The following is a 144,179-nucleotide window of genomic DNA, read 5'->3' on the forward strand; positions in this document are numbered from 1 at the left end:
AAAACAGTTGCATCACTTCCTAGAAACATAAGTACATGTCTTTCCAACCATTGTTTTTCTTTTTAAAAAGTATGGGGGAGGGGAGTACATAAATACAGTGATGAAATGAAAAAGTATGGTCAATAGAATTTTATTTCCACAATCTAGAAGTCAGTATCAGACCAACAATATATGCATTAGAAGCAAACACTGAATAATGTTCTGGGTGATCAGGAATAGCCTTTAGAAGCTGCCAAAGCAAGAATATGAATTGGTGTTAACAGTTGGACTTAACATCAAAGAGACTCGGAGAGACAGTTGACACACAACCCAAGATGGGACTTTTATTAGCAGATAAAGCAGAGGTACAACTGTTTGTTATGCTCTTTTGAAGATCTGTCTGCACACAGGCACAGATTTGTAAATAAAAGTCCCAAATAAGCAAGTCTGACTCAAGAAGACAATAGCTGGACCACCATTGCCATCTGTGCTCAATAATAGCATTGTATACATTTTTGAATGCCCCCTTGTTTAAATAACTTTGTAAATCCTTAATTATCCTCTTTTTAATGGGGAGCATCTAGTTTCCCTTAAAATTCAAACTCTACATGAGTTTATTGCTCTAATTTGGAAGCTACCAGGGAAGAGATCTGACTAGTCAAAGCAGCAAAGTCAACCTGAGTTGATAATATAAGTGCAGGAATTCCCAACACCTCCCACTCAAATGAATAGAGCAATTTGACTTCAGTCTAATTTGATCACATAAAATCTGACTCTAATGACATAAATATATTTCCCACTACTTGCTTTATGAGATTTTCACTGTTTATTTATTTACAGGAAAAACTTCCAGATATTTCAGTGTCAGAAATATGACTATTTTTGAATTGTCTTTCTTAATTGGAGCCAGGACTGGTATGCATCACTGAGATTTTTATTCAGTCCCTAAACCTGTTAAATCCCAGAAGCAACATCATGTTAGGTCATATGACTTTGGAGTTGAGATTTGGCTTCTTACCTTGATTAACCAACCCTTTCTAACAGGTTGAATTGTTTTCCACCACCCCAACCAAATTCAGATGTTGAAGTCCTAACTCCCAGTACCTCATACTGTGATCTTATTTGAAAATAGAATCATTGCAAATGCAATTTATTAAGATGAAATCACATTGGCGTAGACTGAGCCTCTAATCCAGTATGGCTGGTATTCTTATAAAAAGGGGAAATCTGGACAGCAGACACACAAACATGGGGAGAACACTATATGGGATGATGTAATGTGTCTACAAGCCAACGAAGATTGCTAGCAAACCACCAGAAGCTAGGCATTCTCCCTCACAGTTCATGAGAACAACTGGAAGGAACCAACCCTGCCAACAGCTAGATCATAGACTTCCAGCCTCTAGAACTGTGAGAAAATAAATTTCTATTGTTTAAGCCACTCACTATGTGGTATTTTGTTATGGCAGCCCTAGCAAACCAAACCAGTACCCCTTATCTACTGTTGCACCAGCAAATAGTTTCATTGGCTGATTAGTGATTCCTTTTTTATCTCTGTTCCTGTTCACTAAATGGGAATATTTGCATATTAGCAGTGATCTCATGAGTTAACCTTCAAAAAGGGCTACTTAAAAAAGTGAACAATATGTTTAAGCATTGGCCTTGGCCTTTGAAAGGATAAAGAAAGATGAGACTTGATAAAAACAGTTTGTCACCTGCTTACACCTTCCTTAAATGTATATACAGCAGTTCACTTGGTACCCGCCAATATTGAAAAAAACCTTTTATAGAAATGTAAACCTCAATCAGTTAGAGCCAGCTGGGGGGTCAACCAATGTCGTTAAGTGGGTGGGAAACAACAGGATGATTTCAAGTAGGAAAATAAATAACAAAGTATCTTTGCTCTCAGGAAGGAGAGAGGGGCTGTGGCCCTGATCTGTTGGGAAATCAACAACAACATAAAAAATCAGTTAGGGATCCACAAAGTCAAGCTACTCCTTAGAAAATAGGAAAGGAGGTAGTGATGTCAAGGGAAGAGCAGCAATTAACCCCTAGGTTGAAGTTATGACTTTCCTCGTCCTAGGAGAATTTGGACTAGATGAGTTTCCTAAATTGCAGCTACACTCCCAAATTCCCATTCTCTGGACTGCATTTGACAAGTGTAGGGCTCAAGCTTTAGTGTACATGAGAATCACCGGGAGGACTTCTACAACAGTTTGCTGGGCTCCAGTCCCAGAGTTTCTGATTCAGTAGGTCTCTATTGGGACCAAAGACTTTGTATTTCTATTTATTAGAAATTACCCCCAAGTTATGCTGATGCTGCTAGCCTGGGGATGATACTTTGAGAACCCCTAGACTACATCAACGTCGTCAAGCCTGCTAGATGAAAAGAATCACCTGGAAGGAACTTAGTTTTAAAAATATAAAACACCAAGTCTCATGCTAGACTTTCAAACTCATAACCTCCAGGGAAGAGACTAGGTTTTTCTATTTTAACAAATTTTGGGTGTTTAGTATGATCAGGCACGTTTGGGAAATGCTGCACCAAATCTCCATGAATTTCGTTTTAGCATCTGTCATTTTCCCATGTGGTACCAAATGGGTGGGTTTTGCAATAGACAGTAGTTGTGTGATGAGTTACGAGTAGCACAACCACTGGGTTCTGTAACCCTAATATGCTGGCCCTATAGGCCAACCATAGAAACCCACTCCTTTTCATAAACAGTTTCCCTGGGAGACAATTAGTATCACTGGCCCTGGTACCATGATTCAGTCCAGAGACCATCCTGAAACAGGCTCGGATGATGTAGTCTTTACTGACAACTCTCCCACTTCTCTTTTAGCTCCTTTTTATCCCATAGCCCCATCTGGCTCTGAATATTAATGGGGGCTCTAGCCACAGGCTGTTTCCTCTTTAACTTCACAAGCATTTGCATGTGAGTTATGCTCTAGGAAGTTTTATTTAAAAATCACTTCCACATTTTTGGCAGGAATATTCTTGCTGGCACTTGCAGAGGAAATCCCATTGGTTCAGCAACTAGATGATGGTAATTCAAATTAACTCTATAAAGGATGGTTGGAGATTTGCAAAGATCTTACAGTAAAATTGCTTGGGGCTTTATTATGCCCATGTGATGCTTTGGTACACACATAATTCCTATCTTGCAGATCCAAATTCCAGCCACTTACTCAAAATCGAGTCATCCTATAAATGATTTTCTTTGGACCATCTTTTGCCTTGGGGAATTTATAGTGGTTTTAAGAATAATGGTTTTACTCATATCATCTCTAAACTTTGCATCAACTCTATAAGGTAGGTGTTACTTACTCTCTTTTAAAAATAAGGAAAATGAGGGTAAACACAATTAAAAAACAGTTTTCATGGTCACTCTCCCAAAGTTGCGATGCTCTTTCTCAGTTTTGTCTGCTACATCCACCTGTAGGTGTGGAGTTGAAATTCAGCTCCTATTCTAAGTTAAACAACATAGCTGACTAAAAGGCAAGTAATTTTATATGCAGGCTTTTATATATCTCATTTATCCTTTTTCTAACTGCAACCATCCCATATTTAACAAATATGTAGTTGTTTTATTCAAAAAGTCTAAAGAAGACTCCCTTGTATGCTCAAGTTTAAAGACTGACCAAAATGGCACCACCTTAAAGAGGAATAGAAAATAAGAATCAACTGTCAACTAAACACCACCCTTGCCCACAGTGTGCATAGCTAGTTGTCTTCAGTATCACTCACATAGATTGCAGTCTGGTCACTTAGACTCTCCATCAAATTTTTATTGAGCAATTTCTATGTGTTTAGCACTGTGTTGGATTCTGTAGGTACAAGAGATAGATAAAATATGGGTCCTGCCCACAAGGAGCTTACAATATGGTTGAATATTTAAAAAAAAGAAAAGAAAAGGAAATACTACAAAAGCTCTTAAAAATACATATTGTACAAATTATTTTTATAAAAAAATATTTCAGATAATTAAACCAAAACAAAACCTTAGAACATAAATGAAACAAAGAGACACTTTTATCCATGGGATGAGCCTAGAGATGTTTTGAATTAATAAAAATTCAGTAAAAGCCTGGATTAATGAAAAATGAGCACACATATTTTTAAGACAGCAAGTAAACATTTTTCATAATAATTAAAAGTATATCAAGCAAGTATATTTTATACAGATCCTTAAGGTACCTAAATAGTTACAATTATCTTGACAACAGGTTCCTTTTGAATGTACTTCCAACTACTGAGGATGTTGATAAATTTTTGTTCTAAGTAGTTTATGTAGTTTCCTTATAACCTGGATTTCATTATTTGTTTAATTTTTAAGTCATTCTTGTAGACAGTAAAGTGGCTCAGTTCAACTCTGCCTGAATTTTTATATATTTCATGGACCAAAGTTCACTTATAACTGTAAGATACATATACACATTTACATATAAAAAGATAATGACTAATTTTCTCCTCCCTCCTTGGGATAATTTGGATAAATATAGCTTCTGATGGAAGCTCAATCTTCTGACCCTAACATTCCGTTTTCTTACCTCTCCCTGGCTCTAAGATCTTGGCATGGCTTGGCATGCCTCTTCCAATCACTCTGGTCCATCCTCTCTTGGAAGCAGCATAGCTGGGTTGTTTGTTTGTTTGGTTGGTTGGTTTGTTTCACATTGGGTTGCAGTGTACTGAATGAAAGCACTGGTTTTGCAATAGGAGGGAGGGAGGTTAGGCAGTTCATTTCTTCCAATGCAAAAGCCATAGGTCTAACATTACACAGAATATATGTTATCAGGAACCAGGTCTATACAGCCCACTCATAAAGCAGCATATTAATACCACTAATTGTTTTGCATATGTATCCCATAGAGTGTTATAGCAATTACTATAATTACAATAAAATGTAGATTAAGCACCATTTCTCTGCATGTAGCATTTTTTGTCAGAGTTGCTAAGAAATTTATTTTATTTTGGAGTTTAGTCCTATCCTCAATATAACCTCATTATATAATTATGGGAATCTATGTTTATTGACAATACTAAAGAAAATAAAATGAAGGCACCTGTTAAAAATCAGTATTTATTCAGTGTATTACTGAATCATAATCCAGAATATTTGATGTCATAGAGCGTATTATTTTTGGGTGAATTTAGTATGCAATGGATACATTTCTGTGGATTAAAAACAGAAGTACTGAAAGTATTTCATACTGAAATATACTGTCTGTATATCAGATTTCAAACTCATTGGACAAAGATCATTCCTAATTGTCTGAGAAATATCATCACCAACTAGTCATTCTTTTTCAAACTTTTCCAATCATTTTATTACTTTATTACTTTCACATGTAGAACTTCAATAAAAATTATTATATTAAACTGCATGTGACTATTCTCCCTGGATATAACATTTTTAAATCAGGAAAGTTTAACATGAAGTTTCCCAAGTTGAACAACAGCATAGAAACAAAGGGCTTCCTATCACTTTCATTGAAATTTGCAACTGTTAATCTTGTACATAAATTGTTCCTTCATTGAGAATTTACCTAATAAACAGCATCTTCCTTGGTGTCAGATACAGAACTAGTGCTAAGAGACCTATGAGGAGAATATAAGAAAAGGGTCCTGACCACCATGAAATAGAATTTTGTCAAGGGAAAAAGAAAATAATGAAAATATTTAAGGAATAATACAATAATCATCAAAATGAGCACTATAATGACTTCAGAGTTAGGGATAGAGATGAGAAGAGAACACAGATACTTAAATTGTCCAAGGCCTAAAGACAAGGAGAGATTTGAACATGTGGAAGATGGGCAGGTTTTGCACGGTTAAAAAATAATCGTGAAGTATTATAAACAAGAAGAATAGCATCCAGAGATCTGAAGTTGATTCTGTCCATGACATTTAAACTCACACAGTCAGGAAGCCACTCTATAGTTGAAACTGAGATCATATTATATAGTTGGAGATAAGTCTGGATAAAGAAATAATCATACTTAATACTTACTGAGCACCTATTATGTTACACTCACTTTACATACATTATCACAATAACTCCATGTATAACTACTATTAGCATTGTATTATAGGTTAATTCATTGAGACTATATGAGATTAATTAACTTTGTCAAGGTCATAGAGCTAGTGAGTGGCACAGCCAGATTTAAATCCAAGTTTGATTCTAGAACCCATGCTTTTATTACTACATCACATTGTTTTATAAATGGAATAGCATTGTAGCAAATCTCACATCCTACTCTGCTATAGGGAGAACAGTCAACCCGGAATCAAAATACTTGAACTTGGATCTGATTTCTTAGTTATATTAGCCATGTGACATTGGACAAGCTCTCTGTAAACTTTACCCTCTTTTGTAAAACTGAAATAATCGATGACAGCTAGACAACCACAAAGATGGATGGACAGACAGACGTGCTGGCATGCACACTCCTAGGATGGTTGGCAAATTCTACTTGCTCAATAAAATTTGGTGAATTTAAACCTGAATTAAGGGATTGTGTACAGCATCTGCTTTGCGTTTTCCCATAAGGTATTTTCAAATACAGGTTTGAATGAAAAGAATTATAGTTTACAGCTAATTCACAACTGGTTCAACTATTTAACAGAAGTGAATCAACTATTTTGGCTTAATTTAGTTGGTAGAAATGATAATGGAGTCACATTATAGGCTCTTACGGCAAAACCACTGATACCATATTACAATCTCTTCCCAAGATGTCTTTGTAGGTGACAGCATGTCCTTTCCTTAGTACAGCTCCTAAAGAAGGGACACTCGATAAGTATGTGTTGAGTGAAGAGAAGAAGGGGAAGGAGAGAAAAAGGAAGGGAAGTAAAGGCCACAGAAAGAAAGGCTGATTGAACTTATAAGCAAGTAAGATCATATTAGCTGAAAGATATTAGATGACTCGAAGTACTTTTTAAAAGTCCACAGGATTTCTTATTTCAGTTAAGATAAAATAGATTTCTTTCTTTCATAAGATAGTAACAAAATTTAGTATTTGATAACTATGTCACTTCTTAATTTTGCCTTTTTGTATGCCACCGGAGAATAAATTTGAAGAAATCCTGAATTGATAGAGGTATTATCAGAAGGCTGTGCCTGGATTTTTTATTGCTTTAACTCAACGGCTAATCATCTAGCCACATCATTGTCTTCTATGACTCCTCCAGAGAACCCTAGCTGCATCACTCCTTTCAGTCTTCAAAGACAGAGAAACAACAATGAAGCTGATTCCTGAGTTACTAAATGACACATAACCAGAATATAGACATAAGGACCTTGACTTCAAGCTTAGCCCAGGACACAACATCTCCAAAACATTAGTCACACATTTTGCCTAAATGTCTGTTGTCATGGTATATAGTCTTGCCTTCGATTAGATCCTTTTCTGTCTCAAGTTTATGTCCTATTAATTGCATTCTTGCTTTCAATATGTGACTTTACGTTATCAAAAACTTATACTGATTTTTCAAACTCATTGTAAAATTAAAATAACCACAGAAATGTAAAGATGTCCACATTGGTTGAGACTCAGGTGATGATTTGAAGTTGGCAACACACTCCTGGAAGATGGTTTTTTTCCTTTTTTCTCACTTTTTCACCAATCATCTTCTGTGAAATTCTGCCCAACTTCTTAAATGGGTACTTAAAATCCAGTCCAAGAAGCCAATTTAGCATTTAGAGGCATGGGTTATAATAATAACCCTGGTCTCAGTGAGTATTACTGATGAGGAATAAAAACATCAAAAGAAAAGATAAAAATGAAGAAACAATCTAAATCAAAATATAAAACTCTTCTCAGGTGGGAAGAAACGCACAAACTCAGGAAAGCAGGAATTGCAATAAAAAGTCCATCTCCGTTCTTTCATTATCTATTAGAATAGAGAAAAAGATGTAATATGCATGAATAGGGTTCCTTCTTCTTCTTCTTCTTCTTTTTTTTTTTTTTTTGGGGGGGTATGGTGTGAGGAGTAAGAAATATAAATGTGTTAGACATTAACTAAAAGCAACTTAAATAACTGGATTTTGAATCACTTTAGTCTCTGGGTCATTTAATTATGCTAAATATATGCTTTTTTTCTGAGTAATTTTTCTGGTTTCCAAGTTTGCCATTCAGAATAATCAAATCATGAAGCTATATCAATTGTAGACACATCAAATGGTCAAATAATGTTGCCATTAAAACAAGCCCCAATCAGTATATAGCTATACCCTATAAAAATACAAGGAGGAATGCAGATTTAAATAGCTATGAAACACTTTTTTTTCTCCTATCAAACCAACAAAGGATTGTGTATGTATGTTTTATAAGATAACTTAGAGTGCTGGTAAAAATGAAGCAAAGCAGAAACTCTCACACATTGCTGGTGAAAATTCTAAATCTCTGTAATTCTTTTGGAAAGCAATCAGACTCTCTGTATCTTTGAAGAATATTAAAATTTTACATATAATCCTAGTGATGATGTTGAAATAAATGAAAAGTCTGTTTAAAAAATAAATAAATAATAAAAATTTACATATTATTTATTCCTTAAACTTATGGTAACAAATAAATAAAAAAATAGACATGGTAAAACAATCACAAATACTTTTTTTTAAAAAGCCCTCTGCATTTCAGTCTTTCAGTAATTTATCATGGTGCCAAATTTGAGCACAGATTATGATTAAGTAAACTAATAGACTATTATATAAATATTAAAATCACTTTAAAATAATTTGTTAAAAATAATAATAATAATTTGTTAATAGTCTGAGGAATGCTTATTTTACTTATGAAATAAAAACAAGATACAATAATGCATATATAATGTTATCATAAATATGTAAAACAAAATCAAGTTAAATTACAGGGGAAAAGAAGAGAAAGAAATATACTAAAATGATGCATACTATATCTCTATTGAAAAATGCAGTTAGGTTTTCCTCTGAAGAACAGATGTGATTATCTTTCAGTTACCTCAACCCTGGGAGAACAAATGGCCAAAGAAATTGAGCTACTTGAATGTCCACATCCCTCATAACAACTTTTGCTGAGTAGAGGAGTTATTATACCTGGCCTTACCCAGGGAATGAATAAAATGAACACACTGACTTTCCATTAAATTGAGTTGAACTTATTTGAAAAGCAAAGCATGGAACTTTTCACATTCTCTTATTTTAAAAAAAAGATCATACAAGCAATAATACTCAGAGGTTATTCATTCAATCAGCCCTACAGTCAATAACAGAAATATTGAAATGAGGTGTTTGAGGGAGAAAACTAATGTTCAAAATTTAATATGGCCAACTGTGCATCACATTTGATATTATGCTCTGCTTTCTAGAGTGTTCTTTCATTGAAATACATGTTTTACACAAAATAGATCTAATCAAAAGGGCAAGCACGAGTATGCTAACCATATTGTGAACACACAGATCTGATGTCTACTTGAAACAGGGGTAGCTTTGCCTTAAAATACTCCTGAAGACCGTGCTTACTATAAAAAAAATCAGTGAAAAACAGGCTCTTTCACGTCGAGAGTTGATCAGTCACAAGATCAGACTGGAGCCAGTTTCAGAAAGTTCTTAGTTGGAGGAAATTTAAGTGAAATTATAAAAACAACAACAGCTCCTCTAAGAAATCTAGTCCTCCTTAATCAGATATGCATGCTTAATTTCCATTTTAATTCTTAGAGATATTCTGCCTTTGTAGCACAAGCTCAGATGAGAACAGAGAGATGCCGGAAGGCTATGCGGTAAACCCAGGCAGCTCCTAAATCTCACCTTTCCAAATGGTCACTCCCCATCAAGGTTGAGGAACACCGGTGGGGTAAGGAAGTGGAGCTGGATGCATAGTTGCTTGAGTGGTGCCTGATCTGTGAACAGATAGAAAGTTTCAGTGGACAGAATTATTGATTACAACTTTTTTTTTTTAATTTATTTTAAAAATTTTTGGGAGTGACAATTGTTAGTAAAATTACATAGATTTCAGGTGTACAATTCTATATTACATCATCTATAAATCCCATTGTGTTTACAACTTCTTTTGTCGATGACACTTCCTTAAACATTTTCAAAGAAAAGCAAAACCAAACTCTGTGCATCAGCTCACATTGGCTATGATGAAGTAAGTAAAGATGCTTTAGCTATTATCTTCCCAAGACTATCTCGTTCCTGCTTCCATGCTTTGACTCACACTCTATTTCCTCCCACCGGATATTGAGAGCAGAGACCATGTCTTATATGATTTCTAAATCCCTAAAGCAGTTATCACAACACTTGTTAAATGCTGAATGGAAACTCACTGGCTTCAAATGATGGGTGTAGGTAAATCTAATTCTACCACTCCCCAGCTTTTGGTGACTTCCTGTTTCTCTTCAGATAAAGACCAGAATTCTTAACATGACCATCAAGGTCCTGTTTGGTCTAGTCTCTGGTGGCAACTCCAACTCTGTTTTACTTCTTTTGCCCTTTTGCTCTTGTGTGTTCAGGCCCACTAGCCTTCTGTGAACTTCATGAACAGTGTCATCCTCCTTCCTTCCTTAGGGCTTTGCATTGGAAGTTTCTTCTTCCGAGAGTGCTGGTCCATTTCTAATCACCTGAGCTGACTTTTACTCATTCTTCAGATCTCAGCTTGGAAAATTACTTCCTCAGAGAATATGCCGTGGACTAGGACTGGTCGCCCACTCTGTGCTATCCACTATTTTCCTTTCAGGAACTCGTTGTAGTTTGGAATTAATAGTTATTTGTGTGACTGTTTAATATTTGTCATTATCGCTCAGCTACAAGTTTCAAGTTCCGTGCCTGGTTCTTCTTACCACTGTGTCTCCAGCAGCTCTCACAGTGCCTGGCACACAGATCATGGTCCATAAGTATTTCTGGCATAAATGACCAATGCTGTGTAATTGACCCTGAAGCCAACCCCTCAACAGCATTCTCCAAATAAGAGCTTAAATTCAGGAGATGCAATAAAAAAAAATTTTTTTTTAATACTGAAAAATATTTCCTTTTTATGCATTTCTCGGTAATTCTCTTACAAGAAATAGCAAAATGAAGTAATTCTGGTAACAAATTCTTCTAACAAATTGTTACAAGAAAAAAATGGAATGCAATGTTTCCTTAGTCTATCTTTTATATTGGATTCCTAGAATCCTTTTTTTCTCAGAAGTTGAATTAAGATCATCTTAAACAGCATGCCCATCCCAAGTGGCATGACATTACACAAGATGCCTAGACAGACATGTAATGCTGCAATTCTTGACAGTGTTAAGCAAATTGATCATTTCTTTTTTAAGAAGGCACTGCTATTTGAAGGAAAATAAAATGGCATGTCTTTGCAACAAAAATTATACATTGGCCAATACCTATTTCAAAGCAAACATAAAAAGTTTAGTGGTACTTTTTATTGAAAAACTGTAGTTCTGGAAGAGAGTTGAGGTCAGAGTAGGAAAAAAACCAAAAAACAGGTTTTCCTATTTATTCTCCGAGACTTTCAGAATCCTCTGTCTGAGAAGACCCTTTGTATGTTAAAGAACAATCTGGCTGTGTTCCTGAGTTACAAGACCACAAGTTTTCTCTTCCTGATATTATGCTGCTTAGGCTCTTATTTAGAGACTTGCTTTAACTAAGTGAGTGCACTGGGGGTTGCATTATTTGCTGGCTCAACTTTAGGAGCAGATACAACTGCAGGGATATCATGGGCCTCCACAATATCAAGTAGCAGAAAAAGACAGAACTAAAGAAATGAGGACTGCAAGGTGATAAGTGAAGAACCAGGGGTTCTGAAATGTGGAATGATTCCCTATTACTTCTCTGGAGGGCCTTGTCTCTCTTACAGATACTTTCCATGATTCACTCCATCGTTCACATCAGAAAACTCTGCTGCACTGTCACACCTCATTTCTGCAGCTTACTCTGCCTGAAGCCAGTGGATCATTCATTTCATGTCAATTTTCTTTCCTATGTGTCTGTTTTATTTCATCCCTTGTTGCCAGTCTTTGTGCCTCATTCTTCTTGGCTAATGTATCAGTTTGAACTCTATGAAAGTCTCATTTTTGTTGGGTCAAAATGGTTGAATATTGGAAATTATATATGACTTAATCTAGTATCAGCCTTCTAACTAACCTGTGTTTCTGATCTGAGTCCTTCTTCTCTCGAACACATCCTTCCTATTGTTTCTAAGGCAAATCTTGGCAAGTTCTAAATATCTTTGAAGGTGCCCCATTACCATTGAATAAAGCTCTGAAGGACCTAAGGCCCATCACTGAGCTGCTCCTCCCTACACCTCCAGGTTTACCTCCTGCCGCTCCTCCTTATGTGGGCTTTGCTTTGATCCTCTAAGCTACTCATTCTTCAAGAAGCTGAACAATAATGAATGTCAACTACAATTTTATATATGTGTTTATATATATATATATTTATATATATAGTTACAATAAGTGGAGTACAGCATTAGGAATAGAGACAGTGGAAATGTAATGGCTGTATGCAATGTCAGAGGGGTAGTGGATGTGGGGAGGGGGTTGTCACTGTGTGATGGATATAAATGATAAATATCTAACTATTACATTGTTTTGTGCATGTAAAACTAACTTTAAAAAATGTTTTAAAAAAAGAGAGAGAGAGAGAGAGAGAGAGAGAGAGAGAGAGAGAGAGAGAGACGTGCCAATGCTCTTTCATGCCTAATTACTGTGGAGTTTGTTATTCCTTTCTAAAATGCCTCTCTCTACTTCTGTCCAGAATTAATTAGACTTATCCTTGGCGACCCAGCCTTTCATTTGCTGAGGAAGTATCATCCCTTCTATGATATTTCATAGCATTGTATGCATTATTCAATATGTACTTATCAGATTGTACTTATTGGTCTGTCAGTTTTTCATGCTCTGATTCATAGTAGGAGCCCAATAAATGTTTGTGACTAAAATAGAATTCTAAGCAAATGGTTGGCTCTCCTCAATGGTCAGTGTTATGAGACCAAAGACTGACCAAACTTTCTAGCACACATAAGGACTTACCTGGTGTAAAGTACTTTACCAGGTCTGATGATATGCTCGTATTTTAAGTTTCCCTTGGCTCTAGAACTGTGTAGTCTCTTTATGCTCCACATCATACTATGAGAATATCCATGGTTACATCTCACTTAACCATGTCACTCTTCTTCTAGACTCAGTGCACTTTTTTGAATGAGTGCATGAATGAATGAATGAATGAAGTCTATCTTAGACTGAGTATTCCTAGAAGTAGATCCTGAGCCAAGGCTTTGCATGCCAGTGATTTTTAAAAAAATGTTCTCCCAGGAGAAAACAGTAAGGGAGTGGGAAAGTAGAATAGATTAGGAGAAGAAGCCAAACAAGGGTGAAAATTTAGGTGATTCAGCCTCGGTTTGACTCTTTGAGAAGTCTGGGAGTATGAGTTATACTTCGAAATTTGTCCCATCTCTAGACAAGGGGTCAGGGATTTCTACACCAACTTCCATCAGTCCTTGCTGCCTTAGGAGTAAATGAAACTCTTAGGCTTCATTCTGGTTCTGCCCATGAGTGAGCCTCTGGAGGTCTCAGTGAGCAGTTAGCAGCGAAACAAGCAGAAGCTGGGGATGGGTACACAGAACAGGTATATGGTACATCACAGAGAGAAACTGATGGTAAAGGGAGGTAAGAAATTGGACCACACTTACAGAAAGGGACTCTAACTGTATGGGGTACACTTCCAGGTAAATATTTGGCAAGTGAAGTTTATCTGGTAGAGGAGGAAGCTGCCTATGTGCATAGATTGAGGAACTCTGGGGAGTGTCCTACAGAAAATAATCTTCTCCACTTCTGGTACTGATGCCTGGAATCCCTTTAGCTAAGCACAAAACTGTTTCATCTGAATTGAGAAGCAGTATTTAAAAAGGGTGTTACCTTAGGTGGAAGGGAGAAAAGGTAGAAACACGTGTGAAGAACCCACCCTATGTCAGGTGATGCCAAACTCTTTCACACTTAATTCCATTTACTGCTTTACCCCTTTAATACATGGACTTTCACCCATATGGGTCTTTCCTGAGAATGTAGGATGCAGAAGTACTAGCAGGCCTTTCTTAGACACCTTAGCTCTCACCACCATGAAGATGGTGTCCTTTACGGTGCCCAAGATCTTCCTGCTCAAAATCAATCCTCTTTCTTCTGTTTCAGCTAAGCTCATAGTGTTTTTCCCAAATTGCCAAATATTTATGATACCCAATCTGCTAGCAAAACTGGTCCGGTCTCTGGATATGAGAGCCCAAAGATTTCAGTTAATGCAGCGGTATTTACTAAGTCATATTATTACAGGATATTAAAGATTCCAGTTAAGATAGAAAAGACTGTGTGTGTGTGTGTGTGTGTGTGTGTGTGTGTGTGTGTGTGTGTGATCCCCAATTTGAATTTGATTCTTGGATTGAATGATTTTCCTGTGGCAGTTGTGGTAGAAAGATTGATGTGAGGGGTTACTCTAGAGAAAACCTGAATGCAGCCCAGTTGCTTGGTCTACTACTATGGCTTGTTGGTGGCCCCTGGGCTGCCTGAGGATGCCTGATGCCTGTGTTCCTGGAGCCACTCTGCCTCTGTCTAGTGAACACTGTTAGGCTGTCTGTGAGGTTTCTTCCAGCATGATCCAGCTACCCCACAGGGCTGTAGCTACTCTTTAGCATGTCATTAGAGTTCCTTCTGCTCACCTCACATCAGCTCACTAATTCCTCCCCATCCACTGCCTGACCCTGAACAGCTGAGGGGCATGGTGGTCTGCATTGTTGTCTTCAGAATTTCAGTGCTACCTTCGTAGCATATTACAAAGGCTAGCTGGATTCCTGAGAAATACAGAGAAAAATATTTGATAGTTACTTAACCTCCCAGCATCTCTAGTTACTTGTGTCCTGGTTACACATCATCCTGACTCCACAGCTATACCATTGCTCTTCCGTCTTTCTGTTCACTGGCTCCATTCCATCCACCTTCAAATATTTTACACTTCCCTTATCTTGGGAAATAAAATACACAGAAACACCTGTGCTTAACTGCTTGATTTTATTTCCCCCTTTCTGTAAGTGTGGTCCAATTTCTTACCTCCCTTCACCATCAGCTTCTCTCTGTGATGTATCAGTTTCTCCTATGTCCTCTCCCTTCAACCCCCTCCTAAATAATAACCCCAAATTCTAAAGTACTTTCTCTTTGTCAGGCACTGTTCTAATCATTTTACAAATATTAGTTTATTTTATTTTTTGACGCTGGCACTATCATCATCTCCTCTTGACAAATGAGGAAACAAAGGCTCAGAGAGAGAAAGTAACTTGTCCAGGGTCACCCACAGTAAGTAGCAGAGCGTGGCTTCAAATGCAGGCAGTCTGGTTCCAGAATACATGCTAACTATACTCTACACTGCTTCACTGTCTCCGACCCCCTATAATTGGATTTCATCCCTTTGACTGTAAAACTAGGCTCTTAGAAACTTTGGGGATTTACTGTCATTTCTCTGGCATTATATTACTTGGGCTAGATACACCTGGACTGCATATTAAGATATAATATTTACAACATTGTCACTCTCTTTTTATACAAGTATAACAAGACTTTGTTAATCTGGATGAACAAATCATTCTGATGAGGGCTGACATTTTATATTTTCATGATATATAGAAGGGGTTAATTGGTCAAAGTAATAATATAAATCTGTCCAGGCAGAATTTGACCTACTCCAGGGGGGGGAAATATGGATCATTTTGGACTGTTCAAATGCCAATCCAGTTTTCTGATACCCAATGAGTTTTACCTGATCCAGAAAATAACATATATTATGCGTGTCTTGATTCCTGCCTTGAAGAAATGTGTACTCTAGGGAAACAATTGAAATAATAAGAGAGTGGCAGAAAGTGGCATATAATCACTTATATGGTTAGGTGAGATGTAACCATGGCTAGTCTCATGGTATGATGTGGAGCATGAAGAGGCTACACACTTCTAGAGTATGACGTGGTGACTTTTGCCAACACCTAATTTGGTAGAATTCACAAGGCATATCCTGAGAGCTGGCGAATTCTCAGGCACCAGGCCAGCTGTCACCAAAAGGGTGCTGATCCCTGTGAGAGGAAACAAAACTGCATATGTTAAAGCTAAAAGGAGTCTTGGCGATCACACAATCCAATTCTCATTTACAGAGGGATATATAAGGCAAAGTTATTTTTTTATAGTCACAAAGCTAGCTTGCAGCAAAATCCTGTCTGGAATTCAGCTTCCTTATTTCTGTTCGACCCATCATAGGGCCCAATAATCAACCTGTAGATTTCATCCAATTATAAACACCACTAAAGTACAACAGTTATTCGGCAAACACTTGTTTCATTAAAAAAAAAGAAATTGTGGATAACTGAGCAGAGTGAAAAACTAAAAATGTATCAGTGTGACCTGGTCGATTGCACTAGTTAATGAGCCCCACAGGGACAGAGATGTTTATCTGTTTTTATTCCTGTTGACTGGGCCAGACCTGCCACAATGCAGCTTAATTACTATTGGACGTTTAAATGTATAATTTGTGTGCGTTTTTACTGAGAGTGTCTGTAAGTACATAGATATTATTTTCATTTCATAAGTGAAAAACATTAAGACTCAGTGAAGTTAAGTGATTTGCTCAAGTCAAGACCTAGAACCAGGATCAGAAACTAGGCCTTTGCCTCCTAATTCATTATCTAACTGTAAAAATATTGCTTTCTGATAAAAAAAAAAAAAATCACTCAGTTAATTATTCTATATAAGGGATAAAAATAGAAAGCTATCTTTATCCAGCCAATTCTAAGGAAATGTGTACATTTGTCACATTACCTACTGTCATTATTCACTTGCTGGTCTTGGAGTCGTTTCCATTCCAGGTCTTGCTATTTCACACGGTCAACAAGCCCTTCCTATGGATAGGGCATGCCTGCCCTTTGTGCTCTCCTCTCAGCGAAACAAAAGAGGTAGCCCAGTGCCTCTTCTAATGGGCCTCATGGCTCTCTGAGCAGCTAGAATGTCAATAAAGGCGCTAATGTCTCACAACCTTCTTAGTAGAACTTCATCTTTTGGGTTTTTACAGCCTCACTGTCCAACAAGATAACACTAACTAGGCATGTGACCACCGATACTTCTGTTTGAACCAAGGTCTTCTTAGGTTCTGTCTTTTCCCTCTTCTAAAAACATTAAAATATAGTCTAACGAGAACAGACCTTAAATACAGTTAACACTGGTTTCCTCGCAATAGTACAGATTGTAGGTACCCTAAGGATTCAGAGAAAGGCAACATAAAGTGATGGGTGGGTTGAGGTCCAGGGCTTGAAAGAACTGGTAGGGCGGTGGTAGGACGATGAGCAAAGACAGAGGCCTGAATGATTAAGAGTCAGGGAGTACTGACTGTAAAACGCTTCTCGTGAGAAAGAACGTAACAGTTTTTTTTCCATAGAATTTGCGAAAATCTTTAGAGACTATACTTCTACTTAGCCAATCAGTCATTTTTCTACTGCTAAGCAACTTTTAATTTCTTTTCCAACTAGTTGTCTTCCACTGAATGAACACATATAATGTTTCACTTAAGTATTTATTTCAAAATCCCTATTCCAACTTACCACCAAACAAGTGATTCTTGGTTTTTGTTTTTTTTAATGTCTGGGAAATCCTTTCTTCCCTAACCATTCTGCATCTTTCTTTGTGCCTTCTTTTATACCCACTCACTGTATCACTGCCACCTCCTTTAGTCCCCTAAGTGATTTCTCTGCCTCAAGTTTCTGCAGAGACTCTATAATCCATCCCTCATAAAATCCTACATTTAGCCACATGGCATAGAAGACAGTAGACTCAGAAACATATTACCTGGTAGAATCCTGGTTCCACTATCTATTATCTGTGTGACCATGAGCAAGTTAATGGAACTTGCTGGCGCTCAGTTTCCTCCTCGGTTAAATGGGGACAATGGTAGTAATTACCCCATAACGTTGTTGGTAGGATTAAAAGGGTTAATATATAGGAAGTGGTTAGACTAGAACCTGACACAGTGACATAGAGTAAGCTTTCAAAAAGTTTTAGCTATTACTATTTCAGCCACATTGGACATATCATTCATTATGCCAGACTCACTGATAGACCCTTGTAAGGGAAATTTCTCTAGACATAACCCCTGCTGAAGGGGCATCCGTAGGCTGCCATATTTGAACAGGGTTCTGTACACCCCAGGTATACCCAACTGGACAAGGTATGCAAACCTAAGGCATTGGCTAGCCACTGATTTATGTATAACCAGCTAGGAACAATGAACTGACCAGGCAAAGATTTCCTCTCATGAGAATCCAAAGTTGGAAATGTTAAGAAAATGAGAAAGTTAGCAGCAGGCCAGAGCCATGAGGAAACAGATACTGAGCAAACAAAAATTCTGAAGCTAAGAAATTATTTGACAGTAGAGATAAAGAATTGGCAATTGGTAATATAAACCCAATTCAACAGGTAGAAAATAGCTAGGTCCAATGATGGTGGAAGACTAACAGGGAATTACATTTATTCCAATGGTTGATTCTCTGCCTCCTGATCTGCCCTCTAACTCCAGCCTACATACTGCAGGCCATAATAATCCATTACAACAACCCCCCATTGCTAGAGCTAACCTGAGTGGTACTACATCTTACATCCCAAAGAACCTAAATAACTCAACAATGGCCCTGCAGACACCTTAGATAATGAGTTAGGGGATCCAATTCCAGATTTAGTGACACACACTACCCATCAAGCAATCAACTCTCTGCCCTCCAATGCGCCCTATACACTGTCCCCAGAGTTCTCCTCATCCAGAACAGGCTCCCACTCCTTTTACTATATGTACAGCCTAATTTTCTTTCAAGGGCTAAGTCAAATCCCACTTTCTCCATGAGTACTTGGGTACCATACCACTTTTGCTTGAATTCTTTGATAGTCGAGGAAAAGAACTGCATATAGTTAGAAATGGGGATATTTGGATACAGTCCGTGTCAATATCACCTGAGTATAAGCTCCATGGAAGCAGGGTTCATATCTGTTTTATTTCTGGCCTATGCCCAAATATTACAGTGCCTGGCACAAAGGATGAACTCAATAAATGTTTGTTGAATGAATGAATGAATGAATGATCTTTTCAATAAGACACTAGCTCTTTAAAATCAGGGACTGTGTTGTAAATATTCTCTAAAGAGCCCAGCATGATGTCTGGCACAGAGTGGCACTCATTAGTATTTGCTGGCTGATTCACGAAGCGCTGTATATGGAGAAGGGAAATTTTTTTTCTTTAAGCTTGGTGATAAACATGCACACCTGGTCAAATTCACATCCTGCCTTATCTTTTCTGTGCTCCCTAGCTCTGTATACGTAAACCATGCAGGAGGAAAAACAATTAATTTGTATCATCAAGATAGTACGTTAGAGACTAACCTTTCCCATACCATCCTTGCCATTCTCTGACTTAACTAAATTTGGTTGTTTTTTTTCCACATCTGGAGTTTTCTGGCTCTCACAACCAGGAGGATACAGCCCTATCCCCAGAAGTAGAATTTAACCTGAGCCTGGTTCCTAAAAGATCCTGGGCTTTGGGATTTATTATCATGGGGAACTTGAGCTAGCTGTTAGTGCCCATAATGCTTGGCTCGAGTACTGAAAACTTGTTGTTACTAGATACACTGTGCTGTATGCCTTACCTGAGGTAGCTATCTGTTATGTTGGTAATTGATTTAAATAATAACATTATTTAAATTGAGTAAAATAACAAAATTATTTTAACTATTCAAAATTGCTCTACTAATAAAACAATAAGGGTAGCCTAGGAACTTACATCCTATTTATCATTTTAAAGGAAAAAATAATATTTTTAAAAATGTATTTTTTCAAAGATGGGAAAGAATGAAGTAATACAGTTCAGAAAAATAGGGAAGGTATTTTGGTGAAACAATAACAATATTTTTAAAGTCTTTAAATACTTCTTAATGATTTTCTTGGAGTGTTAACAGTATTGTGTCCAGGCCTCTCCCCATACCCAGGGCAATGTTTCCATCATTATAGCCCCAGGGAAATGGGAGAGCAAAAGCCCACTTGAGAAGGAGGAGGAAACAGCAGGGAGAGGCCTGGCAGACAAAAGCCTTTATAGTGCTAGGAGGGGACAGTATAGGAAAAGGAGCAGGGGACCATGTCCTTACTTCTCTACCACAACTACCTCAGCATCAAACCCCACAAGTGGGAGGGTGAAGAAAGAATAGAAACCCTAAATAGAAAGATGGCTGCAAATCATTGAGGATACAGCATCACAGGGTGTCCTGGCTCATATACATGGACACTTCCAGAGAAAGGGAATGGCCGAGATGGCCATGATGATTCCGAGTGACCCGCAGCCTCCACATGGTGAAGAAGGCCCCCCCACCAAGTTCTCTCTGGGGTTCATGGAAGAGCGAGAAAAGCTGAAGGCCAGAGAGACTGACAGAGAGCTGCTATGTTTAGGGCCAGTGTGACTCCCTGGCAGAAAACAGTTCCCATGGGTGGACAGATCAAGGCAGTGTCCAGAGGGAAGGAAGGGGCATAGCCTTGAGGGTCTGTAGTGTCAGTGAGGACACAGTGGGCCAAGTCCGCAAAGTGACACATAGGAGTCAAAACACGCTAAAGAAACAGCTCACAGGTTTTACAAACCCTGAATCAACGTGGATGGCAGCAGCCACCCAGCAAACGAGAAGCCCAAAGTTTACCCTAGGGAGGGTGTGGGGGACCCAATAGGCAAGACCAGGACCTACATGTGGACAAGCTGCCTCTCCTTATCTGCCCTCATTATCATGAGGAGAATATAAGCCTTCTCCCTCACAAAGGGGCCATCTTGGCTAGGAGAAAGGGGAGCTGAGAAAACCCATGAAGAACATTTCCCTCAAAAAGACTGAGTTAATGCAAACCGCGAAAAACAGATGGACAAAATACCTTGAACTGTAAATCTAAGAACATATTCCTCTAGTGTCCCACCTTCGAGCCCCTAACCCAGCCAGCAGAGAACATGGATTTGTGAGGAAGTTTTGTTCTGCATAGAAAAAATCTTTAAAGATTTTTTTTTAAATACCTAAGTTGTAGACTGTATAATTTTCACCCTATCCATTAGCAAACGTAGAGCCAAACAGATGCCAATGGTGCTAAATAAATATGGTAACCCCTTAATAAATCTGTGAATATGAGCCATTTGTTTTCCAGTTGAATGCATTATGAAGGTGACCCAGAAGAAAACTGAAACAGTGCCCAGGATGACTAATAAAAGAAGGTCAGCCTAATTCCAAAGTTAGCAGTATATATCTAAAGACAAATTAAATCTAATCATAGTTTAAATCTAATAAAAGTTAAATTAAATCTAATAAAAGTTTTGTTTTGTTGTATAACTTGTAATCAGATGCAGTCACTAAAGCATCTCTTTCATTGCAATTTTATGTCGTTTTTAAAAGGTAAACCACAGAACATTTTCTTTGTAGCTCAGATACAAAGAAAATAATCAAATACACTCTTATGTATATTACCAAGTCAATATTTGAGAAGGATTAAATAGGATTAAAGACTGTCATAAATATGGTAATTGCACTTAATAATGAATTTCGTGATAATCCTTAGTCTTCAGGTTAGAGCTGATTTGATTGACCTCTGTGCACTTCAGTATTCTGTAGGATTTCCTAGTCCCTGAAGCTACAGGTGTGGTCACTGTCAGAGGCAAAACATTTACATGTGTAGGAAGTAATTTGATTCCCTGGGGTCCTTTCTATGCATAGCAATAACCTACAACCATTCAATACAATCAAATTAAATCACAGCCAGTGGAACACTGTCATGAGACTTATGACTGAATATTAACAGAAGCTATCAGGGGTCTAAATATCAGTCAAATAAATTCAACAGAGTAGTGAAGGTCAATTCAATTTAGTGCTCATGGATTACATATCTATTATGTATAAGACAGGGTGCTAGGCATGAAAAGGAAACCTTGACTCACCACCAATAAAAATGTTATAAACTGTATATAATTAAATAGTAGTCATTATATAGTGTAAATTGTACATATTTAATGGTTATGATAAGCCTAAATTCTCAATGCATTCTCATTTCCATAAGTGATGAGAGCAAAGAAAAAATGACTAAAGTCCTATGAGTCACTATTTGGAATGTGAATCTTATATTAAAGTAATTTAAATGCCAGTTGCTTAACTTTAAATGCAAAATGTTATAGCAAATTATTCTTATTCTTAGTAATAATGTAATAACCATGATCCTCAGGCAGAAACTTGATAGAATCTCTGATAAAAAATAATCCATACACAGAAAAGACCTTTAAAAAGTCATGCAATACATAAAATAAGGAACCATTCTTTAACTGTGGTTAACTGTGTACTAACATTTCTCCCTGGGTCCATGTGTACTAACAATTGGCAAACCAGCCAAGAGACCAAAACAAAAAAAGGGGTTTGGGGAAGAGATATCCATGGGGGAAATCCAATGTTAGTCATCAAACTCCATGTGTCACGTGGGGAGGGGTGGTCCTTATGCTAGACATACGGGGTGTCCTGCAGATGCAGGCTGGTTTAATGCGTTGTTTGTGGAACTATGCCTTAGGCACTATGGCAAGGAAGAAGAGTTTATGGCTACCGCTGTGGGCTGGCCGCTTTTATGAGCAGTTTGGCTGGCTACTGATGCTCAGCTAGAGGCAGAAGCCACAATTAGAAAATTAGAAGAACTGAAACTAGGAGAAGATATCAGAATGTCTACAACTCTGTTAGGATCAGGACTGGCTGATAAAGGTGGGGGTGTGAGGAGGAAAGTTCCTTTGAACAGATCCTACTGCTTTTATGGAAGCCATGAGGTCTCTGTTTGCATCTGTTTGTATGTTCATGTGTGTCTATATAGCTGTATTTGTGTGATATTTTCTACCTCCAGATGGTATTGCTAACTTGTAAAAGAGCTATGCTTAATTGGCTTAAAGGAATTAAGCACTTATATAAATTAATGATTGGATATTCTAAAATTATCAGAAATGTAGAAACCAACCCAAATGTTTTTCAGGATCATGTGATCTGGGGAAATATTTCCTATTAAAGCTAGTTTAAGTTTGTTGGATTAATTAAAATAGACATGTCTTTAGAGTTATCAGAATTAAATATAATATCCATATTTTACCTAGGCTTAAAAATTTATCAGCAAAAATAATAACTTACAATGATAGCTGAATTTTATCTAAAGTCTCATGAAGGTTTTGTGGGTAACCTAAACATAATTGTTAAGAACAAATAAATTAAATAGATTTAGTAGAATAAAAGGTTTTATGTGAAATCTTTAGAAATAATTGTGGAAGTGTTGAGAAAAAGAAATCTTTGGGGAAAAATTTTAATGTGTGGTCCAGCTGGCTAAGATTAGAATGGATGTATTAAGTGGATATAATTATCAAAAGTAAACTCTTGCAAAATTACGGCTTGGTCTTATTTTTCTCTGTTAAAAGGGCAAAGTTTTCTTGGACTATGGGTCTGCTCCTGATGTGATCATGTAACAAGATTTCCGCTTAGAAAGCAAAGATTCTATGTTTTATCAGAATAATTTTCTGTTTTATGTTGTCTTGATCAGGTCTTGGATTACTTAAGAAAACTGAATCTTCTCAATAATAACAGCTAACCTCCCGTATGTGAAATGCCCTAGCTGACTTTCATAAAAAGGCAGCAGCAATAAAATCTACAGAGTGTGGCACATACAGATGACGTCCATTCTACTTCTGCAAAAATGACCCCTCATTGCCAGACTTTTGCTCTTCTGATGTCCTTGTAACATGGCAACAGTCTGCTCCGAAATCAGGGAAATTAAGATGAGTAAACAATGGTTGTAAATGAAACGACTAGTTGGGGCTGTGGGAAACCCACGATGGCCGCCGGATTCTTCTCTGCTCCCCAGCAAACACCAGTTTTCAGTGTTTGCATTCCTTCATGCATCCTTATGCATTTAAGCTGGACTTCATTCCACTGCCACTTAGTACAGGTTATCACTATATTTTTGTGTGTATGTTTTCGGGATGGGGTGAAGCCTTTCCCCGCTGCAAAGCTGATGCCCTCACGGTGGCAAAGAAACTGTTAGAAAACGTGTTTCCCACTTGGGATATGCCCTCCAAGTGCTCTCTCAAGGCTTTCCATAGCCTCATCACACACTATGGGACGGTGGCTGAGGACCTGTCACAGTTGCCCTTCCCAACCTCTGTGGAACTCTTTATACTGATGACATAATGCTAACCTGTGAAGATGTGCCTCTCCTGCAGACAACCCTGCAGGCCTTGCTGAATCACACACAACAGAGAGGACAGACAGTGAATCCACAGCAAAGTCAAGGTCCAGGCACCGCAGTCACGTTTTGGGGAGTTGTATAGTCGAGTAAGACCCATGTTGTCCCTGAGGACATTTTAGACAAAGTACAAACCGACCCCATGCCAAGCGATATGAAAAGGGTACAGACCTCTGTGGGAATCGGGAGGACTGGTGAACGTACACACCCGTTTAGCACAATGCCTTTGCCCATGATATCACCTGGTTAAAAGGGGACATACAGTGGACCAGGGAGTCAAACAACAGGCTGCCTTGGAGAAAGCAAAAGGTACTGCTCAAACTGATTAAAGCCTGTGGAATCTCCCAGGTGGGGTTACTATTCGAATTAGATATTTCAGTAACCCCGGGAGGCATGGGCTGGGCATGAGGGAAACAAACAGCAAAAGGAGAGCATGTTGCTTAGATTTTCGTCCCAATTGTGGGAGGAGGTAGAAATCATATAAACCTCAATAGAAGAGCAATTACTGGCAGTGTGTGCAGCGCTCCTGCAGGTGGAGCCTCTTACCAAAGAGCAGCCAGTGACAGTAAGAAGTTCCCTTCCCGTCGAGGGGCAGATGAAAACATACTCCACCAACCTGCCTGTGCCAGGGCTCAGACTCCTATGCTGACTCAATGGCATGCCTCCCTGCAGCAGAGGAGTGCTCTATCAAACAGTGCTCTCTTTTCAGAGATGCAACAATTACTAGCCCTGTCGAATACATAGACCCTCCAAATTCTTCTGCTCCTATTCCTCTGCAACTTGCAAAGAAGGAACAGGGCACGTTCCACCTGGAGCTTGGTATATTGACGGCCCTAGTGGGGAATCCGTCTAACTCAGGGGTGTCCAAACTTTTTTCAACGGTTTTTACCAAGGGCCATATGCGGTAAAATACACAAATAGCTGGGCCACTCACTCGAGGTGAAGTACGTATTGCCTCACCTGGTTTATTTAAGTAAACTAAATATATTTTTGGAATTTGCTGCGGGCCAATTAACAATGGATTGCGGACCGCAGTTGGCCTGTGGGCTGCAGTTTTGACACCACTGGTCTAACCGGATGGCAGTGGCCATCCAACCATCCACTGACACTATCTGGGTGGAAACAGGAACAAAGCACAGTAATCAGTAGGCTGAATTAAGAGCTGTCTGGCTGGTAGTCACATGGAAACCTAGCCTGCTGATCCTGTGCAGTAAACAGGCTATTTTAAAGGGACTAGACATTATGGTTTGGACACAATGGGAAATGGATGATCATGAACAAAACTTTATGGCGATGTTACGTGGGGTCTCTGGTCCCGCTCCCCACATAAGAACGCAGGATATGGTGAGGCCAAAAAGCAACACCAACGGAGCCATGGATAGGAGGTTCATACCACTATATTCTCGCTGGCAGCTGGGTTGGAGACACAGGAAGCAGGATCCACACGATCCGCAATCCGCCATCCGCCAACTAACCAACTAACCAACTAACCCCCTAGCATAGCCACGAAAGTTATGTTAGTGGCTAATGGCTAACCAGTAACACCTGATGGCCACCCAGCCACAGCGGATGGCCATCTGATTACAGCTGATGGCTATCTAATAATTGAGCCAGCGTCTTTCCACGTGAGGCCAAGAGCCTGGAAACTGCTCTCTGGGACTCTGTCCCCACAGGGGACAAGAGATGGGGAAAGATATTTGGGCTCGCTTACAAGAACGTGAGGCAGATCTTGTCTTTCAGGTCCCTGCCCATGAAGTATCTACCCTGCAGGAAACCAGGAAGCAGATGCCTTGGCAAAAATGTACGTGATTTAGCAACTGACCCGTCAGTAGACACTGCAGTTTAGGTACACTGAGAGAGTGGGCACTGTAATGCCCAAGTAGGATGGTGCACAGCTGAGGAGGTAGGGCTGCCTTTCTAATACAGTGACACGGTCAATGTAATTATTGGGAGGTACCATCTTCCATATAACCCACGGACAGCTGGGTTGGTGAAACAAAAAAATGGTGCCTTAAACAACAGATAAAGTTATTAACTGAGAAACCTACTTTTGCAAGGTGGACAAAGGTGCTTCCCCAAGTGTTAACACATTTAAATGACCAACCGTGGGACCTATTGCTCCATATGCTAGGCTAGGAACTCAGGCTGACGCACCCAGTAAGACAAAGGTGTGGGAAACAAAAGGCACAGCAATAGTCCTGATGTTTGCCATGGACCAACAGGCTATGATAATGAGGGCACCGTGTCCTATTGTCCCTGGAATGGGGACCACTTACTGACATCTGCAATGGGACATTCCGTTGGGATGGGTCAGTTTCTTCACTTCCCTGGGTGGGGAGGCGCTGCTCAGTCTCCAGTGGGACCCTGTCATCCTAATGCAGTCGGGACTCATGGAGACATGCTATACGTGGACCCGCACATACACCATTAAAAGAGGGGAGATGGTAGGGGTCCTAGTCTGGCATTTCCCTCCTCCTATTCACCTCCTTACGCACCACTGACCCCGGGCCAACATACATGGTTTACGCAGCCTGGCCAGGTTCCAAAGACTGTGGCCACATTAACATCTGAAGATCAGGCTACAAGTATAATTCTCATAGACGGAGAGCTCCCAATTCAAGTCCCCAGTAAATATTTGTCTTTCTGTCCTTAGACTTCTGCTGTTCCTGTGGCATCCAGTTATTGGGGGGGTGGAGGGTGAGAAGACTGTGCCATTGTCCAACGTAAACGTTGTGTTTTTTATATCAGATGAATCTGCTAATATTTCTTCTTTGTTAGCACATATGAAAACTCAAGCAAATGCCTTAAATGATCCTGCCCCAAGCGTAGGTGACCTACAAACCCACTGGTTTGGATCCTGGCCGGGCATGATGGAAACAATTGTTACTAATACTTAGACTCCTTGGTTTAATTTGTCTCTTGTCTTGTATGTGTCTGTACCCATTGCTGCAGACTGTGTAATGCGGTCAACTGGCAACTAAGTAAACTACTGCCTTGCTATTGAAGCTCCTCACTGACCACTCAGAGCACCTCTCAGAAGAGGGGGTCACGGGAGATTGCAAGAGCAGGTCATGAGGGGTGGAGCGCGGAGGAGAGACTGTTCCATGACACGACGAGTCTGTCCCGCAAGCTGGACCTGGGCCAGAACGGAGGTTGCACTCTGCAAACCCCCCTTAGAGACTGTCTGATCATAACTAATGTTCATTCTGACACAAATCAGCACCCGTTCCTTGCTTCCTGCTATGTGCTGACCTGTAAGAGGTTGTTGTCCTGACCTGGGCATGCATGTATAATAATTTCTATACCTGGTGACATTCACATGCTAGTACCCATGACTATTCCCACCCCTTTACCCTATGTGATTCTTTGGCACCTGCCAAGTGGCACAAGGATCCATTTCATCCTGCAATCACCCAAGACATTCCTTATATGTACGTTTCTCTTAATAAACTCTATTAATTACCAGACTGGAATGGCCAGCCTCTTTCTTCCGTCATACCCTGCACTCCACTTGCAGAGGTAGATTTTCAGTCTCAGGGCTTTTCCCTGGGTCTGCGTGTACTAACTACTGCCTATATACAGAATTTATATAAGTAGGAGAGAAATATGCTTCGTGTTCATTTAGCATTTCTAATTTTGGATTTCATTACATTCCACTAAAACCTAACACACTGATAAAACCATCCCATCAGCCATAGTAAATTCTGGGCAGTTATTAAGAGAAAATATAAAGTAATGCTGAGAGAAACCATACAACTGAAAGGAAAGTAGTAGTGTTTTCATTATGTCTAGCTTAAAACAAATCAATTACCTAAAATGTGCTCTCCCCAAGGCTTCAGAAGTTGACGTAAGGAAGCTGTTTTTGGGGCCCTACCGTAGGTCATGCCCAGATGTTCAATGATGACTTCAAATCATTTGCATGTAATTTTCCCAAAATTTGTATAATATTTCTGCACTTTCAAAGAGGAGAAGTGGTACAGAATCATACCACTGCATAACAGAAATCTGTTGCCACCCTACACTGGGTTTCAAACCCAGATTGTGGCATTAGAATGAGCTCAAAAATTGACATAATAAAGCTGAGCTTGAATCCCAATTCACTCTAAACCTGGACAAGTTTGCTTAAGTTTTATAAATCTCAATTTCTTCATCTATGATATAGAGACATTAATAACATTGGCCCCATTTACCTCAGAGGGAAATTGAAATCATCAAATGAGTAAATATATGTCAAAGTGTTATCATGGTTATTAAAAAATCATTTTGGTATTCATTTGGAGAGGCATTTTGATTTCAACTTCCTGGGACAATTACACTTAAGAAGTGACTCTTTTTGCCTACATTAACCTCCTTTCTCTAACCATCTCATTTTAATGAGTCTATAGAAGAATTTTTTTTCATGATGTCTGAGTTCATATGACATTCATGTATGTAAGTATTTAAACTAAAATAATATTATTGGGCATGAGTATTTGGCCAAATTACAACTGCCTGTTTTGAAACTAGCAAACAAGAAGCACTTGGAAAGACACTGGAAATAAAAATAAATTCACTAATTATAGAAGACTTTGTGGTTAGAGTAGGCCACTACTGACTGAAATCCAAACTATGTGCAGCAAATTTCCTTTAACCTGGAATTAAACATTCAGACATTTCACATAGCAGAAATTATGTTCACAACATCAAACAATTACAAAAGTCATAAAAATGACTCAGGACCTACAAAATATTGAAGTACATTCTGAACTAGCCAAGAAATACCAGTCAATGAAAACATAGTTTTAATTAACTGAAGTGTACCATACCACAACCTTATTAATGACAGAGAGGTTAATAGCAATAAAAAAACACTAGATTATCTGAGAAGTGTCTCCCTGGAGCAGAACAAAACAAAAGTTATAATTCCGTTTCACAGATAGCAAAGGTGACATTGAACTTCTTGCTGAAAAGGGAGCAAATTATTTTAATTTCATTGTCCAGAACTGCCCTCTGGATTGTGATTCATTTCACAGGCTTCCTCCCAGTTTGCATCTAGGCGAGCTGGGGCTGCTGTTTGGTTAGTAGTGAGAGTCACTCACCTCAACTCCAGACACCTCCATTTCTCTCTCTCTCTCTCTCTCTCTCTCTCTTTCTCTCTCTCTCTCTCTCTCTCTCTCTCTCTCTCTCTCTCTCTCTCTCTTTCTCTCTCTCACGCACACACACACCATTAGAACTTGCCCTCTTCAATATGACTTTAAAAAAGGAGAAACTCTAGAGGAGATCCAAGATGGCAGAGTAAACACTGTGCCTGCCTCATCCTGTGAACACATTAAAATTACAACTAAATTATAGAACAATCAACCTGGAGAACCATTTGAAGTCTAGCTGAGCAGAAGTTTTATAACTAAGGATATAAAGAAGAAGCCACGTTGAGACTGGTAGGAGGGGCGGATACATGAAACAGGTTGGTCCCACCCACCCTGTGGCAGCTGAGAGAGATTCTTGGCCACCGAGGTTCTCCATGAAGGAGTGAGGGACCCCAGCACCCCACAACAGCCTTCCCAACCCAGAGTACTGGTGCCAGGAAGAGGAGCCCCCACAACATCTGCCTATGAAAAACAGTGGGGATTCCAAATGTCTGGGTGGGGTGGAAGGCTGTGGGGAAACACAGACATGCACTTAAAGGGCCCATACAGGCACTCACCCTGGGCTCCGGTGCAGGGACAGTGACTCTGAGGGCATTGGAGACATATGAGGAGAGACTAAGTTGTATAACTTCAGGGCAAGGACTAGTAAGACAGTCCCCATTTCCCTATGTGGGGCCCTCCTCACATGCAGCCCGCAGGGGGTGCCATGTTTCCTGTGTTGAGCCTGCCGCCACACCGCCAAATCTGAATCTGATTGGCTTGGTGAGCTCCACTACTCCACCCTGCTGACTCACTGAGACCCTGCCTTACCCAACTTGCATATGGCAGGAGGCTTTATCAGTAGCTGAACCTTATGGGAGCCGCCAGATGCAACAGGCCTTAAAGTGTCCTGGCTTTTTGCAGAGCTACCCCAGACCTGGTACTGGTAACAACCATCCTTGGTTTGCAGTGTGGCCTCTCCCACGCATCTCCAGGTAAAGCACAGGCTTTACTAACCACTGATCACTCTGTATGTAGCTCCTACCAGGTACTCGCCAGCCAGTCACAGGCAATGGCTAATCTGGGCCTGCACCAGAGCCCTTCCCAAGAGGCCCCAGAACCAACATTCTTGGAGGCTAACTTCAGACCACAGCAGAGCACCACCCAATTAGCCCCACAAGCAGCATACAAAGGCCCATCTCAATAGGCACCAGAGCCCACTAGGGCAAATCCCACTCAGTGGGGTGAGCCAGCCACACAGCAGCTCATAAGCTGTGGGTGTGGCCAAATCCCACAGCCAGATAGCCCGAGGGCCAATCCTACCCACTAACATGCCAATAGCAATCAAGGCTCAACTATAACAGGAGGATATCATTCAAAATTGAGGAACAGATAAAGAGCTTCCCAGACAAGAAAAAGCTAATGGAGTTCATCATCACCAAGCCAGTATTATAAGGAATGTTAGTGGGACTTCCTTAAGATGGGAAAAATATATCAAAAACATTAATAATAAAATGGCAATAACTACATATCTACTAACATTTGCTTTCAATGTTAGTGAATTAAATGCTTCAATCAAAAACATACGGTAGCTGAATGGGTAAGAAAACAAAACCCTTACATATGCTATCTACAAGAGACTCACTTTAGATTGAAAGACACACACATATGAAAAGGAATGGAAAAAAATATTTCCTGAAAATGTAAACGATAAAAACAAAGAAAGCACCAGAGGGTAAGGGGGGTGGGGGGTGGGAGATGAGGGTAAGGGGGATCAAATATATGGTGATGGAAGCAAAACTGACTCTGGGTGGTGAACACACAATGGGATTTATAGATGATGTAATACAGAATTGTACACCTGAAATCTATGTTATTTTACTAACAATTGTCACCCAATAAATTTAAAAAATAAATAAAAAAAACCAACAAAAAAACGGAAAACAAAGAAAGCTGGGGTAGCAATACTTATACTAGATAAAATAGACTTTAAAACAAAGGCTGTAGGAAGAGACAATGAAGGACCCAGTAATTCCACTTCCTGGTATTTATCCGAAGAAACCCAAAATACTACTTCAAGGGGACATGTGCATCTATATGTTCATTGCAGCATGGTTTACAATGACCAAGATGTGGAGACATTCTGGGTGTCTGTTGATACAAGAATGGATAAAGAGGAGGTGGTACATACATACAATAGAATATTGCTAAGCCATGGAAGGGAATGGGTTCTCGGCATCTGTGGCAGCATGGATGGACCTGGAGGTTATTGTGCTGAGTGCAATATGACAGACAGAGAAAGACAGATGCAATGTGATTTCACTTATAGGTGGAATCTAAAGGACAAAATAAACAAACAAAACAGAAACACATTCATAGATACAGAGAACATTTTGATGATTGCCCAATAGGAGGAGAGTTGAGGGATTGTGTGAAAAACTGGAAAAGATTAAGAAATACAAATTGGTTTTTACAAAGTAGTTATGGGGATGTAGGGTATAGCACAGGAATATAGTCAATAATATTGTATGGTGTCAGATGGGTACTAGATTCACCAGGGTGATAGATGGGAGAGGGGTTGGGGGACAGGGTGAAAAAGGTGAAGGGATTAAGAAGTTCAAACTGGTAGTTACAAAAATAGTCATGGGTTGTAAAACATAGGGAATATAGTCAATAATATGGTAATAACTATGTATAGTGTCAGGTGGGTACTAGACTAGTCAGAGGGATCACTTCTTAAACTATATAAACGTCTAACCACATGCTGTACCCCTGAAATTAATATAAAATAAGACTGAATGTCAACTATAACTGAAAAATTCAAAAGGAGAGAGGTGAAGGGCAATAAGTAGTCCAAATTTCCAGGTATAAAACAAATAAGTCATGGGGATGTAATGTACAGCATAGGGAATATAGTCAATAATATTGTGATAGCGTGGTACAATGCCAGATGGTTGCTGGACTTATGGTGATGAATTCTTTAGGTATATAAATGTTGAATAACTATTGTGTAAACCTGAAACTAAATATAATATTACATGCTAACTATATTTTTAATAAAAATGTTTTTAAGAAAAGAGACACTGTATAAAGACATGAGCTTGGGGGTTGGTCCTGGTCTCACCCTTCAGCTGACAGACAACACAAGGAAACATGGGGGAAGAAAAGCTGATCTATGAACATTACATTTTCATCTCACTGCTCCCTTTTTGAAAATCCAACCCAACTGCCAGTCACCATCAGCAAGGCTGGCCGATGGCACATCCCCTCTCATGTTCCTCTCTCGAAACTCTCAGTCTTTCCTTATAAACTGACTTCATTTCTTTTCTTTTTCACTGCTACTTTGAATATATTACCTGAGCTGGGAGAGAATAGAGCGTGTAAGTGGCGTGAGACAGGAGAAGAGAACGTATACAGGGAGTGAGCACATGGTGACCCTGGCACCAATCCCGTCTGGGAACTGTATGGAGCTCTGATGTGGGCCCAGCAGAGAACTGTGAAAGGGGCCACGTTTGTTTCAGGCATTCATTTTTCTTTGCTAGTACCTTCTATCCAGACTTGTCCCCATCTCAACGACCATGCCTTTCCTAAGAAAGTCATAGCCCCAACTCATCATGAAAGCTTAACTGTTCTATGTCTCATTCTTGTAAAATACAACTAAGTGGTTAGAACTAATGGAAGTAATTGTTTCTGAGATATTAGAGAGTGACAGTGCTTTATTGTGTTATTTTTACCTAGATAACGCGTTTACTTTCTACGAGGGGCATTCCATGTCCTGTTTAAAGGAATGACAATTCTAGGATCTTAGGCCCGATGCTGGGTACCATAGGGCCAGGAGAGCTTTTTTTTAAAATAAAACTTTGAATAACAAAAACACTTCTATAGTTTCTACTAAAGGTCAAGCACTTTTCTAAGTGCTTTATACATATTAGCTCATTTGGTGCTTATAAAAATCACAGAGGAAGGTACGACTAATATCTTGACTTTACAGATGAAGATATAGAGGCACAGAGAGGGTAAGTATTTACCCACAAACAGTAAACAGATACACGGGTTTGAACTCATGTAGTCTGATTCCAGAATCCCGGCTCCTCACTACCTAGATAGCTGTCAAACACACCACAAAAATTGAAATAAGCCTGGGAAGAAGGCACGAGTGATAGTGCTGACTGTCTCCACGGAATTGTGTGACCTTGAATAAGTCACTTAAACTCTCTGGGTCTCAGTTAAACTAAATTTGTGGTGCATGCCCTTTTTGTTGTTGCTGTTGCTTTGTTTTGTTTTTTGGAAGCTGTGACATAACAGAAAATAATATATTGCTGTCTTCCTCCTCAGCAACTAAAACGGTTCAGAGTGATAAAGGAGAAAGGAGAGTCTTTTGTTATAATATTTGTTTTTTGTCCCCAGTTTTTGAAAGAGCTTCCAAGGGATAAAGATGAAACGAGCATCTTTCATTATTCATAACAAACTGCTTTCAACCTCCCCTGAGTTTATGTTAATGAGGTGACTTTTGGGATGTACCTACGGCTGGAGGATGGTTAGCAGAAGAACCAAACATATGATTAAATGGTTGAAATCTTCAGTAGGGTCCTCTGACCTCTGGCAGGGGGAGAGGGACTAAAGGTTGAGTTCATCACTAATAGTTTATTAATTAATCAACTGTGCCTACATAATGAAGCCGCCATAAAAAACCTTAACCTAAGAGGTTCAGAGAGCTTCCGCACTGGTGAACATATGAGTATAGACATGCTGGGAGGGTGGTGTGCCCATAGGGAACATGGGTGCTCCATGCTCTTCCCCCACACCTTGTGCTATGCATGTCATCCATCTGTCCATTCTTGAGTTTTATCCTTTTGTAATAAACTTGTTATCTAGTAAGTACACTGTTTCCCTAGTTCTGTCAGCCGTTCTGGCAAATTGTCAAGCCTGAGATGAGGGGTTGTGGGAACCTCCAACTTATAGCAGGTTGGTCAAAAGTCCAGAATGCCTGGATTTAATGTCTGGCATCTGAAATGGGGGTGCAGTTTTGTGGACTGAGCCCTTAACATGTGGGGTCGGCACTAACTACAAATACTTAGTTGTTGCCTTATAGCTGCCAAACCGTTTGTTCCCCCACGCTCTTCCCAGGATTTCACAAGGGAGTGCTTCAGCAAACTGAGGCCCGATGGAGAGATTGGAAAAGCTCCTTTGAGGGGAAGTCTCAGCAAACAGACCCGATGGAATTATATTGGTTCCTCCCCTTCAATGGATTCCTTGGAGATGTGCATGTGTGTGAAGGCAAAGTCCAGGCTGGAACACAATGGGAAGTTTCGGAAAGAGCCAGCAGGCTACTAACACACAGATCTTGACATTAACAATCTTTTACCTCCTTAGAAGTTAACCAATAAAAGCTACATATTGGCCCGATTCGGGGCTCAATCCTTGAGGCTTGAGACCCTTGGCCCCGCTTGCACCCTATTCTTGACTATAGTCTTTTCTTAGCCCTGCGCCGCCCTTCTCGCTTCCCACAGCTCGTGTCGAGCTGAACGTGACACTTAGTGTCATAATTGAATTGTAGGACACCCTGCTGGTGTCGGAGAATTAGGTGGTGTGGGAAAATACCCACACATTTGTTGGCAGAAGTGTTGAGAGTAGAGTGTATGTGCAACACTGTTTTACTTTCAGAGGCAGAACCATTTCTTTAAATGAAATTCCAGTTAGAAACCAGCCGTATACGACAGATAAAAGAGAGACTTTTAGCCCAGGCTAATAACAGCTGACCACATACTTTTAAAGACCCAAGCTATCACACCTTACTCCAGTTCCACCACACAAACACACACACACACACACACACACACACAGATAGGGCTCTGTTGACATAATTGAGTTCTTCTGGACTCAGCAATCTCTACTGTCTCCTTCAGCTCCAGGATTCTATATAACCAATGTGTAGACACACCCAGCAATAAAATCTCAAAATGTGCTCTCCTGCCTGCAGTGCTCTCAAGTGGAAACAGCCCAGGTTAGAGTCAGAAAAGAGACAACACTGGAGCGAGCAAGGAAACATTTCATGATTTCACTTGATTTCCTTTGGGGCTCCAGCAAATAAGGAAATACTAATTTAAAACTTCACCCTATGCTATGAATCTCCCTCAGAGAAGCAAGAATGAGAAATGCAGTTTCTAAGTACTTAGCTCTTAGCATAGGGATCAATATCTTGGAAACATTTGATGAATGGTCATCAATGCTATAGTGATTACTATAAGAAAATGTCCAAAATCCACAACTTAAATAAGTACACGACTCAGGGCAGAATTCTTTGAGATTAATTCTATTAGATACTTGAGAATAAATTCCATTCACCTTACTTATTTATTTTTCCTCTTACTTCAATAAAAGTACCATAGGATTTCACTTATATATGGAATCTAAAGAACAAAATGAACAAACAAAACAGAAACAGATACATATATACAGAGAACAAACTGATGGTTGCCAGATGGGAGGGGGATTGGAGGAGGGGAGGTGTGTGAAAAAGGGGAAGGGATTAAGAAGTACAAATTGGTAGTTACAAACTAGTCATGGGGATGTAGGGTATAGCATAGGGAATATAGTCAATAAGAGAAGAGAGAGAAAAGGGAGAGGAGGAGAGGAAGAAGGAGGAGGAGGAAGAAGAAGGAGGAGGAGGAGGAGGGGGAGGAGGAGGAGGAGGAAGAGAAGGAGGAGGGGAAGGAGGAGAAAAAGAAGAATGGAAATCCAAAGAGGAAACAACTTTGGGTGAAACATAAGCAACATTAATCATGGAGCCAACAGAACTACTAAGAAACAGAAAGAGGGTTGACTTTTGGAATTTTTGTCATTATTGTTTTGCTTCAGAATACATATTTTTATATCTCAAAGTATGTATGGGTTCCCTCAGTGTTAAATTCCTCCCTCTTCTCACACTGAAGGTGGGTTGGAGCTGAATGTACCTACTACTTTCTGGCCTCCAGATAGTCTCTTAAGAATGCTGTCCTTTCTGATCTGCACAGTGCAACTCACTCATCTTTAATTCATTGACTTTTCAGTATCAGTGTCCTACCTTTGTTATGTATTCCCCCCCCCCCCCCCAAAAAAAAAAAATAAAGCAGGAGGTGTAACAGATGGTGTCCCTGTTAAAGGGTAAGATCCTAGACGGACCAAGAAAGATCCTTCTTTCTTTGGGTGGCTTTGTAAAGTGCCTGCCTGCATGGCACTCTGGTGGACACATCTCTCCGATGGGACTTAACGATCCCGGAGCTAGAGGACTCCTAGCACTAGACTCACTTTCTTAGAAATTCACTATGTACTGAAAAGTGAACGGGTCTTACACAGAAATCTACATTTTGTACAGTTAGGCTAAAACATCAACACGTTACCCTCTCCTTGTGCTGCAGTGCGTTAGTAAACCTGGGGTGCAGTGTAGGAGGATTAGTGGAAATAAGATCTGAAGTGTCCATCTGAAAGACCTACAGAAGAGTTTCTCAGGAATGACATCTGGGGGAGGCTGAGGTATGCTCTTGAGTTTTTCAGTCTGAGATGTGTTTCAGTCTGAGCATGCTTTTCTCCTCAGGGGCAACTCGTACCCATGTGACCCAGCGCAGGAATGGGCAGACTGGAGAAGCTGATACAAGCTGGCTGAGTGAGTGAATGAAAGACTCAGTGAGCTGAGTAATAACTAGAATTGATGGGGAAACTGCGGTCTAGTGATATGAGCACCTGACAGGAAGCAGAAAAGTGCATCCAAGTGTTAGCCCCCCAAAGCCTTGGAGCCGTGCTGATATTTCTCAACTCAGTTTCCTTGCATGTGAAAGGAGGTGGTCTGAATTTGTTTCTCTTGAAAGGCTCTCAGTTCTTGGAAAGGAAGTGTTTTTCACTCTTTATCAGCCTCTGACTCCTTGACTATGTGACCCAAAGGGCTTAGGAGCAAGCGTGTGGGATCCAGAACTCAGACTACTTAGACCATATACCAAAGGCTGCTCTGTTCCTCACACCACCCTGCTAACTGCAGCTGCCCTTCTCTCTGCTAGCCTGGACCATCACTGCTTAGCCTGCCATTCCCTACTTAAAGCCATTTCACAAACATGTAAATCAACACAGACAAGGATTTCCCTTCACATTACTTTATAAACTTAACATGAGAGTAAGGAGTGTTGCATTCACTGTGACTATAGTCTGTCCAGTTTAATATTCTGCTGGTGCTAGTGCCAAGCGACCTTTACTGGAAAGGGATGAGAGGCATTCTGAATAATATGCATGCCCAAAATGTGGACACTGTCATCTCCAACTTCCATCCCTTATTATAGTTAACAACTAATTGTTGAAACATGCACTGCGGTAAGGTCTATAAGCCTTAATTTTTTTCAGCTAAAACCTCTTCTTGGATATCCTTACATTTTTTATTCCTATTTGTACTGTGGTCAGTAAAATCCATTTAAAAGATATGTCTGTGTCTACTCTTTGTCTACACTTTAGAGTCTTTACTGGCTTGGAGGTTGAGAGTCTGGAGAACAGGAAATGGGAGGGTCTGGGACATGAAGATTAAAAGGATGTGGTCTCTCTTTCAAGGAGCTAGCAGTTCAGTAGAGGAGCTAGAAGAATGGACAGCTGACTATAACACAAGTCAAGCAGTGAGAAGTAATCACGGAGGCATGTATAAGGTATTATGGACGCACTAGAGAGGGAGTTGTTAATTCTAAATCGGGCGTCAGGAAAGAATTCTTAAGCAGCTGTCATTTGAGCTGGACCTTAATGAATGAGTAGAATTTTTTTCAATTAAGAAGAACATTCAAGCAAAGAAAACAGTAGGAACAGAATCATGAAAGTGCATAATCTGTTTGGGGAAAGCATTCCCAAAAGGCTGGGATCAGTGTTGGCAGGTAAACCTGGAAAAGTGGGTTGGGACCAGCTAGGACTGAGAGCTTTGAATAAGTGAACACATTCAGGCTTTGTACAGTGGGCACTGGGGACACATCCAAGAGTTTTAAGGATACTGCTATTACCTCCACTCTCCCAGGGAGAAAACTGAGGTTTAGAAGTGGTCGGAAACTCACTCTCACGCAAGTGTGGAGATGGCAGCTGAGCTCAAGTTTACCTCCAAAGTCCAAACACTACACTTAGGGTTTTTTTTTTTAAAGATATAATTGACACATAATATTGCTTCGGGTGTACAACATAATAAGCGTAGTTAACATCTGTTCAAAAAAAGAGACAACAGGCCCCAATGGAGTCACTTGTGTTAAGCTGCAAGTCAACAAACCAAGACATCATAGTCAACCTAATTGCAGTTTCAGCCTCTCCCAGGAATGTAACCTTTAACCAGTCTATCTGGAATTATCTGGTCAGCACTAGTGAGCTAATCCACCAGCTAGATCCTTTGCCTCCTGCTAAAAGATGACCTTGTCTGAAACCATTCACCCTTTGATAATAATTTCTGTTTCTTGCCCCCTTTCAGCCTATAAAGTCCTTTCATCTCCAGCTCCTCGGAGCTCTTTTCTGTCTGCTAAAGGGGATGCTGCCTGATTGTCAGGCAGGGAGGCATGCGGGGTCTCTGGTCCCGCTCCCTACCTAAGAACGCAGGATATGATGAGGCCAAAAAGGAACACCCACGGAGCCATAGATAGGGGAGTCATACCACTATAGTCTCGCTGGTGGCTGGGTTGGAAACACAGGAAACAGGAGCCACACTGTCCGCAACCCACCGTCCTAACTGCAATCCACACTTGCCAGCCACCATCTTCTTGCTAGCCCCTATTTTCTGCTAGCGTAGCCACGGCAGTTATATTCATGGCCAGTGGCTCACTGGTTACAGCTGACGGCCAACTAGCCACAGCTGATGGCCATCCAATCACAGTTGATGGCCATTTACTACCTGAGCCAGCACCTTTCCACATGATGGCGAGAGCCTGGAAACTGCACTCCTGGCTCTGTCCCCACACTGATTCATGAATCATTAAATAAAGCCTGTGAGATCTTTAAAAATTTCTCAGTTGACTTGTTTTTAACATATCCATCACCACAGTTAAAAATTGTTTTCTTGTGATAAGAACTTTTAAGTCCTACTCTCTTAGCAACTTTCAAATATATAATACAGTATTATTAACAATAAGTCACTGTGCTGTACCTTACATCTTTATGACTTATTTATTTTATAATTGGAAGTTTCTACACACCTAATCTCAGTCTTAATTTTTTAATCTATAATGCGAGAATAATAACAATACTTCCCTAACCTATCTAAAAGGTTTGATCAAATAAATCTATAGATGTTAAAAGGCTTTAGAAATTATAAAAATAATTCGTTTGATTATCAGTATTTTATTGTTTTATTATCACAATTATAACTAATAGTATTCCTGAAGGTAACATAAATGTAGTTTTGTAAAGGAAAATAGTGTTCTTTCATGTTAATATGGGCTATAAATTATTGAGTTCTTACTGTGCCTGGTACATATATTATTTTATTTCCTTTCACCACCCTATAAGACAGATATAATTATCTTTAATTTGTAGGTGAGTAAACACAGGCGGAAAGAGATTAGCAAACTGCCCAGTCACACAGCTCGTAAGTCAGGAACCAACCTTCAAATCTATGTCTTTAAGACTCCAAACTTTACATAAGGAAACTCACTGCCTTCTTATCAATGATGTTATAAACCTTTCAGGTTGCAGTGGCACGCTGAAATGATGTCTTCAGGAAGCAGTTAATGATGGTAGTAATTTCAACACTTGCAACAAGGATGTCATTGTCTGATTCTGTATTTCAAAGAGGTGACTATTTCTAACCCTGTTAAGGATCACGTTGGATAAATAAGTAGTATGTTTCCTTTAGGGTTGCTTTAACTGGAAAACATGACCAATATTCTGTTCCACCCTCTGAAATGAAATAATGTCTTTCTTTCAGAATAATTCCTCTGTTGATTAAAAACAAAACAAAATGAAAAACCCCACACTTCCTATTTATGTAATGGCATTGGTTCCTCATAGTTACTTCAAATTGTTAGAGCTTCCCTAAATATCTATTGAATCATTTGTTTCTATATTTTAAATTATATTTCTCTTTTTTCCTGGTCATAAAAATTAAAAAAACAAACAAACACATAAACTAAATAGGGTTGGTAATGTACAAAAATTGATGAATATTATTCATGTTATTTTATTCTTCTAAAATATATGTTTTATACATAGTAAAAGTGGTCATAAGCTGAGTTTGACCAAATTTATATTCTTGGCAGTCTTTCCTATTCAATGAAGACAATCTGATACTCCAGCTACTAAAGTCACTGGTAATAATGCCCACAAGATATTCTGATTTAATTGGAAAATAATTGTTGTTGCTCTTTTTTGTAACATTTTTGTTTTTTTCCTCTAAGTAGAGTTTTCAAAAAATGTTGTAAACTGTTAAGATGAACATAGACACTTTGAAAGGCAATCTTTGAGATTACATCCAATAACAACTCAGTTAATTCAGTTAATGTCACAGAAAGGGGTATATAAACCACACGTGAAGGGGTTTGAAGCAGAGCACTAAGATCAACAGCTAAATTCAGACAAATTTCTTTCTTTCACACCATTTCAAATATTGTTACCATTTCATGACTAGTTTGACACATAAAATCCTAGAATCATGAGTTGGAAGAAGCCTTGAAGAAAATGTTTGTATTCCTCCTTCTAAAGCAAACTTCCTAGTGATTTCCTAGTATTTGCTTGAAGATTTGTAGTGATACGAAACTCATTACTTCCTAAGGTGGGCCTTTCCACCTTAGACTATGTGGATTTGGCTTCTCTTTAGATTAGGTCAAAATCTTTCTCTTTGTAGTTTTTTCCCTATAAATCAGGGCAAATAGTGTAAATCTCTATTTCATGTCACACTCCTTCAAACTTTTGGGGAAATCCCATGATTCTTAGATGCAGCCAGGTTTGAGGAGAAACTTGCAAAGACAAGTGTTTAAAAGGATATTAAGACATTTACAATGCTTAACTTTGAGTGATGGAGTATATGGAATTTTTCTTTGGTCTTTGTGTTCTTCTGCATTGCTTGAATTTTATACATGAATATATATTCTAATTAGTATGAAAACAAAAAGTAGCACTATTTACCTTTTGGGGAAAATATTTAAGTCATAAATGTAATGAATGAAAATCGATACTTCCCCTGAAGAATCAGAGAATCTTAAATCTGGAATCTATGAATGATCAACTTCAGTCCCCCAGGACCTAGACCCACATGGTAGGGTCTCATTAAAGATGTGTGAATGACTAAATAAATCAAGCAGTCACTCATTTAATCAATGACCAAAAATCTATCAAAATCCAACACAAATAGTCTGATTCTCATTTATTTCTTGTAGATATAGTAATCACCAGAGATGTAACAGTTCCACTAAGGACTAAATTGTTATTGTTATCATTCCAAATACTGAAAAGAAAAATATCACTTCTATTGTAATTTAAACTGATTTAATGCCTCTTTTTATTGTTTTTCCCCAATGCATCACAGTGCAAAAATTCTCTGGTTGTTCTATTTATTAATGACTTCACAGTTAGAGAAAAGTAAATGACCTTAGGTTCCCCAGAAATAAATTATTGGTCTGCTTGGACCTTAGTAAATCTTTGAGAATTTTGCACAAGAAATGATGATGATGGTGATGATGATGATGAAGAAACTTGGCATGTATACCAAGTAGTTTGCATACATTATCTCTTCTACTATTTATAGCCATCCTATAAACTAAAAAATCATCATCCCCACAGTCCTTTGCACATGAGGAATTTGAGGTGGTGGGCATATGTTATACCAGTTTATATTAGAAAGTGGTGAGAAAACATTATTAACGAATTTGACCAGATCCTATTTGTTGTTTCTCAGACAAGAACTGCCATCCTGAGATTCACCTCTCTGCGTACATATGTTATTATTTATTTTTCTGGGTTCCACTTGAGGAAGTTGTTACAGGTACTTCAAAATACCTCTACTGGGTTCCTCAAAAAATTAAAAATAGAATTACCATATGATCCAGTATCCTACATCTGGTTATATATCTGAAAGAAATGAAATCACTATCTTGAAGAGCTAAAAGCACCCCATGTTCATGACAGCATTCTTTATAATAGAAACAACCTAAGTGTTCACCGACAGATGAGTTGATAAGAAAATGTGAGATAGGGGCGGCCGGTTAGCTCAGTTGGTTAGAGCCTGGTGTTAATAACCAAGGTTGCGGTTTGAGTCCCACATCGGCTACTGTGAGCTGAGCCCTACTTAAAAAAAAAAAAAAAAGAAAGAAAGAAAGAAAGAAAGAAAGAAAGAAAGAAAGAAAGAAAAAAAGAAAACGTGAGATATGTATAATAAAATATTATTTAGCCATAAAAAAAAATCCTGCCATTTGCAACAACATGAATGGATCTTGAGAGCATTGTGCTAAGTGAAATAAGACAGAGAAAATACTGTATGATCTCACATTTATGTGAATCTAAAGAAAGCAAACTCATAAAACAGAAAACAAACTGGTGGTTGCCAGAGGTGGGGGGTGAGGGACATAGGTGATGGTGGTGGTCAAAAGGTACAAACTTGCAGATATAAGGTAAGTTCTGGGAAATGTAACATACAGCACAGTAACTATAGTTGGCAATACTGTCTTTATACAGTCATGAGCCACTTAATGACAGGGATACATTTTGAAAAACGTATCGTTAAGCAATTTAGTCATTGTGTGAACATCACAGAGTGCACTTACACAAAGGTAGGTGGTACAGCCTACGACACCCCCTGGCCATATGGTACAGCCTATTTCTCTTAGGCTACAAACCTGTACGTAGCATGTTTCTTACTGTATTGTAGGCAGTTGTAACACAACAGTAAGTCCTTGGGTATCTAAACATGAGAGGTACAGTAAAACACAGTATAAAGACTAAAACATGGTACACATGTATAGGACACCTATCTGAAAGGATCTTGCAGGAATATAAGTTGCTCTGGGTGAGGCAGTGCGTGGGGAGTGAATGTGAAAGCTAGGACATGATGTACACTGCTGCAGACTTTATAAACACTGCACACCTAGGCTACACTAAATTTATAAAACAGCATGAGATTAAATCAAGCACAAGAGAAAATGATGCAATCAAGGGACACAAAATATGAGGCTGCTGCTTTACAGCAATACTGTTTTATAGCAATAAGTAGAAAGAGAACACTCAATTATAAAATACTGATTAAAAGTATAGTATAGTAAATACATAAACCAATAACATAGCCATTTATTATCATTACCAAGTATTACGTACTATATACATAATTGTACGTGCTATATTTTTATAGAAAGGGCAATGCAGTAGGCTTGTTTATACCAGCACACCATAAATATGTCAGTAATACATTATGCTACACTGTTAAACGGCTACCACATCACTAAGCAACAGGAATTTTTCAGCTCCATTACAATCTTATGGGACCACTGTTTTTTATGTGGTCCATCTTTTCCCGAAACATAGTTGTATGGCACGCGACTATATTTGAGAGTTGCTAAGAAAGCAAATCTTAAAAGTTCTCATCACATGAAAAAAAATATTGTAACTATGTGAAGTAATGGATGCTAACTAGACTTATTGTGGTGATCATTTTGCAATATATACATATATCAAATCGTTCAGTTGTACAACTTTAATACAGTGCTCTATTTCAATTAATCTCAATAAAACTGGAAAATGAATGAATGAATCAATGAATAAAACAAAATGCCTCTTTTGTGCTACTGGAATCATTTCTTAATCTTATAAAGACATACACTTAAGCCAGAAACCTAACTTAATTAAATGTCTTTATTTTGCTGTTTGTTATTAGTTGTTCTTCTTATGAGTTGTTCTACATCCTTACTTTTTACCCTAAGTCTTGAGAAGTTTGGATAAAATTTGTATGCTTGTGAAGACATTCAACCTCAGTTGGAAACTGAGCCAACTTATGTCTTCCAAGCTTGACTTTAATATTAATGATAATTTATAATGACATAATAACAGCCATTTATTGAGTATTTGTTATGTGCCAGGCACTAGATGAGCATTTGTATGCATTATTTCATTGAATGTTTGTAATAAATTTAACTTTAGATATAATTATCTTCATTTATAGCTAAAGAAAATGAGGTTTAGAAAGATTGTCAGCTTGATTAAAATCAGCCTACTAATAAATAAACAGAACTAAGCTGTCCCACCAAATTTAGTCTAATTTTAGTTCCCATCCTCTCAAACACAATGATATGTTTTGGTCTCCCAACATAATATTAAGGAATTAGTACAGAGGTTGGGATGTCTCTTCCACGTTGCCAATATGGTTTATGGATTCCTCAAGCAATTAATAGTGCTGTTGTGGCTACTATACCACTACTAACACAACATCAGTAACAATGCCTCTTGCGTATTTACTGTACCCACTACTCTTCTCGTATATTTATATCATTAATCCTCAGAGTACCTTATAAAGTAAGTGCAAAAATTCCAAGTCTTCATATAAGGATATAAAAATCTTAGAGAATTTAAGGAATTACTTTCAAGTTCCACAGCTATTGTCTTAAAGTTTGATCCCATATCTGACTCCAAAACACATATTTCCATCCTGCTGAAGGTAAAATGACCATGACACTTCTCATCCGAAAAAAGAGCCTACTAATCTAGTTGGCATCCTAGTTTCCTCTTGCCTTTCTCCAAAGATGTCCCTCTTTCCTTTTCAAATGGTTGTGTTGAGCAATAGAGAAAGATAGTTCCTACGTTTGAGTGGACCATCCTCCATCTGATGAAATGGAGAATGGTGTCTCCCATTAAGAAATTTCAAGCAATGTAATCATTGTTATTTAAAATTTTTTTCTGAACCCATTCTTTTATTAAAACTTACTCTAATTCAATGATGTCCATAAATTACATTATTTTAAAAATTATGTTATTATTAATAAACCATTATAAAGATCTCCGGGTTCCATATCTAATGCAAATTATACCAAAGTTGGTAGGCAGGAGGGACTTCATCTTTCAAACATTTTCCCTAAGCAATGACTCATTTGATTTGGTTTAAATAACTCCAGATTAGTAAAAAAATAAAAATAAATAAATAAATAAATAGATATTTATATATAATTAGGTTGCACCCATTCTGAGTAAACTGATTCCTGAGATACCTGACAACTGTTGGCTATTATTGCAAATATATTGAAATGCCAAAAGATAATGTGCAAAATGAGACCAAAGATAAACTCCAAGGTGTACCTTTTTTTTTTTTTAAGTTATACAGGTATGACTGAGTAGGTTGCCTTTTAAAGTTATTTAGTGATAACAATAGAATTCAAGCATTGGAGATGCTGAGATTTTATTCCCGTGGGCAGAATGTTCTGTGCTGTTCTAATCAGACTGACTAATTCTGAGCAAATCAGAGCAGCCAGGTGAAGAGAAAACTAGTGAATGAATAAAAAAAAAAAATGTCCAATACAGCAAACAGACTTTTTTTTAAATAATAATGATGATAGAAAACATTAGGAATTTTTTATTAATTATTGGGGAATATTGGGGAACAGTGTGTTTTTCCCAGGATGTCAAGTTGTTTTCAATCTAGTTGTGGAGGGCACAGTTCACTGGCCCATGTGGGACTTGAACTGGCGACCTTGGCGTTATGAGCACTAGTGCTCCAACCAATGAGCCAACCAGCCGTCGACTTGCGGCTCAGCTCCAAGCTCAAGCCATTGTTTTCAATCTACTGGTGGAGGGTGCAGTTCACTGGCCCATGTGGGAATCAAACCGGCAACCTTGTTAAGAGCTCATGCTCTAACCAACTGAGCCATCCGGCCACCCGTCAAACAGATGTTTCTTGCTAGCAACAAGAAAAGACAGACTCCAAAACAGGACACAGGAATTTTTCTCTTTCTTACAAACAAAATATGCTCCACTCCGAAATTGCATTGTATTTTGCAGGAAGAAGAACAAATTTCAAAATTAATCAGGAAGAATCGATAAACAGAATGGTTTCACTGCTGACAAAGGGCCTGCCCTTCCTCTCTTCTGTCCAGTAGCTTACAGCTTCTTCTAGGAGTTTCTCCGTAATTAGGAAGCAAGAGTACTTTTGCTTTTCAGCTTCTCAGTAAACCTGCTCTTGAGTTACCTTACAAGCAGGAGAGGAAGTGTAAACGAAAATACAATAAAGAAACAAAAACCAAAGGGCTAAAAAAGATGCACACTTAGTAACTCAAATTGTGATTAAACTCTTAGCTTTCAGGAAAACCCAGAGGCCTGGCAGGAAGTGGGAGTGCAGCCTTTCTGTGCAACCATTTGCTTGCAAGGTAGCTAATACTCTCCACTACAGAAGCGGCCCTGCAAGGGACAAGGAAGGGTCTGAATGTTTGCAGTACTGTGCACGCACTCAGATTGGACATAGGGACTTTCGATTTTTGCTGAGAAACTTGTTGGCTGAATCTAATCGGTACAGTTGGAAAAGCTGCCTCCCCACTACCACCCATGATTGTTTCTAGCTGTTGGAAAATGTTCAGGTATCATAATATGTCAAAGCCTTTCTTTCATGGAGCCTTACAGGAGCCCTCAAAGATAAATTTGAAGCTTCAGAAAATAATCAGAGTAGTAATTCTTTGCTCAGGGGTTACACAACGTATATATTCTAACCTGAAATCAGGTGTGAACCCCAGCTTCTTTTCTCGCTAATTCTGTGGACTCAGCCAAGTTACTTATCCTCCCTGAGCCTCAGTCTTCTCACCTGGAAAGTGGTGATAATAATACCTACATCTACCTAGTGACATTGGCATGAGAATTTGATAACATATGTAAAGTTCTGGGGCTCACTATTGTTATTATCGTTAGTTTTTATTTAAAACCATTCTCTTTCTAGGAATTTGGTTCCTTACATTTTTTTTTTCTACTAAAAAGCTAGTTTTAAAGCAGATGTGGTCAAAATAAGTGAATAATTCAAGAAATAATTCAAGACACGGGATGTAGGAAAGAGGAACTCTAATAAAAGAGAGGCAATAGGATGAATAGCAGAGAAACCTGGGGGAAATGTTGGACTTTAAAGAGGGTAAAAATTATCTGATAGGTTTTGGCACTTGGAAAACTGTAAAGATTTAGCATTCGCATGAAGAAAGCATAAGAGATTCAACTAAAGTTAACTCTGGAAAAAAAGAAAAATGTGTCCAAGGCAGGAAACGTGATCCCAGTGTTACTGATACTGCAGGGAAGGGTATTTACATTATCATAAAAATGCAATTATTGAATACTGATCTAACAAAAACTGTATTATAACTACCTATAATGAGAGAATGAGTGAGGAGAGAGCTAAATCCAGCAAAACAGAAAATCAACATATAGTAATGTCTGAAATTGATGAAACAACAGACAGCAACATAAGTGTGTTATTTAGAAGCATGATGACATGTGCTGGAAGAAATGTAAAAAAAGCTGAAAGTAGTGGCGGTAGAGTTAGAATGAAGAGTGTGGGTTCCATGATAAGCTTTTAGCACTATTTGACTTTTTGAAGGTATGTACATAATGTTATGATTAAAAAATAAAACTTACTAAGAAAAGAAATACACATTTGAGATATAACGGACATACACACACACATTGATAAGCTGAAGTATATGAAAATGTACATAATCTAATCTTTTGTATGATATTTCCTGAGCCAAAAATAAAGAAGTAAATAAGATCCGTCAGCTAACAACAAAAAGTATAGGATTTTGTAGTTTGGATGAGAAGCAAAGACAAATGAGGTAGAAAAACTTAACAAATGGAAGGCATAGTCCCTGGATTCAAGGATCTTGCAATTTGGTTGAGAAAAGAGAACAATCACACAGTAGAGGGGGAATGGGGACCTAAAAATTGTTTTTAAAGAAAAAAGAACAGAAACATTTTACGGGCCTTGCTCTGAGCTATTTGTCAAGATTCAGAAGAAAAAACTTGTCTGTGTTTAGCTGACAAGATGAGCTGCATGACATTCCAGAGAAAAAGGAGTCGTGTTTTTCTGTTTGTTTTTTTCCGGTTAGAAAGATACCATACAGACCAACCCTTGATTGTACAGATGAGGCAACTAAACCTAAAAGAAGCTATGTATCTTTCCCTATGTGGAACCAGAACCAATCTTCTGATATCACTTGCATGTTCTGATGAATGCCTAGTACTCAATTATTAGCAAGACTGTACCATAGTCGTTAGAAAAAAATCAAAATTAATTTTTAGTGCTATTCCATTAATGAAATGAGGATAATAAAATTCGGTTAACCATTAACTTGTAACTTGTATAATGCTTTCAAAAGTGTCCTTGTCTTCATTGTTTAATTTAATCCCAATAATCCTGCGCTGATGAGAAAATTCAAGTCCAGTGAGGTTTTACTGACTTGTCAAGGGCAAATAACCAAATAGCAAATCAGATAATTGGACATACGTGATGTGACTCCTTGTCCAATTCTGGAAGTTTTTCTCTTTCATTATGACTCAATGCTTTAGAGAGCATTTGGGTGAAATGACTGGGTTTTAAAAATACTTTAAAATATTTTAAATTAAACATACAATCTCTTAATAATGGTCAAATATTAACAAAATTAATTATTTCAGCTGTCAATGATAATTCTGTTGAGGGAAAGTAGCAGGAATATTCAAAATGACCATGGTGGGAGAAACTCTGGGATAAGGATAAGAGCCATGCATGTCTAATTAAGGCTGCATAACATTTAAAGCAGTGGTTCCCCTTCAGAGCTTGGCAATAAGTCAATATTATTTCTCCAAAATTTTTCAAGTAAAAATTTTGTCCAAGTAAAAAAATTTTGTCCAAGTAAAAATATGTTTTCAAGTAAAAATTTTGTCACTGCAATTGTTAAAAATAAAGGTGTTAGGCAAAAAAAGAAAAAGAAAAAGAAATGAAAAATTAATGGCTAAGAAATGTTGAAAAATAACAAAGCATAATTGCTTCTCCTCTAAAAATGGCTTTTCTTTTTCTTTTTTTTTTTTAATTAAAGTTTATTTGGGTGACAATTGTTGGTTACATAGATTTCAGGTGTACAATTCTGTACTACATCATCTATAAATCCCATTGTGTGTTCACCACCCAGTCAGTTCTGCTTTCATCACCATATATTTGATCCCCTTTACCTTCATCTACCACCCCCCTTCCCCCTTCCCCTCTGGTAACCACTAAACTATTGTCTGTGTCTACGAGTTTTTGTTTCTCATTTGTTTGTCTTGTTCTTTTGTTGCTTTTGGTTTATAAACCACATATCAGTGAAATCGTATGGTTCTCTGCTTTTTCTGTCTGACTTATTTCGCTAAGTTCTCACAAATGGTCCTATTTCATCTTTTCTTACCGCCGAATAGTATTCCATTGTGTATATATACCACAACTTCTTTACCCATTCATCTATCTAAGGACATTTTGATTGTTTTCATGTCTTGGCCACCATAAATAAAGCTGCAATGAACATTGGAGCACACTTGTCTTTATGGATAAATGTTTTCAGATTTTTGGGGTAGATACCCAGGAGAGGGATTGCTGGGTCATATCGTAAATTCTATTCATAATTTTTTGAGGAACCTCCACACTGCCTTCCATGGCGGCTGCACCAGTCTGCATTCCCACCAACAGTGTATGAGGGTTCCTTTTTCTCCACAGCCTCTCCAACACTTGTTAGTATTTGTCTTGTTGATGATAGCCATTCTAACTGGGGTGAGGTGATATCTCATTGTGGTTTTGATTTGCATTTCTCTGATGATTAGTGATGTTGAGCATTTTTTCATATGTCTATTTGCCATTTGTATGTCCTCTTTGGAGAAATGTCTCTTCAGGTCCTCTGCCCATTTTTCAATTGGGTTGTTTGTTTTTTTGTTGTTGAGTTGTATGAGTTCCTTGTATATTTTGGATATTAGCCTTTTATTGGAGAAACTGTTTGCAAAAATCTCCCATTCAGTTGGTTGCCTCTTTATTTTGTCGATGGTTTCTTTAGTTGTGCAGAAGCTTTTAAGTTTGATATAGTCCCATTCATTTATTTTAGCTTTTACTTCCTTTGCAGTCAAATTCATAAAATGCTCCTTGAACCCAAGGTCCATAAGTTTAGCACCTATGTTTCCTTCTATGCAGTTTATTGTTTCAGGTCTTATGTTTAAGTCTTTGATCCATAAAAATGGCTTTTCATAGATCTTCTAAGAAGAGTCCAAACCATTGACTCATGAAAATCAAACTGCAATTTCATGCACACCTTGTATAGCTGTCCAGTTTATGTACACACATTCAGAATGTTGGATGCTTTGGTATCAAAGAGTTGTTTCCAATAGACAAAACCTTTAGTACTCAAAGATCTCATTTCCATCTTCCTCAATAAGGCAAGAGAAATGCAAAGACAAATGTCATTAATTGCTCCAGACTTCTCCCTCTAGAGAAATAAAAACTATAAACATCAATACAGCATTCTACTAAGAGCTGTTAAGTGTTGGCTTAAAGCATCATTAATTTTACATTTGTAAGGTCTGTAAGTGTATGCCTTGCATTCTCACTGAAGGAAAAATCAATAAGCTCATCCTTGCTGCATTCATTCTAAACAGCAATGTAAAGGTGTAGTGCATGCAACAGTGTAAATATATGTTTCCATATATCCATGTAACAGAAAGTTACATTCTAACTGTTTAGTTGGGTTTGTGTATAGTGAATTGTATTTTTTCCAAGTGGAGTGATTTTTTTAATTGACTTTTGAATAGCTTCATTTTAAATCTTTCTTGCTGGGTCAGCACAAGTCAAAAACTGAAACATGGTCTTTGTTGTAAGATGGCTGTGTCATTGGATAACTTGTAAATTTTTCTTACAAAATGGTCCTTTCACTTTAGACCTGTTTTTGGAGAATATTGCTCCTCTTCTGGTTGGGATTGTGTTGTTTCTTTTCCGCACATGATAGCAATTTTTAAAAATGATTGTAGGTCTGTTTAATAATTATACCCGATTATGTTGATTTACTATTATGGGAATATAGTGAAATGTCAAGGAATTTTGGCATTCACAAGGAAACAATTATGTTGACTTAGCTCCAGTTTTAGATTTTAGCTTTCTAACCAAACATGGAAACTTGCGAAATTCCTGGAATCACAATGACTCTCTCACAAGTGAGACTTCTTACCCTGTGTCCATAAATTTCCAAGACTTCCAAAGTCAGACTTCAGGAGGGCTATACCATCTCTAACACTGTGTAAAAATTCTCTGTGCTTTTTGGGAAGAGGCAATTCATACCTTTCATCAGCTCATCAGATGGCTCTCTGATCCCAAAATGATTGAGAACCAGTGTTCTACCTGGTATAAAAGACCTCAACTGGTGGCAGTGGTTTCAGAATTATTTTCTTCCCATGTCCTTTTCAGAATCATATCCAGATAACCTTGTATATTATATTCAAAGCCTTTTTGTTTAATTGCATAAGGATTTAGGCATAAACACTGATTATCCATAGTCCTTTCTTACTTGGCCTCAGAAATTTACAGACTAATGAATACGCTTGCTCTAATTTTATTTTTAGGTCATATTTAGGGTTTAAGTTTTCTGCTTCCCATTCCATACAAAGCAGAGTTTAAGTGTCAGTTATAGAGCTCATGAGTTGAATTCTGTCATCAGCGTGTACGGTATGTAATAGCCCTATACTGGAGATACTACAGACTGGCATGAACTGAGAAAGGCACAAACCAATAGAGACCTTTACGCCAAATTTGAGCACACTTTGATAAAAATCCTTCAGATTAAATAAAGCTGCTACAGCTCTGTTACACGTATCAAATGTGCAAAAATCCCGTTAAAGACAGAGTTTGGTAAACTTCTTTTCTCTTACTAAGGCACCTGTGCAGAAATGCAAACTTAATTAAGAGGAATTATAACAGATTTTTTAAAGTCCTGGGAGAAATGTATTCACTCTCTTTCAATATACCTTTGAGAGATATATAACCCTAGGGTCTCTTATCATGAACAAAATAGGGATTGGATGAAACAATAGAAAGATGATACTTTCTAAGAAATTGTACCCCTTCCTCTATGAATAGGTTTATGTGATTATGGAAGTGGATCAGGGCCTGTGGTGATCCAGGCATTGTTGGAGTGGCACTGCCACATTTTTGTGCAGGCTACTGCCTCGGGAAACGCCAGGAGGGTGCCTGTCAGGACCCACATCCCACAGATGGCCTTGTCCTGACATAGAGCACCCTCTTGGTGGCCAGAGCCCTTGCTCTAAGACAGAGGTTCTCCAGGGGGAATAATTATGTCCCCAATGTACATTTGGCAATGTCTGGTGACATTTTTGATGGTCACAACTAGAGGTATTATTGGCAGTGGATAGAAGTCATAGGTGCTGCTAACAGCCTACAATGCGCAGGACAGCCCCCAACAACAAAGAATTATTCGGCCTGATGTGTCAATAATGCTGAGGTTAAGAAATCCTGCTCTAAGGCCATGCCACTTTTGCCGACGCTGTAAGGTTACAGAGATAGGCTCTATTGAAAACCATACTTCCCACAGGGCCACTAGAAGTGGAAACTGTAGTGCTTTGGGCAGCACGTGAAGTGAAAAAGTATCCTGAAATGCCCTCCCCTTTCTGGTTAACACCTACCCCTTTCTTCAAAATGCAGATGAAATGTCACTTCCTACAGGACACCGTTTCCTATTTTAGCATCACCTCCCCACATGCTCTCATAGTACCATATGCTTACTCGAATCACAGCTCTGATCAAATTATATCTTATTCCCCTACTAGATTATAAATCTGTTGAAAGTTGGGTGTGTTTTGTTTTGTTTTGTCTTGTAATCTTTATGTCTTGACACATACCAGAATGCTTGGTACATATGGGTACATAACAAATACATGTTGAAGGAAAGAATAAGCCTAGTAGACAGGCTTGGATTCTGAGTACCCACCCTCCAAACTGGATTTACCCAAGACTGTTTTAGGGGAGCACAATGGCCCCCAAAGATATCTGACCCCGTACCCCCCAAGAACATAAAACTAGGCAATGTCTCATTTCATGGCATGAGGTTCACAAGCAGTGTGGTGGACATTTCTGGCGGACTGAAAGGTAGTCATATTTGTGTTTACCTGAAATGCTACGGAGCAAAAAATGTAGAGATGATAATATCTGGTTGAAGGCTTAGGACAGAGCTCTCCCTAAATGCCCATTATTAGGGGAAAGGAAGGCAAACTCAACATGCTGCTTTTAATGAGCTTGGTTTCTCAATCTACATTCTACAAACTCCTTTAACTGAAGAAGGAAGAGGTAGGGAGACCTGAATGAGCATATGAAATGGGGTAGTGGGGCAACCCAACATTTATCTCTACTAGTAATCAGTTCATACCAACACCCAGGTACAAGACTGTTAAAGGCTCTGACTACATGTAAGGGCAATTCTTATGTGGACTGCCTGTAGATTACACTAGGATCCACAAGAAAGAGGGACAACTAAGTTTAGAATAATTTATAAATGTGCTTTTGTATTAAAAACAAAAATTCTGGTATTATAACATGGCTAAGTACCATGCTGAAAACAGGAAAAAAAGCACCTCTCAGATGTATAGCACATCAATAATAATTTGAACTGTATGTGATTATGGAATACAAAACAAAATGATTTAATTGTTCCAGATAGCACTGCATCGTGCTCTTATTTTGACAAAGCTCTTCAAACAGGATTTCAGCAAAATATTTAATATAACTACAAGTATAAAGTTCCTGACGTTAGTTGGCATCAGGAAGAAAAGACAGGGACATTTCAGAACATTCAACTTTATTTTGCATTGACACACACAACATAAATAATATACATTTATTAAATACACAGACTAGCTATGACCTGAGTGCCATCAAAATTCTGATGTGCTTTTCAGAGTCTCTTTGATTCTTTGTCTCCACAATATTGAAGACCAGCCTTTAAAACATACTGGATGATGTAGTTAAATATACTTAAGGTAACTTCCCAAAAAACTTTACATAGAAGTGACAAAAGTATACTTTTCCACTTAACCAAGTGTGTAGAGATGGGATGCTGAGTAGGCGAGGTGGGCAGAAATATGCTTTCTATACTGAGTTGGCATTACTGACTGAAGTGCCAATGATTTCAGTTCTTACTTAGACGCACTACATAAATAGTCCTTATTTTCATTTGTTGTAAACAGATCAAGATAATTATTGCTTAGTTTTAATTTGTTTGTTTAAAGAGATGCTCAACTTTATGCTACTTGTACAAAACCATTTGGTGAAAGAAGAGGGAGAAGAGTGTTTAGCAGTCAGTGATGCCTTGAGTGAGCTTAACACCTGCTCTTACAAAAAAGAACACTGGCTACTCCACACTTTATCCTAGAACGCTTACGTGTATAAAGATAAATGTGGTCCCTCCCTCTTTGCTTCTGTGGAATGGCCTAAAAGGATGAAGATTTCTAACAGGGTTGGAAATGTACAGGTTTTCCCCCATATTTTCCTATGTTCTCTATCCCACCTCCATGCCTACTCCACATAAGTATCCTTTCAAAAGGTGGAAAAACATTAAATTGTATCAGTAAGTCATATACATTTTCTCTGCTTAACATTGCAGGAACTAAAAGCTATATAAAGAAATTCTTTTCGAGTAACTGTTCAAGTTTGGTGATTAGCTAGCTTTTGGCTAGCTATCTGATTCACTTTAATTACAAGGCCAAAATATTCTAATTCTAAAGCAACTGACAAAAGAAATTAAGAGTTGCACATTTGAAAATAATTTCACAGGTGGAATCATCTTCAAAATGCTCAAAAAGCCTGAAAATGCTGATTTATTCCTGATGGTGATATCTTTTCTTATCTTCATTCCCATAATAAAATTGTTTCTTTCATCAAAGAGATTTATCAAAAAACAGACTCAGATCTGTTTAGGGTATTAGGGTATTAGCATATTAGAAATACGAGGCCATTCTCTTTCCTCTTAAAAAACAATCCCAGCTTCATCAATAGTAAATATTTCTGTTACTTTTTCTCCATGAGAAAATGAATAAATAGGTTGGAGGCAAGGGGCCTGGGGGGTAAAGTCATGTTCCTAAAGAAGAAATGTGTAATCCAGGAGGTATTTGGGCTGCTTATGATATGAAACTGATGTAATACTCCTAAAAATAAAATAATTTTCAGTCTCAATAAAAAAATGTGTGATATATAAATGAATATGGTATATGTCTGATTGAATTGTATTTCTAAAGAATCAAAATGTACTTGGCTTATGGTATGGTAATGTAATGATTTACAACTCAACTTGTATAAATTATAAGCCTTTAAATATAATCCTCATTTTAGGAATTATGAAATAGAGGATCTATAAAATAAAAATTGTGTGCTCTTTCATTCCTTAAAAGAGAACAGGGGTGAGTGAGAACAGATATGTTAAGTAGCATGTTTTGAAGATATCTTTCCATATGACTTGAAACTAATTGTTGATCTCTTTTTTAAAACAAAAAATATAATTCTAGACTTATTAAAGTCTTTCATAGAGATGTACAGTCTCAGTTTTCTCTTTGTCACTTTGAGAACAGTCACCCTACACTACCCTTTTTAAAATTTGTTCAGTTTTAGTCCATGTGAATTCAATCAAAAACGACATTCAGAGAAGACCTGTGCAAAATTTTAGTTGCTAACCATAGATATGAATTCATCATAAAATTAAAACCATTTCAGTTGGAGTAATTCAGATGAATATGAACTTTTGTATGAAATTAGTATCTATATAAATGATACCAATATAATGAAATTTTATTTTAAAATGTTCCCTACTTCTCTGCTTCATGCTTCACATGTAATCACCACCTGTTAGTGGGCTTAGAATATTGAACTGATATTAGCTCCTTAACAAATGTACATGTGAGTTTTAGACTGATTTTTAAACTTTTACATTGGCTCTATCACAAGCTATGTGAAGTATCACAGATATATGTCACCTCTTAGCATTTCATTGTAACTCAGAAAACAGTCCTATAGACTGAGCCACAATATTAAATATTCTTTATTTTTTAAATGATGTAATCTCATTCATTGAACATTTCTGTACATTTATTTAGACCTCAGTTTTAGAGATTTTGAGACATATATGAGCACAATACCAGCAATAAACAAGCAGCTGTGAAGATTTGACATGGTTGATGGTCTAAACTTTTTATATAGGTAAATCATAGAAATTTTCATTATTCCATATTAAGCTTTTATTATGTTTGTAGTAATAAATACTCTGCTGTCTCTCTGTGTCACTCATCTTCCAGTACCTTGTATATTTCAAGAGACATTTTTGGGGTTAAGTATGAAAATAAATAGGCAATATATGTGGCTAAAATTGCAAAGCATGAAATGTTTCTATTTTCTGTCTCCAACTTAATCCTAATACAAAAGAACTATTAAATAATTATTATTGTGGGGAATACTGAAAATCAGTTACTAATTTGGGGTCCAAACCAACAAAAATATAAAAAATATTAAATAAATAAAAAGCCTAATTCACTTGAAAATTTAATATTAGCATACTGTGGCAGATTGACGACCTTTTAAAAACAATATTTTAGAATTTTCAGTTTGCAATTTTTTCTATAACATGGTCAAAAGAATCTTTTATAAAATAAGAAAGAATTAAGTAGAAATATATGCGTACTTTTTAATTTATAGTCATTTAAATCTGGCGTAATTAAACACATTTACTTAAAATATCTTGGTATACAGCAATAGGCAAATTTGGTAAATCTTGATATAACACATATTTTTCTTCAATTTAAAATATTTTAAAGATATGCACCATACCTAATTTAATTGAAAAGTTAACCATTCTTATCAGATAGCATCATTCTCTTCTATGACACAGCACGGCTGAACAATTTCATTATTTAGAAAATCAGGACAAGTTTGTCAAATCTGCGATAGCTTATTTTACATATATTTCTACATTGCACTCATTCACTTCTTTCCATGTGGTTTCCTAGGGTCTCTATTTTTTTAAACCAATATTGTGAAGTTTAGGAATCGTCATAATTTATGCATGCATTTACTCTTGTATATATATACATATACATACACATTTGTATATACATATATATACATGTATGTATATATACATATATGTATATATGTATATATACATATATATGTATATACGTGTGTGTGTGTGTATATATATATATATATCTATATACACACATATATATATATATATATATATATATATATATATATATATATATATAAAATATGAGACAGAATTTGAAGGCCAATGAACTTAAACTTGGAAATACACATACTCTTCTACAGTGACTTTAGATGCCCACTTCCTAACCACATCTAGGGCATCTGCACAAGTCTCTGAAATCTCAACTATCACCCAAAGGCTAAAATCATTCAGGACTTGTATTTCTTACCTGGTTTTACCTGGACTAACAAATGGCTGTCTAGATAACAAAAATCAAATGCCATTTACATAATTTCTTCCTTTTCTACCTCCTCTTCAAACTTGTCCAAAACTTGCCATCCATCCATTTCTACCAGGTATCCCGGGACAGGAATTTATTTTGTGGTTAAGAATAAGTTTCAGACTCTTTCTGTCTGTATGTATTTCTGTGGTTGGATATTTCTTTGACAGTAATCTCCATTACCATTTGGATTTATCAGTCTCTTAAATTATTAATACAAATAAAGCACTCTGTTGTACAGCAATATGACACTACACATTTGAAGATAAATTCACATTTCTGTAATTAAATAAGCAGAGATCGTTCACTTTATCAGCTTGACGCACTGTAGTGACATAAAGCACTTCAACAATATGGCGGGTGCCTTACCGATGTGCATTTGGTTTATTCATTCATTCTTTCACTAAACCAATATTGAACACTTTCTATATTCCAAGTGCTGTACTAGGTGCTGCAAGAAATAACCCAATCACACACTACTTGAATCCACACTGTATGAGTGTTTATCTGATTATAACCTAGGGTCATAGGACCACTCAAGTGGCAAAGCCTTTCTATTACAAGGTCATTTAAGTGCCCTTTCTTTCCTGAAGTAGATAGCTTTGCCTCATCCCCTGTGAGGTGACCTGTGGGATAATCTAACTTTATGGCATAGAGAGATTTTATCATGGTGTTTTAGTATAGGTTATTTATCATTTTTTTCCCCAAAACCTAGACTAGTAGAACCATTATGAATTACATAAGCACTCCCAGCAGATCTTGTCCTCTCACTCAGTTTGACACGGTCATTTAAACTCATTACTCCTGATTGACCTAGGCTGGTGTACAAATTAACCTAATAGATTTATTGTACCTGTTAAAATTAATTCTTCCCCAAATGGCTACTAAACTCAAAGAAAAATGTAGTTACTATAAAGAAATATAAATAAATCTCATTTTTGTTTAAAACTGGGAAAGCAGGAAACTGAAAATTAAAATCTTCATGAGAAAAATGTGAAGGAGTTTGCAAAATGAATGCTCCCTAGAAATCAAAGAATATTTTGTGTAGGTCTAACTTAGGTCTAACTTAAGAGATGGTTGTGTTCTTTGGGGAGATTTTTTTAAAGTGCAATTCTCAAACTTAATGTAGCGCTCTGTTAGTGTCTAAAAGACATAAAGTTTAGCTACCAAGGTTTGTGTACGTGCAAACTATATAAGAAAAACATTTAATAATAAATATTTAGATAGAGCTACTTTGAGAAGAGGGCAAAGAAAGTGCAGTGAGGGGTTCAATATTATTAATTTTCTTATCAAATAAATAGGCCAAACTATGGAAAGTCTTTATCGAACCTTTAAAATTTTATTGGTCTGAGAATCAAAGTTAGTATGTAAATATCCAAACGACTGGAGAATCGTTTAGGTGGAAAAATCAGGGAACATAATTAACCAGAGTACCTACATTTAGTGCTTAAATCAGTCTTTAAATATCATTCTGAAAAATCACTTCACTGACTCTCAAGATCAGTTTCATGAATCTTTTCCATGCTTGTAGGAATTAAAAATATACTCAAAAGGAAGAATACTTAGCAATTTAAATAGTCACAAGTCCTGTCACATTTAAAATAAATGGAATTGGCTCTCATTCAGATAATAAATAAACCTAATTACCAACCCAATCAAAACTTAAACTTTGTAAGTTAGCAGCTAATTTACATATAGAACAATATTTAAACATCAGTACCAATGAATATTGTGTATACATTATATTTTTTTTATCCTAATTCAACTATTTGAAAAAAGTAAGGTGAAAAAGAGTGACACAGAGAGAAAGAGTAAAAGAGAACACAGAAGACTAAGGACTGAACAAAAACAAACCGTTGCCTTGTCTTTGATGATCTATGCATTAAATGCCCCATGTACTCAGTATTCTAGAATATTTATCCCTATCCCACCCCTACCACAGACCAAGACCATTTATAAAGTATGTTTTCATCTCATAAGTAATCACATACTGAGCTACAAATGGCAGAGACCCTAAAACACTAGACTGGTATTAATATATTTTCCTTTGTTTGTGTTTCAATACTTTTGGCACATTGGGGATTACCTATGCTGAGACCATTTAGCCTTCTAGCAAAAATTCTGCTTCAATGCATCAACTGTGGCATGCCAGAGATGCCTAAATTCACAGTAAGGTTTAGGGCTATTTGTTGCTAAAAGCTGTGAACATGCAAGTTGATTAAGTGTTCTCTTTCATGCTCCTGTCTGCATTATTTCATTGGATAATGAGATAGGCTGCCCTTTCTGTCCATCACTGGAGCAGCTGGAGACAGCATTTGCTACCTGGCAAAACTTTCGAAGAAGGATCTTTCTTAGCAGCAGATAAACCCAGGGATCCAAGATCTGGTTCAGTGAAGCCAGGCGGACAGCTATTAAGAACAAGTTGCATTCTTTCTGCTTTTCTGGGTGCGTCTTACAGTGCTCAACTGATGTCTGATTGAAGATCATTTTCAACATCATTATCTAAGAAAGAAGGACAAACAATTGTTCCAAATATTAATAAGGTCATATGCATCTCCTCTACACAGCACTTTGCACATAGTTCACAATAACTTGGTGGTGATACTTAAATGATGAAATCAAGCAACATTTGTGCTCATGAACACAGCTCTGAATTATATAAGACATTCCTATGGATGTTCCCACATTTTTGGCTATTTGACATGATGCAGCTTTTTAGAAAGTACATGTTCTCAGGCTCTTGTTGCTTGGGATTTAAGAGGTTTGAAAGTAATACATCTCAAAATCAGCCAAAGTCTTCTGGCTTTTTGCAGAAAACACTATTAGGTTGATAAAATGAAAGTCAACATTTCAGCAAAATCAAAACATATTTAATCTCAATCTTCAATAGTTTTAACTGAAAAAAAAATTACTGAGAAAAAGTACAAGCAAGAAAATAATACTTTCTGAATCCTTACAATTTTTCAGGCACTGTGTCAAGTTCTTGATATGCATTTAATAAACGATATAAGATAAATATCATCATCGTCTCCTGTTCACAGTTGCAGGAACCAAGGTTTAATGATGTAAAATATCTGAGCCAGACTTAAACCCAGATTCACTAACACGATATGACATGTGGTATTTTACTTCTTTGTCTCTCCCTCCTCACCACATACACACACTAGACTGTAAACTCCATGAGGGCAGGATTTGTGACTATTTCTCTCACCCACAAGTATATTCACAGTACGTACCTAGACCAGTATTTGGCAGACAGTGCTCAATTAATGTTTGTGAATAAATACATTGTATGACATATATAAGAATATAAGAGTCTGAGACATATACATTTATGTTTGAATGAATAAATATTTGTGATTTCCACAGAAGAGAGTAAATGAAGGTTGATATGCATCTGAAAAAATATTCAAGTGTATTCATCATCAGAAGAATGCAAATTGTGAAAAACGAAGAAACCATTTTACACCCACTAGTTTGACGAAAAATGAAATGTGACGTTTCGAAATGTTAGTAAGGATGTGGAATGATGAGGCCTCTTCTACACACCACGAGCGAGAGTGTGAACTGGCACAGCCACCTTATGACTGGGCACTAGTTCATCTGCTCCCTCCCAGCTATCCTACTCCTTAGAACATACTGTCCCAAATTCCTGCACCAGAGTTGTGTACATGACTGCTCATCACGGTGTCGTTCATAGTAACAAAAAAATAAAAATAAAATAAAGGCAGGAACAATCCAAACATGGGTTCACCTTCTCACGCAAAGAATGGTGCTGACTTTTATAACTGGTTCTGAAATTCATCTTTCTGGGTGCACGGCTACTAAGCACTTGAAATGTGGCCGGATCAAATTGAGATATTGGGATAGGTTGTGATTTTATCATGAAAATATATTTTTGATGTGTTGTGTTAAATAAAACATGTTACTAAAATGAATATCACTTGTTTTGGTTTAGTTTTTCTAAAATGTCGCTACTAGAAAATTTTAAATTATATATGGGGCTTGTATTTGTTGCTCACAGTACATTTCTACTGCAACCACTGTCTCTTTTGAGGCCCATAAGCATTTGAATGTTCTGTCCTCTGGTCACATATCCCAAATTAAAGTCAACATCCCTGAGCGTCCAAACACCCGGCCACAAACCTGCAATCCCAACAATGACACTCATTCTCACACAGTCACCCTGGCCCATCATGTCAGTCATCTTTGAATCCTCCTTTTGCTTGGTCCTCTGCAATGCCTTTTGCTATATTCCAATCTCATCCTAGTTCACCTGAATTACAGTAATAGCAGACATCCAGATGGTGCCTATAAATGTCAACACATCACAGATTCAGCAGCTTAAATCCCAGCTCTGATCAAACCCTCACCATCTATTAAAAACGTCGACTTGGTCTTATTGGACAGAGTTGAGTCACAGGTAATTCTTAAACCAATCACTTGCCAAGGAGACGGAAATGTGCAGGTCTGGCTTATAGGACAAATTCATCCCCTGGGTCTAAACACAAGGTCTTTGACCAAATTACCACCTAATACCAAAACAAAATTATGGTTCTATAAATAAATAAGAAGAGGGGAATAGGTAGACCAGCAGGTAGCCATTTATTCTGAGTCCATAGTTTCTTTCTAAGGATTTTTTTTTCTAAGGGATTTATTCAATAACAGCAAAAAAGAGCTGTACAAACAATTGAATGTTCAGTGAAGCATTATCTACACTAGTAAGAAACTGTACACACAAAAATCTCTAACATCAGGAATAAAGCTTAATAAAACACAAATATTTTATTCTTTGTTTGTCTCAACGCTCCCTTGACCAGCTCATTATGAGGCTGATCAGAAAGAGCAATCTTGCAGAGGATACGTGCACTTGCTAAAGCAGAGCCTCCGCACTGTCCAAGCTTCCCTGTGTTTTCTGTTTGTTCTTCTCCCTCGTATAAGGACTAGGATAGTTAGTATATTTAGTTTACATGATAATATATATAAGAATTAAGTGTAAAAAATAGAATAACATATCCTGCTCACATAATAGTACTGTGTTTCCCCGAAAATAAGACTTAGCCAGATAATCAGCTCTAATGCGTCTTTTGGAGCAAAAATTAATATCATATCCGGTCTTATTTGACTATAATATAAGACCGGGTCTTATATAATATATAATGTAATGTAATGTAGTATAATATAATACAATATAATATAATACTGGGTCTTATATAAATTTTTGCTCTAAAAGTCGCATTAGAGCTGATTGTCCAGCTAGGTCTTATTTTCGGGGAAATATGGTAGATATAAGAATTAAGTGAAAAGAACAGAATATAAGATAGTACTATATATAAAGTTATACTGTTATAACTAAATTATGTACAATACATACATAGACTTATGGAAGGCAATGGAATTATTACTAGTAAATTAATAGTAAATTTACAATAGTATTAATAGTAAATTAACAATAATTTACTATTAAAAAATCATTAAATTATTTAAAAAATTTTATGTATTAAAAAACATTTCAAATGATTTAGGAAAGCTTTTAAATGAAGTTGATCATTCCCTCCATTAACAAATATGAATTTATTATACTCACTTATTATACACCAAAATTATTTAAAATAAATATACCGACATTAATATCTTTTGATGATGGCACACAGTCCTGTGAACTGAACACTGCTTCCAATTGTGGTATACAGGTGCTCCCCCCTCAAAAAAACAACAACAAACTATATGCAGGTCCAGTCCCTAGAACCTGTGAACATGTTATCACCCAAGGCAGAAGGGACTTTGCAGATGTGAGGAAAGTTAAAGACCTTGAGATGGGAGATTGTCCTGGATTATCTGGGTGGGTTCAATGCATTGCATCACATGCGTCCTTGATACTGTCTTAGAATCTTTTCTAGCTGTAGTCAGAGGGAGATGTGACTGCAGAAGAATGGTCAGAGAGATACCATGTTTCCCCGAAAATAAGACCGGGCCTTATATTAATTTGTGCTCCACTAGGGCTTATTTTCAGGGGATGTCTTATTATTTTCATGTACAACAATCTACGTTTATTCAAATACAGTCATGTCATCTTCTTCTGGAACATTGTCTTAACATACTAAATGCGTCCGTCTGGCTGAGATCTTAACAGGGGCTTATTTTCGGGTAGGTCTTATTTTTCAGGAAACACTAGGTATAGTGTTGCTGGTTTTGAAGATGGAGGAAGGGAGGCATGAGTTAGGGAATGTAGGTGGATGGCCTCTAGAAACTGAAAAGGCAAGGAAGCCAGTCTCCAATTCTCCTTCAGAGCTTCCAGAAAACAATTCAGCCCTGTGGACATTGTGATATTAGCCCAATGAGACCCATGTCAGGCTTCTTACCAACAAAACTGTAAGAGAAATCTGTGTTGTTTTAAGCCACCAAGTTTGTAGTAATTTGATAGAGAGCTACCGTAGAAAACTAATACACCCACAGAGTGAGCTCTCAACAAATGCTGAGAGGGGATGAGGAAGAATGAGCTGGAAAATGATTTAAGCACATAGATAAAGCTCATGTTTTATCTCATAGATAAAACATCCTGGCAAGCTTGTTTACTTTGTTCGTTTTCTTAGTAAACTTTATCCTAACTCCTGTCTAAATTACTTCAATTTCTAAATTTGCAACATGTAAAAATGAATTCTTGTTATTCTAGTGACATCAGTTAGATTTCAGTGTGTTTGACTGAAAGGTATAAAATTGTATTTTCAATTCAGTTGTCTTTAAGAAAAACATGTGGCTAATTCTTTTTTTCTTCTTTTTACAAACAATTGGAAAGGTTTTATCTAGCTCTTTCAGCCCCCCACCTCATTCAATAATTAAATATATTTGACCAGTTACCATCTTCCAGAAAGTGTTCTGGGCCTTTTCTGAAATGATCTAAAAACTCACTTAAATTACACTTTCGTTTTCTCTTATAAAATAAAATACTGAATTTCTCCAACTTTTTATAATCAGGAAAATTTACAAAATTACTTATTAAAATGGGATTTAAGTCATTTTACACAGTTCTCTTTGATTATTTTAAAATTCATTTTTATGAGTCTAATAATACTCAATTATTTTTACTAGGCTAATATAGGTTTCAGATGCCTTACGTTGGTTAGTGGACTATGATTTCCTGTAATTTACTACTGACAGTGCGGTGATTATGATATTACGAAATCAAGCCCTGTAAGCAATAGCTGGCATGGGGGAGAGACACTCGAGCTTTTCCCAGAAATCATGAGATGTGCAATATGAAGATAATTTGAATTGGAGGCAGTGAGCGTGATATTGCCATTTCCAAATGGCAGCAGGGACGGAGGTAAGACTCCAAATTCCTTGTCTAATTTTGAATATAAATGCAAGTTAGCATCCATCTGTCGACTTCCCTGTATTTAAGGAGCTAAATAGTGATCATGATTTTTGCAAATATTTTTTAGACAGACTTCGGTATTTAAAAACTTTGGCACGAATATGTAGATTTTTGGTAGAATTAATTATCCCTATAAGTCCAATTCTATTCCTTGTACAAGGAAGAAGGGACAAACAAAACAGGAAGCTTAGACGGCACAGAGGCTATTTTTTTAGCACACGCGTGTATACTCTGCATGATTGCTCCTTCCAATCAGCCTCAGATAATGAGCTAGCTGGTTACAGCAGCATTGAGACCAGTCTGGCTTAACAGAGCAATAGTATTCTGCCAGCATCTTCCCCAGGGTCCACGTGACTCTCCCAGGCCTCTCACCTCTTCCCTGGTTATTAGCAGGAATGGAGAGCTCTTTTTGTACCCATCATAACCAGGAACACAACTATTATCAGTGACTCCTAAATTCTCTATCCCTGGCTATTGTCAAGTGCAATTACCTTGTTCCATCCTAAAGGGAAAAAAAAAAAATTTGTCCCTTCCCCAGTGACAATGATCTTCTAAATGGGCAAGGCATAGACCAGGGGGAGTATTTTCAGTATTCTGCATTTGGATTTTACTTTATTGCAGCAGGATTTATAACTACATATTTAAAAATCTTCAGTACTTCACTTCTTGGTTCAGAAGTGCCTTGGGTTACAGGCCATAAATATCTATTGAAGATGATAAATGAGTGAACCCAGAAAAATTAATTTGTAGGAGAGGGAAAAAAATTGGTTACTTGTCCCTAGGATCCATTATGTAATCCACTTTAGCATTTCCAGTTTATTTCTAGATAAACTGGATTTCTAGGATCCAGTTTATTTAGAAACAAACTGGAAATGAACTTTATTTCTAGGATTCATCTTATGTATTTCCAGTTTATATCTAATGTAAGTATGTAAGAAAACTTTCTACCACAGACAATTTTTATCTGTTTTGTTTTCTATAATCCTCTGTTGGTAGGCCTAGGAGAATAACCTGCTTTACTAGAAGTTCCCTCTATCGTTTGACAAACATACTATATTATAACACACTGAAACCAGTCTGGGCCCTTTAAACTATTTAATTACATAATGTGAAGGATTGTCATGGGAAGAAGTTTCACAGTAGATTTAAGAAATAACTGTAGTCTTTCCAGTCTGGTTACAACTCTGTTTTCAGAGTTGCCAAATCATCTCAGCATTCTAGACTACTGTTTCAGATGCTTCTCCTGCATGATCTAATCTGAAAACTTTGGAAATAAACAACTCATAAATATTCAAAAATTACTAGAAGTTGTGTAATCTCATCTTTACTATTATGTAATTTTATAGAACTTTTTTTTCAAAACAACATTTGCACTATTCAGAATCGGAAGAAGTAAATTCTACTGCAGGCTCTGTCACCATTTACGACTTTAGGCAAATCATTTACTCTGTGTTTTATTAAGTAAACAGCTGTTGGACTGGATGGCCTCTAACATATAAGGATTCAATTTGAAAAAGGAAAGAAACCGAAAGGTAAAAGGTGTGGAACAAAAGACAGAATTCCTCTTCAGGAAAACGCCACGTGTGTCTTTTGGTAAACAGAGAACAGAGGAAAATTACAAAGTTAGAAAGTGGACAGAGGACAAGATACTGAAGATACTGGATTCATGAAGCTTTAAGGGGAGATTTTTTTTTTTTTTTTTTTTTTTTTGGAAGTAGCAGACTTAGGCAACAACATGGATCAAGAGTTAAAGGCCTGCCATAAACTCACACAGCTCTGCTTCTAGTTTGGGGACCAGTTACCTAACTTTGGATCTTAATTTCTCCTTTCTCTAAAAATGGTCAATAATGTTTACCGAATGCGTATTTTCTCTATCTAGTGGTACAGTTGCAAAAATTAAAATGAGATAAGAATAATTAACTCCTTCAGTTTACACAGCATACCTCTTCCCAAACCCCAGGTTATTGCACTGTTTTTTAAAATTAGTTTCAGGTATACAAAACAATGTAAAATAGTTAGACATTTATAGCTCTCACTATTGCATATGCTCCCAGGACAGAATGCTATGATGTTCAGAGACAGAATAGTGGATGCTTAGGGGAATACTGTAAGGAAATGAATATCTTCTCCATATGTCTGCTTTCCTTAAATTTCTACGCAATAAAGTGGTTTCAAAAAAAAAAGAAAAAGAAACCCTCAAATTCGCACTTTAAAAATATTTGGTAATGCAGAACCATTATCCAGTAACTACATCGGGAAACTCAAAATTGAACATAAGCCTGCAGCCTGCCATCACATTGTTTAGTATGTAAGAATTACTCTCTCCTTTCAATGAGTATGAAGTATAAATTGTGTGTGATTTGGCTCAGTATAGCTCGGTGCATATGTTATGTCTAGATAAATATTTATCTTTCTGTTAGAATGGTAAAAAAAAAAAAAAATGTCAGTAGCTAAGTAAGTATTTCAAATCCTGGCTAAAAGGGGTAAAACAAAATCTATTCTATAAAAATATTCATTTCTTGGATTATAGATGATGGGTTAGCTTTGAGATACACACGTCAAAGAGGTGTCTTAACTGTATTTCAAATCTTTATACCGCAGATGTCAAGAGAAAGTCTAGAGAATGTGTCTTTGTCAAGGTTTAAACATTAATCTTTGAAAATGTTTATAGTTAAGATAGAATTTTTTTTCTGTCAAAATATAGTTTCATTTAAACCCCAAATGCTCAATCATACTATCATCCAACTCAGAGAACCGCACTATTAGCAACAATTAGGATCAGCTAAATGTTTAAGGAATCTGAGGTGTGAACTAAGGGGTGAAAGAATGTTCACGTCAGTATAAAAGAAAATAGGAAACTTAAATTGTCAACAATAAGGCACTACTAAAATTATGGAACATTGTTGTGTAACATATATGCCATATATATATATATATATATATATATATATATATATATATATATATATACACATATATATATATATATATTCATTCCAATGCTGCCATTTAAAATCATGTTTCTGAAAAATATTTAATAACACGAAGAAATGCTCAGGATGTGAAAAGTGGAAAACAAATATTTATTACATAGTATACTCTTAACTAAAAACAACTGTGTGTATATATAGTAAAATACTGGAAGCGGTTATCTCCGGGTGGGAATTAGGGAGATTTCTATTTTATTCTCTCTAGTTTTCCTTGGTTCCCAAGTTTTCCACAATAAACATGTTATTTTCACACTTAGAAAAGAAGCATACAATTTCGAGTAGTAGGAAGTTTAGATAGAAACAGTAACCTATGAAATAACTCATTGGTAAAAATGTTAAGTCACAATCCATCCTAGAACCATAATGTGCTCATATTAGCTTGAATTCTTAGGTAGTTGATGTGTGCATAATGTAACAGCTCATAGTCTGACACTCTGTAATTGACCAAAACATTTACCTTACCAGCAAATTAACGATGGCTTATTCCAGGGAATGTGATGGTCAGCTGTAAAGGACTGGCCTCAGTGCCTTGAGGACAGTGCAGCCATGACATGCAGAAGAACCCCTTCCTGCATCACAGCCAATTAACAATGTATCGATTGTGCTTCTAACCTATTATCTAACTTCATCTCATGTCAAAATGACACTCTCGTGTGGATCTATGCTGTAGGAGGACGTCATCTCATACCAGGATCCAAAGAGATACATCTTGTACTTGGCATGGACACTGGCTGAATATGGGCAGATTGGGATCTCTTTGAATTCATGTTCCCCAACCTGTCTCCTTCCCTAGTAAGATCTCTCTCTCTCCTGCTCATTCATCACAGCAGCTATTTCATATAGTGCTAGGTGTTTTTGCCATAAGCATTTTTACCATAAACATCTTTGTTGCACGCATTTTTACTGCTGAAAGACCACGTCACTATAAAAGATAAAATGACAAAACATAAAAGAAGGACATGAAAAAGGACATAATGAAACATGAAAAACTAATAAAATTCAAAAGACTATTGAGAAAAATGTAAAGTACATTGTCTTAAAAGTCTTTCCTTCATAGTACTGTACATTTTTTTTTTTTGCTTGTTGATTCCTCTCCCCCTTTAGCAACACACTTTTTCACTACAATTTCTTCATTAAGGTATCCATTTGCACCTAAAGAACCAGATCATTAATGCTCTTGCAGACTGTTGTGAATTAATAGCCTCCTCTTTGAGCTCCAGACTAACCAATTTAGCTGTCGATAGCACAGTTCTGCCTAGATGTCTCACATCAAACTCATCAGGTCCAAAACTGAAATAAATCATTATCATCTTCCTCAAAGATGATTCTCCACTAATCTTCCCTATCTCAGTGAACTGAGTCCCTAAAACAGTCCTAAGATTTATCCTTAATTCACCTTGATTCGTTTCTCTGTGTTTCTGTCTCTCAGTTTTTGTCCCCTTTTCACCTCATTAGGCATATCTCTCACATTTAATCATGAAGTTTCCAATTAACTTCCTACTATTTTGTTACTCTATCACTTTTCTCTTCTTCACTCTCATTTGACCCTAAATCCAGACCACCATCATGCCTTGTCTGAACTACCACAATAGTCTATTACATGATTTGTTAGCCTTTATTCTGGGCCCCTCTTTGCTGCTTACAAAGGATGCTCCTGAAATGAAAATTGTGTTATTCGACTTGGAAAGTTCTTCAATAACTTCTCATTGTCCTGAATACAAAGTCTAACTCCTTTCAGTGAACATTCAAGGCTTATCATCACTTGGCACTTGTTGCGCTCTCTAGCCTAAATTCTCACTATTCCTTACCCTCACATCTATATTCTAATCACCTTGAACTTTGAGTTCTTTAAAAGTGCCAGCTCTTTTTGCTTCTGGACATTTACCAATGTGGATCCCTAGGTCTTATAACTCGCATTCCCCTCTTCTTTAGTGATTGATTTAACTTATTTTTTTTGTGTGTAGACCTGAAATATCAAATTATCTGGTGCTTCCCTTGCCAAAAGCCTAGAAGATAAGTCTTAATATGGACTTCCAAACTTCTCTACTTCACCACCCCTAAATATTTTATATGGTTGCTCTTTTTCAATTGCAGTTTCTCCCAGTAGATGAAAATTGTTACAAGAGTAGTGATTATTTCTACCCTTTTAGATATACCACAGGAAGGCCCTCCCCCAGGATATGCTACATTGTAGATTAGTAAGTATTTTTGAATTAATGAATGAATGATAGGAAGGATACAATGTGTCTTACCTACTGGGGGGTAACAGACTCTATATTTATCACTATTTAAGACTTCTGTCTTTAATTTTTCCCCGTTATTATAATTAGCCGGGATGACAGCTTCAAGTTAGTTACTAATGAACTGTAAACACATCTTATCACTCAGAATTTTAAATAGAATGTTCATAGCTATAGTAGTAACCCTGAAGCTGGTAAGTTGGACTGTAGAATCACATTGAATATAGCATAACAGTGGGAGTTTTTACAGTACTACCATTGTTATGGGAGAAGCAAATTGAATCTTGAACAGTATATTGAATCCATAAGAAAGGAAGAACTCTTGTTGCATATCTATTTAATACCTTTTTGAAAAAGTATAGCTCAAGACAACAGCAAAAGAACCCATGCATATCAGCACAGTCTTTAATAAGGATATTACTATTAAATTTACAATACATATTGAGTCAAAAGTCCTTTTATTGCTATAAAAACGTTATATTTGATTCTAGCGCTCCTTACTTATATAATAGAATTCTTGCCCAAATATGAGACTATATCTTATACCTATATTATAATAAATATTTAAACTACTCCTCAGAGTCTAACAGATAACAGATCAATAACCATTTAATTTACTTGCAAAATTCCCTGCCAATGTTAGGCTTCTACTCAGGATTAGCATAGGAACTTCTTAACATTAGAGTAATTCATTTTCTTTTTCCCAACACAAAACACACCCTCATAAAAGTTATCAGCTTTATTTATAGTGAACTCTTGTTCTGTTGACTGTAAATAGGCGCTAAATAATGCACAACGCCAGGTCCACAACATGAGGGGCTTACGGTATCTTTTCTTTGACAATAAGAACATTCTCTGATTTCTGGATTATGACAGGAAGTTCAACTTCCAATGCCTCAACCTTTCTAAAAAGGACTGTGTTAACTTGGCTTTCACCTGCATTTTTACTGCTTGTGTGGAAGGAGAAACCTGCAACCAAACATTTCTGGTGGCCCTCTCTCTTCTTGTGTGTAGCAGTACTGAGGACTGATTCCTGCAACCCACTCGTTTGCTGTGGTAACAGGTATCGTAACCTATAAGTAACCTGTAAAATAATCACCAGTTCCTGACTTCTAGTAAGTACTATGTAACTATTAGTTGTTATTGTTTTTGTTATTCTTCTTCAGATGTTAAGTATAATGGAAGGAACCATAAGGTCTCCTAGCTGTGGCCTCCTAGGTGTACGAATTCTAACTCAAATGTGGCTGTGACATACCACACAATGGTAATTTGCTATATTAGTAGGGGCACAGGTTCCTTTTTAAACCCGTCATCCATTGAGGTTTATGTAGCAGCCTCGGAATACATCTTCACAGTCACTCTTTCCTTTCTGCACTACATAAACAACGGGCAAAAATCAAGTGCCAGGTGACACTTATGTGACAAATGATAAACTTTGGTTTTCAAAATGCTCATTTGAAAAGAACCTGCTTTTCTTTTTCAGGAAATTAGACTTTACAAAAACACTTAAACTGTGATTAGCACTACCAATTTATACCAGGTTTGAGGGAAATCTGAAAAAGATTAAATTCACATTATATATGATGCAGGAAAATGGAACGGGATAACCTGTCGTCTTCTTTGTTTTCCCCACTTAACTTCTTTGGCCTCATCTGTCGACTTCGAGTCTTACCATTGGATCCAACAGCAAAGTGTTTAATAGGAACCAGAAAGAAGCAAACATGAAGAAAAAACCTCACTGTCCCACGATTCAAATGCCTTTCTCCTATAAGGATTATAGGCTCCTATGAGAAGGTAAACAGATCCCAACACCTGAATCCTTTAGCTCCCACTGTCCTTAACACGGGAGTTCAATGAAGGCAGTTTTTACTGCACTGCTTAGCATTTTAGGGAAGGTTTCAATCAAGTAATTATAAAAAGTAGTATCAAGTCTCTATTACTATTTATGGGACAATGATTTTGGTGATTTCATTTTAAAACCTATATTTGATGTAAGTATTTTCAAGAATGGTTTTGCAGGAAGTGGTGGATAGATGTATTGAGATGTGACAATATCCAGCTCCCTACCCCATTGAATCAGAACAACTCTGTTTTCATCTGTTTCTCTAAAAAGATTTATTGAAATTGTTTCCCCAGATAAAACAATTGGAAAATCATTGGTCTAATGCAGCTCTATCCAAAAGAAATGTAATTCAAACCACCAGTGTAAGCCACACACATACTTTTAAGCTTTATGGTAAACACATTATTAAACAAAAGGAAACATGAAAATGTCAAGTTGATTTTAATAATATATTTTAATTTATCAAATATATCTGAAATGGTATTTCAACAAGTAATATAAAATTATTAATGAGATATTTTACATTATTTTTGTACTTAATGTTCATCTGATGTGTATTTGATGCTTATACTATATCTCAATTTGGAGTAATCACATTTCCGAGTGTCCAATAGCCACACGTGGCTAAGTAGTTACCATATTGGACAGTGTAGGTCTAGTGCTTTATACTTTCTATACGTCCTTCCACATATATCCTTTCAATTAAATTGCATCGGTATAATCACTGTAGTGCCCACTATTGATGGCCTATCCAGCAACCATTCTTCCATGTCACCTTCTCATCAACACAATTATTTTCACTGGAGCCTAAGTGCTTCAGGACTGACCTATCCCCAGCTACCGGAATGTGCCTAGATTAGGGATGATGATGTGACCCCAAACTAGGCAATGAGATCCAAGAAGTTGTTCCCTAAGGATATCTTAGCAAAACTTTCTTCATTTTTAGGAGAGAGCCAATGAAAAACACAGCTTCTCTCTCCTGCTAGAGGTGAACTAGGAAGCATGTACTACCTAGCAACCATTCTACTACCTGAGGGGAACCAGCCAGAGGTAGGATGACATCAACGCCATAGACAGCCAAAGATGGGACAGGCCTTGAGCCTTGATGACAATGCTGAGCTGGATTAACCAACTGTGAAGGTTGTTCTAACTCTGGATTTGCTGTTACGGTTTTTATTCCAAAACCATCTCTAATAACCACAGTGGGCAATATAAATAGACGGAAACTTCTGAGCATCTCTGAAGCATTATTTTTCCCTTTCTCTATTATTTTTACTGTTTCCCATTGTTGCTAAAATTCCTCATTGTTTAATTGCTATCCCCAGGGCACTTTACCAAATACCCTTTTTGTTATTTTCTTCTTTGGAGACCAAGCATTAGAGTATCTGTTTTCTAGTGCTTTCATCCACTGTTTCTAATTAACTTCTCTTTTCCACTACAAAAATAATGCCGTGTCTCCCATTCTTGTCTATCTGAAAGGCATTTTTTAATATTTCTAAGAATTTTTATTACCATCAGCAATGTAGAAACAATAAAAGTAACAAACAAATCAAAAGATACAATGTTTTTAAAAATGCTCACAAGTTTGACTGTATAAATAGTACGAACTAGTCATTAGTTACAAGGTGGATTGGTGGTTTTGGAATAAAAAACACTTGGGGTTGATATTCTCAAAATCATTTACCAACAGCAGGCCTTAAAGCAAAAGTGGCTTATACAGCAAAATACAATACAATAAAATAAAGCTTTAAAAAAGAAATAAATATCATCTACCTTGAAGGATTTATGTGAAGATTCAAAACCATTAATATATGTAAAACTCAGCCACAGAATTTATACCTCGATTTTTCTGATTCCAAATCTAGGGTCCTTTTCACTTTATTACAACTACTTTTCTTCATTCATCCCACAACCATTTACTGAGTGGCTACTATTACCCAGGAAGCTTTATAGATAAAAATAGCAAAGTCTCTGTCCTTAAGTAGTGTACAGTTTACAGTGAATCAGACAAATGAATGGATATTAACAAGAGGGGGCCTGTTTATTTTCGTGATTCGTTTCATAGGCTATAAAATCAGAAAAATACAGATTTAAAAGTCAATTCTGCTTTTTGTTAACTTTGTGACCTTGGGAAAGCTACTTAAAATCTCAAAACCAATTTGCTCATCTGAAAAAGGAGATAACAGTATATCCCCTCAGAGTGTTGTTGACAGAACAAAATGAGATTGTGAAATGCTTAGCTCAGTGCCTGTTGTAAAGTAAGCATTTGTCTACTGTGGGCAATAATCCTCATTGTCATAATTAATATGACAACTGCAAATATAACTGTACATAACTATGTGCAAAAGGTATGCACAGGCGTTATGAGGCAGAGGAGGGGCATTCAAATCAGTCTCCAGGTTCAGGGAAGCACCGCTCCCTAAAACAGCAGATGCTTCTGGAGAGTTTGGAAAGACAGAGTTCATACTTCTAAGTGTGAAACTGTGTGAATCATTTTAGGAACTGCAAATAGATCTTTAAGACTGAAAGTAAGGATGCTGGGCGAGGAATGGAAAATGAGTGGTAAGTGTTGACAAATCCAAGATTTTAAGGATTAAATTTAGGAATCTGAAGCCTTTTAATCTGAATGAGAGGGTGCTAGACAGTAGCCTACATTCCATGTGAGAGAGTCATTGTAACACACTGAGGCTTCCTACGGCTTTTTCTCTTCTCTATAATTATAAGGAAAAAAGATGAAAGCATGTTTGCAAGAATGCATTGCAACATGCTAAAAGTTTTAAAACTGTCAAAACAAATTTTCTAATTTTGACTGTAGTCAAACACTTTTCCACTAAGCAAAGGGAACTCAATAAACAGTTTTGTTTTATAAATAGTTTCGTAAAGAGAATACTATTTGTGAATCGTATTAGCTCAAAAATGTTTGCCTAGTAAAACTTTACCACTGTATGTGAGTGTTCCAGGCCTGAACAGACAGACAGAACTGGATGAAACGGATGCCACCCCTTTACAGAAAACACTACATTGTAGGTAGCACAGGGAACAGAATCCTTTGACACATTATTGTAGGACAAGCAAAAATTCTTGTTACCTTCTACAGGGATTTTCATAATATGTTCTGGAGAAACTCAAGCTCCTAAGAAGGCCAATCAATTCATGAATCAACGAAGATTTTGCAGGAAATCTTGAATCACTGTGATCGTCTGACCCAGTCAGCTTCTGTGATGATTGACTATTCTCAATCAGTCTGCTGTTTTGTGTACAACATTTTCAAAGAAGTAATTTGAAAATGTTTTAATAAACTAATATAAAAGAGACAACCAATAGGAAACAGAGCATTGCAGCATAAAAAAAAGTATAGTGTCTACCAATTTCTTGGGCTATGATTCGGGAAAAATGTATAATCATTTGAATCTTAGTAGGTGCAACTGAAAGATGGAGACAAAAAAATACCACGCTGATCAACTGTTGTGAAGATTAAATAAGATAATATAAAGGGCTTAACATGGTAATTCTCAAGTACTGCACATAGTAGGGCTTCGGTAAATATGTCCTTTTGTGGGTCTCTTCAGCTTCCTCTCCACCAGTCTCACTGCCACTCCAACTCCCACATAACTGACATGATCACACACACACACACACACACACACACACACACACACACACACACACACAGAGCTTGTAAGACACATTACTGTCGTAATATTTCTAAAAATTAATTATATAGTAACAATGAACCCCTACCTTTTATTATTAATACCCCAATTTTGAAAACCATTCTCTACACATACCAAGGAGGAGAGAAATCCCAGCACTTCCCCCTATCACCTCTCATTTCAAAAACAAGATTCTACAGGTGCTTGATCCTTCCACTAGTGACCCCTTTGCTATAGCCAGGGGGTGAAAAGGCCCAAACTAAGGCTCTTACACTCAGGATTTTGAATCTTGAAAGAGAGAAGTCCTGCCTGACTTCCAAACTTGGCCTACCAGCTTTCTATGGCCCGTGAGCCCCCAGTATCCTTTTCAAATATGCCCTTTGTGCTTGGAGTCCAATTCTGGTGATTGCAACCAAGAGCCAAGTTTAGGGAGGAGACTAGAGCTGGAGAGGAAGTCAGAAGACATTCCCACGTTTCCTAAAATTGATTTACAGCACAATTTAATGAGAAATAGATGCTAGAGAAAAAAAAAATTCAAAATGTTCCCGAACATCTTTCATAGAACAAAAGTTAATATGAAAAAATTTACTGCTGAATCTAGGCAAATCCTTATTCTTGGAGGAAATTGCTACCATTAAATAAACGTAAAAATCTGCCACCCAGCAAGTTGGCTATTAGCACATTTATTGAGAAAGATGCCAGATTAATATCAACCCAGACTATAACTCACCCTTGATAGAAAAAAAAAATCAAGAAAGAACTTTTTTCTTTCCTGGTCTCCTCCTATGGTTCTAACATAGTGTGACCTTTCAGAGCCTTATGCAAACACCTCTGTTCCATTGTAAACCTTACATTATGCTCTTAACTCACATCTGGACAATTCTCTGAGCCTAAATCTTTAGTGGTAGCTTAACAAAATTCACATTAGTCTTTGAAGATGAAGCAAGGTTCTGAAACTTTATGTTATGTTTGTTTCTTGTATTCACAAAAGAAAACAAATAAAAAATAACAATAATAATAACAATAATGGAAGGAAGGAAGGAAGGAAGGAAAGAAGGAAAGAATGAAGGTAAGAATGAAGGAGAAAAGGAAGACAGACTTATGCTGAAAAAGAGCTTCCAGATGACATATTCACTGAAATATTGTATTGCTGTAAAAGCAAAATTAAAACCCCACATGCAGACTGTAAATATAAACCTATTAACCAAAGGCTTTGAAAAAAGAATATAGGACCTTGCCAACAAGCTACAAAGCTATGTTTTAGGTTGGTTCCTTAGAAACAAATCCTGAATTGGGGATTCTGACACATGGCAAGAAATCAAAGGGAGAGATACAGAGAGTCCTGGCTTCAGTCTTCCATAGGGCCACCTCCACTCTTAGCAACCTCAGCAATCTATGTGAATCAAGCAATCCCATATCCCTCTCTTTTTTTTTTTAGCTTGGTCCAGATCTTGTCCTGGGGGTCATGATTCTTATGACATCCTACTATTTTGTGAGCACACTTTGCTTGCTTTTCTTTCTCTGTGCGACTATTCTGATTCATGTCTCAGAAAAAAACAAAGAACAAAATAGCTTCCATTAGACAGAACTTAATCCCGACTCTGCCATTACTAGCGGTGCAAGCTTTGGAGCAGTAACATCTTTCTTAAGGAGCCAAGTGGAAAAGCATTTGTGGACAGATAGCCACCTCACTACTGGAAGCCCAGAAAAGAAAAGAGCTCCCTATTTCTTGTCAGAGTCACAGGACAGGCATTAGAGAACTTCCAGAATGTCTTGTAAACTCTGTCTCCAAAACACTTCTGTAAATATATTCACGTCTCCACCGCCATCCCAGCTGTCATCATCTCAAGACCCTGGACATCAATAACCTTCTACATGGTCTCCCCACTCCCACTCTTGCCTTTCTGCAATCTAGTCTTCACACAGCTTCCAGAAGGATCTTTTCAAAACATAAATCCATTAATGTCATATTAATGTCATTCCCCTGCTTCAAATCTTCCAGTGTTCTCTTAAAATAATATGGAAATGCCTTAGTATGGACTTACATGCCCTAACACAGTTTTTCACTTCAATTTACAGCACTCCACTCCCTCCCTTCTCATTTCACTTGAGCCATACTGGCTTTCTTTCTGTCCCTTGAACACACCAGGTGAGGGCCTTGCGGTTCCCTTTGCTTGGAATGCTTTTCCTACAGATTGTTCATACCTGGTTCTTTCCTTTCATTCAAGTTTCAGCTTGAATGTTTCCTCTGAGAGGCATTGTCCCCTGACAACCCAATGTATATAAAGTTTTCCAGGCTCCCTCTATCATATTATGCTACTTTATTTTCTTAAGAATATTTATCACAATCTCAATTCTAGTTTATTTGTTTGTTGATTGATTTTCTCCTTCAACTAGAGCTCATGTTCCTCAAGAGCAGGAAACTAGTCTATTTCACCCCTATAGTTCCAGTATCTAGAACTGTGTTGAACACAGAGTGGGTACTCAATAAACAATCACCGAATACAGGAGTGGATAAATGAATTGTAAATGGTCCTCAGCTTTGTCAGAATTGACAATGGAAAATAACATTGCTTTTTTGAGTCACAACCTCAATTTTCTCCAGGGAATCATTTGGTAGAGAAGACATTCCTTGAGGACAAAGGCCAGGCCGTTGTTCAATAAAGTGCCAGTTAAATGCATTAATACACCATGTCCTGCCCCTGACATTGTCAAGATTATTTCATGTTATTTTCCTTGATAGCTGATATAGAAATATAGTACCATACAACTTTAAAAACAAAAGATGTCTCCAACTAAATTTAGTATAAACCAAGGACTAGAATTAGTACCATGCCAATTCAATCAGTATAAGGGAAACAAAATTTTTCTAATAGAAAGAACAACTCAAGATGTATTGGGCTACTCTGAGGCATCATTGCTTGGAGGAAAGAACTTGGCCTTTGAATCCCACTTACTAGCTCTGTTACCTTGAACAAATTTTCAACCTCTTTCAGCTGTAGTTCTTTATTATCTGTAAATTGGAGCTAATAATGTCTACCACAGCAGGGTTGTTGTAAGAAATGAAGAAAATTATTTGTGAGAAAGAGCCTGGCTCAATGTGTGTCTCTAATAAAATTCTTTGTACCCCTTAAAAAGCAACAAATTTCCTATAAGTAAAGAAGTTCAAAGCTTAGACAATTTCACCAAGAATATTCTAGAAAGAGATCAAACATTACATGGGATGTTCCACTAAATAACTTTCATGAACCAAGAGATTTTATAATGTGAACTGTCTTGTTGTACAAATATGGAAAAGGAGTACAGTAGTACCTCAGTTTTCGAACGTCTCTGTTGACGAACATTTCGGTTTACAAATCACCATAAACCCGAAGTAAATGCTTTGGTTTTCGAACATGCCTCGGAAGTCGAACATGTCATGCAGCTTCCGCTGAGTGCAAGATCCTGAGGCCTAGCTATTGGCTATTTTCGAACGTTTCAGAACTCGAATGGTCTTTCGGAATGGATTCCATTTGAAAACCGAGGTACCACTGTATAGAAAAACTATACAACTTGCCAACGATGAAATACAAATTCCGGTCAATCTTCAAGGCAATCTACCAACGCACTCCTCCCTCCCTCCTCCTTCAATCCCTCTTTGACTTCTAATATTTCTGACATTCTCAATCATGCTTCAACAAAAACCGGTGTGCTTACTATTCCCAGCGCACCTGGCTCAATTTTTTCCTCTGTGCTTCTGCACAGACTCCCTCCTTCCACCAATTCTAAGCTACGTTATGTCCCTGCTTTTTTTTTTAAAGCAACACGTGTGGAAAGAAATGTTTTTCCTTATTAACGTCTCTACATCTTCATCCGACCTCAGTACTCAAGGGCTCTAATGCCCCACTTCTCTTAATTCCTAAGGCAAACTGAGTGATCTTTTTAATACATAAAGCAGATCAAATCATTCCCTCACTCAAAGCTTTTATTTGCTTTTCATCATACTTCAGATGCAAATCTAAACTCCCACACAAAAATGACGAAGTTCTGCATGGTTTGGCTCTGCCCTCCTCCCTAGCCTCACCTTGCAGGCACTCTCGCTTATTCGCACTAATCCATCCATCTTGCCTTCGTTTAGTTCCTCCAGTGCTTCCAGCTCTTTCCATTCACATGCTGCTATTTCTTCCTCAAAGTATCATCTTTCAGAACTCGTCATAAATGGCATTTTCTCAGTGAGGCCCTCCGTAACCACCTCACTCCTTACTAACACGTCAAGAGGGGGTCTTCTTTGACAGTCTCCCAGAGCAACTTTTTCTTGCCTTCCTAACACGTCCATTGTTTTAGTGATGTAGAAGCTGCTGGAAGCTGCTCCCTGCTTCTCTGTTCAGGTGGACAGAGCAAGTCACACTGGAGCAGATGTTACAGAAGTGACAATTATTTTACTTTGCAAATGTAGAGCAAGTAGATTTACATAGTAGAAATGTGTGTGATACAACAAAGTAAAATCCTCACAATACTCATGGTATGTACTGCTGTTTATTTGGGAAGAGGTAAGCCATCATGCTTCGAGGACCTAGCATCTTCTGAAACAATGAGGCCAAGAAACCTAATCTTTTCTTCCAAGATTTGAAGCCTGGAAACTTAAAGCAGAGAGGCTTTGGCTATATTCACTAGAGGAAAAAGCCATGAGAAGTCTTAAAAGAAAATTCATTGGAAGGGAAAAGCAAATGTGTCAGGGGGTGTTCTGAGTACAACCCAGAGCCTAAGGACCCAAGAGAGAGGGCTGGCTCCCAACAGCACGCAGCCTAAGGCCAGCTGCCCTCTGAGGCCACGTTCTCTAGCTCAGTGGCTGTGCTCTGGGAAATTATTGCTGAGATTTATAGCTGGAGTCATGGGTGTGAATTCATGTTCTGTCTAACGATGGCATCGAAGCACAGGCTGTATAAGGACATGCTCCAGCAGCAGTGGACCAGCACTGACTGTCCCTCTGCCCAGACAAGGCCACTGTGCAGTAGCAGCAATGTGTGGCAGTGAGAGCAGCCACAGTAATGACCCAGCAGCTGGGTTACATTTGCTTATTGGAATGATTGTTTATGTACTGTCTACCTTTGCATATTGAGAGTTTCATGAAAGAAGATAGCATGTCTGCTTGGCTTACCATCAGGCCTACCAAGAATAGCACAGTTGCACATTGCTCAAAAAGGAGTGACATTCACACAGAATAGAGTGCGAATAGGGCCTCCTAGAGCTATGTAACTGCTCAACACACACAACCATATGATTCAGCCCTGGTCACCATTGCATCACCAGGGTCAACAGAGTGGTAAGCATACAGCAAGCACTCTATAAATATTTATAGAATGACTGTATAAAAGAACGCATGGTCTACTTTGTCCATTTGGATATATTTCTACGCTTCTTCCTAAGAAGTTTCTGGATGTTTCCCCCATGCGTCTAAAATAGTATGCTTGACAAGGATGATTTTATCTATTGAGAGCCCCAGGAAGTCAGAACTGAAGAGAAGGTTAGAGCCGATAATTGTTTTATCTTACTGAAGAGGAAAGGGAAAACCAGAAAGTTAACTTCTGTCATGTGGTGGAAAAGCCAAGACCAGAACCCAGGTCTTTTGCCTTCCCACGCCTTATTCTCTCTGTGGCCCTCACCTGCTTCTTCAGTCCCTTTATTTGGTTCCTCTCACAAAACAGAGAAGATTGCTCACAAGTCAGTGGTCACTTACTCACTCACTGTCACTCGTGCCTCAGGACTGTTCAGATCCTCCTCTATTTGGGGTAATGAGGATGTGGTGTTTCTACCTGACCCAAACAAGGACGTTCTCAGGGAAATTTCACACCTCAAGACTGTAATAAAAAGTTCCACTTTACTGTCTGGTGAATTCCCCCAAATTCATCTTATCTTTCACAATCTCTCTCTTTGTTTTCAACATTAACATACATTGTTTTGCAAATTTGTTGATGAATCACACCAATAGCAGCATATTCTCAACCACAGAAAATGACAATATTCAGAAAGAGGAACAAAAAGATCAACTCTACTTCCAGGAAATATCAAAGGATTGGTGAAAAGAATATTTTTAAAATTACACTTTTGGGATCAATAATTAATTAAAATAAATAGGCTTCTAGCTCTAACTTGACCTTTTGTTTTTATCTTACCAAGATTTTTAAAAATAGTAATGCTGTTTTGGGGCGAACGGGTGGCTCAGTTGGTTAGAATGTGAGCTCTGGGCAACAGGGCTGCTGATTCGATTCACACATGGGCCAGTGAGCTGCTCCCTCCTTAATTAGAATGAAGGCAACAAGCTGCAGCTGAGCTGCCTCTGAGTTCTGGGACAGCCGGGTGGCTCAGATGGTTGGAGTGAATACTCTCAACCACAAGGTTGCTGGTTCGATTCCCGCATGGGATGGTGGGCTGTGCCCCCTGCAACTAACAATGGTGACTGGACTGGGAGCTGAGCTGCGCCCTCCACAACTAAGACTGAAAGGACAACAACTTGACTTGGAGCTGATGGGTCCTGGGGGGGGAACAAAAAAAACACACTGTTCCCCAATAAAGTCCTGGAAATACACACTATTCCCCAATAAAGTCCTGGTCCCCTTCCCCAATAAAATCCTAAAATAAATAAATAAATATAAAAATAGTAATGCTGTTTGATATGAGATTTATCCTGTCCTTACATCACATGACTCTCATCTAAATTAATAGCTAATTGCCTTCTTTTTAGCAGAATTAAGGTATGAAAAATCAAGCCTCCTCTTCCATCTCTGCCACCATTTTTCATTTTTACATTTATGATCCTTAAATGCCTGTCATAAAATAATATGTAGATTTTGAATAAGCACCACTGTCAGCCATTGAAATGTCCTCCTTATGAATGCTGCCCGAGAGAATGTCTGGGTGGGCCACTTGATGGGAAAATTATACTCTGTGTTATTTGTAGGCTGCAAATAATATGAATGCTTTGTCAGGACCTGGTTAAACTCTGAGGCATTTTACAACTCTATGATGCTCACAGTTTGGTCTGATTTAAGGCTTGTGTAAACTCAATTCTGGGCAGTGAATCAGGGGTGAGAGTTCTGTTCAGCCCCGACATTTGTGATCACCTGTGAAGAGGTGGCACAGGATCTACCCTTAAAGAGGTTTACAGGAACATCTGACCTAGGACATAACTAGATGCAGAACTAATTCAACTCACACATTTGCACAAGGACAGGTCTGAGCACACAAAGAAAGACAGGAAAAAGTGCCTCCCTACAAAGACAGCAGACACATTCTAAGACCTGCAGGAGAGGTCTTCAGAGCACAAGGTTACTCCCAGGTTTAAGAAAAAGGGGAGATGGCATCCAGCATGTTTTGGATTTAGATAGTTAACTGGCAGCTGTGAGGGGGAAAGGATTCCAGAGCTGAGAGAATGCAGGAGATCGATGGCGGGGGGAATGGGCAAGAGGGATGAACTACAATATCTTGTCAAAGTTTATGCACATGTGGTTTACCATTTTTCTTATTTTATTTTTTTCCAAAAAGTTATATTCTCTGCAACATATTCCCCCTAGTGAACTATAACTAATCAAGCTGTGAAACATCACTTGTCTCGTTTCTCCAGGTTCCTGGGGAGGTCTATCTGAATACAAGTCATTATCATCCAGTAAAATATCATAGTAGTATTCCTAATACGGAAGGGGTATTCCCAATTATTCTCACATACATTTATCTTGGTTTTCATTACAATCCTGTGAAATGAACTGGGTAGGTGTTTTTCTTACTATTTTATAGAAGAAAATAGTTCACAAAGATATCAAAGTGAATTATCTAAGGGCACACAATTAATTGTTTATGTAACTGGGACCATACCCTGCCTTCTAATTTGGGTGTTTAGATATTCAGTCAACAAGCATGTATCGGGCATACCTTTATTACAGCAGGCAGTTATGATACTTCCTAAGGAAAAAAAAACAATCAATGCACAAGACAGATACTTTACCTACCCTCAGGAGGTCAATTACCCAATACATCCAATGAAGTGTGACTCAGATTATGACAGATAGGTGCCGTGGGACTAAAGGGCCAAAGCACCCAACCAAGCCTAGAGAGGATGAAGGAGGGCTTCTCTAACCAAGTGACTGGTAACTTGAGACCTTAGCCAACTCAAGAGGGATGACTGCTTGGAAGCTATTGTTGAAGGACTAACGGGTCAAGTGGCAAGTAGAAAAATGAAGAGATAAGTGTTCTGAGTAAAGACAGCAGAGTCACGGAGAATTTCCACTCCATAGTGCTACTTCCCTGTGTGTGTGTATATGAATCCCTCTTGTTAAAAAAGTCACATGCTGTCCAGTGATCATTTCTGTATAAGAATGAATCACTAGGTTTAGTATAAAATGTTGACATACACTTAGGAGACCAGATATACGAGGAACCCCAAGAAAAATGAGTCTCCTTCTTTGGTTACCCTCTTTAATCTATGAAAACTGAAATTTTTTCTAGAGAAAAGGGGGACTTGAGAAGCCATCTAATAATCCTCAAGAAGCATGGCAGGAGTTGAAATACCAACTTCTTACCTGTATGTAAGGAATTGAGGAAAATGGTGGTGTCAGAATCTGACAGATTACAGTTGAAGACCTTAGAGTTGTGAGGCATAAATAAGATAAATGTGGAACTCTGGTGGATTATAAAAATGCTACAGAGGGGTGGCCGATTAGCTCAGTTGGTTAGAGTGCAGTGCTCTTAACAATAAGGTTACCGGTTCGATCCCCACATGGGCCACTGTGAGCTGCTCCCTCCACAACTAGATTGAAACAACTACTTGACTTGGAGCTGATGGGCCCTGGAAAAGCACACTTAAATAAATACATAAAATGTTAAAAATATATATATCCTTTAAAAAATGCTACAGAACTGTGAGGAGTTTTGTGTGTGTGTGTGTGGGGGGGGGACGTGGGGAGCATTTCCCCCTACTGCTTCCCTGTAATGCAAGACCAAAATTGAAAAGTGAAACATGACTACCACCCCTCAGAACCCCCAAAGGAATCATTATCTGTTACAAATGCTTGTAGTGCATATTCCTGAGTGTCGTTCCCAGAAAAATGAACCTGTGGAAACTTTCATAATTGAGTTACTGACCTTTACAGCTTTTTTAAAAGAGAAAGGCCAATGAGTCACAATTATGATACCACTCTAGAACATCTGAATTTCTTCAAATCTGATGGCTTAAGAACTGTTTAACTCTTGGCGCCTTCTCTGATAAACTTAAAATAAAATAATCTGCATTTTTAAACTCTGATTTATCTCAATCTTCAAGTTATATTGGCTTCTGGATATATCATTTAGATAACCCTCCATCTTTTAAACCGTGTCCAAAAGCTCTAGTCACTCATTCTTAGAGAAAAAAAATTGACCAGTCTCTTTCATTGAACCATGATTTCCCTAAATAAGAAAACCTGAGAATAACATCAATGGAAAAAAACTTTAGATATCTATTAGTCCTACCTCTGCACATTATAGATAGGAAGATACGTAACTTGCCCAGTGCCACTATTAGGAATAGAATTCATGGCCTCTATTTAAGCAAAGCAGACAAATACCCAACAACTACAACAAACATTGAAAATAAACTCAGAGGCAGATATCCTGAATTATTCTAATTCTAATATTCTTTATCTGAAGAGTTCAGAGTTCTTCATCTGAAGGATGGAGAAAATAGTGGCAACCTTTCAGAATGCAGTTAATGAGGTTATTTACCACAGTGAATAGGACATAGTAGATGTGTAAGAAATGTTTGTTGAATAAATCACTCCTTAAATAGACCATTTTGAATAGCATTCTCTCTTACCGTTCCTTCTCTGACTCACCTCTTCCCACTGTCTCTCCCCTAAGGCCCTACAACCTGCAAAAGCAAGTCGTAACTGATCTCACTTTCCCATTTCCAGCCGCAATCTATCCACACACTCTACAGCCCTGCCAATCTTTTTAAAACTCTCTCCCCTGTTGAAAAAACCAAAATAGAGTTTCTACTGCCTGCTGGCAAAAGAACACAATCCTCATCTTATGTTCACCCTACTACCTCAATCTGGCCCCCTGAGCCTTTTCAAGGCATTCTTCCCGTGGTTGTCATGTGCACACTCTGTGGCTCCTGGGCACACTCGCTGTCAGCTGTGAGGTCAAGCTATGCCATCCCACATCTTCCCAGAAGCCTAGCAAATTCAGATGGACTTTCTTCCCAGAGCCAATGGCAGTAATTACATCGCATCTCGTATTGTTCTCTAATTGTTTCATTCATCAATGTGGTCATTCTACTTCTCTGAACAGATTATCATTCTTTGATCGATTTTTAATATTTACTAAATATCCCTTCTACAGAGTGCCTGAATGTAGTAAACTTGAAAAAAATGTACAAATTCCGAATAATCTCAATTCTTATCAAAATAAATTATAGAAGATTTTTCCTACAATGCCAATTCCCATGCCTAAATATTTTCCTTGAAAGGACATCCTGAATACAGCAGAAATTTATAAGCAGAGAAAATTAGCAATTGAACAACACTTTTTTATACTATAAAACATCATTACTTCTATAAAATAATCTATCACATATTTATCCCATGTAGTATATTTAAGGCAAATTTCCATTGTCAAAATATATCAGCAATGCCTTAAATTAAAAAAAAAAATTACATCTACATTGTGAAATATCTTTTCGATTCAAAGCAACTATGTCTGCATTTGTGGCTACCGAGCAGGGAATATGCTGGTTCAAAGTTCAAGGTGAAAGTTTCTAAGGCTGTTTTTTTCCAGTTCCAAAGTTGTAGATGAGAACCTCCATACCTTATACCTCATTTTTCACAATGTTGATGGTTCATTTTATATTTACTGTTTTTAAGATAGTTACAGTATTAGCCACATTCTACCTGTTTGGGGAGTGCCCGGTTTACAAAAGCACAAAATGTACTTACTCATCCTTCTCTGAACAACACCCTAAGGTTATTCCTGCTTCTGAAAACTTGGCTATCATGTCAAATAACTGAACTATTTTGGTGACTGTAGTTCATAAAAAATAAAATAAGAATAAGAATTTAAAAAAAAGTCAAACAGATTGCATTGCTGAGTCAACTGGCTGATTCCAACAGAATGGCAATTTGATGCCCCACGTAAACGGTGGCTAAGAACCGTAGATCGGCCACAGAGACATAATTTTCCACTGTAGTCTTACTTAATTTCACATCTTGTATTGTACTTTGCAAAGTTTCTGGGAAAAAGACAAAGTAAAACATCTTTTGTTTGCACCATAGATAAACCGCTATTTAAGTATTTATGCAGTGGGACCTTGCAGCAGTGGGGATGTGTTCTTATTATAGTCCCTCTCCTCTGCTAACTTTTCCAGCGGTAACAACTGAATATTATTAGTCATGATAGTCCTCCAAGGTAAGATATAATTAGGGTCCTTTTAAGTAGGGAGTTTGGATAATTAGATGAGTATCCTATGCCCAACTCAGCAAAAGCTAACAGGGAATCTATATTTTACCCATAGTTAGAAAAAAAAAGTGTATAAAACAATCTCTCACTTTAACATTACTATACTGAAAATTTAATTCACTAAGTTCTAGTGTTTTCATGCTTACAATTCCCTAATCTATTAAGAAAGCCATTTTGCCAATTTCTTTCCTTCGAAATAGAGCCAACTTTCTACTGGATATCTTTCTGAAGATATGTGGAGATTTCATTTTAATGGTGCACAAAACAGAAGATAGAACCATTTGCTTCAGTTTAAAATATACTTATTTTGGAAATCTTGAATGTATCCTCTTCAATACAATCAATCACATGTTAAATTTAGTTTAAGTTTAATATTTTCATATAAAGAAAATGAATTTCATATAAAGAGAACTGAATTAATCAAATGTCTGATAAAATGCTGCAAAATGGATATTATTTGAATGCAGATATCAAATGAAATTAAATAAGACTACTTCCAAATACAGTTTTTCTTAAGAGAGTGAGTTTGGCCATCCCAGGCTACAATGTTCAGAATTGATCTAAATTCCTTCTAAGGCCACTATGCTCATGGTATTAGAATCCAACTTTTGAAATAAAAGACACACTATGTACATAGTTTCTCTTCTACTTAAAAAAGAGCAACAACTATAAGTCTGCTAACTGTATGGATAATGGATAAGCATTTTATGCATTTGATTTAACTGCATTTTCCCCCAGGATATAAAGAGTGATAGAGCAAACTCAAAGATGTGGAACTCAAATGACAGTTATGAAAAAAATCAGCTACTTTGTTGCCTTTAAAGTTATATTAATTACTGCACTTTAGTAAAGTGTGTATTATTTAGAACTATTTTCCCCTCCTTTCTGGCCACCTACACACTCCATTCCTCAACCATAAAGGTAAACATGTCTAAAATTGGTGCTAGTTTTGATAAGCCATGATGATGAGATCAGCCTAGTTCCTGGAACACAGAACTGTGACCACACAGCGACTTGCGGGCAGTTAGGTCCCAACCTAACACTCCTCGTCACCACACATTGTCATCACTGATTTGGGGCCAAGACTTGTGCTCTAAATATACTACACCAGTCAAACAGAGGTATTGTGGAATATCTGTTTTGTCACATGAAAGGGAAGGTGGGAGGGGAAAAGAAACTTTGGTTCTATTTTTAAATGCAAGGAATTTAAAACTATAAATGGTGTACAACAATGTCAATGTACTTAACATCACTGAACTGTACGTGTAAAATGATTAAAATGGTCAATTTTACGCTATGTATATTTTACCACAATTTAAAAGGAAACCTGGATGAGTGTGAGTTCTGAAAACAGTGTCTATGGGTTTCGAAAGTTTATTATAGTATGCGTTTCAGAAGTTTTTCACAACTGTCTAAGAAATTCCCAGGTCCAATAGATAGTTGGTTATAAGTGCCGCAGTGACCAGATTGCACTCTCTGCAACAAAACTCCTATTAAGCCAGTCTGCTTGGGGGCCAGTAAGCATCCATTCATTAGGAATTAGAACACAACATTTATCCACAGAAATCTCTAGCTAAAAGTTCCATAGGAAAAACTTTGAAAGAATGATGAAAGGCTATTAGACAAGGACCCTGTGCAAACATCACTTGCTCCCAGACTGAGCCCTTATGAGGAGTTGGGAAACGCAGAAACCTCTACCTTCCATCCCAGGATTGGCCTTGCCCCAGTCCTACATAGTTGCCACAAGGGCCAGAGGGAGTTACCAGGCCTCGGGGTCCCACTGAGGATGGGTTCAAGCACTTCCTAGAAGCTCCAGGCACCATTCCAAAAGGTTGAGGCTGGCTGCAACTACAAGATGCAGCTTCACTCTCCTGCCTCTAGTCAAGAGTGAGCCTGCCAGGAAGGTTATCACCGGCTGCACCCAGAGAGAACGCAAAGAGGCTCAGAAGCTGCAAGAGGGCTGTGCTTGTCTGCAGCAGCAGGGAGAGTACTTCTGCAGACTGAAAATCGCCTCAACGTGGGAGAGGTATTTGAAATAAGGAGAAAACCCACAGCACCAGGCTACAGTTGTCATCAGCACTCTATTTCCAATTGCACCGAGCAGAAACCCGTATCCCTGCACATGCACTTCATACATGGGCATCCTCTTACTCTCTCTGATTAGAACGTGAGCTGCCCTATGGTCTCCATGTATGCATAAGCAGAACCTAACGCGATGCCTGGCGCTTGGAAGGCGCTCCGCAAGGAAGGAACTCAACTCTGAAGCTGCAACCAAGACAGCGCGGGCAAAAGTCCTCCCCAACGTTCTGTGGTTGCAAACATACCCCTGCTGGTGCTGTCCCTTTGAGAAGTGAGCAATGCCTGCAGGCACCCCACCCAAACCTATGCATCCCCTGCAACTACCTACCAGCAATGGGGACCAGCAGACCGACAGCACACACATGATCCCCAAAAGTTGGATGGCGGTCTCAGTCGTGATCCGGCCCCACTGGGCGCTGGACTGCGATGCCGTGACTTTAGCCCGGCAGCGGGATACCAGGGCCTTAATGGTGGCCAGGTTGCAGGCGAAGGTGATGGTCAGCGCTGAGAGTCCCAGGAAGGCAAAGGTGGAGGCGAAGAAAAGGTTGCCCCAGTTGCGCGAAGAGCTCGTCCCATTGCCTCCCTCCCCGGTGCTAATGAAGCACCACGTCCCGGGCCACTGGATGCTGTACTGGCCCACACCCAGCACCGGCAACAGGGCGAAAGCGAGCACGGCCAGCCATACACCGAACAGCACCGAGCGGGTGGCGCGCGTCTTCATGTGGCTCGCGTACCAGTGAGGCGCTCGGATGGCCAGCGCCCGCTCGACGGCCATGGCGCTGGCGATGAAGAGCGAGGAGAGCCCAAAGACAGTCATGGTCAGACCAAAGAAAGTGCACAGCCTTCCCGACGGGTCGAGGTGCTCCCAGCGCTGCTTGGACAGGTACACGACGATGACCACAGGGCTGGTGAGCAGCTGCCCCACCAGGTCCGTGAGTGCCAGCCAGCCGATGCACAGCAGAAACGACTTCTTGCGCTTGCTCTCCCGGCGCCGGTAGCTCCGCGACACCAGCAGTATGGCCAGCGCGTTCCCCACGAAGCCGGTGATCAGCATGGTGATCGGGAAGACTACGGACACGGAGCGGCAATCCTCTCCGGCCTCCGGGGGACGCGTGAGGTTGCCCCGCGCCTCGGAGGAGCGCTCCGGCGCCCACATGCCCGCGTAGGAGTGGTTGAGGCGGGTGCAGAAAGGAGCGCTCCCGTAGCCCCGGGTCTCCTTCATGTTGGCTTGGAGGTGAGGAGAGGACGGCGCCGGGCGAACAGCAGCGGGAGCTGGTAGACGGGGGTCAGGAGGCGGTGGAGGTCCGTAGTGACCTGAGCGGGGGCTCGAGTGGGGCTGCGTTCCATGATGCGGGCGCAACCGCCGCCTCACTTTGCTACATGGGTCCCGGAGGAGCCTGGGCTTTCGGACCCCACAGGCAGTCGCTCCGTCGGCTCCGGGAAGCCTCCAGCTCCCAGGCGCGCGGTGGTGCCTGGCTCCTTCTATAAGGCCGAGGGGGGCGGGGCGCCCGTGGGTGTGGGCGTAAGTGCGGTGGGAGGAGGAGGGCGACGCAACTGGGCGCGTCTCTTGGCTGCGGCGTGACCGCGGTCCTGGCCGCCTGGGCTGGGAAAAACTTCAGAGGGATCCTCCCGAAATGCCCCAGCTCCTGGCGGGACGGGATGCTCAGACAGGCCGTCCTTCCCGGCTCCGCGCTTCCTCCTCTCTCAGCCAGGGGAGCGCCCGTGGGCCGCGGGGGCTGAGGTGTCTCTCTGGGCTACCCCGACCCCAAGTTGCCAAGGCGGACCGAGCACTCGCCCTCCTGCTCCACCCACCGACTTTTATACAGGGACTGGGTCCTCCCACTGAAGAGCTTTCTAACCCTTGCAAATGTAACTCACCTGTCCCTAAATAATCTGGGCAGATCCCACCCCTTTGCATAGCTGAGTGGGAACTTTCTCCCCTTTCTACTGCGGGACTCTAGAATGATTTCAGCGGGCCAAGGGGCTCTGTTCCCTGGGGGCGCACCGAAACTACAAAACTAATAGCGCCTCCAGACTTCAGGAAATAGGTACAGGGAAACAAAACAATACCTGATGTCGAATTCAAAGATGAAGGAAGATATCCCAACTACCACCTCCCATCTAAAAACTGTTGGTAGATGTTATGAAGGCCTCCACAATTAGTGAAAATAGGCATGATTGCCTAGTAACATCTTTTATTACAGCAATATTTTGTGTTTCACAAGCATTTCCCCATTTTATCAGAGATCCCCCAAAGTCCCCCAACGTTGCCATTACTGTTACACCCCTTTTATGGTGGGGTCACTGAGGCTCCGTCAAATGAAAGGACGTGCTCAAGACCTTTCAGCAATTCTCCGGTCTGTTTAATTACTAGAAGCACCATGCTCCTCACATGGATACACAGCATCACCACTCTCAGCAGGTGAAAATCAACTGCAAGACCAGTTATCGCCAAATCTAGGGAGGACATGGTTTTTTTGGTCTCTTCACGTTGTCCAGGAAATGAAAAGATGTTTAAAATTATTTTAAAACTTTTTTCCCTTATATTTAAGAAATTATACCGAATCATACAGCACCAAGAAGACCATTACTCAGACTTCAGATCTACTTTTGCACCATAACACGTCATTTTCTTTGCCTTGTGTAGCTTAGTTGGTATCCTTTTTGGGTGTAAATGAGTGGTAGGAGATGAGAATAGAATGTGTTCTCCTGCATTCTTTCTTTCTGTGATATTTTCGTTTTGTATGAGAGTTTGAAAAAATATCATTATAGGGTTATGTAAATTTTAAAGGCGAAAAAGCAAAAATGTTAAACTTCATTTTAACATGCATTGATCACATTACTGATTTCATTTTGTGTTTCGCTGTCATTTAAAAATCGTTTGCACTTTTGAATTTTTATTTTTAAATGTCATGTTTCTAATAAAAACAATAGCTAGGAAGGAATAGTGAAGTGGTTTTAAATGTTCCCCAAACTTTTGTCTAATGGTTTGAATTAATCTCAATCCCAAAATTGGGCAAATGTTTTTCTAGAATGTCATTTGAAAAGTAAAATAACATTTGATGGTATTCTGAGATATACACTTTTCCAAAGCATTTGGATGAAAGTACATATTGAATTTAATTTTTCAGCAATAAAATTCTAGTGTAATTATAAATTTTATTTACAATTTTAAGACCTTTTCATGATTCCTATAGCTAAGAAAGCAAAGCTGAGCTCTCTCCAGTTACATCAAAAATTATTCTTTTATATTTGAATTCTTAAAAATTTTACTTTCTCCATTGCAGTGCATGCCATAACCAATTGAACTTTATAATAGTAACAAGCATCAGGACATGAAGTATCTAAAAATTAACGTTAGCCTCTTTTACTTGCTGCTACACAAATGCACTAAATGTGCTGCTTATCAGATCTTGGGTGTAATTTTTCCCTTCATTGTTTTGCTTCATCTGATTCTAAGTTGTCTGCTTTGTAGCTAGTCACATTGCAAATGAGTGATTTGGGAATCTTAGGAGTCACACAATAGGACTCTGGCAGTTGGATTCTGGTGGGCACTTTTTACTGTTAGCAGAAACAGTATGAATTTCTGAAATTTGGTCACCAGCACCCTCTAGTGACCACAAGTCTAATAACATGCTATACACTATACTCAAGAGAATTTCTAAAAAACAAATACATGCTTTGCTTAAGGAACCTTTGTTATCTTTCGTAGGGTTCTGTCTTCTCATCAGTACATAACTATGGTCATTTTGTTTCCCTTTGAGCACAGAAACTGGCATGTCTGCCTAACCAATAGACCAATGGAGGATTAAAGTTAGAGTCAAGATAATTGAAAGAACACATCTTCAAATGTTTTTTTTAAATTGAAGTCTATATTCTCCCATTATATATTTTAACTAAAATTCTGCCCTAGAAATGATTTTAATCCACTAATTTAATTGTACCCCTCCTGTATCTTATATTTAAAAATTCACAACATATTGATGTTGAGCTGGTGTTGATGAATTTATTCTATTTACTTCTACTGAACTTCTATTAAGAAATCTTAACAGAGATGGATTCAAAAACAAGATTAATAACTAGTTTCATACAATCAGGTCTTTGATTACCTCATTATGAATGGGAAATATCTGCAATTCTTACTTCATGGAGTCAACTGGTAATTTCATTTTTTGAAGTCATTTATTCAATAAATATTTATTGAGCACCTACTCTACATAAGGTGCTGTACTAGTTGTTAGGGACACAAAACAACCATACAAGTCTATACCTAATATTTTAGTGTGTATTTTATATTTTAGTGCAAAACTCTTGATTTTTTAAATCCTAAATAACTGAAGCAAGAATATTAATCTCAGTGGCTGTAATTTGCCATGGAGGTAGGATCTTATATGAAACACAATTTTAAAAAACTATGTAGTTTTCATGAAAAACTGGGAAAAATATGTAGTTTTCCTGATCAAATGAGACTTATCTCAGGAACCCAAGGTAAATTTAACACTCAAACATCAATCAATATAATTACCATTTTAGAAAAATAAAGATGTTTTAAGGTCTTTGCTAAATCAAACACCGGGGTACATCGAGTCCCTTTTTATTGACTGCCTTTTCTCCAAACTTTTCTGCCTATTTCTTTACATTCTGAGGATTCACGATTTGGAAGGGTTCTGCTAGGTAATTTGCCTGGATTCAAACTGCCAACATTTCCTCCCCAGAGGTATGCAGCTGCTGCTCTCTCTATTCTGTTCTCATGGTTTTTCATGGCTGCTCTTTTAGCCTGGTTCCCTGTGGATTGATCTACACTATAGCTACATAATTTGTTGGTCAGTGAGTGATGGGGGCCACTGTCTCCGTGGTTTCATTGATTATAGGGATTCTCCTCTAATTTCCAGCTTCTCTGACAGCTTTGGGTGGTGCCCTGACATTTTAAGCTTGAAAAAGCTTCAGCTTTCTGCCACCCAGGGTGCACACAGTGGGGAATGCACTCATAGAAGAAAAGCATCAAAGTCATAGATATAGTCCTGAGTAGTTTTACGTTTCAAGACTAGATTACTCACTGTTCTCTGCTTGCTGTTTCACCAGGCCCCGGGGGGATTCTCACTCATGCATAGCTTAGCTGTCAAATAGATTTGGGCAGAAATTCTATTTTATTCCTTTTGTGGTTCTCATTGCCTGGATTTCCTATTTAAATTTGCAGTGGCCTTTCCAGCCTTGAACGCTAAACATTGGCACTTTTTCCCCCAATAAAGCTGTGATTTTTCCACCATGAATTCCCATGAACATAGTCAGAAGGTTGGACATCACCCTCATTCCAAAATGCCAGTCATTCTTAATTCTTATCCCTTTCAGTTGCAGTGTTTTGAGATTAATCTCTTCTTTGGTTTTTGGTATACTTTTGAATACTTTTCAGTGAATTTTAGTTGTTGTTTTTAAATTTTAACCAGATTTTATAATTTGTTTCCTGAAGGGCAGTGTGATGACATAAAGACATACAGTTCAATAGAACAGAATACTACAGATATATAGATACAGGTAAATAGGTATCTATATAGATATACAGACACGGATATAGATACAAAAACATGTATACACACATTCATCTATATGTGCAAATTCAATTAATTTTCAGCAAAGGGGTTAAGGTAATTCAATAGAGAGGTCTTTTGAACAAACGGTGCTGGAAAAACTGGATACCTGTATATAAATAAAAGTGAACATAAACCTTTAATCTCATACCACACACAAAACAGACCATAGAGTAAATGTAATTATATTTAATCTTAAAGCTATAGATCTTCTAGAATAAAACAGGAAAAAATCAATGTGCCTTCTTTACCCTCCTGTTAGTACTGGAAGTATTCCTGCAACTTGTCTTTTGTTTCTAAAATTTAATAACATGTGATTATCTCTTTTGGCTAGTATGTATAGAAATTCTTCACTCTTCTTAAATACCAAGAATAATCCAACAAATTCTTTATAATTGTTTGTATTATTTAGAAGTTTTGCTATAAGAAGAAATGGTGCGATAACATTCTTGTATATACTGGTGTGTATATTTGTGGTGTTTATTTTTACATGATAAATCCTTAGCAGTGGACTGCTGTACACTGATGAGCCCCAGATTTATATCTGCAGCCTACACTTCTCCTTTAAACTCCAGCTTCATATATTAAATTGACTATTTATTGTCCCATTTGGATAGTCCATAGACACCTGAATATGTTCAAATCGAACTTCAAATTTTCTTCCCCATTTCTGGTTCTACCTACGTCTTCCCAATCTTACCACCCACTTACCTAAGGCAGAAATTCAATGGCCATCCTTGAGTCTTCCTTTTCCATCATCTGTCTTCCAATCCATCATTTAGTAGTATTAACTGTAATTTCAAAATATGTCTCATGTACATTCACTTGTCTCCATCTCCACATCTACCACACTGGTTCAAATAACTACCACCTTTTAATTAATCTACTGCAATAGGTTTTAATTACCTTGATTTTATAATTTTAAATTATGTTTATTGTAACATATTGAGCTAAACAATAAAGTTTAAAAAACATTTAGATATTCTAAAATGTCAGTAAAATCCTCTTCACGTGTCCTTATCATCATTCCCCAATTCACCAGTATTAACAGGTTGGGGTGTATTCTTTCAGATTTTTTTTTTTATGCTCATACAAGAATATTTCCACTCAACATACACAAGTTTTTGCTTTTCTGTTTGCCAGCTCTGAATATTATTGCTGTTTAAAATGTTTACAATCTGATGGGTGAAATGTTTTATTCTTAATGTGGATTTCCCTACTATTGAAAATCCATTTTCATGTTTATTAACTTCCTCTTCATTAATTGATCTTTGTTCATTTTCTGTTGGAATATCATTATGTTATTAATTTCTAGTTCTTTGTGTAGTTAGAGATATTTCCTATTTCTTATTTTCCTACCTCATCCATCATTTGGCTTAACTTTTTGTGTCATGTCTATTACCACATATAAAAAATGTATTCCGAAAAATGCTCATCTTTTTCTTTGTGGTTTTGAGGATTCCTGCTTAATAAAGATGATCTCTCCTTAATTCTTATACTTGTTACATTTTGTATTATTTTTGCTTTAATATTAGTGAATAGGGTAAATAGAACCAAATAGATTAAAATTTTTACTTTTTAGCAAATGGTAATGAGATGGAAGTTTAACTTCTTTTTTGATGGATCATCAAATGGATAGCTAGCCCTATTCACTAAACCACAGTTCGTCTCTTAACTGAAATCCCATTTTGTCATATTTAAATTTCTAGATAGCCCAGCACCCAGATCCTGGTTTCTAAATACCATTCTCCAAAAGCAGGGCTCCCTGCAGAAATGGCTGATTTATGGCTGTGGCAGGGAAAATACAAAATGAGCACAGAGCATATTGTACCATCAGAATTAGAGAAGTGCTCAAAAGACAAAGAAGACATACATGTCAAAGGGATACAGGAGCCCAAATGAAAAGAATACCCAATGGCCAAAATGGGAATAATTTGAGCAATAAAATATGTAGTATTGAGTTATAACCCAAACACTAAATATACACAAGTTCATACTGATATACGTGACTGGGTAAATAAATGGGAAAGAAGAGACAAACCATATATAGATACATAGATATAGATAGATATAGATATAGATACAGTATAAATCTCCCCTCCAGGAAGTGGGGCAGTCCCTCCTCCTCCTTCCTTGAGGGTATGCTAGACTTCCTGACTGACTTCCAAAGGATATAATATAAAAGGGGAAAAATGGTAACTTTACAGTGGAGAAACCTGGCAACACTATCTTTACCAGGTGATGGTTAACATCACCAGTAATTCAAGTGGATGTTATCTATGCACGTCCTGATACAGTGTGATGAGAAGGGCACTTCGCTCCCGTAGTGATCTTTCCAAACCCCATCACCCCAGTCTTAGAAAATAATAAACCCAAAATGAGGGACATTCTACAGGATACCTGCCAATACTCCTCAAGACCCATGAAAAACAACGAGAAACAGTCACAGACCATAAGAGAAGGGAAGGCATAACTGTAAGCAATATAGTTCATGGATCCTGGAACAGAAAGAAGACATTAGTGGAAAAAATGGTGAAAATCAAATAAAAGCTGGAGTTCAGCTATGTTAAAATAATGGTTTCCTAGTTTTTACAAACATATTTTAGTAATGTAAGATAATAACAATGTGAAAAACCGGATGGGGATGTATGGGAACTCTGTATTATCTTTGCAACTTTTCTGTGTATCTAAAAATATTCCCCCAATAAAGTTTTTAAAAATTCACTTACAGTAATGTATTTTCTATTTCTCTATTTTCTTATTCTATTTCACTGGATTATTTGTATTTCTAGGTATACTACTATTTTGTTTTGAGGTTTAACATTCATAGTGAAGTGCAACAATCTTAATTGTATAGATGAGTGATTTTTTTTAAACATATATAAGCACAACTGTAATCATCCAGATTGATACACTTGTATACAATTCTAGTAACCTGTTTCTTGTGACTTAATCCAATCAATAACCAGCACCTTGCCCCATGAGGTAATCACTATTTTGACTTCTATCATTATAGCTAAATATCTGTTCTTGAACTTCGTATAAATGGAATCACACAGTATGTATTTGTGCCCTGATTAGTCTTCCATAAAACTTCCATGTGTACTTGAAAAGAATGTGTATTCTGTTACTCGGTAGTGTTCTACATCAATTAAGTCAAGTTTGTTGGTAGTATCCTCTTATATCTTTACTGATTTTTCACATTATATTGAGATGTATAGAAATCTGTAATTGTGGATTTCTGGTTTTGCCATGCAGTTCTATTTTTGCTTCATGTTTTGAAGCTTAACACGTGTGAACATTTAAGATTGTTATGCTTTCATAATTGACTCTTATCAGTATGAAATGACTTTTACCCTGTGTTCTTTGCTCTCAAATCTACTTTTCTGAAATTAATATAACCATTCTATTTTTTTGATTAGCATTATCATGGTATGTCCTTTCCCATACTTTTGTCTTTATATTTACAGTGGCTTTCTTATAGCAGCATATAGGTCTTGGTTCATTTATCCAATGTGACACTTTATAATTGGGAGCTTTTGATCATTTACATTTAATGTAATCATTGCTATGGTTTATAGTTTAAACCTACAACTCTGTTTTCTATTTGCCCATTTGTTTCATTTTTTCCCTTTCCCTGCCTTCTTGGATTATTTATGATTCCATTTTCTTCCTTCTTTATGATCTTAGTTTAAGTTCAGTGGTTGCTTTGGGATTATCAGACTGCCTTCAAGATAGGTTATGTACATCTTGTGTATAACCTTACAATAGTACACTTCTATTTCTCCCCTTAACCTGTGTGCTGTTACTGTATATTTTACTTGTATATATGAAGTCTCACAATCTGTATTTGCTTTAAACAATCACCTTTAAAGATGTTTAAATAGTAGGTAAAAACTATATTTACCCACATGGTTAGTACATCCAGATTTTTATGTGGTATTGATTTTTTTCTGCCAAAAGAACATCTTTTAATATTTTTTGTATTAGTGTTTCCCCAAAAATAAGACCTAGCCACACCATCAGCTCTAATGCATCTTTTGGAGCAAAAATTAATGTCTCGGTATTATATTAATTTTACCATCTTATATTAAAATATGCATTAGGTCTGGCTAGGTCTTATTTTCGGGAAAACACTAGGTAGAGACCTGTTGGTTCAGATTTTGAGCTGAAAGTTTGTATTTCACCAATATTCTTTAAAGAGTATATAGAATGTAAACTAATAGGCTGTTTCTTGCAGTCCTTTTAAAGATACTGCACCATCTTCTCATTTGCACTGCTTCTGACAATAGGTTGACTGTCATTCTTACCACTGTCCCTGTATGAACATCTTTTTCTCTGGCTGCTTTTCCCCATCACAGGCAATAAGCAGTTTGATTATGAACAGTTTTGCTGTAATTTTGTTTCTATGCTTGGGATTCTTAAGAGCTCTTGGATTTGTGGTCGTTTACTTCAAGGTGTGTACTACTCAGGACTCACCTGAAGACTTGGGAGGACCCATTGGAGATCCCCAGGCTATGTTAATAGACATGACAAGCTCAAGGGCTAGGATACATTGACAAGTGTAATGACCAAAATTAACCACACAGGATGGTCTGCACATTAACTCTTAAATGGGTAGGTAATGGTGGGTAATCACATCCCAGGCCTATAGCTTTAGTAAAAGGCTAACCTTCACCTTAAGCCAGACCTCTTCTTGTGTATCTAGGGCAGGGGTGTCCAAACTGCAGTCCGTGGGCCAACTGCAGCCCACAATCCATTTTTAATTGGCCCGCAGCAAATTCCAAAAATATATTTAGTTTACTTAAATAAACCAGGTGAAGCAATACGTACTTCACCTCGAGTGAGTGGCCCGGCTGTTTGTGTATTTTACCGCATATGGCCCTTGTTAAAATAACGTTGAAAAAAGTTTGGACACCCCTGCTCTAGGGTAACATACTTTTAAAGTCAGTGACTTTCTTTTCTAGACCCCTCAACAACAGACCCACTGGCAACAGAGGACAACGCTCTAAGAAAACTCATTTTCTTGTTGCTTACATACCATCTCTATTTGTTGCAATTGTTAACTACCCTGTGCCCACCAATGTATAAGCAGCTCTCCACTTTTCTTTTTATCCAATTCTAGAGAATTCCCTGCTTTGCTTTTCTCCCACCTCCCTAATCTACCAGCAAAAGATTTCATGTAACCTTCCTTGTATCTATCCCTTTGATTTTTAAGTATAAAATAATCTGCAAAACTGCTATTCCTCAAAGCATTTTCTCAGTCCTTTGAAATTTTGCTTCTGGATCCCGCCTTCGGCCTTGGCTCAAATAAACTCAAACTTTGTTTAGGCTTGGACTTTTCTTTCGACACTACCGTGTCCCCTCCCCCTCAGGGAGAATGCAAGTCTCCACTCAGGCATCTCCTGAGGTGCATTGCAGAAACTCTCAAGGGAGTAAGGTGGCAGCAACCAACAGGGTTCGCCTTGCTTGCTTTCCCTTTGAGGCATCCTCCATGGCCACGTGTGCAATATACTGAAAAATGCTGTACAGGTGGCCTGAAGCAAAAATTCTCCTTATTTCTCTACTTGATGTTTAATGTTTTCTATTCTTGAAATGGAAATTTAGATAATTGGGTTTTTTTTCCTAATATATTTCGAAGGTACACATTCCCCTTAGAATTGCTTTAGTTGAATCCCCCAGATATTTAGAATATTTTAAATTTGCATTGTCATCTTTCTGACCTATGGAGATGTTTAATTCCAAACCTTTACTTTCTAGTTTTGTCATTGATTCCTAGTTTAATTGCATCGCGTCATAGAATATATTGTGATGTGAATCCTTTGAGAATTGTACGAATCCAGTCTGTGTGTGTTCCATGTGCAGTTGTTGGGCAGTGTTTTAATCATCAGTTAAGTAAAATTAGTTGTGTTGGTCAGGTATCCTATATGCTTAACTCTATTTTGTATTTTCGAGTATTTAGCCCTATGATTTCTAAACTACAGGGGTCTATTTGTCCTTCCAGTTCTATTTACATTTTGGAAGTTACTAGGTATTCACAAATTTATGATTACCTTAATGTTAAATTGGCCCTTTTATCATTATAAACTGTTCCTACATCTCTTTAGTACTTAACTGGATTAGTCTATTGCATTTTATATTAATATTGCCACATTATGTAATATTGGCATAATACCTTTTTCCAACCTGTGGTCTTATTCTGGATATGTATCTTATAAGACATAATGGAGTTTAGAAATTTTAATTGTCTACTAATCTTTGATTGGAGTGCGTAATCCATTTTTATTTAATTACTGATAGTTTAACTGGCCTGATGTATTTCACCTTTTTAAAATTTATCTTTAAAAAAACCTCATTTGTAATAATGAAATTTTCATTATCCCATTTTTCTCATCTATTGTTTGTTGTATCTTCGATTATTCTTTTAGTGGTGGCTGTAGAAATTAAAATGCTTCCTTGACTTATTAAATACTATAGTTTTGATTATACAAATGTAACTTTAATCTGCTTAAGCAAGCCTTCTCGTGCTATTCTCTTGCTAAGTACCGTTTCCCCGAAAATAAGACCCAGCCGGACAATCAGCTCTAATGTGTCTTTTGGAGCAAAAATTAATATAAGACCCGGTCTTACATTATATAAGACCGGGTCTTACGTTATATAAGACCCGGTCTTATAGTATATTATGTAAGACCCAGTCTTACATTATAGTCAAGTAAGACTGGGTCTTATACTAATTTTTGCTCCAAAAGATGCATTAGAGCTGATTGTCCGGCTAGGTCTTATTTTCAGGGAAACATGTTATGACTTCCTATTCTTCAAGCAGCAGCTAAATTTGTTTATATTAAAAACTAGACCACTTCAAACCTTTCCACATTTTCTAACTATTCTTAGAATACAATTCAATTTCCTTTCTATCGCCTATAAGCCTGGCACGACCCGGCCTCTATCTGTACCACCTTATGCCATTTATTTCCTCATTGAACCATACATCAGTTTCACTATTATCTTCAAATACTTTGCAACTCTGGCACAGATATTTTAAGAATTATATTGCCAAGGATAATTTGCCTGACCTTTATATCTTCTATTCATCACCCTATCTAATATAATATACAACCACCCCTACTTTTCCTTCATAGTACTAACCAAAATTTGTAATTGTTTTCTTTGCTTCAATTTATGATTCACGAGAATACCTTACTATCTCACCATCTAATCATTAACTAGTTCACTGCCTAGCATGCAGTAGAAACTCAATCAACATGTAATTGAATAAACATAATTCTTTAGTACGTTCTAAATATTGATACTGTTGAATTACCCTTCAGAAGCCTGTACGTACTCAATGACAAAAAAATTAAGAATTTTACAATAGCGATATTTAAAAAGCCCCAGCAATCAAAATAGCATGGACTAATGAACATGGAAAACAATGGTGAGCCTGAAAGTCTTTCAGGGGTAGGTAAAAAAGTTCAATTTGTTAAATATATCAGTCTCTGGAATCCTTCAACAAGACTTTTCTACATTTAATTTTAAATTGGTATTTTTCTGACACATGACAAGTCTTTCAAATGTACAGGAAACACATAGGTTTGCTACTTTCCAATAGGTTTACAAACTCACGTCAAACATGTTATATTTCTCATATCAGGTACTTGTCTTAGAATGCTTTATGAGCATATGGAATGCTTTATGAGAAACCTGGATTTAAACCCATTTCCATCGTTAATTTAGGGGAAAAGATGAAACTATCACTATTACAAGTGAAATGGCCCAATCCTCTCTCAGCACTTTCCCATCCTAGGGTTTTAGTACAGCAGGTTTTGCAGCACTGGGTATGCAGCCTATTAACGTGGTCTTAGTTTCTGGTAGAGAAAGAACTACACTTTTTGACCTTCCCTTTTTGGTGTTTCTAATGCATTAATAACAATGACAGTTTTAAGTATGATATAGGGCAATGCAATCTTGTTATTCCAATTATACCATTTACAAAGGTGCAAATATGTCCTATTCTCTGATCATGGTCACTACATCAAATTAGAATTCTTAAGCTCTAATAGCCACATTTTTCAAATTACAAGAATGCGATGATTTATTTTCCCTGTTCAGAATTCTGATGTGATGCATTTAATCATTGAAAAGGCAGCATTCAGAAGGTTTGACATCAACAGGTAGATTAGAGACGACACTAAGATTATTAAAGACAGCAATTCATCCAACTTGTTTTATCCCAAACACTTCCATTCTATATTTTCAATTTTCAAGTTTTCATTTCACTCCTGAGCAAATAACTCAAATTATGCATTTTCCTAACAGCTAGTGTTATGTATCTAAGTCCAAGTAAATGTCCAAATCATTTTTGACAATAAAATGTATTTCACTGGTGTAATTAAGCAATAATATATTGTATGCTATTTTCTTCTACTAAAAGCTTTTAAAGCCTTAAAACTCTATTTTTTATTACACAGAATTTTAATATACATTTGAACCATTTTGAACTCTACTTAATCTGGTCCTACATCAGGTTAGTGATACAAACTATTTTTTAATTCATTGCTTATTTTGCAAACAATGCTCAACACTACATTTAGTTCCAGGGTCATATACTCTAAAGGAACTCAATTTATCAATCCATAGCGAAGCTGCTTTTGTTAGTATTTTTGCAGAAGCATGTTAGAAATAGTTGACCAAAAAAAGTATTACTTCCAGAGTAATAATTTTTAGTGCTTCTGTTCTCGGTGATATAAAAAGAATCTAAGCAAGATTTCAAAATGTATGCCTGTGAGGCTGACCTTTGTTTCCAATTCTATTTTAGCTGTTTGCAATAAACATAGCTTGCATCCTTTAAAAAGAACACTGAAGACAATGAACAATGTCATTACATGCAGTTTCTAGATCCCATACTACACTGATGCATGGCTAGACTGATAATTGTAAACCTTTTCCAGCTTGTAAAGAAATGGCCTTATTAAACTTTAAAAGGATAAATGTTTCTTCTCGAGACTTACGTTGATAACTGGTTTTCATGCTTGTAAAGATATAACATCAAAATAAAAATTCCAGCAATCAAAAAATGTTTTTCAGTAAAGAATAAGCATTCATTCTTTTATTAGCACTGGGAAAAAAAACACAACTCATCAAAGCCTCTTAAGAAACATAGATATTAACTGAATCCCTTGTCAAACACTTGTTGTTTGCTACAACAGGCTGTTCTAAGGGGTAGGAATACTGGGTTAAAAAAAAGGCCTGCCAAGAAATTCACCTAATTCCTACGGCAATTCAGAGGAACCCAAGATGTACCCTAGTATTCTGACTTGAATCATGAAGGCCAAGTGTGAAAAGGATGATAGTGGGGTGTGTGCAGTACATTCCAGGCACAAGAAACTTATACACTGAGAGTCGCATCACAAGTAGTGGGTAGTACATATAGGCTGTGAACCCAGGCATACTAGATTTGAGGCGGTGAGGTGTTACAACTTAAAAAAAAAAAATGACCTTTTTATGATATGAAATTTTACTTTAATCCTGAAAGCTATGGGAAGATTCTGAAATAAGTGACACGAATAGAATTGCTTTTTAACAAGACAATTCTGGTGTCAGAGTGATGAAAGGATCACTGCTTGATGAAACTAATTTAGCAAATACTATGGAAAACCTTTTATACGCCAGACAGGACTAGAGACCAGATGACCATTTGGGAAGCAACTGCAGTAGCTTAGCCTATAAACCAAAGTAGTGGCAGGAGGAATGCAGCCGTGTGGGTTTGAGGGTTAAAAGGTGGAACTATCAATTCTAGGTAAATCAGATTGGGTTTGGAGTGGGGAAGCAAAAGAGAAATCTAAGGATTCCCAAGTGATAAAGCTATTTATTGATGTGAAATATAATACTGGTTTTGATGGACAGTTTGCGGCGAATTTAGATATGGTGAAACTGACTTTGTTTAAAGGGAGACACAGTAAGCAGACAAGGATTTGGTGCTGTAGAAAGGAGTAAATAGGAAACAAAACTTCTGAATTATTAGTATATATGAAATATCTGAAGACATGAATGGGGGGTAAAAATAACAGGCATTATTTGCTGTATACTTATGTGCCAGGTGTAAAAAATATGCCCGGGATCATATAGCTACCATGAAGTAAAAATTCAAATCAGGCACTCCAACTGTGGGGAAAAGTAGAAATCAAATATCATTGTCAATTCTATAATTGGATCCCACTCATTACCGCAAACTTTACTTCATGTTACATTCAGGTTAGTGGTACTCAGTCCGCCTTTGTAATGACCCCATTAATAACAGGCTACAGACCTTTCAGGGGTAGGTAAAAAAGTCTTTTTGTTCTGAGTATACCACTAAGGTCTTTCACTCATCACTGTTTTCAGTGTTCAATGTGGTAGTTTAATTTAGGCAGTATTATGAAGGTCCTTATTTTTCCAAGGTTTCCTACACCGTTATTTTTGGTCCTCTAAGACATGACGAAACCTTGAAGCCTCAAAAATTAGCTACCTTATTCACCTATAAATTTGTCCTTTAAGACTGACTACTCAAGTCAATTTTCTTAAGTTTTGCCTTTTCATTCAAACAAGACGGATTCTTCCCATTTTATCAGACTTTATTTCTACCATGAGATACTTTGTAACAGTGTTCCCTCACTAGATTGAAGTTATGGGAAAGGGATTGTCATACATTTTTAGCTTCAAATCCAGATCTTTTTTATTTCCTTGAGTAATGCTACATAGCTTTCCTCATAATCTTAGATATACTTTAGTCATTCAATAAAGTATTTAGGAATTTACCTGGTTATTGCAATTTTCTTAATGTTAATACTTTTTGTGTGTGCTAAATATAGAAACTACTAGTTATTATCTGTTTATCTTTTATATCTGTGTATAATGCTACAACACCTTGTACACCGTGAAAGTACCCATGCACTCTAATATGGCTGGGAAAAAAAGTGTAACACGTTTACTGGTCACTCTCAGTGACTACATACTTGGCTCTAATACTACTTGGATCCATCTCTCCTGGTACTATTAACTGTCAGGGCTCCTACTGAAGGCTGAATCCACCACCACCTCCACAGTTCCAGATCCTATTCCCTCAATTACTTGATGAACCTCTCTAACAGTGCTCCCCTCCCTCTCTCCATCATCTACTTTCTGTTCTATCGGAGAATGAAGGCATGTCAAAGACATAGGAGCCAACCTAAAGAACTCCCAATAGCCAAAGCTGGAACAACTTGAGCAATAAAATAACAGCACTGGACTCTGACCTAAGGTGTAAACTAAATATGCATGTGTCCATGCAGATATAAATTAGGAGACAAATATTTCTTACAGAAGAATCTGAGTAAGTAGCCCTCCCCATCAGAAGGCAGAGTTTAATCCCTCCCCCAACCCCCACATCTCATCTGAAGATGGACTATACTTAGAAATTTGTTACCAAAGAATGGAGGAGGTTAAGGGGAAAGAAATTACAATGGTGAATTAGGGCAATTCCTACTTTAATCAAGTGAGGAAGGTTAACATCCCCAGGAGGTCATATGGATATTATGTATCCCAGAATGATGTGATAAGAAGCGCACTTTTTCTTTGTGGTATTCTTTCCCAAAACCCACAACCCTGGTCTAAGCACAAGAGAAAACACAAACTCAGAATGGGGGGACATTCTACAGGATATCTGGCCACTATTCCTCAAGATTGTCAAAGTTATCAAAAGCAAAGGCAAAATGTCAGACCACTGGGGACTGAAGAAATATGACAACTAAGTGCAATGTGGTGCCTGGGTTGGTTTCTGGAGCAGAGTAATGGAAAAGAAGGTGAAATTCAAATAAAACCTGAACTATAAGTAACAGTAAAATACCAATGTTGATTTCTTAATTTTGACAAAAGTATGTTAATGGTGGAAATTGGCTGTGGGGTATATAGAAACTCTCTGTAACATCTTCAAAAATTTTCTGTAAATTTAAGGTTATTTCAAAATAGTATGCCTGTCTACCTACCTTCTCATAAATGACTGAAATTAACATGTTCTTACCAAATCACTAGATTAAAAAACATCTGACCATTGTGGTTTAATGCTTATCTTCTCGAACAGGTTATTTGGTTGTTATCAGAGGTAATACTAGAATTTACCATCAAACTTGAGAATGAATCCCCATTTAGCCACCCCTGTGGTTCTCTTGGGCAAGCTTTTATTTCTTTAAGCTGTTATCACTCCTTTTTGTAAAATGGGATATATAATGGTATATAAAGGTGACAGGAAAAATTAGATAATACATGTAAACCCCTTACTACATACCTTAAACTCTTTTATGTATGTGTGTGTACACACACACACACACACACATAAATCTAACAATTATATCAAAAACAAGGCAGAGTAGAGAAATTCCCTACTTTTCTTACCAACATCTACAAGACTGGCTATAGATGTCAGACAGCAAGAAGAGATGAGACAACTTGTTTTGAGATAAGACCTGCTTTATCTTCATAATTGTGCCTAGAAACGGTCTTGAATTTAGAGCTTGCTCTGAACTTGGACATTTGCTAACAGATACCATTTAATATTGTTCAGATGAAAGGATTCCAAACAGAAACTTAAGAAAACTTAGCAGTTAGAATAGAGAGTTGTTGAGAACTATCTATGAAGTGACAGTTTTAAGAGTAATTCAGGAAGCACACTACCGCGTGCTATGAAATAAGGTATGCAGTGTTCTGGTAGAAAGTATTAAACTAATTTGGGTACTCTACATTAAAAAAAAAAGTCATAAAAATGTTCAACACCCAATGTTACAGTGACTACTCTTTGTACTGTTTTAAACCAGCACTAATATATAAAAACAAGATGACACATAATGGGTAAGCGAACATAAAGAATTTTAAAATACAATGAAAAGTAACAAAGACTAAATAGCTTAAAAAATGAATACTAAATCAGAGCTTAAAAATTCTTATTTATTTCTAACAAACACCACTTGATGCTTGACTCACAAGCTTTATTTACATTTGTCTACAGCATCATTTCCTTATGAAATGAACTAGTACAGTTTAGTTAAACCAAATGAAATCATAATCATCTGAACTGTCTGTAAACTATTAGCTAAATTTATAATCTTGCTTTTGCTTAGTACAGCCAAAGTTTTAAATACAGAAAGCACAAGAATAAACCAACAGTAACATGGAGAATCTAGAAGATCTGGGCAATTTAGAAGGTGGACTTTCAAGAAGTCTGAGGCACAATTACAAGAGAGAAAAATTCTTGTGCAAACTACAGTAAACGTAGCAAAGAAAATTAAGACATAAAAAACAAGGGGCAAGATCATTGTAAAATGTTATCAAAATATTTCTACGTAAGATATTTTGCTTTCATCTTTAGATCAGTTGAAGAGAAAAACCTCTTCTTTTAAAATAAAAAAACAAATATAATTTTGTTTGGTCTGTCTACAAAATACCTTAGAACATTTCAATTTTTAACTGCAGAAGACATTAAATGTTAAGGGAAAAAAACAGAACAAGAAAAAATGGGTACCGATCCCCATAACAAAAAGTCCCAAGCACAACTGTTGATTTCCCTTTAATATACTTACCTTGCATTGTCACTGAAGATACTGTTAAGAGAAACCTTTTTGTTTTTAAACAAGACGACATAATAAAGCTCAATGACCAGGTTTTAATTTTGAGAAATAAAACAAACTCTTAAAAAGTATTTTAAGCCATTAAGTAAGTTCAAGTGAATAGAAACAATTATTCCTGCTTATGTCATACAGAAATAAGCATTCATTTGTTACTCAGAAGAGAATTTTATGCAGTGTGTTTAAAGTTAAACATCTCATGGCAAATGTTCGCTTAAATTCACAATGTTTCTCTTGGTCTTTCACCCAAAGAGAAATATGCTTCAGAAGCTTTCTTCAATTTGCTCTTCATTAACTATGATTGAGTTTTGTCTATCCTATCATATGTGATAACTGGATTTTTAAAGGATTATCACACAAAGCTTCTTAAAATATTAAAATAAACATTTTGAAATAAGATGTTTTTCTCATCAGACAGCCGAAACAACAGAGAAGAAATGGACTGTTAGATATTTTTACCCAAAATTATGTCTCAGAAAGGGAGCAATGAGTAACACCTTTCTCCTTCTACAATTCACAAGATTTTTCTGCATTAAATGTGGTGGTGCAAAAAGTAAAAGTCAATAAAAGAAAGGCAATGATTCTAAGGCACCCTTAGCATAGGGAACTTCAAAATAAAGAAATTTCTGTTTTACAACTAGTTCCAACTTTTTCTGGTAAGAATCACTTAGGTTAACATAAACAGGTTGACTCCTTTTCTCAGATTAACATAGACTATTTCCAATTACTTTACCAACAGTCTTGCCTCCATGCCAGAGTTCAGGCAAGCCTAGGTAATCCTGTCTTACGTCAATAAACAGTTCATATTTGGAAATGAGAAAACAAGAGTTCAAATTAGAAAACAAAGTACTTTGTTATAGTGCAGATGGTTTTAAATGAAGCAAATGGTGGTAAATAAAGAATGACAGAGCATCTAATTTTGGGACATTATGGCTTAAAATACTATTTACCTTTAATTTCACAAATAAACACAGCTATATTGTTCTGAAAAGCAATGAAAGGCATGCACCTCTACTAGCAGATTTAGCACTTTTGACCAAGTAAGACACCAACTTCTTAAAAAATATGCTTCATGCACTGTACTGGATTTTTTTTTAAGATGTAAATTTTAATACATTATTTCTTTTTTGAACTTGAACGGGAACCAGAATGAGATGATCCAGAAGATGACCTGTGGTGCCTGTAAGACATAACGGAGAAAGCAGATAGTCTAGTAAGCTGGAGCTGGGTGTCAGCATTCATTCATCAGACTTTTGAGAATATAAAAAATTAAACCACATTATACTGGCAAAATAAATAATTAAAGTCTAAGACACAAACTTAGACACACAAAATTAACTAGTGTGTAGACCTTGGATGTGAGCCCAGTAATAATATCATTTAAAATTCACTATAATTAAAAAAATACCTCATTTCAAGATATAGCCACCTCTCAATTATTTAAGGTAATGAAGAAAAGCCTTGCAAAAATGCATCAAATTACAGGTAATATACAACAAAGGCATATAAACTTGGTAATGAAAATGTGACTAAAACAATCTCTGGTAACACTGTAAATAGTGTGGTAAGTCTGTATGTAAAACAGATACAGCAAGGCTTCTGTGTATGAGAATATATATTCATAAATAATTACATTTTGGAAATCTAGGTCTCACAAGATGATTGCACAATTAGTTATTAGGGTTATATTCATGCAGCTAATATGAATAAGTCAATATATCAACCTGGGTAAAGTAGTGGTGTTCCGAGGGGTTGGCCCTGGGCTCAGGGTTGTTTAGTGTTTTCACCAATCACCTGGCTTATGGAATAGAGAACATGTTCATTAAGTTTAGATGACAACAAACTAGGGGGATTTTATGTGGCTAAGATAAAAATTTGTAGAAGTGGTAAGAAAGCAACAAAATGAATTTCGCTCATATATGGAGTAATTTTCTTACAAAAAAAATGCAGAGAAACAAGACTAGTTGTGTGTAACCTTAACAGCTAAACTTCAAAATATGAAGAAGCAAAACTAATCATTCCATACAAGTAAGAATCGTGAGTTAATCGTACTACCACTGAAGGCGGCAATAATCAGACTTCACCTAATCCTTACTTTCACAAGCTGAAAAGATATCTGCCAAAATTACAAAGGAAACCATTAAACTGACTATGCAATTAGACACTGAGAATCAAGAGAAAGTTAATGAAACTAAGTAATTAATTAGCCTGCTATACAAAAGGCTGACAGATGACATGCTCTCCAAATTTAAAAATGTCAATACAGGTAACGTAATCTACTAAAGGTCTTTCTCAAAAAGAAAAAAAGAAGGGATTTGTACTGTAAGACGAAAAAATGTATTAGCTATAAGAACAACTGCCTTAGAAAGGGAATGAAACAATTTGCTGTGAAAATGCATTTATACATATTTAAATGACAGATTTCCAATAATCTAGAATAGTTATTTTTATTAGAGGTCCTAGAATCCTGATTCCTAATATTTAATGTAAAATCTATAGCATAAATTAATACATATAAAAATCAACTTCTAAATTACTTCAATATACAGCTTCTGAATTAAAATCTTAAAAGACAGAAATAACCGAGAGTTGGCTATAATTATATATGAATATATTATTTAAATAATAAAATGAACAGATAGTGGAAGAGTGGTTTGAGCTACAACTGTTCTAAATAACCTGATCAAAGCATACAGGATAAACAAAGTCATTACTGTTTTCTGAACTTCAAAGTTGAAAAGCATAATTTAAAATTAGAATAAAGATTACGAAAATCTAATCCTTGACTAGGAAGTTTAATTTATTAAACACACTTAGGAACACCCATTCTTATTTCTACAGAAACCCAAACCTTTCGGGTGACCGTGATCTTGTTCGTCTTTTTTTTCGATCACCAGATGAAGAAGATCTAGAACGACTTCTCTTTCTGTTCCTCTCAGGAGAAGATGATGAACTTGAATAAGATCTTTTTCGTGGGGAAGAAGAGCCCCTGTGGGATCTGGAGCTGGATCTTCATTGATTGAGAAACAAATCAAACATTTCATTACAAGAAGAAACGAGGCAGATCATTTAGTTAACAGCTCCAAAAATAAACAGGATTTATAACTTAAAAATTTATAAGAAGAAATACTTACTATTTACTCAACAGATGACTTCTGGTTCAACCATGAAAACAATTCTATTTAAATACACTTACTTTTACTTTAATTTCATCTCTTTTTAAAATTCTAAGTGTTCATCACTTAAAAACCAGCTTAATACATTAAAATAGAATTCTAATTTTTTTTTTAAACTTAAAGCTTTCATTTTAAAGTATACATAAATAGGCAAACCAACAGGTAACTACATTTATACAAATTTATGTCTAGAAAATATATCCTTCCATTTGGAGAAAAAATAAGTATCCTATATACAACTTCCCAAGAAAAACAAACGATTCCTTATGGAATTACAAAACTTACTAAGTTGCTACAGAAAAAACAGGGATAGGGGACTGGAATGATAAAGAACAGTAACTACTAAATTGCTAAATATTCAAAGAAAAATAAAATGAGTAATTTTGAAACTTGATTTATAGTAACAATATTTATTTTTATGAAGGACCACTATTCATGAAGTATGAAGTGTTGACATTCACATGTTTTAGAGGTAGAGGTAAACGTGAAAATGTTTACAAATTTTTTTTCTTCATTTACGTATTTTGGTTGAAGTAATTTAGCTCAAACTTCCCAAAAAATTCACCTTTGGGCTTAAGATAAACTCAGAAAGCCCAAAAGGAGAATTCTTTGGAAAGTTATAAGCAATGAAAAAATGTTTGGAAAGAATATGAAGGTTGTTCTGGAAACCTTAATTATAGTGCTTCAAAAAGGGTACTAAACTTAAGAATCTTCACCTAAGGAGCACTAACAGGACTAAAACATTGATAATACATCATCATCATGACAACAATAAACTCATTTTCTCTCTGCATTGGCTTAATGCAAGTGTGCATATCATTCTTTTCTCCTTAATGTTGTTACATTGCAGTTGATTTCTAATGCTACAAATTTGGCTCTAATAAGCTTTAAGCAATTACTTTTACCAAAACACCTACAACTAAACTTCAAAGTTCTACATGAGAAGAATTGTAGACGTTTTTCTTATTCATGTTAGATGCCTTTAATAGATCAATAAATTAACTTAAAGAAAAAGGCAGCATATTTTGACTAAGTTTAGAAAAAACTAGTGTCTCATGTGCTTTTCTACCAATTATTTTTCCCTCTGTATTTCTGACTAAATGCACCCTGAAGTTAACAATGTTACTTAAGATCACATTCCACCTACACTAACCAACCATACTTCTTGATTTAGTCTGTGGAATTAAGAGGAATGTCTCTTCCACACATATTGTTTATAATATTCTACGCAATATTACAGAGAAGTAGAAATATGTTTAAGACCCTCCGGAAATTTTATCTAATATAAATGACAAAATTGTTTCTGAAAATGCTGCAACATTTGCCTTGCCAAACAAAATCTATTTTGAGGCAAGGTTATTTTTCCTTTTAAAAATGGGAGTAAATATTTTCTTTTTATTTGCATAGCTCTAATTTTATCTGAACTACTACTGTAAACATTAATGTATGAGAGATTTGGTGAAGGCTTGGCTCCATCTTTCTACTTCATCACATTTTAGCACAAAAATAACAAACCTTGCATAATGCAATAACCACCTTAATTCAATCATGGGAATGTCTTGGCACACTGCTGGCAATGGAAACATCTCATGGTGAGAAAATTAAGCTGAGGCAAGTGCATTAGTTTTCTAATGCTAAAATAAAATTGACAAGTAGAAGCAAAATAAGAGGGGAAAAAAAGCAGCAACGCCTTCTGCAGCCTTTAAATATTTTTTTCTCTCTGCTTTACAGAGAGATGCTACCTCATTCACCTTGATTTCGACCCACGAGATCTCGAACGTTCTCTGGAACTGGAACGAGATCTTGACTGCGAACTGGAAGAACTTCTTGAACGGGACCTGGAACAACAGGGAAGGATTTTTTTTTCCCAACACCCCTTAACTGAGCTTTGTGATATGAACACTGAAAGAAAGATACACATTAGAATTAATTTTCACATGAAAAGATAACTACTTGATATATTTTCAAAACACAATAAACTTTCTGTTTTGATATTTATGCCAGAACTTAAGGTAATAGATAACTTTTGAAAATAATCAACTGTTACTTTCCAAGATTGACAAAATTACTCTAACAGTGTTGTATAAATAAAAACACTCAGTACTATCATTTTATTAACACTGAATACTTTATGTTCATAAATAATATTGAAAAGTGACCCAGGATTTACACATCCAGGAATTATGAATGTTGCAGTTTATATTTAACTTCTCTGAAATATCTCTATCAATTTCTCTTATAAAATCCCTTCTACTTCCTCAGTCACTAGCTAGTGTGAAGCTTTAAATGTTGACTAACTCCTATTTTTCTGTCTACTTATAGGTTAGAGACTTAAAGGAACAATACATTAACAATCATATTGTTTTAGGTAATTATATTATTGAAAAATGACAAAAGGGGAGATAGGTCCCATTTAAATTTCAATAATCACAAATGAAATAAAATTCATTTATTAATCTAACACCTTTAATTTGTCCCTAAAATAACAACCTTTAGCAAGATTATTACATTTTAGTCTTAAAATTACTATCTTTATAACCACTCTTTTGTTTTCAGGTTTTACAGTGCTCAATTAACAATTAACTAACTGTTAAGCACTCAGTTAGCTAATATTTTTTCTTAAGCACCATTGAAATTCATTGACCATTGCTTCAGTTATCTATGAAGAATTCCTTAAGGAACACTATTTTTATAAGGTACTACTTTTTCTCGCCTAAAATTTTATTTTTATTGTTGACTACACAACCAGCAAATATTTATTAAAATTTTACATTACTAAGGAAATGATATTCAAGTACACCACCAATTGAATCCTGATATATTTCTGAACATTACAAAACTATGAGAAATTAAGCCAATAGAACTTATATGGCTGAATTTTCTCCTTTATCCAGAATACCTATACCAAAGTAAATCATCACAGCATTGTGTAATAAGCAATAATTAATGCCTAGAAAATTTTTATACTAGCCTTTAACAGTGCAAACATAAATTCCTTTTACTTAAAGTTTTCTAAATGTAACCTATTTAGATAATATTACTATATACAATGATTTAATTACATTTTTAAAGTATTTTAATAAAAGGCCTGGTGACAAAATGGATTAAGAAAGTTTCATATTAAGATTTGCATTTCTGAAAATACTGGACTATAACTTCATGGCCCTAAGGAAAAAATTATATTTAAAAAAGTGATTTGAATGAAATCTCTAAAATAAAAGGAAAGTTTATTCAGTCAAGAAAAACAAAATTTATAAATAAAGAAGTTAGATACTGACATTTTGACTGGTGTTACCCTTGACCTGTACCCGTTTACCTGGACCTAGACCTTGAACTTGAGGGGGAGGATGAGCGTGATGAAGATCGTGAATGTGAAGATCGAGACTTTGAGCGACTTCGTCTGTTAGATTTCTTTTTATTACTATCTTCTTCTTCACTGGCATCAAGATTATATTTTGAGAGATCAGCATCATCTTCATCCTCATCCTAACAAAAATTCAGATTCAATTATATTTGACATTTAGATATTAATGTTATCTATTAATACTAGGAATGATGAAGTTCTATATACTGGACATCTCCATGTGGATATATATCACTTCACTAATATCTCAGCAAATTCTCAATCCAGAAATCTTCCTATTACATAATGCATCTCAGATAAACAGATATGACCACTATCTCAAATATTTCAAAGTAAACTTAGAAGTCATATTTCTTTCCTCTTTTTTTGTCACAATGTATTACCAAATAAGCTGTCAAGAATTTTCAATTTTATTCCCATAAAAGTCCTTGAATCTACCTCCCTTAGTACTTCATTTTTTCTCTACTATATTACAGTAACCTTTTAGGTCATCTCTCTATTACAGGAAATCCATTCTGCCTCCCCAATAACTCAATGTTCAAGTTGGCTCTAGAACAACACAGCAGTTAGAGGTGCCGATGCCATGCAGTCGAAAATCCACACATAACTTGACTCCCCCAAAACTTAACCAATAGCCTACTGTTGACCAAAAGCAGTCAATTAACACATATTGTGTATGCTATATGTATTATATATATATTCATATGCATTATATACTGTATTCTTACAATAAACCAGAAAAAAGAAAATGTTATTAAAGAAAATACATTTACAATATTTACTGAAAACAAAACCCGCGTATAAGTGGACCTGCGAAGCTCAAACCCATGTTATTCAAGGGTCAAATGTATATTGACAGTCATCACTCTGAAACACAGGTCAGATAAATACACCTTATCTGTTTCTTTAAAACTTTAAAAATTATTCCACATTGATTTGTTTAGTTGCATTCAAGGCCCTCATATGATTACACTACAAAATGCCCTTAATCTGGATCTATACATCCAACCACAAAACTTCACACTCAGGCCAACAGAACAAACATCACCAGTCCCAATGTGGTCCCTGCTTCCCTCATTACATTCTGCCTTCCGCTCTACCCACACTAGCCTATGCATGATTTTCTGAATGCTGCTAACTTGTTTCCTACTTAGGCAACCTTCATTTGCTGTTTTATTTAAGTTCCATTAAAATAAGGATGTTTGTCTCAGTCATTTTATCTCCAGAGCCAAAATAGTGTGCTTGGCAGACTGGAAGCTCAGAACCTCTGTGAGAACAAATGAGCACATACCAGAACATATCTTCACCATTCATCAAAGATTGTCAAAAACATTCAAGTTATGCCATAACTCAAATAAGACAAAGGGGAAATAAATAGGACAAGGAAATCATTTACCTCATCCAATTTATATTTAGAAAGATCTTCATCCTCATCCTCTTCTTCTCCCTCAGATTCTTTATCTTCAACTTCCTTTAAAATAGATGCTGGACCAACTGCCTTCCCTCTGTATTTTTTCTTTTTACGTCCAAACTAGAGAAAAAGTTTCACAGTATTTCTATCAACTGAAAATGTGTTAACACTTTTTTCCTAAGAAATTACTCTAATGCATATAAATCGATGTATTTTAAATCTATTGTGTCAATTATATAGTCAATTATGATTTCCTACAAAATACTAAGTTTTTGTAAGACTCAAAGTGTACTTATAAAAAATGCATTTAACATTTTTCCTTTGCACTTAAGGTATTTTCTAACATGGTTTTCTAATTTGCATTCACCTTGAACATTAATGTATAGCTTACCTCATCATATTCACCATCAGATTCTTCTCTTTCTATGTATTCGACATTTTCTCTTTCATTAAAACCACCACCATATCCTACAAAAGGGAGGGCATAAATTATTATCCTGTAACAATTCATTAAAATAACAAAAGACATCTCAAAATTACCTCCAAGCTATAAAGAAGATCTTACCAATAGCATTTGCCTATGTATATAATAAATTACTAGTCTTTTAAAAAGCATATAACAAATCACTACAGAGACAGTCTCAAAGTGAGATACTTTACTGGAAAAGTCCTGTAGCTACATTTCAAGCTCTTCTCAATTTCAAAATGTCCTTAGGCAAAGATGTAGACCATGTATAGGGCTCCATAGTGGGAAAAAAAATATCCTCAAATCTCTGTTACAACCAAGTTTTAAAAGGACCTTCCTCTGTAGTTTATCATAATTCTTCTGGGAAAAGTGGGCTCACCAAGAACCAAGAATCAAATCTCACTATTTACTAATTGCAGGTAGTCTGGGATTTTGCTATGTTGAAATTTTTCTGGGCTAAAATGCAGCTAGAGTTTGGAAAATTCCTAATTATACAGGCAAATATAATGACATGATAAAGGACATCCAAAGTGATTTTAATGCAATTGTTTTTAATACACAGGTAAAAAGTCACTGAAGGGTCCCTGAAGTAGCAAGTTAACTTTTAAACTGAAAGTATTCGATTAAAAATTAGGATCAGTAAGCCATTATTCTTTGATTTCACAATTATCATCTACAATTAAACAGATAAGTCTCTAACATAGGCTTAACAGAGTTGGAATAAGAATATCAGTTAATTTTAGAGAAAATGACATGAGACTATCTGAATAAATCTCCCATTAAAAAACAATTGAGAGGTATGTGGTCAAGAGTAACACAAACTACTTCTCATATTCCAGAGCACTACCAGCACAAGAGCAGCTGATTACCAAATTTAAGGATTTTATGAACCAGCAAAATGTTAAATCAATATGTAAACAAACAAATATTTGTAATTAGGATTTGGGACTTTAAATTGGTCAACATGAGCGTTAAAAAATTGATCATTACTCTTTTATAATTTCATAAGAGCCACAAATAGAAGAAAGGCTATAAGAGTCCCAACAAAACAGTGTAACGTATTTCCCTTAAAAGAAAAATCACAATATAACATCCTTTCTTTTCTTCGTTATACATTGTACCAGTGAAAACTGCAATGTATCAGTGTTTATCTTTGAAATATTTGCTTATCATTGCTTTCGTCCTCCTTTGTTTCTGAGACAACACGCACTCCAATTGAAATTTATTTTCCTTTTGCTTCTGTCCATGAGTAAAAAGTATATTAAATACCATTAACAACTTTTTCTTACTAAAACTTTGGCTCTAGTTTTTCATAGTATCAAATATAAAAAGACAGAAACAAGTACAACTGGATTATGTTCACCTCAAGAAAACAGCTCATATTCCGTATTAATTCTGGATTACAAACACAGTGAAAGTTATATTCGACAACATAGTTAATCTTATCTTTAGATATATTTAACATTTTATCAGTACATGCTGATTAAGGTATGAATAGTTTCATAAACAACAAATTCCAAGAGATTACTAATAATAAAAATCTAAACTTCAAAATATTTAGAAGTAGGTGAAAAAAAAAAAAAATCCATGGCATCTATATGGAAAATAATCCACATAGGAAAAACTAAAAAGCAAATCAAACAAATACGATGCAAAAGCACAACTGTCTTTAGTCTAGCCGTACAGAAAAATTCCTGATAAACTAAACTGTTTATATATGGAAACAAATGGAAAATTTAAAACAACTCTATTTAAAATCAATAGGTAGGGTTAATAGATCTCTGTTCACGTTTAGTAATCCATAGCTGAAAAATGATATGGCAAATAGGGAGGGCTATAGAATAAACTATAGCCAAGATTTAGAAAGTGAACTGTAACTCATGTAGGTTACTTTGCATAAGTAACATTACTTTAAAATGAGTATCACAGCAAATACAAAGCTATTTTCATGTTCTCATACAGGTCATAGAAAAAAACCTAAATAACCTGTTGACTGAACAAAGAGATTTAAGGCATGCTGTGTGAACCCGTAAAACAAATCTACCTCATGAAGAATTCTTCTCCCATACATGGAAACTATAGTAGGTCTTGATCATGAAAAAACGTAAACATATCATTTCCACTGAAGAATAAGAGGAATCACTGGCATGAACTGCATGTGTTTGCTTCATTCCATTGGTTTGAAGCTCTTCAGGTAATATTGTAAAAATCAGTCTTCTTGCTTTTACTCTTGCCACCCACCACCCCAATTCTTCTACAAACCAGCAATATTTAACGAAAATTAGAGGTGTCACTCCCTTGTTAAAAATCCTTCCGATCCTTCACATTAAATTTAGAATGAAATACTCCTTACCATGATTTACATGGCTTTTACCTATATCTGAAGAGTTTTCTGGTGCCAACTAGGAGTTTTTCCAATACACTAAATTCTTTCAAGTCTCTGGGACCTTCGCACAGCTGTTTGCCCTAGCTTGGAAGGATCTTTCAACTTGTTACTTTGGTAACTCATCTTCTCTTCTTAGCTTAAACATTGCTTTTTCAAAAAACAGTGTTTCTCAAAAAGGACTTCATTAATCTTTAGTTCTAACATGTTTGCTTTTACTCACCCAAATTCCCAACATCTTGCACAATGGCCTATAAATTATTTCTTCAATGAATGAATACAGAAAACAATTCTGGTACCACTTTAAAAATTTGAGCTTTTTTTTTAAAAAAGGCTTTAAAATACAGTTTTGATGAAATAAGCAATCAAAAACCTCTGTTATAACAAAAATAACATTTTTAAATCTGTCTCAAAGTAAAATGTAAAAATGTGAGCAATAGCCAGTAAAGCACCAAACACAGATTTATATCAGGCCCGAATTAGGGCTGTGACAATGGAAATTAAGAGAAAAGAGAATGAATATAACATGTACTTCAAAGAACTAAGATACTGACTTGAAAATTCTGTGATTCTATATTTTGAACAGTTAATTAATCCAACTTCTGAGAAGCTATCCTAAGTAAATAGTTGAAAAGAATAAAAATCACAATGTATTAAGATTGTTTCTACTCCAGTTATCCTGAATGATTAAAAAAAAAAAAATAGAAAAAGAAAAAATGACCCAAAAATTCAAAAAAATAATGAAATAGTTAAGTAAATTATTGTACAACCATTTGATGGAATTATGTAGGAGAAAAGAGCACTCTTACAGAAGCAGTACATCAAGTTTTCTTTTATTCACAGCCTGCCCCATGCTTAGGAAATTCTCCCCTGAACTTTGGACTTTGTTATTACAAATAGTAAAGAGAAACTGGAGAGTGCAAGTGTAAGTTAGTTCACACCTTCAACCAGCAAAGACAACTACTTGGGAAGTAGGAAAGGGTCAAGACACCAAATGATCGAAAAAAGATGAGTAAAGTGAGAAGGTATCAAACAAACTTTGAACGTTTCAGTTCTTAAGACTATAGATCTTGTGAGACAGTGAAACTTTAAAGGAGTCATCACAAAACAGGTCAAAGACAAGGTAACAGATAAAATGCTTTTGGGAATTATAATTTTCAGACCTGCTAATGATTTTGGACTTCATCCTAAAAGCAGTCATAATGGTTTTAAACAAATGGGAGTTTTTAGTTTGGAAAAAAACAAAACGAAAAACCTCTGGCTGTAATTGGGCAAGAGTGGAACGTATACAGATACCAAGAAGGCAACCAAGTAGGCAGCTATTTTTCCAAGACAAGATAAAGTGGTATCTCTGCCTAGGATAGTGATGGAAAACTTGTCAGAACAGATGGAGGAGTTATTATGAAGAACACCTAGGTTTCTGGCTTACATAACAAGCATGTGGTAAGTGGTACTAATCATGAGAAAGAGGTCACCAGGAGACGGACAGGTACTGGAGGAAAATCATGAATTCAGTTGGGATATAATGAGTTTGACATTTATGGCGACAGTGAATAGGCAGCTGGAAATATGGCTCAAACTCAAAGAAGTCTGAGCTGAAGACATGAATTTGGCATCATGGTCTGCTGATAGTTACTTAAAGTTAGGGCTCAGAAGATGCCTAGGAAAAAAAAGAGCAAAGAAAGAGAGGTTGGGGATTGAATCTTGAACTCCAACATTCTGTGGCCGGGCAGAGGAGGATGAAACTAAAAAGGAGACAATAAACAACCAGAGGTGTAGGGGAAAAAAGTTTAAAAAAGGGAGAAAATGTATACCTTAAAGAGGTGAGGAACGGTAAAAAATGTCGACCCTTATTAGAAAGCTTTAATCTATCCAATGAGTACAAAGGTAAGAGCACTTCCTGAGAATGAGAAGAATGTGGTAGGATTTGAGGATTGAAAAAAAAAATATCTGGGACATTAGGCTACAATGTTCTCACATGTGAGAATACAAAGTAAAAAATTTCAACAAAGGTAGTTGGGAGGGGGGCGGATTAAAGTAGAATCTGTTTTGTACCTCTGGAAGGGCTCGGTCCAAAAGACTCTTTAGTCTCTTATCCCCAGAAACCAGACAGTGGAAGTGGTCTAAAGTCAAGGAGGGGGTAAAAAAAGGAAACCAGGGAAGTAGTTTACCAAGTCTAGGTCTGACAAGGTGACAAAATATAGAAAAAAGCCTTTGATTGTATGATGTATGAATCGTTGAATGATAAAATCAGATTTGAAGTATACTGGTAATGTGGTTGGGCTAATTATTGAAAATGGGAAAACCATAATCTACTACATAAATATTTTCATCTCACCCCTGACAACAGAACCAATAGTAAGCTATTGTATAGGTCAATTGTTACCAAACTATCCGAATCACCTGCAGATTTTGGGGACCCACCCCCAAAGAGGTTCAATAGCTATTTTGGAATAATCTAGATTTTTAAAAAGTTTCTCAAATGACTCTAATGCATAGCCATGTTTGAGAATTACTGCCTAAGTTTTAGATGAATACTTTAAAAGGTGCTTCAGTTTTTTATTTTATATTTTTTTCATACTAGGATATGAAATAAATGAAAAAGTGGTATTACTCTATCATTGCTAATAACAAACATCTAGATCAGTGCGGGGGAATAGAGGGGAATAAAGCATTTCTTTAAGTATCCTAATGTCACCATTAGGAGAGGGCTTCCTAATGAAGTACTTCATAAATTATGAAATAAAACAAAAGATGATTTTTTTTTGAGTTATAAGGGGGGAATCAAGGTCGAAATCATAAAGGCAGAACAGACAGAATCCTCAATCACTGTGTTCTTATGAGACGGTGATATAACTGTCAATTCAAGTTTTAGTCCTTTTAAAATCATTTAGTTAGAATGTGTTTGTATCTTACCCGTTCTTTCTTCTAACTTAGCATACTTTGGAGTATTACACATGTTACACTCTGATCTTCTGGCCCAATTCACATTACTGCAACTTCAGAAGTTAAAAATATCAAATTAGTAGATAATTACAAAAACAGTAAATTTTTAGACATTCTAGAATTTTAAAATAAAAACTAGGATGAAATCACTGCCATAAAAATGTTTGCTAAGGATACTGCACACAAAGAAAACGTACCCAATGTACATTTTCTGAAAAGATAACGTGGATTCTAATCGACTGAACTATTCAAGTAGAGAAGCAAAAGTTATACGGCATGAAGAGTGCCTTTGTCATTTTATGAGAAATTACAGAGATTCTGATGTCTTAGGGGAAAAATATCTTTTTAAATGAAAAGTTCTAATTTCTCAGTCTCTGAATTCATCTCAAAGAGTAAGTTTATATACTCCAAATAAAGTTAATTTTTTTTTAAAGGAATCAGTTCAAGCACCGAATTCCACAGCATACCAAACCCAGTCTTAATCTGTTGCTGGAAAATTCTTTAATGTAAGTTAGGATCTAGAGAATCAGAAATTTATGCAAGACCCTCTTCTGATCAAGTCCTCTTTCATATAAATTTGATTGATCTGCATAACAGAAAAAGTGGAAGGCGAGAAAAATCAACGCAGAACTTGAAAATCAAAAATATTAAGAAACCTATCTAATTAGAAATAACTATTTATGGTATGCATGATTCTAAAATTACTTTGGAAACAGGCAAAATTAATTTTGTGGTGCATTTCACATTAATAATATAGGCTAAAAGTTTTTTAACATTTTTTTCAGTAGTAGAAAGGAGGCTTTGGTGCTTTTAAATACATTTCCCTCCTTTTTGGGGGATGGTAGCTCACCTTAATCATTTGTTTACTGGTATGCATACTCCATCATAGTAACAACTAATATTACTATTAAAAAAACAGAATTTAAAAGTTACTGATACTTATGTATCAATTGATACATCAAATACAGAATAACAATCAACAGACCTCTGATTTAAAGTTACCTTGGCTGGTCAATGTGACTAATAACAATAGGTAATATTAAGTAGTGGCTTAGAATATATTATTACGGAAGAAAGAGTGGATGATAATTTGAAACATACGTTTTACACTGCCAGTCATTAGCACTAAATAGGCCTCGGCTCTTTTCTGCAAGTGTCTTTCCTATTTCAGTGCCCCCTGCTTTCATCATCTTAGCCTCAGTTGTTTTCTCTGAAAATAGAAAAATAATTCATTATGAATTAGAGGAAATAATGAAATGATTTACATACAGAGTACAGGACTATACATTCCTAATAGAAGCTTCCTTAAATGCTTACCCCGACCACATCTATTACAGCTGGTTCTTCTGGCAAAGTTTACATTTCCACATCTGAAAATAAAGTAAAAAATATTTACAGAGATATTTCTTTAAATCAACATGATTTTTAAAATTATATATATACAACTTCTTGACGTGTCCTACCTCACTATATACTAGATTCAGAACTTCTAAAGCCATCTCAGTCATGTTAACCATAAAAAAAAAATCCTCACAATTTAGGTGGAAAACAATAAGACTTGAAGTCAGAAGTGCAGGATAAGTAAGGAACTCCAATCTTTCACTTTCTAGTTATGTCATCTTGGGAAGTCACTTAGGATCTCTGTGCCTCAATGTCCTCATATTAGCATGTATCACTGTAGTCATGAGCCACATAATGATGTTGTGGTCAACGACTGACAGCATACACGACAGTGGTCCCATAAGATTAAAATGGAGCTGAAAAATTCCTATTGCCTAGTGACTTCATAATGCAATGCATTACTCACTTGTTTGTGGTGATGCTGGTGTAAACAAACCTACTGTGCTGTCAGTCATATAAAAGTATAGCACATACAGTTATGTATAGTACATACTCGATAATGATAAATGACTATGTTACTGTTTATGTTGTTTTGTATGGTAACTATGCTGTACAGGCTTGTAGCCTAGGAGCAATAAGCTATATACCATATAGACTAGGTGTGTAGTAGGCTATACTACCCAGGTTTGTGGAAGTGCACTCACTGTATGATATTTGCATGACAAAAATCGTCTAATGACACATTTCTCAAAATGTATCCCTGTCGTTAAGCAGTGCATAACTGTAATATGAAATCCCCTTGCAAAGCTGAAGTGAGATCTGACTCCAACAATTACTGATGAGACACCAGGGAGTTAAAAAAAACCCTCAAAATAACTCCCAGTAAAATTTAAGATATACACAAAAAATGTGTTAAGTATTACAAGATATACAAAATCCTGAGGGTGGACCGATGGGGATAAAATGAATACATCAGAGAGGGTTTCATGGATCTTGATAGAACACCTTTTACAAGTAGGAGGTAGCATGGTAACAAAAGAAGGAAGATAGGTTGTACTGACTAAAAACATAAATAGGTTCAATAATTAACAGGAAACTGAGTTTTTTAGGTTATTAAACCTCTGAAACCTAGTTTTAAAAAAAGGTAATCATAACCAATAACTTCAACACATGGAATAACACTATCTATCACTTTATGCTTATATTCAGCAAACTTAAAAACAAAAAAAAATCAGGTTCACTAACATTGTCTGAATAGTGCATGTGTGTATCAGTAAAAGCATGTTACATGCTCTGAATGACATGTAAAGCTTAAATTTTTAAAAGAATGCTTCCTTTTTTTTAGATGTTATGCTAGAATGAAATGGAGATATGAAGTATGGGATGACCAGTAAACTAAATCACTCCAAAAAATTTTTAGGTTTCCCCCCCCCAAAAAAATACACTTTTTGACCCAAATAAGCATTGAAAATACATTCTTATAATATTTTCTGGTTTTATACAGATTGTAGAAATAAAACTCTATTCACATATTTGTGACTGAGTTGAAATGCACTTAGAGGCCTCCTTCAAATATTTGGGTGTGGTGTCATTAATGAGGTTGTCAAAAGGACATTCTTTTACAAGAGAGCAACAACACAAATCAGAAGTTGTTCAATACCTTTGTTTTAAAATAGTCTAACCATTCACAACAACGCTATTCACAGCATATCACTTTGTTCTGTTCAATAGTGTCGATAATGTGAAATCCTTGAGATTATCTTAATCTTTATACAATCGAGAACCACAATTTATTACGTAAAAAAACCACAACAATGTTTCATTTACACTGCTTAAAATGTGGACAGAAGGCAAATGCTGGAGAAATAAGGATTTAATCTCCTTTAATGACACTAGGTGACAACTTTCTAAAACTACTATCAATAGCTGTCAATGGCGTGGCCGGTTGGCTCAGTGGTTGAAGTGCAGTGCTCCTAACACCAAGGTCGCCAGTTCGATTCCCACATGGGCCAATGCGCTGTACCCCCACCCCCAACTACTACATTGAAAAAAAACACAGAAAACGACTTGACATAGAGCTGATGGGTCCTGGAAAAACGCACTGTTCCCTAATATTCCCCAATAAAAATTTAAAAAAATAATAATCATTAAAAAAAATGCTGTCAAGGAGTATTTGCTACATATCACTGCTCTACACACGCTATACAATTTCACTGTATTCATTGTAAGGAAGCCATTCTATCCCATTTTTTTTTTTTTGGCAAAGTTAAATAATGTACGTATGGTTACATGGTCAACAATCAATAGGGCTGGAATTAAACCTACGTTTGTTTGCTTCCGTTTTCCCTCTTTACTACCATAAACTCTATATGCTATCTGTGCCTAACTCAGGCACAAAATGTTTATTTGAACATGAGTTGTGTATTCACTATTTTTGACAACTCGTGTCCACAGTAATGTCCATGTATTTCCAAATAGGCACACCTATCTGAGCACCCTGCAATAAATTGAGGAACAATTTATAGAGCACATTGGCTTCAGCAACCACGTCAAAAGCTGAGCCACTCAAACACGTGCTTCTCTGCTGCACGCATTCCCCCGGGCTAGACGGTAAACACACAAACCTCCTGCCTTTCAGCTCTAGCTGGGCGGAAGGGTCGATACTTGTGCGGAAAATTAAAGGTCAATACAAGAAACGTCAGAATTTCCCAAAGGGAGTCGTGTTTGGGAAAAAAGCAAACAGTACGAAGTAAAGTTTGCATAAAAAACAAACAAAAAATCAAGGTGAACCATGAGAAGCAAAAGAACGAGTCGAGAAAAGCAACGCTTTCCTCGAACAAGATAAAGTTCTGAGGGAAAAGTCATGTGAGGGAGCTCAAATACCAAGCTGGCCTCAACTAGGAAGATTCCCTTATCGCTGAAACCTGGCCGGTGCGGGGGTGGGGGCAAAGGGAAGGCCATCTCGCTCTCCAAAAAGAGGTTCTTGGAGACATAATGTCGAGAAAACGCTGGAGACATACTCAAAACAAAGGCTCCCGAAAGACCTACTCAGGAGGAGACTGGGAGCCTCCTTCCCGCCCGGGAGTAGGCGAGTGACTCGCCGGCTCGACCCGGCTTAAGGAACCAGGGATCGTAAAAAGGGAAAATGCCAAACCGATTTGCTCAAGCTCCCATCGATAAACCCCGACCCAATTCGGGATCCTTCCTGAACTCACTTTTTGTCAGGGCAAATCCAGTCACCGTCACTGACTCGAAAATTCTTGGTCGACATCTTGAACGCCGCCACCACAGTCACCAGCAACTACGTCTTCACCGGAGGAAGCGGGCCGGGGACTTTCCGCACTCCGGGGCTGTCCCCACGCCGCCTGACTCCTACCTATCACTACGTCAGGGTTTCATAATGAGGGAACGCGGCCGGGATTGAGTTTGAACGATATTGTCCAGAGTTAGATGCCTGTGCGATGTTTTTTCTGGCCGAAAGAGTTATAATGCAAACGATTTTCTCGAGCTAAACTAACAGGCGCCGCAGGGGCACCCCGGGCGGGAGGCCTTCTTGGCATTAGACGCTCTGGAGAGCCCCCTACAGGCGGGAGGACCCGAAAAGAAAGTACTTCCGAAGCTCAGATGGGAGGAGCTAAGCACCCGGAGGCGGAAGTGACTGTTCAGTTTGGGGCTTGGAAACGTGGGTGGCACACACAGGCTGCGCCTAGGGGTTGAGGTACAGTGGGCTGTTCAAGTTTTTGGAGAACTTATTTTAATAAAGGATTGAAAATTCCGTTCTTCCGTTATGCACACGGGATGCCTTTTAGAAGGTTGTGTTGATACATAAATAGATGTAACAGATAAGCAGTGTACACATGGGAACCGACCAGTAATTTTCGAACTAGGATGTTGCCAGTATTGTTAAAGTTACCTGTCTTTTTCATCCCCTTCCTTTCTTTCAGAGGTAACACTTTCTGTATTTTGGGTTTATTCCTGCTTTTTCAGAAGTTTAGATTACGTACATGTATGTTTAATTGGATAAACGGTTGACCTTTACAAGGATAGTTATGTAATTGTAACTTTCTGTTTCACTCAACAGTATGCTTCTAAATTCATCCTAGCTTGTTGGATATCTTTGCACGTAGCTCTGGTTCCTTAATTTTACTGCTATATACTGGCAATAGTCCTTTGTGTGCCAGTTTACCCCTTCTATTTCCCAGGTTTTGTCATTGCAAACAATGGTGCTATGAACATTCTTATCAATGGATTAGCACGCAAAAATGCAAGGATGTTTTTAGAGCACAGCATATACCTAGAGAGAATATTTCCAACTATTTTGTAGTTACAGCAACTGCTTTAAAGTCTTTGATAATGGTGACATCTTGGTCATCTAGGTGTTGGCAGCTGTTGATTTTATTTTTCTTTCAGATCTGGTCATGTTTTCCAGTTTTTTGTATGGTGAGTCATTGTGGTTTTTATCCTGGACAATTTGAATATTTTGTTGCATAATCTCAGAGTCCTGTTAAAATGCCTAAGGCTAATTTTTTCTTGTTTTAGGAGGCAGTCAGTCCAGTGTGGTTCAGATTACATGTTCAGTCTCAATGTTCTGTGGGTGCTGGTTCCATGTCAGGTCAGTTTTCAAAGGCTTTGTTAGGCTGTTTTGAGTGTGTCCTATACCTACAACACTCAGGAATAATTTTGGAAGTTGGGCAGTAGTTTAAATTGTAGTTCAATTCACTTATCTTCTGCTATGCAGCTTTATGTCTATCTGGCAGATTCTCGGTTTAGGTGTCAGCACAGAACTTACGGGGTTTCATATGTAGAATTAGGAGGTCTCCTTCCCCTTTTTGATATTCCTCTCATACTCTATTTTACAGGGTCCCCTTTTCCTGGCCCTCTTGCCAGAAATAAGAGGTTCTTGTTTACCCTAGAGGCAGTCCTGGACAGAAGATACTTCTATTAAAAGCGTCCATGGTTATATCTCCCATTCAAGAGAGATACTTTTAAGCCCCAACTTCTGATTTCCAGACAAAGGCTCTATCTAGTTGTGCCCTCGCTTGGGTCACATTTGGGTGTGATTTTCACTAACACAAAAGTTCCACGCTCTGGCTACCCTCTGTGTTCCTTGGGCTAGAGCCACCTCTAGTTGCTGCATGGGCTCTCCCCGTCTGTTCTGACCCAGGAGCTGCCTAGTGGAGAGCAACTGAGGGAAACACGGGTAGAGGCACCCTTCACCCTGAGGCCTTTGCCCCCACCCTGCTGCTGATGCTCAGGGCAGTCAAATGACCCTTTTGCAAGCTATGTGCCACATGTCAGTTGTCCTCATGTCCATGCTTGTCCTCTCCCAAGACTTCCTATCAAACTCTTCTTGCCTTTAATCAATGTGGTGACATCCTGCTTTCCTGGGTTGGTCTTAAAGGACAAGTGATGGATATGACTTGCCTGAATGGGACTCCTCTTCTTGCTCTGCCAGAGCTCCTTGCCTGTCTTTACCACTGCAATTTGTGTGTGGAAGGCAGGGCTGCAATCACCATTAACAGGGTCACAATGTAGCAACGCAGTGATTAAGGCTTAGTGCAAGAGAAGACATGGTTGAAAGGTGTGTTGTTCTATATGAATGCTTTACATTCTATGAGTAAATGCTCTAAAATTCTGAATGATAAATTTAGCATGACCATAAAAACAGAATAATTGTTTCCATTTTTCTGCGTTCTCTGGGTAAGTCTTGCGTTTGTGGTCATGATCAATGCACATTTGTAACATTAGAGTCATCGGAAGCTGGTGTTCACAGGCAGCACAATGGATGTTGGCATGAGATGAGTAATGAGATGAGTAATGATGTAACCAGCATTAAATAAATGGCATTTGAGAACTGCAAAGGCAAGAAGATGTATACTGTTTCAATTTAAAAACCTCTCAAAGAGCCATAGCACTATGAATAGTAATAGTGTGGCTACCTTTTCTTTGCAGTGGGATATATAAAATTAGCCCGGGATGGTATCTTTGACAATAAATATCACAAAGAAGCAGATCCTGGAAACTACGAAAATTTTTCATGTGCACTGGTTGGACAATAAACACCTATGTGTCTCTGTTTCTTGCCCCAAAACTTTATCAATAAATCACTACACCTCACATGGGCCCCTGACTTTGGTAATTACTTTTATAATCAAATTGTTGCTATAGATAGTTTCTGCCCTGCCCATCCCCAAATGTCTCCCCAGTGACTTGTTTACTCTAGTGGAAGCTCTGGACAGAAGGCAGTGTTATTAAAAGCCTCCATGGTTATATCTCTCTTTCATTCAAGAGAGATACCTTTAAGCCCCAACTTCATTTCCAGACAAAGTCTCTATCTTGCGTGTACCCTAGCTTGGGTCAGATCCAATCAGCCATGTCAGGTGTAATGTACAACCCTGACTGCTAGGAAGTACCCTTGTGGGAAAGGGTAGCACCCAGAGAAAAGAAAAAACAGTTGGTTCTTGATATTAGTTTTCCAGTGCTGTGTATCAAATTACCTCAAATTTAGCAGCCTAAAGCCACACTTCTTATTGTCTCTTAGTCTCGGGGGCTCAGAAGTCTGAGCAGGGCTTATTTACTGCTTAGGGTCTCACTAGACAGCAATCAAGGCATCAGATGGGGGTGCAATTTCATCTGAGGCTCAGGGTCATCTTCCGAGCTCATTCAGATTTTTGATAGAATTCAGTTCCTTGCAGCTAGAGAACTGAGGTCCCCATTCTCTTGCCAGATGTTAGTCAAGGCTTTCTTTCAGCTCCTAGAGACCGTCCTCAGGTACCAATCACAGAACCCTCTCACCACCAGCAGCATGAGTGTGGTCTTATATAATGTCATGTGATCATGGGGAAAATGATTCTATCACCTTTGCTGTGTACTGTAACAATCGAAGAGGTGACATCTTACATTCACAGGTCCTACTCACATTCAAAGGGAGGGTATAATACAGGGTAGGTATTCCAGGGGCCCGTAATCTTGGAAGCTATCTTAAAATTCTACCTACTATGGCTGTTGAACAGGCAAATACTTCGAGAGATGACCACTACAGTTGTCACACTCTCAAAGCATCGAGAAATTCTTAAACTGTCTACCTTTTTCTCTTTGACATTCCTTTAATAACAACATAGTTTATTATAGTACTTGGGATGTGTGTTAATATTCATAGACATCCAAGTCTCATTTACCTCAGATATACATCTCTGAGAATATTTTGTCACATAGATTTATTTCTACAGTTCAAACTAAATGTGCTGAAAGAAATGACAAGAAACTTAAATATTGTTTTCTGAGTTCACTTTACGATTTTGCATTCTTGGAAATTCAGTGGATTAAAAGGTGTGGGTGTACATACATACTTTACAAATCTCCTACAACTTGAATGTTCTTTTTGTTTAATGCAAACTATTCATAGGAAATTGCCAGCTGGTATTTCAGAGTCCTTTATAAATTAATTATAGTGTTTACTAGCCATGTGGGAGTGGAAAAGTCTATTTAGGTCAAGGAGGCTGGCCCTGCTGGAGACTGAAAGGCAGCACATACCGTGTTTCCCCCAAAATAAGACCTAGCCGGACAATCAGCTCTACTGTGTCTTTTGGAGCAAAAATTAATATAAGACCCAGTCTTATATTAATATAGACCCAGTCTTATATTAATTTTTGCTCCAAAAGACACAGTAGAGCTGATTGTCCGGCTAGGTCTTACTTTCAGGGAAACGGTATATGTAAGGTGTCAGTTGTAAATCTAATGCAGTGCTTTCTTGAGCACATATGTTTAAAAAAATGAACAATATTGAGATTACATGCAAATTTATGGGGAAAATCATATAATTAGAATAAAAGTTTCTTGAAATGTGCCATCGATTTATGGCGAAGATAACATTTTCACTGACCCATGAATTCACGGATGTTCCATGCCACAGGAGCAAAGGGATGCTTGATGCTAACAGCACATTCATTCATTTATTCATTCGCTTGCTCAACAGGACAGGGCTAGATATTGTAGCTACAAAGAGGTCAGTATCGCATCCTCTTTCTTTAAGGAGGTCACAGAGGGCTGGTGAATACAGATGTGTAAAGAGATAGTTGGAAAGCAGTGTCATGAATGTAGACATAATTAGAGGATGTTATGGGCGTTCTCAGGAGGAACAACTCTGCCAGTTTACGGGTGGGAAAGAGAAATGCATCAGGGTTATTTCATTACAAGTAACAGAAACCAACTCTGGTTAAACTTTATCCTTCAGGGCTGGGACAAGAGTGAGGCAAGCAAGTCATAGGGGCATGAAATTTAAGGAGGCACTCTCGGGTGCTGAGGCTGAAGGTGTCACCTGAGAGTGAATGCCTCTTTAAATTTTGTACGCTAGATGTCTGGCTCGTTTTAGTCCTGGTTCTATGTATTCCTTCAGTCTGTGGATGAAAAAGGGGTTCTATGGAAAGTAACCTCACAGGGTGATCTTATCATAAATTCCTAACTGGGCAGGTCATGGTGGGTAATCATGCCCCAGGCATATAACTTTTTAGTAAAAAGTTTATCTTTGCCTTAAGCAAGCCTTATTTTTGTGCATCTAGGTTAACACCCCTTTGAAATAAACCTTAACCGTCCTAAGAGAACACATAATCTTGTTAACTATTCTAGAACTTAATCCCCACTTTGCTTTTTCCCATCTCCATGTAATCTTCCTTAATTTCAAATGCATAAAAGAAGCTGCAAAAGTGTTATTCTCCAGAGCATTTGAGATCTTGCTCCCTAGCATGTATCCTCAGCTTGGCTCAAATAAACTCTTACAAAACTCTCTATAGATTTGGACATTGCATAACGTCAAGTCTTACCCTTAGTCAAAAACTCCTTTTTTTAAAAAAATTTTTTTTCATTTCCAATAAAAAACAGTTGAGAAACTCATTCATACTGATGTAAACAACCCAAAACAATTTAAAGTATACATTCTTTTTAAGGAATTTTCAGTTTAGCAGAAATAAAGTCCTTAAACTACAGCTCAAAAACTGAAATGTTTACAAGGACCAGGCAATATAGCATAAATGAATGAAGCAGGACTGTAAGACACTAGGCAATGAGGGAGATTGTGACAAGCTGTTCAAAGACATTCAAGTTCAACCTAAAATAAATAACTGTTTTGGCCAAACAAAAATTGCTTGCTGGATTATAAGGTCAATAGGATAGCTGTTCGTGCCCCTTATTTTCGGGTTGCTATAGGTACTAGAATTTCTGTAGACAAATAGATGTGAGGACATAAAGAGAATTGAATGGAAAACACTACCTGGGATATTATTCTCCACTTAAAGTTTCCTGGTGGCCTTGTAAAACGTTCTTTTGGCTTTGTTTGTTTCCTGCAGGTCCCCAAGATCTGGCCTAGTTATTCCACTTCTTTGCTTTCACTACTACTTTTGCCTGTATTCCATGAACCACAAGATGTAACTGGAGCATTTTTCACAGCTAGAAACTAGAGAGAAATAAAGTTTAGGAACAGGAAAGTTATAGCATCACAACTCTTAAGAGTCTCTTGTCGGGTTGGAAGTAGTGTAATGAACAAGAGCAGTCAAAGTTTATATCTGCCAAATGTGCTTTCTTATTGTCAGGAAACTCCAGGTGCTTCCAAAAGGACTGTCAATCATGCTGCTCTCCTTAACCCCAAGCACAGTTTGGGAGTTTTGTCCCAGGCTGTCCAATCAGAATGCCCAGTCTCCTGAAGGAGGAAGGAGTAAAGCTGCCAGCCTAAGATCCATTCACTTTCTGTACCCTGACAGATACCCTTAGGGCAAAGAAAACAAAGGAGGCAATCTGGTTTAACCTCCTTGTTACCTGGACTTCCAGGTAAATAGAATAATGATTTTAGGCAGGAGGAGTGGGCCTTATCTATAGAATATCATTAGCAGCATCTCTCTTGGTAAGGATTGCTTATAGTAAATAAACCTGGAATCTGCCGATTTATGGGACATGGCCTCCCAGGAAAGTGTCATGTAAACTATACACCTCTCTGTGATATAAAATGGAGATGTTTCATAAATTACATGCTCCACCCTGTGAGGTAATAATCTGTAAAGCGTCACACAGAGACTATATCTATTATTCTGGGCCAGTAGATACGAAGGTCCTAGCAAGAATGTCCCAGATGTTTCTCTGCTTTGCCTCCTGGTTTCCTGTACACTTGAAATGTTGAGTAAAGCTTGATGCTAGGTGAGGTCTCTGATTAGTGTGAGTCTGATTTGATAATCTACTGCTGTGTGTTAGCTCACCAGGTCATGGTGCTTGGTTGAAGAATGAATATGGTAAACTAGGAAAAACCAATCAGAATATTCCTTAGGATTCATTTAGGAATGTTGGGAGAGAAGTTCTCTCTCCATTGGAGTTCCTAAGCTGGTAAATGTGGATGTGAGATCCAATACATAGAGAGAGCCCACTCACAAAAAGTAGTTCATGAGACCGTGAGAGCTGATAGAATTAGAGAGAGAGGTAAGAGATGGAGAGAGAAAGTGAATTCTGAATATAGCATTTGAATCCCTGAATTTCATTCTTTTTGAAGTCATCTCTACCCTCTGGACTTCCCAGTTACATAAGCCAAATCAGCACATTCTCTTTTTAAGTTCTATTCCACTGGGTTTCTGTCACTTGCAATCAAGAATTCTGACTAATATAGATAGAATTTGGCATGGGCTAGACTGGGAGGGGGACCCAGTTGCTCAGAAACAAACAAGCCTGCTAGGATAGTTCTCACGGATAAAAATCAGATGAGAAACAAAGAAATATAGAGCTTTTTTATTTGTTTGATTGTGATGAAGTCTATATAGTTAAGGCATATTGCTAACATTGACTGCAATAAACAAGGAATGACTAAATGGTTCCACAGTTTGGAGTAGTGATTAAAATCATGGGCTTCTGGAACTAGAATTCCTGCTTTGCTGCCTGCTGGCCATGTAACCGTGGTCAAAGTGCTACCTCTCAGTTTTCTCATCTGTATAATAGGAATAATAATACATCGTATTGTTTTTAAATAAGTACTGTGTAAAAAACTCTATATAAGAAGAGCATCTAGCACATAATAAGTGCCATGTATTTGCTGTGGTTCTTCTTCTTCTTATTCTCCAAACCTCACTTTTGTTACCATAAAATGGGGATAATATTATATGTGTGTGAATTTAAAATGAGATGATGAATGTAAAATGCTTGACAGTAAATGCACAACAAAGAGCAAGGATTAATAGCTATTAATAGGGGAGTTAGAGTATGTGTACCAAAGTTATGTGTATCAACCACGTATTCCCAATTTTCAAAAACAAAACAATAATTTCACTCATTTAACAAAAAAGTGCACACACACTCCTTAGTAGAATAATGTTGGGGTTAATGGTTCAGGCGTCGGAACCAGTTTGCCAAGGTTCAGATCTTGGTCACTCCTAATAAAATGAGAGTAATGATAATACCTGCTCCATAATGTGGTTTTGAGGATTACTTGAGGCAATCTGTCTAAAGTAATGAACACCATGCCAAGAAAGCAGTAAGCAGTCAATAAATGTTAGTTCTTATTATTAGTCTGAGACTCAGTCACATTCAATGGTGAAAATGAGGATAATAACATCTACCTGACCAGCCTGTTATGTGGATAAAAATGTGATAGTGCCCGTGAAAATGTCTAGTAAATAGTAGGTATTTGATAAATGCCAGTTTTCTTTCCCGTTTTTATGATTCAGGAGACAACTTGGAATTTTACAATGCCTTCAGGTTTTCAGTATAAATATCAATTGGATTTCTATGTGTGTGGATCTAGGACAGAGAAGATTAGGTAGAGTTTGATCTGTGGCACATATTAAATGTTGTTTGTTGAATAGACAAGAATAATGGGCTTTTCTTTTCTTGTAGAAGTGCATTGCTCCAGAAATACCCCATTTTCATATATTCCTTTGATTCGGGTCGCAGATAAATGGCAATTTACTCTGTTGAGAGGATAGAAAAGAAGGCTGGCATTCTAGGTTTGTTGCAGTTAATATTGGTGCACAACCGGCTAGAACTGAAGGAGGATGTTATTAATCCAATGGTGCACATGCAGGGGACGGACATCATTATGCTGTTTTGCTCCCATGAGTTGCACCTGGGTCTTTGTAATGAATGTGCCCTTTGGAGACAGGTGGCACTCTGCAGAGTAAACCTCTCTAAACCTCTTCTTGTCTCAACCTGACACTTCTTCATGGCACTGTGAATAATCAATCTCGTCTTAAATGATGTGAGAAGCTTTGATAGGACTATAATTAGTTGAAACAATTTTTTTCCTGGTCTTTAGGGGTACACATGGCTAGAACAAGGGAAAGAAAGAATGTCAAGAAACAGCTGGGGCGGGGGGATGGTAGAAATTCATGTATTTATTGAAAAAGGCAAGCTTTAAAGTGATGATATTGTGTACTGGGTGAATAAGCACAGTAGATGGCAGTTTAGTAACATACAATATCATTTTGTCATATTCAGAAGTCATCTTTTTAAATAATATACAGGAAAATATGTATCTTAAGTGTTATATATTTATTGTCATCTTTTTTGGGGAAAAGTTCTGTGCGTGATCTCTGCTGGCTTAGGAAACAGAATTATTATAAATTTGTCAAATAACACATCATAAAAGGGGCCTTGGAGTACTCTGGGATTTTTCCACCATATTGTATTAGCATCTCATTCGTTTTGAGCAAATAATAGATTTTTTTTTTTTTTATATTTGAAGACACAAATCACTTGGGAATGACTCTCAAGTAAAATAACACCACAAACAACAGTTGATTCCTCTGAAAACTCTGTAATTTTAGCATTTCATGCATGTTTTCTTTCACTGTTAGCTAAAATATTTAGCAAGCTAAGAGAGATATGGAAAGGGAGCAGAAACAAAGAGGTATCAGGAAGAGAAGATAAAATTTCCAAGTATTTTTGAATGTTAAGAGGAGAAAAAAGAGCCCAACCTTCCCTGAGATAGAAACTCAAGATTGCAACTCTTGTTACTTGGGATTCACCAAAAGGTCCAGGCATTAGGAATATTTTGATCCCTGAACAGAAAGCTGACAGTTCTTCCTAAGATAGAATCAGACCATTACACATGCTGTATTGGTTCAATTGAGTGTATATTATATCCCTCAGCAAGAACTCTTCTGCTGTGGTACCCTATTTTCTTGGACACCAGGGCTTGACAGATTTCTCACACAAGTAGGCAGTCGAGAGTGATACAATTTTGACATGAGATGTGCTTATACTTTGAAAGCTATTAAACAAGACTTGTTTGCTTATAATTTTGTAATAAAATAAAGGGCCTTCTGTGGAAAGCAGTTTTAAAAACACATCATAACATTTTAAGTGTGTAGGTCTTGCAACATTTATTCCAATTTTCTAGTGACAGACACAGAGTAATAAGATTTTCCTAACAGATGCTTAGTGCTGGGTACTCACATGTCACTCAAGCTGACAAGGTTTTTGAAAAAACACTTTCTTCACCATGTTACCACTTTGAAAGATTAACTATTGCACAGAATTCAATTTTGTTTAATTGAAAAGTATAAACTTCACAAAATATAATTTATTAAAGTTAATATAATAGAATTAATTAGATATATATCCTAAACAATCCACTAGCTCTGTTTTACAAATTTGTCTGTCGCATACAAGATTCTAATCCTATATAGCTGGAGAAAAGCTTTATCTCAATTCACAATAAGATCATAGAATTTTGGAGTTGGGAAAGATATTTAGAGATCGTCTTTTTTAAATTTAATGCCTACTTTCTAGGATTTTCCTTTTTTACATAACTGAAAGATTTGGATTTAATGAATATTTAAATAATACATGGCAAACATAATTCAAGTTACATAGTTCCTTCATTCCTTCATTTGTTCATTCTCTCAGACATTTATCAAACATCTGACATGTACTGGTATGTTCCAGGAACTATGTGAGGGACTGGTGATGCAAGAATAAATATTTCACTATCCTTGTCTCTGAACAGGAGCTCAGAATATAGCTGGTAAGACAGATAAATAAATTAATAATGATACTGTGGTGTGATAAAGGCTATGGCAAGTTTGTATACAGTCCTGTGGGAAAATAGACAAGGGAGCAATCTTTGTCACTTGGGGGTTCTGTGAAGACAACGGAGAAGAAATCACATTTGATGTGGAGCAGACATTCTCAGAGGAGAAGTAGGGGCTGAGGATGTATGAAAGGAAATAGATACGAAAGCAGAAGAGTATGTTTGGAGAATGACAGTGTAAAATATAGGGAATGGTGGGAAATGATGTAAAGTCAGACTGGAAAGGTAATTCAGGGATAGGCTACAAGTATCAGATTCTAAAGAACTTGACATGACTTTTTTTTGTAGGAAATAGACAATTGAAAAAAATTGGAAGTGAAGACAGGGATGTGATCTGATTTATATTTTTGAAAAACTATCTCTGGCAATGGTGTGAAAGACAGTTTGGATTAGGTTAGTAATGGGCATGTTAAAGTAGTTTTGGACAGTGGAAGTGCCATTGGATGAAGGGATGCATTAAAATACATTTTAGAAACTGAATTGACAGAACTTGGTGGTGAATTGCTTAGGAAGGGTAGATGCTAAGGGAAAGAGAGAAGTTAAGCATAGCTCCAAGAGGTCAAGTTTGCATGCTTAGTTTTGAGGGTTTGGATAGGCATTTATTTAATCCTTTTCACAAACTTTTGAGGATTACCACAGATGAGAAAAACTGAAGTTTTGAAAAGTTAAATAATTTGCCAAGGTTACCATATAGGTAGTAATTCGTGGAGGCCAGGTCCGAGCACATTCTGTTTGAACATTTTCAGACCCAAGTTCTTAACCACTGTACTGCTTCTTTCTATACTGATTGAGTGGGCAGTGATATCATTTACTGGGCTGGGAAATATAAGAGGAAATACAGGTTTTGAATGGAAGATTATCAGTTTGTCTTGTAACATTTTGAGTTCGATGTATCCGTAAGTCCAGGGAGTGGAAATATTCAGAAGAGAGCTGGAAACTAGAAATACAGCACTGAAACTCATGAAAGATACAGAGTCAGAAAGTTGAGATTTAGAAGATATCAGTGAACAAGTGATGGTTGAAACCATAATTGTGACTCAGATGGCCCAAAGAATAAGCTTGGGAAGAGAATTAAGCAGAAAGCTTTCAGTGGCAGTGGAAAGAAAGGGGTCAGGGAAGGCTATTGATAAGGACCATTCAAACGGTTTAAACGAAAACCAGCATAATACAACTTCCACTTTAAGTCTGAAGTGGAGATTTACTTTTTCTCCCTTGGGCATACGTTGGCCAGAAGGTTACACCATTATCTTCTTAATTGTCCACTATTGCTTCAACAGCATTGTTATAACTGTGAAAAACCGTCACTCACAGCGTCTCCTTTTCTGAAGTTCACAATTTCTTCCCATTCAGGATCACCATCCTCGCACCATCTTCTACAAATTCCCATCATCGCATTTGGCCACAAGACCACATCCTCGACGATACACTCATTCTCTACTCAATTCCTAGACTGTGATCCAGTCAACTTTACCTCCAAGATGTTTCTATGTTGCTCCAGGAACTGCTCCACTTGTGAAATACTTAACCATGAAATTTCAATGACTGAGCATAGCATCTTTCTTTCTTCCTTGCTTCCATTAACTCAATTCAGAAGCGACTTAGTTCACATCATTTATTGAGTATCATATGTTGTCATACACACACACACACACACACACACACACACACACACACACACACGTCTCCTAGCACTGAGACATTGTCCCTAATCTCAAGAATTTCACAAAATAGGAAGGGAGCAGATATGTAAAAAATTCTGTTTGCAATCCTAGTGTGATAAGTAGAGCAGCAGAGGTATCTGATAGGTATAGTAGTGTGATACAGTGAAAAGTTTGAGCAGTTGCACTTGAGTTGAAGATGGGAGATATATTTATCTATAATTGCATAACTAAGCCTTCAAACTTAGTGGCTTAAAATAGCAATGACTTATTCTTTTTCACAATTCTGTGGATTGACTGGGTGCCACCTACATTCAACTGGTTGTGGGATGGGCAGGAATAGCCAAGAAGGTCTTACCTGTCTGTGGTGCTATCTGCCAGCTTGCCTCCTATGGTCTTTCTCTCCACATATCTTATACTCTGGGCAGTGTAGCCTGAACTTTTTTATAGCATGATAGCTGGATTAGGCTGGAACTGGCAAAGTGCCAATTCTACAGCATTCCATGGGCCTGCCCAGAATCAAGGGCTTTTGTGGGAGTGATGGCTTGAGTGTACAGGGATGGGATGAAAATTTGGCAGCTATTTTTTTGCAGACAAATTACCACAGAAGACTCAGGAAAAGGAAGAGATACTTGAAATGAGTCTTGAAGGCTGACAACTTGGTCAGGTAACTGGGGCTTTAGAAGAAGAGGAGCTGTTTGGGAAGGACAGCAGTGACACGAAGGCAGGAAGCAGCTTAGCCGGTCTCTGTGCCAGGATGTGTGGTGTGCCTGGGAGCATTTCGGGGAAGGACTGAGAAACGACCTTGCTAGGCAGACAAAATTAGGGAAAGCCTCGTTATAAGAAGTAAATTAAATTTTATCTTCCTGGTTGCAGAATGCCCTTAAAGAGATTTCATGCAGGGGAGTGGCTGCTTTTCACTTTCATTGATTCTTCTGTATTGCCAGCTTCATATGTTTTCAATCAATAAGCCTTTGACTTCATTTCTTTATTCAATCCAACTGACAACTCATGGTCATTCAGTTACATCTCTCTCTCACCAGCACTCTCATGACCTTCTTTTCATTCCATTATCCTAATCAATTCTATAATTACCTAACCAACTGTTAGTCCTGATTCTGGAACCAGGCATTGAATAATACTGGAGAAAAATCACATAACCATGTTGATTGCCTGCCTTATACATTTATGATTTCCAACCACTGTTGGACTCTAAATATTATGTAGCAAATATTTACATATCCTTGCCCATTTCCTGTAGTAGTAATTTTTTTTACCACTCTTTTCAATCTTTGCACTTAATGCTTCACTATTTTCCCTTAGCAGATTATTTTGACTACTTTGCAGAGGAAATAGCTGTTATAGCTATGAAAAACTTTCTTCCACCTCCTCCTTAAAGTTCATTTGTTCTTTTTCATTCTGGGTCACCCCCTTTCTTTCCTTTCAAATTCCTCTTATTATCCTAGGACGTTTTTCACTTCTACACCTCTGAATTGATATACAGTTCTCATCCATCCTTATCTTCTTCCACAGAAAAAGAGTCATTCTTCCTCCTTTCCTTCACATATGTTCATGACCCCACACCTTCTACCTCTTGCAAGTTCTTGCTCTAATAATTATGCCCTTTCTTACTTGGTTTTCCAATCTGTGTCTTTCTACAACTTTCTCCTCAGTCTAAAACATGCACAAATAGTCTCTAGCCTTTAAACATTTTCCTCAGCCTTGTTTCTAACACAATCAATATAACTGTACCCACAGTTTATTCTTCCTTATTTCATATTTACTCCTTCGCAACCTGCAGTTTGACTTGTCTTGATCAAATGCCAAGCACAGTTTCTGACACATGGTAGACATGTAATAAGTATGTATTAATGATAATTTCTAATTGCCAGTATTATGATCTCTTGTTAGCCCTCATCTTACTTATGGTGGGGGAAGGGGGTGGTGGCAAAGGACAGGTTCCATTTTTAGGTTCTGCCCTGGCTCAGTGCAAACCAAGTGGACATAATGGCTGAGATTCTGTACTCCACATATTTCTTTCAAAATCAATCTTATTCTATTCGCATTTTCGTTTGCTGGAGCCTGTGCTGTGCAAGTTGGTCAATATATTGAATATTACCATTGATTATACATGAACATTCTTTGGAAATTATACCACTACATAAAAATGATTATTTTTATTATGTCTCTCTTGAAGTGTGGTGCCCAGGTAAAACATGATATAGATGCTTAGAGCAACAAAATTTTTTCATATGCTGGACAGATTTACAAAGGCAGTAACCATGGTTTTTCTGGCATATAGTATATAATAAATTTTTGTGGAATGAATGGATGATTGTTCCTTATAAGTAACCCAGCCAAAATTTTCTAAATGTACATAGAATGTAGTTCTGATATTTCAAATTAAATATAACATCCATTGTTAGCACTTAAGAGTTTTCACACATTCTAAGTGACTATTGTGCTGCTGTTATTGAAAGGGGAAAAACAACAACAACAACAACAACAAGAAAAAACACCAATCACTAGAGCAATTCGCAGGTAAATTTTGTTTGTTTTCTCTGGGAAATTTAATCTGTTAGAGTGTTGTTTTAGGTGCAATCTTTCCATAGAAACACACATAAACTTACGTGTTTATGAGTTTGAACTTAAACTATGGCTATAAAACTGGGTACTTATTGGCCTTCAATTTATCTAACTTTTATCTTGCAGACTGTGAGCTCATTTAATAGCATGAAGTGAAAAAAGCTGGAATAACATTCCCTGTACTGCATTCCTTTGGGACCTTCCTGTATTATGTTGACATTCAGTCTCAACCAGCCTGATAATAAAATGATCCATTTATCCAACACAAGCAGGCAGAGGAGGACACACTGCTTCATTTCACTCTGCCTCCCACTCCTGGAGCCAGGCCCATGCTTCCTCTGTATCTAGGGCCAAATACATGCACACATAAAACACTTCATCAACAATTTTTCATGTTTTCTGTTAAGTTTGGTTTACTCTTCTTATGTGAATTTGCCCCTAGATACTTTTTCCAAACAGCACAGAAAGTATTTAAGGTGAACTATAAAACTTTTTAATAATAAACTTTGTGGTTATAGAGCCTTGGGACTAAGAAACACTTATAAACAAATGAAAGTGCTAACACTACACAGACAAGACCACTGAGGACTTTAGGAGAAGTCACTGACCCTTAAAAAAAAAAAAAAAAAAAGACATATTAGTCTAAATCTTAAAATCAGACTTTTCAAAGGGGTAGTGTTATTTAATTGAGGACTTTTAGAAATTCCTTGAGTCTACTCCATAGTGCAATTCTTTTAATCACAAAAAGTGTTGAGTAAAATTTTTACTTTCTTCATTCCACTCCCTGATAGCTTTGTTTCTTAAAAACAAACAAACAAGTAAATAAACAAACACAAAGCAATTGTCTTTTTACCTAGTCTGTGATTATTATGGTTGCTTACTTGGAATTCTTTTTTTCTTACTGAAAATAAATCGTTCCTTGTTGGGCCATGTTTTGTTACCAATGTAGAATTCTAGAATAACCAGGCAGATTTGAGAACCTGGAAAATGCTGACTGTATTCTATTATTATAAACATAGCATAATTTTTTATTTGAGGGAAACCCAAGTGCCAGTGTCCCTAAAATATCTATCAACTTGTCAAGGTACCTAAAAACCTCACCACACTTCTCCTTTAAAGCCTTAATTTTCTTGAATGCTATTATTTAAATAAAGACATGTTATTGATAGGCTGTTAACATATACAAGTTCAGACAATTAAGTTCGCTATCTCTTCCTAGAAAGAGTGCTACATACCTCATTGCTGAATATCACTATGGTCACCTTTGAAGCTATGGGAAGCTTGGGAAGCTATGCACTGATGTCAGCGCCTAGTCCACACTTCAGAGCAATTTGGGAACTCTTTCTCTGGAATGGCCATCAGAGCTGTCCTATTACCCTTGATGTTCTGAATGTCATCCAAATGTCTTCCTTTCAATATTTCCTTTCTCTTCGGGTAAAGAAATAAGTCATTGGGGGCCAGATCAGGTGAGTAGGGAGGGTGTTCCAAAACAATTCTTTGTTTACTGGCTAAAAACTCCCTCACAGACAGTGCTGTGTGAGCTGGTGCATTGTCGTGATGCAAGAGCTGTGAATTATTGGCGAAAAGTTCAGGTTGTCTAACTTTTTCATGCAGCCTTTTCAGCACTTCCAAATAGTAAACTTGGTTAACTGTTTGTTAGTTGGTACAAATTCATAATGAATAATCCCTCTGATATCAAAAAAGGTTAGCAACATCGCTGCAACAAGTTCGCAAACTTAATTTCCAGACCTCGTATATCAGTGACAATAAGTAGGATTCTAACTTAAAAAATTTAAAAAATAAAAATGAGATGTGAGCAAAAGGATTTTGGATGGGAAATGGTGGTGGAAAGTCTGGAAGAAAAGCATGGAGTACTTGATGAAAACCGTGCTTAGCTACAGATGGTATGAGGAACTGGTTCTTGTATCAGTTAGCAATCTTTCAATTGCAATATTCAGAAAATCCAGCAGAAAATGTCTAAAACCAGTAGGGAATTTATTGGCTCTCATGACTGATACAGCCTGTGTGCCACTTATAAATGTATTGCTTCCTGGTTCCATATTCACCCTTCAGTA

The 144,179-nt window shown here is 37.2% G+C and overlaps 2 protein-coding genes across 6 annotated transcripts; both read right to left on the reverse strand.

Annotated features, from left to right (window-relative positions):
• Positions 1 to 3,747: 3,747 nt before the first annotated feature.
• Positions 3,748 to 91,305, reverse strand: PTGER3 (prostaglandin E receptor 3). 3 transcript variants are annotated; one of them, XM_019727751.3, is made up of 4 exons: positions 89,827 to 91,304; positions 60,178 to 60,357; positions 9,768 to 9,859; positions 3,748 to 7,876 (listed from the first exon to the last, which is right to left on the reverse strand). In XM_019727751.3, exons 1-4 carry the CDS (start codon positions 90,718 to 90,720, stop codon positions 7,873 to 7,875), a joined length of 1,170 nt encoding a protein of 389 aa, XP_019583310.2. In that variant the 5' UTR covers positions 90,721 to 91,304; the 3' UTR covers positions 3,748 to 7,872. The 3 variants fall into 3 exon arrangements, with proteins under 3 accessions (XP_019583310.2, XP_088647326.1, XP_088647327.1); XM_088791200.1 differs by lacking the exon at positions 3,748 to 7,876 and having other exon boundaries at positions 9,764 to 9,859; positions 89,827 to 91,305; XM_088791201.1 differs by lacking the exons at positions 3,748 to 7,876; positions 9,768 to 9,859 and having other exon boundaries at positions 56,394 to 60,357; positions 89,827 to 91,300.
• A 16,711-nt stretch (positions 91,306 to 108,016) lies between these two features.
• Positions 108,017 to 127,172, reverse strand: ZRANB2 (zinc finger RANBP2-type containing 2). Of its 3 annotated transcripts, none has more exons than XM_019727749.3 (11): positions 127,017 to 127,172; positions 123,778 to 123,830; positions 123,562 to 123,670; positions 122,431 to 122,513; positions 117,057 to 117,133; positions 116,651 to 116,785; positions 115,207 to 115,376; positions 113,642 to 113,728; positions 111,566 to 111,724; positions 110,439 to 110,512; positions 108,017 to 109,894 (listed from the first exon to the last, which is right to left on the reverse strand). In XM_019727749.3, the coding sequence occupies exons 1-10, from the start codon at positions 127,070 to 127,072 to the stop codon at positions 110,479 to 110,481; spliced, it is 963 nt and encodes a 320-aa protein (XP_019583308.1). In that variant the 5' UTR covers positions 127,073 to 127,172; the 3' UTR covers positions 108,017 to 109,894; positions 110,439 to 110,478. The 3 variants fall into 3 exon arrangements, 2 of the variants coding, with proteins under 2 accessions (XP_019583308.1, XP_019583307.1); XR_002137036.3 differs by having other exon boundaries at positions 109,779 to 109,894; positions 110,439 to 110,508; XM_019727748.3 differs by lacking the exon at positions 110,439 to 110,512.
• Positions 127,173 to 144,179: the final 17,007 nt, after the last annotated feature.

The sequence above is a fragment of the Rhinolophus sinicus genome, chromosome 14 (genome assembly GCF_057876585.1).
Source record: "Rhinolophus sinicus isolate RSI-liver-muscle chromosome 14, RSI-T2T, whole genome shotgun sequence".
NCBI classification, from domain to species: Eukaryota; Metazoa; Chordata; class Mammalia; order Chiroptera; family Rhinolophidae; genus Rhinolophus; species Rhinolophus sinicus.

Coding starts and splice junctions, on each gene's coding strand:
- ZRANB2 (XM_019727748.3), bottom strand. CDS start 127,072: ATGTCGACCAAGAATTTTCGAGTCAGTGACGGTGACTGGATTTGCCCT. Junction 123,671..123,777: donor CTGTAATAGATGTGGTCGGG/GTAAGCATTTAA, acceptor TTCTATTTTCAG/AGAAAACAACTGAGGCTAAG. Junction 111,725..113,641: donor TCTCGTGGGTCGAAATCAAG/GTGAATGAGGTA, acceptor CAATCAATGAAG/ATCCAGCTCCAGATCCCACA.
- PTGER3 (XM_019727751.3), bottom strand. CDS start 90,720: ATGAAGGAGACCCGGGGCTACGGGAGCGCTCCTTTCTGCACCCGCCTC. Junction 60,358..89,826: donor TCTGCTGGTCCCCATTGCTG/GTAGGTAGTTGC, acceptor CTTCTTTCTTAG/ATAATGATGTTGAAAATGAT. Junction 9,860..60,177: donor TTCTTCGAAAGTTTTGCCAG/GTAGCAAATGCT, acceptor ATCTGTTCACAG/ATCAGGCACCACTCAAGCAA.